This window comes from Stigmatopora argus, chromosome 6 (assembly GCF_051989625.1).
Source record: "Stigmatopora argus isolate UIUO_Sarg chromosome 6, RoL_Sarg_1.0, whole genome shotgun sequence".
Taxonomy (NCBI): Eukaryota; Metazoa; Chordata; class Actinopteri; order Syngnathiformes; family Syngnathidae; genus Stigmatopora; species Stigmatopora argus.
This window is the reverse complement of record NC_135392.1, coordinates 9,570,483-9,711,664: the sequence shown is the minus strand read 5'-3', so window position 1 is coordinate 9,711,664 and position 141,182 is coordinate 9,570,483. Positions and strand designations below refer to the sequence as shown.

At 39.0% G+C, this 141,182-nt stretch overlaps 10 protein-coding genes and 3 non-coding genes across 22 annotated transcripts in view; 4 read left to right on the top strand and 9 right to left on the bottom strand.

Annotated features, from left to right (window-relative positions):
• The window catches only part of LOC144075205 (inter-alpha-trypsin inhibitor heavy chain H3-like), a 16,205-nt gene extending 2,393 nt beyond the window's left edge, over positions 1-13,812 (bottom strand). Inside the window, exons 1-30 of the mRNA XM_077602027.1 lie at positions 13,647-13,812; positions 13,489-13,515; positions 12,960-12,983; positions 12,271-12,425; positions 11,902-12,006; positions 11,666-11,828; positions 11,478-11,588; positions 11,108-11,236; positions 10,901-11,017; positions 10,476-10,644; positions 10,281-10,406; positions 9,983-10,164; positions 9,004-9,189; positions 8,768-8,907; positions 8,421-8,581; positions 4,745-4,989; positions 3,892-4,049; positions 3,707-3,811; positions 3,468-3,630; positions 3,274-3,384; positions 2,749-2,877; positions 2,523-2,639; positions 2,296-2,464; positions 1,996-2,121; positions 1,667-1,848; positions 1,365-1,553; positions 675-814; positions 351-499; positions 217-246; positions 97-138 (exon numbers count right to left, since the gene is read on the bottom strand). Coding sequence (XP_077458153.1) covers positions 97-138; positions 217-246; positions 351-499; positions 675-814; positions 1,365-1,553; positions 1,667-1,848; positions 1,996-2,121; positions 2,296-2,464; positions 2,523-2,639; positions 2,749-2,877; positions 3,274-3,384; positions 3,468-3,630; positions 3,707-3,811; positions 3,892-4,049; positions 4,745-4,989; positions 8,421-8,581; positions 8,768-8,907; positions 9,004-9,189; positions 9,983-10,164; positions 10,281-10,406; positions 10,476-10,644; positions 10,901-11,017; positions 11,108-11,236; positions 11,478-11,588; positions 11,666-11,828; positions 11,902-12,006; positions 12,271-12,425; positions 12,960-12,983; positions 13,489-13,515; positions 13,647-13,751 — 3,955 coding nt within the window. The 5' untranslated portion in view covers positions 13,752-13,812. The remainder of the gene's footprint in view (positions 1-96; positions 139-216; positions 247-350; positions 500-674; positions 815-1,364; positions 1,554-1,666; positions 1,849-1,995; positions 2,122-2,295; positions 2,465-2,522; positions 2,640-2,748; positions 2,878-3,273; positions 3,385-3,467; positions 3,631-3,706; positions 3,812-3,891; positions 4,050-4,744; positions 4,990-8,420; positions 8,582-8,767; positions 8,908-9,003; positions 9,190-9,982; positions 10,165-10,280; positions 10,407-10,475; positions 10,645-10,900; positions 11,018-11,107; positions 11,237-11,477; positions 11,589-11,665; positions 11,829-11,901; positions 12,007-12,270; positions 12,426-12,959; positions 12,984-13,488; positions 13,516-13,646) is intronic.
• LOC144075104 (inter-alpha-trypsin inhibitor heavy chain H3-like) lies at positions 5,676-7,777 on the bottom strand. The gene is made up of 6 exons (XM_077601858.1): positions 7,730-7,777; positions 7,522-7,635; positions 7,174-7,375; positions 6,432-6,604; positions 5,949-6,060; positions 5,676-5,868 (listed from the first exon to the last, which is right to left on the bottom strand). The coding sequence occupies exons 1-6, from the start codon at positions 7,746-7,748 to the stop codon at positions 5,730-5,732; spliced, it is 759 nt and encodes a 252-aa protein (XP_077457984.1). The 5' UTR covers positions 7,749-7,777; the 3' UTR covers positions 5,676-5,729.
• A 542-nt stretch (positions 13,813-14,354) lies between the features above and the next one.
• mustn1b (musculoskeletal, embryonic nuclear protein 1b) lies at positions 14,355-16,642 on the bottom strand. Its single transcript, XM_077601863.1, has 3 exons — positions 16,147-16,642; positions 15,946-16,069; positions 14,355-14,992 (listed from the first exon to the last, which is right to left on the bottom strand). Exons 1-3 carry the CDS (start codon positions 16,279-16,281, stop codon positions 14,880-14,882), a joined length of 372 nt encoding a protein of 123 aa, XP_077457989.1. The 5' UTR covers positions 16,282-16,642; the 3' UTR covers positions 14,355-14,879.
• A 111-nt stretch (positions 16,643-16,753) lies between these two features.
• On the bottom strand, positions 16,754-24,245 carry stimate (STIM activating enhance). The gene is made up of 8 exons (XM_077601857.1): positions 23,374-24,245; positions 22,048-22,096; positions 21,830-21,925; positions 21,608-21,729; positions 21,081-21,193; positions 20,098-20,175; positions 19,791-19,934; positions 16,754-18,062 (listed from the first exon to the last, which is right to left on the bottom strand). The coding sequence occupies exons 1-8, from the start codon at positions 23,567-23,569 to the stop codon at positions 17,949-17,951; spliced, it is 912 nt and encodes a 303-aa protein (XP_077457983.1). The 5' UTR covers positions 23,570-24,245; the 3' UTR covers positions 16,754-17,948.
• Positions 18,254-18,326, bottom strand: trnar-acg (transfer RNA arginine (anticodon ACG)). Its single transcript has one exon. It is a non-coding gene; the product is annotated as a tRNA-Arg (tRNA).
• On the bottom strand, positions 18,795-18,867 carry trnar-acg (transfer RNA arginine (anticodon ACG)). Its single transcript has one exon. It is a non-coding gene; the product is annotated as a tRNA-Arg (tRNA).
• Positions 24,246-24,526: 281 nt separating the features above from the next.
• On the bottom strand, positions 24,527-37,533 carry sfmbt1 (Scm like with four mbt domains 1). 2 transcript variants are annotated; one of them, XM_077603785.1, is made up of 22 exons: positions 37,356-37,533; positions 36,688-36,822; positions 33,845-33,904; positions 33,654-33,748; positions 32,671-32,914; positions 32,114-32,202; positions 31,432-31,684; positions 30,947-31,044; positions 30,570-30,671; positions 30,266-30,425; positions 30,049-30,131; positions 29,356-29,482; positions 29,010-29,123; positions 28,553-28,592; positions 28,398-28,462; positions 28,180-28,319; positions 27,921-28,030; positions 27,525-27,700; positions 27,181-27,359; positions 26,853-27,077; positions 26,437-26,565; positions 24,527-26,361 (listed from the first exon to the last, which is right to left on the bottom strand). In XM_077603785.1, exons 2-22 carry the CDS (start codon positions 36,704-36,706, stop codon positions 26,221-26,223), a joined length of 2,649 nt encoding a protein of 882 aa, XP_077459911.1. In that variant the 5' UTR covers positions 36,707-36,822; positions 37,356-37,533; the 3' UTR covers positions 24,527-26,220. The 2 variants fall into 2 exon arrangements, with proteins under 2 accessions (XP_077459911.1, XP_077459910.1); XM_077603784.1 differs by having other exon boundaries at positions 28,398-28,465; positions 37,356-37,532.
• Positions 37,534-39,620: 2,087 nt separating this feature from the next.
• LOC144075647 (protein kinase C delta type-like) lies at positions 39,621-46,829 on the bottom strand. Its single transcript, XM_077602936.1, has 16 exons — positions 46,699-46,829; positions 46,204-46,476; positions 44,661-44,829; positions 44,024-44,055; positions 43,829-43,914; positions 43,320-43,449; positions 43,095-43,195; positions 42,635-42,716; positions 42,364-42,485; positions 42,107-42,280; positions 41,878-41,969; positions 41,719-41,781; positions 41,439-41,577; positions 41,148-41,336; positions 40,610-40,738; positions 39,621-40,479 (listed from the first exon to the last, which is right to left on the bottom strand). The coding sequence occupies exons 1-16, from the start codon at positions 46,805-46,807 to the stop codon at positions 40,321-40,323; spliced, it is 2,049 nt and encodes a 682-aa protein (XP_077459062.1). The 5' UTR covers positions 46,808-46,829; the 3' UTR covers positions 39,621-40,320.
• An 8,255-nt stretch (positions 46,830-55,084) lies between these two features.
• On the bottom strand, positions 55,085-94,125 carry fgd5a (FYVE, RhoGEF and PH domain containing 5a). Of its 3 annotated transcripts, none has more exons than XM_077603028.1 (21): positions 94,113-94,125; positions 76,400-79,046; positions 71,498-71,612; positions 70,891-70,949; positions 70,471-70,501; positions 67,440-67,591; positions 67,203-67,359; positions 63,103-63,193; positions 62,953-63,003; positions 62,784-62,842; positions 62,030-62,101; positions 61,855-61,923; positions 59,282-59,365; positions 59,106-59,185; positions 58,887-58,983; positions 58,521-58,658; positions 58,242-58,344; positions 58,022-58,158; positions 57,296-57,424; positions 56,959-57,113; positions 55,085-56,491 (listed from the first exon to the last, which is right to left on the bottom strand). In XM_077603028.1, exons 2-21 carry the CDS (start codon positions 78,970-78,972, stop codon positions 56,455-56,457), a joined length of 4,389 nt encoding a protein of 1,462 aa, XP_077459154.1. In that variant the 5' UTR covers positions 78,973-79,046; positions 94,113-94,125; the 3' UTR covers positions 55,085-56,454. The 3 variants fall into 3 exon arrangements, with proteins under 3 accessions (XP_077459154.1, XP_077459151.1, XP_077459153.1); XM_077603025.1 differs by lacking the exon at positions 94,113-94,125 and adding an exon at positions 80,824-81,114; XM_077603027.1 differs by lacking the exon at positions 94,113-94,125 and adding an exon at positions 80,824-81,114 and having other exon boundaries at positions 57,323-57,424.
• trnae-cuc (transfer RNA glutamic acid (anticodon CUC)) lies at positions 57,626-57,697 on the top strand. The gene has a single exon. It is a non-coding gene; the product is annotated as a tRNA-Glu (tRNA).
• A 6-nt stretch (positions 94,126-94,131) lies between the features above and the next one.
• tmf1 (TATA element modulatory factor 1) lies at positions 94,132-101,846 on the top strand. Its single transcript, XM_077603029.1, has 17 exons — positions 94,132-94,688; positions 94,777-96,248; positions 96,319-96,422; positions 96,747-96,873; positions 97,018-97,123; positions 97,213-97,355; positions 97,696-97,862; positions 98,204-98,360; positions 98,658-98,750; positions 98,832-98,988; positions 99,141-99,333; positions 99,815-99,884; positions 99,967-100,059; positions 100,145-100,249; positions 100,545-100,703; positions 100,822-100,947; positions 101,034-101,846. The coding sequence occupies exons 1-17, from the start codon at positions 94,553-94,555 to the stop codon at positions 101,172-101,174; spliced, it is 3,549 nt and encodes a 1,182-aa protein (XP_077459155.1). The 5' UTR covers positions 94,132-94,552; the 3' UTR covers positions 101,175-101,846.
• A 155-nt stretch (positions 101,847-102,001) lies between these two features.
• Positions 102,002-123,911, top strand: eogt (EGF domain-specific O-linked N-acetylglucosamine (GlcNAc) transferase). Of its 3 annotated transcripts, none has more exons than XM_077602207.1 (17): positions 102,002-102,102; positions 103,202-103,435; positions 103,853-103,956; positions 104,432-104,540; positions 104,768-104,862; positions 104,923-105,027; positions 105,429-105,535; positions 105,878-105,981; positions 106,289-106,381; positions 106,646-106,717; positions 106,922-107,008; positions 107,576-107,644; positions 108,079-108,140; positions 108,960-109,079; positions 109,357-109,459; positions 110,034-110,189; positions 123,809-123,911. In XM_077602207.1, exons 2-16 carry the CDS (start codon positions 103,217-103,219, stop codon positions 110,178-110,180), a joined length of 1,596 nt encoding a protein of 531 aa, XP_077458333.1. In that variant the 5' UTR covers positions 102,002-102,102; positions 103,202-103,216; the 3' UTR covers positions 110,181-110,189; positions 123,809-123,911. The 3 variants fall into 3 exon arrangements, with proteins under 3 accessions (XP_077458333.1, XP_077458332.1, XP_077458334.1); XM_077602206.1 differs by lacking the exon at positions 123,809-123,911 and adding an exon at positions 112,982-113,528; XM_077602208.1 differs by lacking the exon at positions 123,809-123,911 and adding an exon at positions 112,982-113,528 and having other exon boundaries at positions 102,098-102,213.
• On the top strand, positions 112,997-139,950 carry tafa4b (TAFA chemokine like family member 4b). 5 transcript variants are annotated; one of them, XR_013300536.1, is made up of 8 exons: positions 112,997-113,144; positions 123,809-123,919; positions 124,674-124,789; positions 129,299-129,454; positions 135,865-135,989; positions 138,582-138,712; positions 138,918-139,023; positions 139,131-139,950. XR_013300536.1 is itself a non-coding variant. In XM_077602210.1 (6 exons), the coding sequence occupies exons 1-6, from the start codon at positions 113,058-113,060 to the stop codon at positions 139,140-139,142; spliced, it is 612 nt and encodes a 203-aa protein (XP_077458336.1). In that variant the 5' UTR covers positions 113,007-113,057; the 3' UTR covers positions 139,143-139,950. The 5 variants fall into 5 exon arrangements, 1 of the variants encoding a protein (XP_077458336.1); XR_013300533.1 differs by having other exon boundaries at positions 113,007-113,149; XR_013300534.1 differs by lacking the exon at positions 112,997-113,144 and adding an exon at positions 113,812-114,528.
• The last annotated feature ends 1,232 nt before the right edge of the window (positions 139,951-141,182 follow it).

Here is a 141,182-nt window from a genome sequence, read left to right as displayed (position 1 = left end):
TCATACATTGGATAAAATTCAATGTAAATTCTGTGCAAAATCAAAATCATCAAACTGTATTTATGAACATATTAGTAATAATAAAAATGAATTTACGGTTTGATTGACTGATTGGTCTTGCAGCAGCAGACAAGGATCCTGCGACGAGAACATTTAAACAACTTAGTATTGACAAAAAAAAATGGAACCACAATGTAAAGCAGCATCCTTTCATACCTCTTTGTCTCTCTGCTTTTTGACGTTGATCTGTTTCACAAACAAAACATAAACACCCGTTTAAATACTAGTTCTGATTTCCACAAAGCTGACAGAAATGCAGAAGAATATTTAACCGTAAGAAAGTCTTTTACCCTCTGTCAGCTTGTCAGCGATGAGGGGACTGTCTGCTCCGTCCTCACTTTCCGGTTTGGTGACCACCATGGAAGTGAGCGGGGTTACAAAATTGTAGCGCAGCGACATTTCCAAGGCCTTGGCTGTCAAGTTGTCCTTTCCCTCTTGACTAGCAATGTGACGGCAAGAAAAGTTGGCTGCTTTAAAACAACTTAAGTGCAGGAAACTAAGAAACTTCACTTCTCCAGAAGAGGGTTCTTATCAATGTTGTGATTGCTTTAAGGGAAGGGTGCATCAAATCGTGGTACCGATACAACTGAGAGAGGCTTTCTAAATGAGCAAACCTCTTCTCCAGTGCTTGCTGAATTGTGAGGTAAGCCCAGAGACGCTCTGTGAAGTCCCCAAAGACGTACTTGTCTTCTGGATAGATCACACCCCAGTCTTCCACTTGGGCCTCCCCTTGCACTTGGAAATCTGCTTCTGGCTGGATGGCGAAGCAAACGCAGCAGCAGAATACCAATTACTTGAAACATCAAGATAAATATAGAGCAATACCTCTGAAGTTAACCATTTATTGTGTTTGTCATTTTTTGTTGCTTACTACTGTATCTATTCACGTTTTTCTAACTATAATTTATAGTTTTTACAATATTATATGGGAGATGATGATCAAATGTCTATATTTTACCGACTGTAACCTTTACACGAGTAGTGTAGTCATTATGTCAGTCAGTTTGTTAGTTAGTTTACTAGTCAGCAGCAATAATCATTTTGAGCGCTCCAATTAAGCTTTCATTCATATAATGGATGAGAACATGTCAAATCTAGCCGTATTAAATACTCCAATGGCGATAAACTGTCATTGTAAAATACATTAATATAACATAAATAAACAAACAACATAAGTGATGGCAAACGCTGTTTGTTTTAGAGTCGGTAAACATGCTTCACAGCATCTGTTTTGTAATTTTGGTCACCCTATTCACATACCACTGACAGGATGGATGGACTCTTCAATGCTGTCATTCACTCACCCCTTGAGCAAACGCCTCCACAAGGAAGTTGTCAAGCTGGTGGCTGTCATCTACGCGACCGGCCACCACAATCTCAGAGCCATTGAACAAATGGCTGTATTGATTTTTGGTCAAGACGTCTACACTATTCCCCGGATAGTGCAGTTTCACATCCAAGAGCAAGGGACTGGACACTTCTTCATAGAAACCCTGCAATAAATACCAAAGGAACAGCCAATATTGTTTACACAAAACAGAGCATGTGCACAACTTTTTCCTAACTTAAAACAATTTAACTTGTGTGTCTGTTTTTTTTACTCTACTTGGAGTTGAAGAGCTGCATCGGAAGCCTCAAAGATTCTGCGGGCTATCCCTTTGTTTTGTTTGCTCAAGACGTCCAAGAAGGAATATTCCACGTCATTTCCAAATCCAAGACAGAACAGAGACATATTTCCATCTATAGCTTGTTGTACATTCTTCTGGATTTTCTGTAAATTGGACACTCCTGTGTGTGTTAAGAAGCTGTGAGAGACACATCATCTTCACTCCATTTATAGTTATTTTATTTTTCTAGCAGATAAAATAAAATGTTACGTGTTCATGAGATGGTAAAACGGTCTTGATCATTCATTCAAACTGAGATGATGCTTACCATGGTTTGGCATCCCATCTGTCAATAGAATAATCATATCCACACTCCTCTCAGGAAGCCTTTTATCTTTTCTTTCCTTCTTTAACAATGTAACTGCTTGCAATAGGGCGCCGTTGATATCAGTAGCTGAAAGGTGAATAGAAAATGAGTAGATTAAAGTTACTGAGAATATGCATCTTCAAACAAACAAATTGTGCAATAAACCATTTGGAAGATTGGGTGAAGCATGGAGAGAAACAAATACAAGTGTAGTAGGATAGTAAGTACTATATGATATGAGTTTGTCCCCCCTTCTCTTACCTCCTTTTTCTTTAAGTTTCCTGATGTATGTGACGGCATCAGTCACATTCTTTTCTGTTGCTTTCAGGATGGAATTCCTCCAGGTGACAATGTCACCATCAAACAAGACGACAGCAAAGTGGTCGCCCTCGTGGAGGTCCTTCAAAATGGCTGTCAAGGCTTCTCGGGTCTGTATCGATTTACAGAAATCAAAACACGCTCAGGCCTTAACAACACGATTGCAGTACCTGTGCTATCTTTTTTCCACCCATTGAGCCGCTCCTGTCCACCACAAATATCACATTTTTGGGAACTCTGGGTAAGTCAGGTGGGGAGAAGAAGTGCACAAAGTAGCCGTTTACCATCTGAAGAAAAAGTACAAATATCAGTCTGTGTTGGAGGTATACATTTATAGGTAAAAGCATACACTAACTAGTAATTACTGTAGTGTGAAATTAAAATTGGATAACTAACCTGGACTTCACCAAGACTTTGTTCTCGCTTGACATCATAGTTGACAATAAAATCACCCTGAATTTGGGTCTCTGCACATGATGGACATCTCTTCTGTTGTTCCATTGTTGGAGAAAAAGTGATGCGTGCCTGTCAAATAGAGATACTCAAGTAAATAAAGCCACACACGTTACTACGTATTTTCTTTTCCAACATTTTTCCCTAAACGTTCTATCAGAATCAACCCAGGGTGTCCAAAAATGTGAGAAATGATAATCGTTTCAAATCAATGTCTATTGTTGTTTCTCATTGCAATTGTTTGCTTCCTAATCTCACATTTCTTGAAATATTTTAGGTCAACTCACTACAATGATCAGGATATCATATTGACGAGTCGACGTGTTATGAAATGTCAAAATGTCTCTGGTTTTCAAAGTAAAACATCCAATACAAGACCACTCCTAAATAGGAGTACCTAGAACTTTTTTTCCAAACATCCTGGGATAAATTGGGATAGATTTAATCATTTGTCGATGCACGCTTTACTTTTGTGTCGGTAACAGTTTTCGCCACAAGAGGGAGGAGCTGATTAGTGAGAAATGATGCTGTTGCATCCACCGAAGTCAGGCCCTGAGGCTCAAAGATGTTTACTGTAATCTACACACACACACAGAAGCACAAAAAGTTACCCATAAAAGTAAAGATAATGTTGTGGTTATTCCATTAAGAAGCCAATTTACCCGAAAGTCTTGGACTGGTTGTTTGGGTTTCACTCGTGTCAGAATCTCATACTGGGCCAGTTTCCGCTGAAGGAGCTCCTCGTAAGTCAAAACGAAAATGACGTTACTTTCTGCTGCGATGTGGACCGAAACGGAAAACAGCTCCATTTTTCGCCCAGACGCCCTGAAAGGATCCATTGGTAATCCGTTATGTATAATGTGCTACATCATGTTCCCTGCGCCTATTTATTCCCACTTACTTGACCAGTCCAGCAGTCTTTCCTGAAGAAACTGCCATCTCATATTGTTTTTTGGCTTTTGCTTTCTCCTTCACCTCCCCAACAAAAACTTGCCCATCTATTTCCCTGAGATGAATAAACTGGGTTTAGAAAAATTTATCTATTTTTGTGTGGCATACTTACATTTAGTAATGCACTTTTTTTACATGGTAAAGTTGGTGATGAAGGCCGTCTTTGGGAGTTCCATTTCAAAGACAATTTCTTGCGAGATGTTGGCCCTGTTTAAGGCCTTGGAGGTCATGACGGTGTGAGCGAAACGAGATGTCACTGCGCAGTCAACTCTGAAAGTTTGCACCTCCACCATCTGAAACCATGAACAAAACACAAGTTATGTACCACATTTGTCACAGGGGAAGCAGAGCAAGCAAGATGGATGCATTACAAAATAGATTAAAACCAAAGTATACATTTATTGAAAAAAAGTGCAACACACACTAAAATGAAGACTTCTGACTTAAGAATTTTTGACCAAATGATAAAAAAGGTAAATTGTGGTTGGTCTATGTATTTTATTAATTGGAAAACTAGAATGTGATCCCCATAATGTCTTATTAGTATGAATGGACTATAAAAATGCTTCATCACTGCAAATTGCATTGCGCCCTGTTTTGGATAATTATTTCCCTATTTAAATAACTTGACTTATTTCACATGATTTTCAAATGTATTGCAGGCATTCAAAGTAATAGAGCGTATGATAAACATTTAGTCTTAAATCTTCTGATGCAAATACAGAAACCTCACTCCCAAACAAAATCCACAGAAATATCTGTTTTCATTTTTAGCTTTTACTCATTTATAATGCGTTCCAAATCAAGTTTTATTCTTGAACTCCCCATCCCCCTTCATCTCGATTGCACAAGAGCACTCAAAACATTTTTCTTGACTTTCATTGTAAACACTAGAATTTCTTATCAACACATTATATAATCATCCCCAAAAGAGTCAGAAGAGTACGGCATTAGCTTTTAACTGTTGTGCACTAAATGTTAAAATTACCTTGACAAGAGCATCTCTGTGAGAAACATGCAGAGCTCCTTGCCCCTGAGCTGCAAATACAATGCAGAGGCCAGCCCAAAACACTGGCATTCCCGTGCCCAGGAAAAGCGGATCCCAACGCATGGCTGAAAACAAGTGCTGTGGGGTTCCAAGGCATGTGAAAGCAAGTTTTCCCATAACAATTTTTACTCCGCCCACACATGTTTCTGGAGGCGGAACCCCTGTTTCAACTCTGACAGTGTGAGTCATTGATCACATATGTGCCTTTTCCCAGACATTGGCCTGTGAGGGATGGGACTAAGAATGCATGGAAGGTATGATTTGACTTCAAATCTAAACATGCCCATACCAGGTGGATATATTACATGTATCTTTTCAAAAGAAAAGGTACTAGTATTGTGAAAAAGGAAGCCTCACAATAGCTGTGACTAGAAGCACTGTACTTTTTTTTTGGGTGAGGCATCACAATAGAATACTAGATGTGTTTTTCAGTTATGCTTCTGTATTGTGAAGTAAACGTAAGAAAAGGGGCAACTGGAATGAATGCGGTAGGATAAGAAAATGTTAGGTTAATAAAATATGATGAGGGAAACACAGGTTTGAACGCATTAACAGTATGAGCATAACATGGGCTATCAATAATAATAATATCAATAAAAACATTAAATAGCCCCATTTTTTGTGGAATATCAAAATGGCCTAACGCTCAGGTTAATCCCAGATATCACAAAACTGCAAATATTTAAAGCACACTGTCCATTTCTATTATTATTATCTTTTAGGTATGACTTTAATACTACTTCTATTTAGCTGTTAGTGTGTATCTTATTTTTAAAAAAGAACATGTTCTACACTGGATGGATGAAGTATATTTGTCTTTTGTGAAAAATTGCAGATTTCATGTTCTGTGTTTAAAGCACCTTAGTCTCTGTTAAATGTCATTGTTTTATTGTCAGAAAAGCCCGAATCATAGAGAAACAGAAGGCTAAACACTTTTAAAGAGACCAGACACAATGTAGTCTTTGGCATCTCCATCAATGATACCTGTCCCATTATTATGAATGAACCAGCAGGGAACATTCTCTCCATTCTTCACATCTCTTCTGAAATCTCTTTGCCAGCCCCTGTGGATCCAGAAAATGACACATTGGAAAAATGGGGTCACAGGCATAAATTAAATAAAAAAAGAATAGTGGTGTATTACCTAGTCACGGTGAGCTCTTGTCCCTTGACGTGCATAGTAGCATCTGGTTTCTCTGGAACTTCTCCTGGACGCAGGTTTGTGACCTCATATTTAATCCCGTGATAAAATTGACCTGGAAAAGGAGTCACCCATTCAATAATGATAATTCCAAGCATTTGGTACTGCATCTTTACACTTTTGTGCCATTAATTCACGCACTGAAACCTCTTCTCCGATCCTTGGAAAGAAAAAAAAACAGCCATTCTATCTCCCATTTTCGATCATGTTTGTCCTAAACTGTGTTGCGAGTGAATGCAGTGACAAATTGGTAGGTAGGTGAGGGTCAGTTCTTAGTGTGTGTTCACAATTGTCCCATTTCCTCAAGTTCAACTTGATATGATCTGTTCTTGCGTGATGTCATATCTGAAGTATTGTGCAACTTTTACACACATTTCTAGTTGCAAAATGTTTAGGCTGTCAAATTCAGAAATGTTGCTAATATACCTAGCAGGCCATGAACAGAAGGTGACAGGATGTGGGTGTCCAGTGTGTAGAAACCCAAATAATCTCTGTGGTATGGGTGGTTCTTCCACACTTTGTGTAGTAGGATCACAAACTTGACTGAATTTTTTAGAGTTATTGTTAGGCTGCGGTCCTTGATCAAGATAATATCCATCCTAGGGAGAAAGGGAAGGACAAGGAAAAAGCAGAGAGAAGGGAGAGATGTCTGTTTATTATATAATAATCAATAGTCGATAGGGTGCCTTTGATTCCATTTCACACAAAAGTATTCGTTTTTTCAAAAAGTTTCATTGAGATTTATTAGGAAAATCTTGTGCTGATAGAAATGCTTATTGTTCCTGGTCCTAAACAAAACAAAAAATGGAAATATATATTATATATATAATATAATATTATAGGGTGAACAGTTTTATAGCTAAATGGTAATCATTTTGATAAAACGTGCATTTGAAAACCTTGCAATAAGATCCTATTTACAAACCGACTGGGGACTGTTGAACAAATCTAGTGTATATTTGTGAATGTTACTTCTTCAAATTATTTAATATTTCACGATTACAGACTTCCCATGCAGCTCATGGAGATCAAACATAACAAGATAACAATGATTACTAAATATACTGATAAGTGAACATTTTGATTGTGCAACTTCAACTATTCACTCAAACTATTCACCATTTTAGCCTTGAAATATTTATGAATATTTTGATTCACAAAAACTCACCCGTCTCCTTTGAGGGAAGTTGAATTTGACCATTGCAACTTGATCCGCTTGCCATCTTGGGACCCAATGATGCTTTTAGTGCTCACCTCAAACTTGACTCCTAAAGTTCGCTGAATAATGCCAAAACGCCAAAAGTAGGTGTACATTTTACCGTCCACAGGAGTTTGCTTGTCTCCTATGATCTGGCCATTCACCAAAATACCTAAGAAATGAGGGGGGGGCATTAATGGTTAATACTGGCAAAGCTTGGCACTTGACAAAGTTCACAAAATATATTTTAAAATATGTTTATAGGATCAGGAAGTGTATATATTTTGTGATGTGATAGTAACGAGAACTTAGACGGACCTGACTTTGTGTCTTTAACCAGGGTGAAAATTGTTCCTGGTTTGTCATTAATATTAAAACACAGAGCATCATTTCTATCTGGGAGCTCTATGATGAAATGGGGGTCTCCATCCACTGCCAACAAACAAATCAAGTGAGATATCAAATGTGGTTCAGTTTCAATAGAGTAACCAGAAGACAATATGCATCAACAATTGAGATTTCAAACCTGAGTATGTGGGTGGCATGTAGTTGAAATTAGCACTTGAGACGCGGTCTGAAGGGTGATAAAAAAAATTTTTTTTAAAGGTTTTTCATACCATCACAGAAAAAAGTACATCATTATAAACGACAGTTTTGAGAAAAACAAAATTCTTAAAAACAGTTACGTGTGTAAAACAAATGCAAAAAATAACTTACAGTCTTGATCTGACCTCTGCCTTTCCGCTGTCCGGGGAGAAAGACAATCAATTGGCATGTCACATGATTTCAAATGTTTTAGCACAGATAGATTTTGAATCTATCGATCTAATAATTTAACATATAGGAATGAATAACACTCAAACTCTACAATTTAACCAAAAAATAATAAAAATAGAATTGTGAACATATATTATATAAGATATAACTAATTGATTGCAAAACAGATACATCCTTGAACTAAAGTTGTGTTTCATAGCAGAAGCCTCAAGATTTGTTAAGATTAAAAGATAATCCTATAAAGTCTGCTCTTTCTGTGTAATAAATCACACCAACCTGAACCTATCTTAGACTACTAATTTAAATACACAAACATAAACATTGAAACTTAGTGGTTCAAAGAAAGTAAGAGAGAACTGTATAAACTTCAATCCATTTTTGGGGGTAAATTATTTTTTTAACAAGGAATTAAAAGCAAGTATACATTAAAAAAAATCTACCTTCAGTCAGTTTATCAGCAATTTGGGTGCTGCTTTTTCCATCCTCAGTCTCAGGTTTGGTGACCACCATGGAGGTGAGTGGAGTGACAAAACTGTATTTCAAGGACATCTCCAAAGCCCTCGCTGTGGCATTGTTCTTCTCCTCATTGCTCCCTTTCTTACTGTAAAAAATAACATTCACTTTAGGTGTCGCTTCAGCCATCCTAAGTCCTGACATAAATGGATTGCGTGCCTCACTAACAGATGGCAATATAAATTTGGCATAAAACAGGTTTTGTTTTTGAGATTTGAGTCGGGCAACAGATCAGATCAATGCTATCTTATTATAATGTAGCATATTGATTTACCTCTTCTCTAGTAGTTGCTGAATGGTGAGATAAGCCCATAGACGCTCTGTGAAATCCCCAAAGATGTACCCTGCGTCAGGATAAATCGTGCCCCAGTCCAGCGCAGTGGTCTGGCCCTGCACTTTAAACTCTTCCTCAAACTGCAGGGCAAGGAAATAATTTCAACATCTCAATTTGGGCAATAGAAAATATCTGGTGAAAACATTTTTAAAAAAGAAAGTCCGACATAGTCTCACCCCCTGGCCATACACTTCCACTAGGAAGTTGTCCAAGTTATTGTCTATCAGCCGACCTGCCACCACGATCTCGGAGCCATTAAATAACTGGCTAAAGTGGTTGGTGGTAAGGAAGTCCACTGCGTTGCTGGGGTAACGTAAATCCACCTCAGAAAGTAAAGGGCTGGACACCTCCTCAAAGAAGCCCTGGAATAGATGAACATATGCAGTAATATTTCCTCTTGATTGGATGATAATATATTACATCAAATGCAACATTTCATGTATGTTGACATCAAGGTTCAGTTCCAATTTATGTTAGTCGACAGGCTGATTCCCAGTGGTGAAATGCACAAATTGAACTTGTTCTGATTTTGTGTGGCCAAGACGACTACTCGGTTACTGTGATTCTTGGTGTTGTCTCATTTCTCATCTCAATTTATAAACCGCATTATCCTCACTAGGGTCGCAGGGGGTGCTGGAGCCTATCCCAGCTGAGTCGGGCCAGAGGCGGGGGACACCCTCAATTGGTGGCCAGCCAATCGCAGGGCACAAGGAGACAAAGAACATTCATGCTCACATTCATACCAAGGGGCAATTAAGAGTCTCCAATCAGCCTACCATGCACGTCTTTGGAATGTGGGAGGAAACCGGAGGACCTGAAGAAAACCCACGCAGGCCCGGGGAGAACATGAGAACTCCACACAGGAGGACCGACCTGGATTTGAACCCAGGTCCCCCACTGTGAGGCCGACACGCTAACCACTCAACCTTCGCGCCTCACCCTTGGTTTTCTGTACATTTTTTTCCTTTATGTGTATAATATTTAGAAACTAGAATAATTTTTAACTATACAAACATGCACTACGCACTTTACTATTGTACGGCTGCATAAGCATGTCAGTGCAGTGGTTACATCACAGCCTGTCCTTAGCATTGCTTATACTAATAATGTACAGTATGTATATTATAAATTACATAGGTAGTTGTTCTGCTCTACCTTTAGTTGCAGAGCAGCATCTGACCCCTCAAAAATTCTGCGGGCAATTCCTTTGTTGTCTTGACTGAGTATATCCAAGAAGTTGTATTCCACACCGTCTCCAAATCCCAGACTAAACAGAGACATGTTTCCGCCATTGATAGCGTGTATATTGTCATTTATCCTTCTTGGATCGGTCTCACCTTTACAAAAGAGCACATGCTTCTATTTAGGGCTAAACGCCTATAAATGACGTTCACCTTCAAATGAGAGATTGGTAAATGCAATACATTCACGCAAAGGAAGACAATATATTTACCCGAATTTGGCATTCCATCGGTGAGTAAAATGATCATGTCAATGCTTCTTTCTGGGACCCTTTTCTCCGCTTTGTCTTTCATCAGCATTTGCACACCTTTTAACAATCCACCATTTATGTCAGTGCCTAGAAAGACAAAAGTCAATGAGAAAAGCCTTTACATGTTCATAAAATATTTTTTCTCATTCCTTTCACCTCCTCGGCTAGTCAAACTCTGTACATATTTTACGGCTTTAACCAAGGTCTCCTTTGTTGCTTTGGTCAGTGTTTCCTTCCAGCTGTTGATCATGTCATCAAACTCAACAATGGCAAAGTAGTCTTCCTCTTGAAGATCCCCAAGGATGGCTTCCATTGCCTCGCGGGTCTGGAAAGAAAACATGCACATGAATCATTTCTTACGCACACACACTCCAAGCCTTGGAGCTTCACCAATCAGACATGAATGGGGCATGATGATCTGCAAAAATGGGAAATTCTATGTTTTCTACAAGTGCCCACTCCCTGGCCAATTCAGAGGGAATGAGTGGCGCCACATTGATTGGACATGTATGACGTCAACAGTTTCCACAGTGGCCCTCAAAGACGCACAGTTCCAATAGTCCTACAACAGTCGGTCTTACCTGCTGCATTTTAGTTCCATACATTGAGCCACTTCTATCGATTACAAACACTACATTTGTTGGTACTCTTTCCAAGTTGGGTGGTGCAAAAAAGTGCACAAAGTATCCATTGACGATCTAAGGGGCAGAAAAATTCTTTAGATCTAGTACTGACAAGCACACCGTTGCGATCTTAACAGTCCAATAACAAAAACTAAAATGGCTGGCCTGAATTTCCCCAAGGTTTGTTGCGTGCTTCACATCATATTTGATGACAAAATCTCCGTCAATCAGTGTTCCATCGCAGCTTGGACATTTTCTCTGTTGTTCCACAGTTGGTGAGAAAAGAATATGTGCCTGGAAGTAGCATACAATTGATTAATCCATTTGTAAATGAAAATCACAGGGTTGTAATATTGGTTACATGGTTTGGTTAATGGCTTAGGTGTCAACTTTTAGATTGCTGTCCACTGTAGTGACCACTGTCCTTGAAAGGATTAAAGGCAAATTTCCTATTGCAAATCATGCAGAAAAATGTGTGGCATGTTGGTCCACATCCAGAAATGTGAGCTAAAGACAGTACCAAGAGTAACAATACCTTCTTCTCTGTGACAGTTTTCTCCACCAGGGGAAGCAGCTCATTCGACAGGAATGTCGCATGGGCATCAACATACAAAATGCCTTGAGGTTCGTAGATATTTGCAACAATCTGACACAAAAACGTTGAGAAACCGTAAAATTGTAGTATTTCCAAAGAACACCATCATTGCCTCAAGCTGCATTAACCTGAAACTCCTGGACCAGTTGTTTAAGTTTCAATCGGCTCATAATCTCGTATTTCCCCAGTTTCCTCTGAAGGAGCTCCTCGTGGGTCAAAACAAAAGTAACATTACTTTTTGCTGCAATGTTGACAGACACTGAAAACTTCTCCATCTTCCTCCCAGAAGCCCTTGATTGAAGCACAACCATAAGACATTAATAACGCGAGGCAGGGAAAGTCACATTTGTGTCGGTCGTCTTACTTGACCAGTCCAGCCGTCCGTCCCATAGAAACCGCCTTCTGATACTCTTTTTTGGCTTTCCCTTTTTCCTTCACCTCCCCAACGTAAACTTGACCGTCAATTTCCCTGAGAAAAGCGAAGTATGTTGTTTGAACATTCTCACTCTACGACAAAATCAAAAATCAAAATCAAGCGTCTGGGTGGACAAGAGAGCACTAGAACCAATGTCATTTTTCTATCAAGTACAATAATTCACAGTTTTTTACTGTGATCAATGTCTCCGTTGTCAATTTTCAAAGAGCTAACTATAGATTTTGTTCTAAGTACACTTGCGTTTGATAGCCCAGTGCTAAATTATCTTTGTAACCAACTGAAAACATGAGCCTTTACATGGTGAAATTGGTGATGAAGGCCGTCTTTGGGAGGTCCATTTCGAAAAAGATTTCCTGGGAGAAGTTGGCTTTGTTTAAAGTCATGGAGGTTATCACAGTGTGAGCGAAACGAGAGGTCACAGCACAGTCCACTTTTACACTGTGCACCTCCACCTGAAATTAAAAGGAGAATATGAAAAGTCTTTTAAACGTTAAAGTGATAACTTTGTTATTCGTTATAAGGTCCTTTTAATCACATATAATAATGTCCTTGCAGTTTCTTAAATATCGTATTTTCCAGAAAATTGGTCGCATTTTACTTTGGCTGGGTCTGCGACTAATACTAAAGTGCGACTTGGCATGTTTTTTTCTCTCTCTGACCTGTTATGTTTTTTTAGGCTATAGTTAAGTAGAAATTCAACAGGTACCTGTTGTTCTCCATTTTAATAGTGTTACATTGACATGTTTTTTTTCTTGGTTTTTGATGAAATAGAACATTGCATTCTTAAAAATGCCACTTATATTCCAGTCTCAACTTTTCTTTTCTCCTCCTCATTGTGTATTCTTTAGCCCGGTGCAAATTGTACTCATGTGCGACTAAAAAATAAGATACTAATGATCAATATGTCGGATGCCTGCTGATAAATATGTATTATTACAATAGAAAAAGCAGTACAACATGTAAATTCCATGGAATTATTTACTCACAGTGGAACCCAGAGTACTTCTTTTCTGTGAAAAAGAAATGGACGGTTACATACTCTGATAAACAGACCAATGAACCACATTTATGCTAAACCCTAACAAATACGTTGAGCAGACCACTCTATGAATCATTTGTTGTTTTTTCAACAAAAAACTGCAAAGGCAGTCCTACAAGTTATGATCAACCCAATCTTTTATCTGCAAAAATCATGTTACCGGGTCAGTTCTTTTTTATGCTTTTTGGGGGGAGGGAACATTGTATACTTCCATGCAAGGTCACCTTAAAGTTTCTGATTGAATGGACAAACAAATAAATACAAAAATAGAAAATTAAAACACGAACGCGAGCACTGATCTGTATAGTGAATGAACAAGGTTGAAGGCAAATAAAGCATTTTTACAGTGTATATAAATAAAATTTATGATAAAATAGTGTTTTATTTTATAACTAAAAAAATATTTGCTATATTGTTTGCGTACACTGTTTAAACAATTACTAATGCAAGGTACAACAATGGTGTTTGTCAAATACCTGTCGTGGCATGGCATGATGTCCTTCCTACACAAACACAAACGTAGCAGACAAGGATGAGGGAAAGAAATCTGTAAACATTCCTGAAATGCTCCAAATCTTCAAAACCTGTACTTAAAAAGGAATCCTGCAGAGTACACCACAAGTCCAAACATTACCTTGCCAGCATCGCCTGGTCCAGGGATGACCAAATCACCGTGAGCTACCCAAAGGCAGGCGCTGCCCCATAGCAGCAGTAGTCTAAGAGTCATTGCTCCTGACATGACCAATGCTCAACTGAACACAGGCTTGCTTCAACACTGAAGTAAGCACTCTTGCCAAGGGGAGGGTCACTGTGCTGACCAACTAACTGGAGGCCAAAAGGTGGACGCTCTGGTCTCAGGAAAGAAAACATGCAAGTGTTTGCACCCTGGTTTTTGGTCTGTGTGTTTACTCTATTTTGCTGCCAAAAGCAAGTTTTCTGCAAAGTCAACAGTATTATAAATTCATATGCTGTATGAACGCTATGGCAGTTTACTTTGAGACATACCTGCGCATTTGCTACGCAAGGCAGGTAAAATGTTTGCATGTTCTCCCTGGGCCTGCGTGGGTTTTCTCCAGGTACTCCGGTTCCCTCCCATATTCCAAAGACATGCATGGCAGGCTGATTGGACACTCTAAATTGCCCCTAGGTATGAGTGTGAGCGTGAATGGTTGTTTGTCTCCTTGAGCCCTGCGATGAGCTGGCCACCGCCTCTGGTCCAAAGTCAGCTGGGATAGGCTCCAGAACCCCCCGCGACCCTAGTGAGGATAAAGAGGTTAAGAAAATGAGATGAGATGTATATTAGTTGATTGTGGAATTCCTTCAGTTCAACAACACTGAAGGGTTTTAGCATGAACTGCCTTTTATTTTAGATATATTTTATGCAGTCATTCTAATAGTTCAGTTCAAAAACGACAGCCCACACACTCAGTGGTGTGACTCAGTGGATGATGTAGTATGTGTTTATGTCCTTTCCCAGCATGCGAATATAGTGTAGCCCTATTCAAAGTTCCTTTACTATACTTGTTTCAATGTTTCATTGTCATTAAGCAGAGAAATTTTGAAGAGTGCCATGTGTTAATAAGGAAAAAGTTTTAAGACAATTTAACAAAGCAGAAAAAGTACACAGAAGGGAAAATGTAGCAGAATAATTATGGGAGCACTAATGCGCTAGTGTGACTCACTCAGATCGATACATTGTGCAAAATCCAAAGTACATCAACTGTTGATTTACTAAAACCCCGCTTTTGTCAAAACAAATGTCTTCTGGGCTTCCTTTAATGATTTCTGGGGGGAAACATGTAAATCTATCACAAAGTACTGATTTGTCTACAGTGTGAGTATTTTTAACAAATACTGCAATGAGGGGCTACTTGTTGAAGACACTGGGTCCCATGGCATTGGCAGCAGGCTTTTCCAGGGATGTCTCAGTCCCTGTTCTTACATTGCAAAACACTGATGGTGCAACTTTGCCCATTCGCTCTGAAATTAAAAAAAAACAAATAAATAAATAAATAAAACGGACAGCAGTTGGCACAGTAAGCATGTGGGAGACAAAGTTAAAAGTTTATGCAAACAAGGTGGACTTTCTCAGCTCCAATAGTTTGAACATGTTTGATAGTATGAGTAAAGGAAGTAAATATACCAACCGTGTCAAAAAAGAAATAGATGGTGTGTGTAGGTTTGGGATTTATGTCCTTTGGATGCAGCTGGATCTTTGGGATTTCAGATTGCCAAAACTCACTCATTCATTCATTTTCAACACCACTTAGTCCAGGAATGGCCAAGTCCGGTCCTCAAGAGCCCCTATCCAGTCTGTTTTCCATGTCTCCCTCCACCAACACACCTGAATCAAATAATCAGGATCGGTATGAAGCTTCTGGAAAGCTTGCTGATGAGTATCATTTGATTCAGGTGTGGTAGAGGAGGGAGATATGGAGAACAGACTGGATAGGGGCTTTCGACGACCGGACTCCTGGCTTAGTCTATCTTAGGTCAGGGGTTGAATGCTTTTAATGCCACTGGACTGTTAAAAAAGTGTGGATTCAGTGTATTTTAGAGAAAAACACACACTATATGTTTTTGGAATAAAGAACAATACTTGAAATATAAGAAACAGCAAAAACTACAATAAATTGGAGAGCCAAAATGCGCATACATCTTGTACTTAACAAAGAAACCAGTGAGCTGGCTGTATGACTTAAAAATGACATAGAAGTTAGGATTCGGCGCTCTCACCGCCGTGGCCCGGGGTTCGATTCCCAGTGAGGGAACACTTTTAGAGATCTCTAATCAATTCTGCTACCTCCAAAAAGATGACAACATCTAAATGAAATATTTTAATGTAACCGAGAAAAATCTTCAGATTTGAGAGTGCCTGGTCTCCTTTTGACAACTACAATGAGGAAAAGAAAAGAACAAGACGTTTGACTTACCACACTCCGCCATGACCTCATAGGTCTTACTCTTGACTTCACCCCTCAGGCCCAGTTTGCTGCGGGCTCCTTTCAGGTCCTCCTCCTTCATGGGTGGACGCTTCTTCTTTATCACTTCGCCTGGCTAGGAAGGGCAAAAATTCAAATGGGAGCAACCAACAGTGTTGAAAGATGTCAAAATCAACTAAAAATTAACTTTACCTGCGACATCTTCCTCCAAGTCTTGGTGTCTCTTGTTTTCTGTGTCGTCTCCACGCCTTGGGTGTGTCTTTTACCCCCGGCAAGCCTGACGTGATGCAGATATATATATAGTACAGCTACAGACCCTCTGTCCATTGGTGCCTGTTGTCAAGGGTGTATTTTTAGGTGTGACGTGAGGGATGAAGCAGCTGGACAAAGTCTCCAGTATAAACTATGATGATTTTACAGGCTAAAAGTAAAGTAGGTCTTCTCTCACCACCTCTCAAGATTCTCAAAGTGGTTAAGATGACGTGCTTTATAAGGCACTTGACTCATTGAGGGGAAATCTGCCATGAACCAAATGCTTGCTACGACTACATTGGATAAAAAAAAAAATCCTGAAATTTAAATTATAATACTATTTCCATACACCTTATATGTACCGTCATTTTCAGACTTAAAGCTGCTACTTTTTCCTCCGTTCCACCTTGAGGACTATAATAATCTGGCGTGTCTTATATGTGGATTTTACACACTAATGAGCCCCATGATGTCTGATGTCACTATACTAAAAATAAAGTATGTTATAAATTACAATCATCTGAAAGCGAGCAAATAGTACCCGAACTTTACCACACAGTCAATCACAATCTTTATTGGAAATGTTCTTTTCTCATGATATTGTAGTACCTTTCCCTCACTCATGAAACAGCACAATGCAGGTCCTTGTCATGGTCACAATAAACACACCAAATATTTCCCTCCATTCAAATGAAATATCTTATTTGTGTGACCAAGAAATTCTCTACAATAGCACTCAGTCACAGTTAATATAACCCCCTTTTACGTACTTTTAAAGGGCTACGTCATTCACATGAACCGCAAACACAGGCATATATTTGATATAAATGCCCTTTCTCCAAACTGTTTGGTCCACAGTCACTTTAACAGTATTGAGGTCTATGCATGTCACATTCTTCAAATCAGAGCCTCCAGAATGCCCCATAGTGCCTGAACACCTGGGTGGTCTGGTTAACCCTAACAAGATCACAGCAAACTAACAAAACATCTGCTGGTAATGTAGCTCGGGCACATGTTCGTGCCAAACAAACACTAAAAAAAAGAAAAACATTGTAATCAATTGTGCAACACAAAGATGGGAGAAAGAACACTTTTGGAGCAAAGCATAGTGAATCTTATGGCCCACAAATAAATCCTGTACGAAAAATGATACAGGAGAGCAGATGCTAAAATCCTCCAAAAAATAACATAAAAAAAACCAAACAAATATTGAAAAGTGGAATTGTAGTGTTTGTGGATTTTTAGGGAAACCGGCAATGACTCCATTTGCTGTTTTGTTATTAAAGTTCATTCTTTTGCATACTGTACCGCTATGTGTTAATAATTAATCCATCAGGTACCTCCAAGATGAGTATCATTCACCAAAGTGAAGTGTATAATTGTGCTGAAAACTCCTCCAATCCTAAGGAGTCACTCACAATGTCCATGGTGGTACATTGACACGTGATCACAAATGGAATCTATATCAAGAATACAGGACAACAAAGAAGATAGCATTTGCGTGGTGATACACTGTAGTAAACCTGATCATATGTATTGTATTTTCCTACAAGTATTATACTCACAGCACACACACTCAGGTTTGTCCTGTTAAAACGCAAAACATGAAAACCAGCCCAAGTATTTAACCTGCTGGAGTCAATGAGGATTTTAAAGGGGTTCCTATTTAAGAAAGGAATGAGTCCGTGGAGGAAGTGCGGGGAATCCACTTAACTGGTAGCACTTTTAATCGATGTGTTGGGTCAAACGGGGATTCCCATACGTAGCTTTTTCTTCTTAACCGTCTTCAGACCCGTGAGTCGCCGAACATCTTCCTCGTCCGACTCGTCCATTTCATCATCAGCTGAGAAAAGTATCTTAAAAAAAGAGAGAGAGAGACAATTGAAAAGGAGAATTAGGAGTAGAAAGCAGGTTCCTGAGGAATCGCAAAACAACTTGTGTCAAAAGTGATGGTAGAATATATTAACCAGCCTTCTTTCAAGTTTTTGGGAAATGGTACAGGATTGTGAAGGATGGTCATAAAAAAATAAGGTAATGGAAAAAAAACCGAGCCAGCCAGGAGTCGAACCTAGAATCTTCTGATCCGTAGTCAGACGCGTTATCCATTGCGCCACTGGCCCTGTGGAATTGAGCAGCCTAGCTGTGCAAATTTCGGGAGACACGCCCATCCCCCACATATTCCAGCAGAGATGGACACTGCCAGTCAGTCACATTGTGACCAGCCCTTTGTGTGCAATTCTTTGAGCATTCAGTGGGAATGGTTAATACACACAAAGATACAGATTTGTATATTTTGGGATACTCACTAGTAGATCGTCAACTTTTGACCGTTGCTGATCGCTATAACTGATTTGTGATTAGATCTGTAAATATGACACCAGAGGAAGCAACTTTGCAAGTGGAAGAAATGCATTAAAAAACATATCAAGTATTGTCAAGAGGGAAAAGGTAAACAAATTAAAATCACTGCTACTACCGTTCATGAAACATTAACATTATGTAGGCAAATATGATGGTCACTGCCTCATCATCATTATTTGGCTAACTTCTGATTCTATTCAAGCCACCCCCTCCCCCCAAAAAACAGACGAGCCAGCCAGGAGTCGAACCTAGAATCTTCTGATCCGTAGTCAGACGCGTTATCCATTGCGCCACTGGCCCTGAGTAGCAGAAGACTCAATTGCTGCAAATCAATGAAGGCCGCTTTAACTAAAAGGCACCTTTTTGTGAGACGTGTATGGATGTTGGATGGTTAATTCAGATAAGTGAAGCAAGTTTTCAGTTAGCAATAGTTATCCAGTCATCTATTTTTTGGACCACTTATCCTATTCAGGGTCATAATCAATTAGTGCCAGATGACTTAAGAACAACAGAACGTCTATTATTATGACTACTGTACGTATATATTTGCTCCTCTTAGCTTTAAAGGCTAACAAAAATAACACAAACACCTTCCACTAGTAGAGTGCAACCTACTGAAATACATAATGTCAAATTGTGGAAAACCGTTGCGAAATTCATGTAAAAGAAGTTATGAAAACGATAACCGGCAGCAGACAGAAAGGCCATGCAGAGAGTGATCAACACTGCCCAGAAGATCATCGGCTGCTCTCTGCCCTCACTGGATGACATTGCCAGCCCTCGCTACCTCAGCAGAGCCAGGAACATTGTCAGGGACCAATACCACCCTGGTCACAACCTGTCCCAGCTGCTGCCCTCTGGCAGATGCAACAGGTCTCACAAAGCATGGACAAATAGACTTAAGGACAGTTTTTTCCCACAGCCATCGGGACTCTGAACTTGCGTTAGCACAACACACAATCCCTTCTGTGCAATAACTTCGGGGTGTGCAATAACAATGTGCAATATCTTAGACTGTGCAATATTTTAGAATTTACCGGGATGTGACTTTTTATACTTTTATATTACTATTTATGTTTTTTTACTGGGAAAACGCACTTTGTGGAGTAGCACCACTAATTTTGTTATACGCAGCTGTGTATAATGACAAAAAAGGCTTTTGATTGAATGACCGCAGAACAATGTGGTGACAACCATCTTGACTCAGCTTCAGGGGTACTAACCTCTGACTCGGAATCGTCGTGGGACAGAGCTCGTCTGTAACGCACTTTCCCGTTCCCTCGTGAGTCTTCTTCCCTTTCTTCCAACTTCGCTTTGGTCCTATGCTTTTTCATGAGAAAATTGTCGACCACCCAAAACATAAGCGCCTGGAAAAAGAAGTGGAAATCTCATCCCGCACTTTTAAATATAAATGATAAATGAAATGGCACGATATGGTATTGTACAGCAATATAAGATCCTGTGTCGTGCTGAAAAAAAAGAAAGTGTGCATAAAAATCAGGGACACATTGGGGGAAATGTCATGCTTACGTTAACGAAGAATGGAACGATGAGCATGACGATGGCCAGTTCCAAGTTTGGATTTTCTATAGGGTTGTGGAGTGCCAGCTGCAACACATAATTCACACAAACACTTGTATTGGCAAAAAATACATACATTCTAAGTGTCCTAATCTTTGACTGCACAGTTCATGGACAATACAGGGAATAATTTAATTAACACCAACTGTCATAAAGCAGAGGCATTAACTAATACGTAACTGAGAAACATTCAGGGAAACATTTAAACATTATAAAATTGATAATGCACAGTCCAAAAAAATCTTTCAAGTAAAAGTATGTGTGGATCAAGAATAAACAAGCCACTCTGACTCGGGTGGTTTATTTAACATTGATGGCTTCTGGCTGAGCTCTCAGCTCTGGAAAAAGTTAAGCCTCTGTGTGTTCAGTCAAAGGGCAGCCTGTAGAGTGCACACCTAAAGCAATGAACACATAACACTTCCTGAAAAATTTAAAGGTCTGGGGTCAGTCTCAAAATCTAATGGGTTCTTCCTTGGTCCCATGCAAAGCAGGTAGTGGTTGCGTAATTTAGCAAATAAACGCACCTGGACAGGAATGACAACATAACCTCAGGGTCAAAATTTTGGGAGGAGACTCTCTGTGCCTGTTATAAGGATTCTAAGGGCCCATAATTGGCCACGAAAATAGAATGATAAATTTCAGTATAGCACACTAAGGACAGTTGACCCAACATTGAGTTAGTGGAAAGGGGATGTTTTAAACCATTAAGAGTCCACCTGTATTAACAACCTACCTGTACGTGCATTAAAAATAACTTTACAACTGGAAGTTAGCAATGCTTATCAAATGTAATCATGACTGGAGTGGTAAAGCAAGTGCAAATGCACTTCAATGTTGAAACCTGCTAATTTCTAAGTAAAACAGCATCACAAAGTGTGTTGTGACAGCAACGTGCATTTCCTTCACAGTTGTTCAATATCCTTAACACTGACCTTCTTCCATATGGGGATGAGGAGGACGAGCATTATCAGGACTTTCTCAAACATCATGATGAGAATGTAGAGAATACACTGACCCAACCATGCTGTGCATTGGATAGGCTCGCCTAAACAACACACACAAAAATATATCAAAACAAAGCAAGGTGATTAGATTTTTTTATATTTTGGGGGAATGCTCGGTTTAAAACACAGGTCCATGTCCTATTTACCTAAGCCAAATTTGGAGGGAGAATGTAGCACCATTTATCACTCATCGCTATCACTCACAGATTTGTAATTATAACAATAAATTGATGGTTTTGCGCCATTTGTTAGAGTTGAAAAATAAAATGTTAGGACAATGATGATTGGATGAATAGTTAATGAGTATTTTACAGAAGTGTTTGAAATCACATGTCTACTGCAACGTTTGCAAAAGGATAATGTATTGTAGGGTTTTCTGCCCCCTGTTGGACATGAAGGGCATTAAAAGTATACACTGCGGGACACACACACACACACCCATGCACACACCTCACCGTATTCTCCAAAGCGGAGAGATTCCCATTGCCTCCACTCCACAACTGCACTGATGGCTCGTACACCGGCGTAGATGAACAACATGCCAAGAGAGGCATCTAATAGGAAGTTAATGAGGTATCTAGGAAACAAAGATGTAGTTTGAAATGACCTTAGTGCCAAGAAGATGTCGATTCCTATGTACTGTATCACTAAAACTCAAAACAAAGGGGGTGACTCACAACGAGCAGGGATCCTCCTCAGTAAGGTCTGAAAGGTAAACATTGGCAAAGTGGATGAAGAGCATCCCAATAGCTTGTTTGGAAGTATCCAGAAACCTACAAAAGATTTGAATGTATAGGCAAATCATATGAAGAGATGCATGAACAATCTGGAACATTTTTAATATTATGCACTTCATTTGAAGAACGCCGTGGAATATTTACAGCCAAGAACATACCAGATTTTCCAAGGTCTCCTCTCATGTTTGGGCTCCCGGAGGCGTTTCACTGTGCAGAAATGAGACGTGATGCAATTAGTTTGAAAAAAGTAATGGCTTAACCATCCATCCAAAATATAAATAAATAAAAGGTACATTAAATGTGCACAGGGCTGAATTTTTGCAAGTTATAACCAATTTACCTTTTCATTTACATTTGTCCTTCACAAAACCACACAGTTACTAAAGTCTAATTATGGCCCATGAGGGGAATTTATACTCCAGGCTGTGACATTATGTTGTGAGCAGCAAGTGTGACTTCAGACAGAACACACCCAGTACACACCCGGGCTGTAATGTGTGAATCCAAGGCCTCACTCTCTCTCTCTCTGAAACACATATTTCTTGCTCATACTGAAACAGTCCTCAGTGCGTTCTCTACAAAAGTCTCCACTGTGGCGGGACAAAGTGGTTTAGTCACACGGATGTCAGTGCCGTGCCAGACACGGACTCAATGGACTTAGAGCTCTGTTAAGTGGCACTTTCCAATCAGTTTCAACCTGCAAACCTCTCGTATTTTAAGCAGCCAACCTGTGTGTGCACGCGTTTGGTTATAGAAGGAAGACATGAAATATAGGATTTATTGTTGTTACACGTGGCAAGTTGGCTGCTTACAAAAGGTCAGTTGAAGTTTGTTGTAAATTTGGATCTCGTTTTTATGGCGCCTGACAGTGGTCAATAAAACCAGTGTACAAATGTAAGCATCTTTCAGAAACTATGTGGCTTGTCGGTTGAGCTACGGGACAGCTACCTCACTCAATAAGCCAATGTATAATGTTTGGGTCAAAATGATAACATTTTCAATAAAAGGAAACTTAAAAAGGGGGTTTATTCATCTATTTGCACATTTAACTGAAAGCATCTATGTATTACAGATTTTTTTTAAATCTTGCAGAACATACTCTCGGGGTTCACACATTTTGTTACAGTATACATTTTTGGGACAGCAGTACTTATGATGTCCCGATCCGATACAACTATTTTGTTGGCATATTGGACAGTAACAGATTTGGTCACAAGATCTGATCCAGTATTTATGTTTGTTTTCAGTACTATTTTTTTACAATGACAATAAATCCTCCTTCCTTCCTTCTAAAAAAAACGTTCAGGATGTTATTTACAAACATTCTGAACTGGCTTGCAATGGCAACAGTTTGTCCCTGGAAGTGACGGTACATAATTTGACAGTATGCATTTTCCCCTTTCAAATCTGAAGACCACAGTCACTTGTATGCGAGATGTTTCTGGTTTGTGTAGTTGGAGTTAGTCGCTTGGGGCCATACTCACACATGAGAATGCTGAAAGCCATTACAGCGAGGAGTCCTTGAAGGAAGATCCCAAAAGAGTCCATCAGTGCACCATTCTCACAACCCTTGTTCTCCGGAGCAGGGGTCGGTCCCGAGGACGTGTTGATGAGGGACACCGCAGACAGTCCTGTCCCGTCTCCCCGCTCGGACAGTGTGTGTACTCCACTATCAGCCATCGCTTAAAAACTACGGGCCAAATAACGGATGGGGGACACTTTGTAATGTTTCTCCTGCCTCACAGGCCGTGGACTACTCGGTCCTGCCCGGCTGCGGCAGATGTTGGTCAGCTATTCGATAGAGTAAGCGGCGCAATCTTGTGGGGGAGATGGATACCTCTCATTCTTATTCTCCCGATTCAGACATGGCCGAAGTTCTTCGAAACTCCAACTTTTAAATGAACGTTGTTAGGTAACATTGAGAACAACTTAAAAAGGGTTCGGCGGATGCGCAACATCCGCTGGATCGAGTCAGGAACTCAACAAAGTCACTGAGATGAACCCGAGGAATTCAGACGTAGTAAACATGCTTCTATTTCGATAATAAGATCGTTGAATAAGAGAGGAGAACTAAGCGACAAAAACCGCACAAGTGACAGAGTGATGCATCTTTACTAGCGTAACTACTTAGCTTCAGGCTAACTATTCAGAACCGGCTACGCTAATATAAACAAACCACGTTTCTTGATGGATGCGTCGATGGCATTTGGGTACGCTCTGAACCCGACAACAGATCTCGTCCCGTGTATTGTAAAAAGGTGAAAATGATGTGGGAAAAGAAATAATTTGCAGATCATGACTCGCTTGCATCCTGCAGCTTCTCTACAAAACCGGGTGGCCACTCATGTTGACAGATGAAGAGTCACGTGACCCACGCAACCACGAAATGTACTCTGGGAAATGAAGTCAATAAAGAGTAATTTTATCAAATTGAGTTCTGTCTTTATTTTCATTTTGGCATTCTGTATTTAAGGTATTTCTCAATTAACTTGTTTTTAATCATTATTTACATTATTGATTTTTCCTTTCTCACTTAATTTAATTGTAAACAAAACCATTGTATTGATTGTAACATTAATACATGTGGGAGAATAAAACTTTTTTTCCCTTTTTGTGAAAAGAAACAAAGAAAATGTGTTTAAAGTGGATAACAACAAGAACATTTTTATTGAAGGGTTCATTCTTTACAAAGCAACTCAATGCTTTACATCGGATCTTTCGTTTCTTGCGCAATGCTGTGTTAATTAAAAAATAAATTAATGTGTAAATTGGCTCATATGGTCAAGATTATTATTGCTCCAAATAAATTGATTAATTGAAAGATTTCAAACTTTTCTGTGCAATAAATCATTTATAGAATATTCCCACAGTGTTTGTTGGGACTATACAGAATTCACCTCAACCAATTTTTCTTTAATTACCCTGTTGACTAAAGATTTTTTTGTGTACACAAATACGGCACACATTTGTATTGCTATACATTGCATGGTCTTACTTGTGCCTGCATCACATTCTCCCAGCATCATAACTCAGCATTTTTTTCTCAATTAAAGTAAACCATCCCCTTCAATAACAATTCCTACCAGAACCATTTCAACATGTTCATACAATTTGTATTGCAGTTGAATTCATTTTGACAAAACACTGTAAAAATGAACAGAGGGAATCTTTTGATTTGCTGCTCTAGTGCTTACAATATAACCATAACATACAGTTTCCAGTATGACACCAACTTTCTCTATATTTGGGCTGGGCTGGTGAATGTGATGAAAGAGTTTCTGCCTTGACACATCAATACCAAACATTCACAGGCATTATGACAAAAAAAGGGGAATTTCACAACATCAAGAATTACTTAGTATTCAAAACACAATTTAAAGGCAGCATTTCCCACTTGGACTGGCTTTCCACCAGTGACAAACTCATTTAAATTCACAACAAAAGGATAAAAGGAGCCACATTATTGGAAATCTATCATCGTCAATGGCACTGAAAGAGTTAAAAAGCTGGTTGCACTGACTGGAGAAAATGAACTACTTGAGGAAGAATCTTGCTGGAGTCCTTTAAAAAAAATAAAAAATCCTTAAGTCAATGCTCTAGGTGTGCAGTTGGACAATAGTGATTCCCCCGAATAACTGAACAGCACATTTTGACAAGACTTCAAAGTTCCTGCACTTCTTTCTTCAAGATCATTCAAAATAAGATTGATAGCTAAAATGATTGCAAGCATCATTTTTCTGAGAAAAAACATTAGGTTGTCTTGTTAGTGAGAAAATGGAAAATATTTGTACTGAAGGCCCTTAACTCATTGGCTGCCATTGACGATGATAGACCTCCCATTCATCTGAACTGCGAGGACAGCAATTCCTCCTGGTCTAAATGGAGTTAGATGTCTATCCAGTGACAGACTTCATTTAAATTCACATCTAAAGGAAGAAAAGAGCTAGATACAGCTCTGAAGCTGCAGCTTGCGGTCCCTCATTGGACTTTATCATCAATGGCACAGAGAGTTTATAAAGGAATTTAATCTTTTTCAAAGGCTTTAGGGCAACTCTTCATTTTATTTCAGTCCTTACCTGAAGAGGGTTTTATTTACCCTGTTGTGTAGAACTTGTACTCTGTATTCTTTTTAACTTTTTTTTTCTTGAATACCTTGGAACATCAAGGATAATGTTGTTGTTTTATTTCAGCTCCCTTCTATATACGGTCCAACGTCATATGGTTCAGTGTTCAAGAAGATATCCAGTGTAAGCAAGATGGAAAGGTGAAATGACAGTATTTTTGAAGTACTGTATTAATAAATAGTCACTTGTTTCTTCATCGTCCTTGGACTACGTGGCAAATTGTTGATAAAACGCCAGTTTGACCCTCTCTATGTGGTGGCACAGCTTGATGGCTGGTCCCAGCTTCAAGTCCATACACTCCTGCACAGTTGGAAGGTTCAGCAGCAGCATAGCCTGTCCGTCAATCTCCTGCGGGAAAAAAATGTGACATTTGAACTGGAGTTGCCAAGAACTTTAGCCTGCATGCGTCTCGGTGTGTCCTACTTGATCCATGAAAATGCGTGCTAGAGGTGCACAGTCAGTAGTTCTGATAAAACGAACTACATCAGTCACGCTCCATTCCAGCGGGCTGGTGTCCAAGCACAACTTTTGAGGAGGTTCTGTCTTTGATGTCTGCAAAATAAAATCAATGCTGTCAGTGCTATATTTTAGCACGTGTGCGATTTCCAACCAGACAATGCTTAATCATCTAACAAATCATTCAAATAAAAATAAAGTAAAGAAAGGCTTATAGATTCAGAACAGGTACAAAGTGGCTAAAGATTAAGCACACTCGCTTCTGTGCCTGTTCAATCTGTCCCTGCCTGACATGCAACATTAAAAGGCACTACATTTATCCTGCTTGGTACATTGACTTGACAACATTACATCACACAAAAAAAGATGCTATTCTTTACTACCTTTGGTGAAGGAGGATGATTCTCATCATCAGAGAAAGAGGGCGAACGGGGTTTCCGCCGCCGCCTCGTGGGTCTCGGTGTTGTAGGTGGTGATGGGGACGGTGTGGGGGGCTGGGACTTTTCTACCGATTGTTCGGAATCATCTTGGAGATCATCCTGCAGTTCTGAGCCAGAGTCTTCACTTAGGGAGTCATCTTCATCAAGATCTTCTTCTTCTCCACTTCCCTGTAAACCACAAACAAGGAATGATGACAAAAATTAGATCATCCAATGGAAGAGAAAATTAAAAAAATTCTAATTATAGTCAAGGGCATGGGAAAGAGCTCACCTGTGGAGACCCAGCAGGAGTGTTATCTACCGATGTTGAAGAGCGTCTCTTTTTATGGACAAAGAGCTGCTTCCTTCTTTTCCTCCTTCTCCCTCGTCTCTTCACTCCAGCCTCGAGGTTTGAGTGGCCTCCAGGCGGACGCCCCACGCGTTTGCTCTTCTTCTTTCCGTAGTAGTACGCTGGTGACGAGACAACACTGTAAAGCTGCCAGACTGTTTTTTAATTGTCGTCATTAAAGTTTGAACGCTGCTGAGAATTTATCCTACCAAACAACCACTTATTATAGGAATGCGAATGGAAGATTAATCATTAAGCATGTCGATCCATGTGTTGAGTCCACTTACTGTATTTGGTCTTGGTGAGGACAGAGCAGTTCTCTGAGCAGTGCTCCAGAACCATGCGAGGTCCAAAAAGGTTGGGACAGCATTCTAACTTGATGCAGGTTTTCCTGCAGAAGTCTGCCACTCGATCTGCTGTGCGGACTATTTCCACTGTTGCCCTGTAACTCTTTCCCTTGTATCTGAAAAACAGAGGAGCGCATATTTACTTTCAGCATAGAGTATTCTAGCCCAGCTGAGGGCATTACTATTCCTCTATTTGTCTATAAAGAGAGGGAGGAATGGCATCATTCAAATTCAGTCTCAACCCAGTTATTCAAGTTTAGCAAATCAGTTTCCGGTGGCACAAATTTCACCCCGTACCACGAGAGGGAGATAAAAAAGAAAATGTGGTTCCCTCACTTGGCTTTGAGAGTCTCTCCATGCCCTTGCCAGCGACTTTCCTGATCCAACTGCAACTCCCTTAGCACGCGGCTTGGTTTGTATGCAGAGTTGATGAGAAGAGTCAAAACCTGAATAAAATGTGAAATGTGTTTTAGTCAAGGTAAATGGGGGACTGCCTTCTTTCTAAATAAAATGGGGACAGTATCCTCTATTTTAAGAATATCCTTTTTGTTAAAAGGGGGGGGGGGTCACACATATGGTGTGATAAAACAATTACCTCTTTGAGCACAAGGACACAATTTCCAGGGCCAATGAACTGAGGGAGTTCAGCTATGCGTCCCTTATTAAGGTATGGGCCAGAAAAACAACGATGGTTAAAGTAGATCTTGGGGCAACAGTATTTTCCATTACCCTGTCCTGCAATGGAAATATTTAGCCAAAATGTAAATGACTGAGGAAGCCAACCACATAACACATTTTGAGCTTTTCACCGACCAGCTTCTGGTTGATTGGCCACATGTTGCTTAACAGTCACTGGTGATGACGACTTTGATGGAGCTCTGCTGCAAAGTATTACAAAATTATTCCACTAAGGGGATTATTTAAAAATGGAAACACATTGTGCTCCTATGTATAGAATTTATACTCACTGTTTTTCGGGCTGCACTACAGCAATCTTCCTCTCATTTTCTAGTGAAAAACAAAGGCAGATTTTATACCATTAAACAAAAGTTACTTTGTGCAATTTACATTTTGTACAAGGGTTTCGTTCTTAACCACTTTTACACGTGACTCCACAGATGGCTTCAACACACAGTTGACATGCTTACTTGTATGTAAACAATACATAATAAAATTGAAAAAACATGCCAACACAGACTCAAATGAAGCAACTTGTACTCATGGAATGGATCATTAAATTTATTATCTACGCCCTCTCATCTCTGTGAAATTACGACAGATTTGGTTCCATGTATTTAATTGTGTCAATAGTCTGATGGAACAAAATAGCAATCTAATCAAAAGTTTTAAAACCGTTCATTGATTAAGGAACCGTGTTTAAGCATAGGATTTTCTTGTGTGTTTGTGTGGTGAATGTATGCTTACCCAAAGGCTTGATGGGGTACACCAGTGGATAGCCGTTTGTCTCACACCAGCTCACAGGGAAGATGTCGAGAGAATCCACATGAACTGTCAACTCTGGCATGGGCTGTTTTAGACCTGAATAAAGATGTACAAAGATTTTACAGCGGCCGTTAGGAATCACTGATGCCGAGTGAACAGTTTCCTATAATACTTTGTTACAATAATTTACGATCCACAAAAGTGTTCTTTGAAGAGGTGCGAGTCAAAAGACGCAGTTAATAGCCATCATTAAATTCACATAAAATGTGTTGATGCAGACTAAAAAACATTCACACACGAGATTTTTTCTTTCAGACTTTGCTCTCACCTTCCAGGCTGAGCCAAATGTACTGCCCTTTCACCCTGGTGACTGTTGCTACGTGAATGTTCTCTGGTGACAGCGGGTTGACAGCCTCCAGTTTCATGGACTCTTTAAAGCTATGTTCAACACTCTCCTAGGTTAGCATAGAAAGAAACAAGACCACTCTTTAAGGGAGACAAAATGGCATATACAGTTTTTGCTTCGGAAAAATGCCTGTTTTTCCACTTATATCTAGTATTAAATTATCATTATGGTACATACAGTGGCCCTGAGTGACACAATCAGATGACAGGAATAAAAATGCCTCTGGTTAACATTTCACCAGTGGTTATAAATGGGAACAACAAAAATGATATTTATATGTGAAACTTACTACAATAACAATTTCGGTCATAATGAGCGGAACCCAATGCAGTTGGCTTTTGTTGAACTTGTCTTTTGTAAATCAAGCTAGTGTGGACAAATATATTTGTCCTACGGCAGGGTTACATAAAAATCTTTCATTTCCATTTTTTTTATTATTATGAGCTGTGTGAACTAAACTTGCATGTTTCGTTGCTCATTTATTTTCAGTTTACAAGGCTACAGCTCTTTCTGTCCTAACATCACAGCAACACAATAGTCGTAGCAAGCAGTAAACCTGCCAACTGATTATCACAGGCACTTCACTGGAAGATGATAAATGAGATTTTGACTTACAGTTGGAAAGCAGTTCTGAGGGGCTGCTTCAGCTTCACAATGTTTTAGGTAATCTGCCCAGTCAAAGTCTGGACCCTGATACCCTATACGTATATGACAAAGCAAACAAACAGAGTGAACAAAACAAATGTGCTAAAGTCAGTGCGCGGAATTCTGAGCAAGGGATTTGTAGGAAAACTGCAGTATGAGTGATCTAATCAAGTGATGTAAAACAAACCTGGTGGTGGGCTGAGTGGGAGCCCATTTTTAAGACTCCACTGAGCAGGAAAGATCCCAGGGCTGTCTCTGTGGCACAGAAAGCAGCGCCTTGAGGCTTCGGACTCCTCAATACCACAAAGGTCATCCATTGTTACCAGAAAGTACAGCTCACTGAAAACCTAGAAAAGGCAAGAGCAGTATATTTTTAAAAGAATGTGTTCGTTGCTTGAGCTTGTGTTGAATTAATAGAAAACACTCAAGGCCAACAAAAAGTAGTTAAAAGCATAAATCAATGAGACTGATTTAACAGAATTCAATGTTACCTTGGTGACAGTGGCCGGCCTAATACAGATTGGCGATGCAGGGTCCACCGCTTCTATTTTCATCCCTTCTTTAAAACAATGGACAGAAATGGCAGGCTGGTCCTAAAACAAACGCATACGTACTTATTTAGACCTATCATAAGGTTTTTGGGGGTCCTGGGGCTGCTTAGAGGAGCGGTGCTTGTCCAAAGAGCGCCTTATAATCTGAGTCAATTCAACTAACCACTGTGTATACCTGCAACTTCCATTTAAATATTTTCAAAAGTTTAACATAAAAGTCATGTTCTCAAGAGAATTTTACGAATAAGAAATCAAATCATAACTGCAGCTGAATGTTAGCATGCAAAAAGGCAGAAAAATGTTGACGCTCTCAGTACCTTATTGAGCTCTGCAGTCAGAGCTTCATCTTGAGGAAGTGCAATTATCCTCTGCCTCACCTCTTCCCACTCTTCCTCTGTTCGTAGTGCCAGTAGTTCTAAAACAAACATATACAAATCAGCTACAGAAAGCAAACTGCTTATCAAGTATATCTTATTTTACCAGCTGAGAAGCTAAACACCAGTCTTTATCCCAATGTTGCTACCAACCACAAAGCACCAGTTTTCATCGTTACAATATATGAATTAATTATTTATACAAAGCATCTTAATCATTAAGTGCTGTGGCCCTTACAAATGGGAAGTCATGAATAAATTAGTCAAAGTGCAAGAAAAAGATAAGGACTTGTATAATCATCTTAATTTTTATAGGGGATTTTTTCTTTGTAATTCTGTAATGCCCATTTATAACCAGAATGTCACTTTGTACTTTTGGGAGGCAGTCGTCTTTTGTTGGAGAAAAGAAAAAATCTCGTGCTACTAACCAGAAGGAGGCCTGAGGGTGCATCCGTGCTCTTGAACCCAGCCTGGTGGGTGGAGGCGTGGGTGGAGATAAAAGAGCCAAAGGGTGGCAGGTGTGTCAGGGAGCCCCTCAGTGCCAACCAGCCGCAACTTCAGCCTTCCTCCGACATTCTCCTCCAGCGTAGCGGCCCAGCCAAACCCCGGGTCAACGCTGTCCTGCAGCTCCACATAGCAACCGGCACTCAGCAGCTCCATTGGGTCTCGACCATGCTGAGGCTGAAGAAAGCAGTGGGAAGAGTTAATCCGGGAAAAGACACCATGCGCGAGCACACGAATGCCCACACACTGAGACAAGGTGAGGAATTCACACTGGGAGAAAATGTGCTGCATGACTAAGTAACAGAAGTCAAGCATCCTCAAAGAAAAAAAAGTCAATATATGTCATATTTTACTGAAGAACTGTAGATTTGTTTTTCTATGATAACAATCAATGCCAAAAACAGGAAATAAAGTGAGAAATAATTATTATTTTACTTTTTAAATAAAGCACATTTTGAAATGTATACTTTTCAACCTTACACAATCTACAAATGTTTGAGCACACCAATCTAATTTAAAAAAAAAACAATTGCCCAGGTACAGACACACAAGCAAAAAAAGCTGCACATGTGTCATGTTAATAGTCAGTCGCTGTGATTTTCTTACCAATTCTAACAGGTTGGCAGGCACGCTGCACTCCTCCGTCAGGACCTTTTCAAGTAAAGACTCCCAGTCCTGGTGCTTCTCGCGCACACCTGTGATGGATCACACACAGGCAGAATGCATTGATACGCAGTTGACTTAATTTGGTCTTGCTCTCATTACTTGATATGTCCAGTCATTTGTTTAGTATTGTAACAGAAGTGAGTAAAGAGTACCAGGCAGAGGTGCATAACGCACTCAAGAACTCTGAATAAAGGATGTGGTTTTGATAGCGGATACATAAATCCTGTAAACAAGTTCAATACCTTAACTGCAACACATAAAACTCAGAGTATTACTAGTTGTTGTCTAAAATACCGTCATTGGCCTAAAATTACCACTTCAATTCAGGTCCATTAAAACAATATGTGAGCAGCACAGCTTGGACAGGATAGGTCAATTTTCTTTAGAAAATTAAAATGTTTGCTTTTCTTTTTTTTCAATTTTGAAAATGGAAAGAGTAGAACAAATGCTACACATTTTGACTTCCGTGTGCTTTTCAATGAAGAAATTAGTCTCACTGTCCGGGGCTCTCATGAGCTTGCCGTGCTGCCGGCTCCACCCTAACGGGTGCAGGTCAGCCGTCATGGTGTCACACCAGAAGTCAGCACTGCGGTTATCCTGGTATCCTTCATAGCGGAGCAGCAGCAGCTGGCCGCATGTTGTGATGATGCTGGCCACCCAGTAAGGACTGTCAGACTCTGAGCGCACACACACCTCCAGCTTCATACCAGGAGTTAGGCCAGTCTGTAGACCCTGGTCCACCTGTGAGAAGAACACATAAGAAAAATGAATACATCATGTTCATTTTTGGTGCTTCGTTGACTAATTTGTCAAATCAAAGCTGCTCTCTGCTATCTTATTATACCGTATTAACTTTAAACTTTCATATTTAGGCCTCATAGAAATGCTAAATTATGACTTATTATTCCATTAAGGTCAATGAGTGACAAGAGATAATATGCTACGAATGTAGACAGCACACTAGTGTGACTACACTAAAACAAATGTCTACTGGTAACACTTTTGCCACATTATAGTAAATTATTGACCTGCTGACAACTATAAGACGGTTTACTGGCTGAGGCCTTATACATTCTGAAAAAAATTCTGAACCTTTCAAATGTAAGACCTGTCAGTATAGTGCTCCCACTTTATCGAATAGATGTTGTTTCTTAGTAACCAATTTCACAAAAGAGGTGGAGCCATATTGCCATGCCAACACGACTTGTAGTCTTTTGTTTTGGAGCAGCTCTTGAACACGAAACAATCGGCGCAAAAATAACTTGGAATTAAGAGTCTTGGATCGCTGCATTCATGTTTTATTGGCAGCGCTTTCTTGTTTTTTTTAAAGAAGCAGAAAAGAAGTCAGCAGGCATTCAAGGTGTGAGACAAATGCATTGGACAATTGCACATGTGGACTGCTTCATTCATCTGTATGAGAAACTTTAGATAATTATTTAAACAAATGTTACAAGCACTAGTAAAAAAAATTAGGGCTCACATGCTTAAAGGCGTGATGAGGCACAGAGACCGCACCAGTCTCCTCCATATAGTCATCCCAGTTGAAGTCAGATGCATCGTTTGCACCGTCTCCATCTGGAACACAAACATCTTCCTTTTTATAATGTGCTTTCTTGACTATTCTGTCTCTCTTCTTTGTGTTGTTTATAAGAGAAATATCTTAAATCCTACCAGACTCCAGTGATTCCCGGCTCATTCCGGTGAGATGTCCTTCAACCACGATTAGGGGGTCTGGAGAAGAATAGAATAATTACTCCCATCCGTGCATCAAATGAATATGGTCAGCCACACTATCAAAAATGATAAATTCCTGATTTGCGCAAGACATGACACCATCCAGCAACACAATAATCACTGAAAGTGCACCGTAGAATCTAAACAATGTTCTTTAAAAAGTTGAGAAAAGAACACAACCAGATTCCCATTATTATGGTCAGTTCATCCCTGTATAATCCGATTTAGCATTTCATTTCTAAAGCATACTTTCCATTAACATATGTCCATACGCAATATAAAATGCTAAAACGGTAAATAACTCAAAACGATTTTTAAGAATTTGAAAGACTGAATTGTCCATGAAGTGAGCATTTGAAATTGAGAGGGTCTTGACGTTAATGTGAACACACATCAAGCTTTGACACCACAGCATTGTGACATACTGAAATAAAGGTAATTCTACAAGAGTTGCGGCGTGAATAAGGGGAACGCTGGGCGGGACCATGACGGCAAGAGAGATGCTAGTCTGTCACAGCAGCTTTATTCAGGCTGCCTGTCGGCCTCGTCTTTGTCACACGAGACGTCTCTATTAAAAACGGGGCCCACATCAGACACCCCCCCGGCCACCCCGCTGCTACGGTGACCCCCGGTGCTCTGCCAGGATCTGCGCCGCCTTTCACCTCTGACCCCACCCTCTTTCTTTCTACCCTCCCACCAGCCCACATACACACCAGAAGATCTCATTGTCTCTGGGGTCACACTCTTCAACGTGAGGGTGAAAAAAAAAAGAGCAGTGGGACAGAACTAAAGTTGACAGGTTCTTTTCTTGCATCTGATGCTGATCTCAATAATGGAAGCAAAGATGCTTTCGCGAACAAGCGACTTTTATTCTCTCTGAGCGGAAAATTAAAATTTGTAATTCGCAAATGATTGTTATTATAATTATTTCTTTGCCTTTCTAGTTCCAATGACATCCCAAAAGTATAGGCAGCTCCATTTTGAACAAAAATTATAAACTGCTACCAGCAAGTAAGTAGCAACAAGCCACTCTCCCTTACAAAACTTCACGTAACAAGCTAAAAAACAAAACGTCGAAATACATGAAGAGCATATCAACTGGGACTGGATGTGAAAATGTATATGGAATGATGTTCATAATCCACTTTATTTGCTGATAACCAGAGCTTGTTGCCCTTTTTCCAGAAACACATCATGTGTCGCTTTGTGAGATGGATTATTTCCTCTTGCGTAGAATTTTACACAAAAACACACACACACACATGCACAAACACAGTGGAAGAAAAACAACTTCCCCCTTTCATTTACAGTAAATGTGAGCATAGACCAGAACTAGCACAAGGCGACCAGTATCTATATTTTTCCATCACATTGAACTAACTGAATCTGAAAGAGAAAGGGCCAACTGCCACCCACAGATCCTAGTGTTTACCAAATCTCAAAATATAATTCTCATTGGCACTTAGTTTGGATTAGCATGTCGGCAACATTACTAAATCTCTGATGTCTCTGAGCAGGAAGTTCACCATAACATGCCGCACAATTACAGAGTGTCTCAGTTTTTATTCTTGCAAATGAACATTATCGCAATTAGATTTTAGCATATTTAAGCAGTGATGTTATTATTCAATGAATTGCATTCTGAAACATATTTATACTTGGAGATGTTTCTATAAGGCTTGACTCACTAAAGTTCAAGTGCAGTTGTAATTATTTTAAGTCTTTTTTTTACAATTTCCAAATTAATACCCTCAGAAACCAATTTTGTTGTTCTCCCCATGCCTATGTGGGTTTTCTCCAGGAAATCTGTTTTTCTCCCACATCCCAAAAACATACATAGTAGGTTGGTTTCAATTCTAAACTGTCCCTAAGTATGAGTGTGTGCGTGAATGGGTGTTCATATCCTTGTGACCCGTGATTGGCTGGCAATCGATTTGGGGTGTTCGCCGCCGACTACCCATAGGTGGCTCCAGCCACCCCGAGACCCTTGAGATGATAAGCATTAAGGAAAATGAATGAATGATTACAAAAATTCAAATTGTAATTCATCTTACGGGGCACTATACTATACATAAACATTCAAAAAAGGGAGGTCATCAAAATATTAACACAGATTGATCTGAGATAGTTTTTAAACAACATTTCACTCATTTCCTTCTGCCCAAAGTTAGGTGAGAGTGAAAATGAATAATAATTATAATTCAGACCAGGCATCCACGTTAATATTATATTTTAAGTTATGAAGGCAATAGTTGTATACCAAATGTTAATATTTTGGCCCACATAACCAAAATGTGAGATCCAAAATCATTATATAGGACACCAGTTCTTTGTTGTTGTTTTTTTTAATTTATTCAGATCTGTCAACTTGCCATCAACTTGCCATCAACTTGCCATTCATGTTGTTGTTAGCATTTTTGTTGTTGGGTTTGTACACTACCAGTTTCTATCAATTTCTCTGTTATTTGTGCACAGATCATAATGTAATTAATATGTAGATATATATTCTAGAGACATCTAAGCATCAAACCTGTTTTTTTAATTATTCTTTGTATCTGGGTGGATTAATTGCAAATTTATTGGTACCAGTAGAATAGGCTGAAGGAATGCACTTTTCATCACAGCCTTCAGCCTGTAGTATCCCACTTGTTTGTTTTTCATGACCAAAAATCATCAATTTGGCTATAAGGGATTCAACAGATTGTACACTGAAGCATCAGTTATTGTCCTGAGAAAAGACAGCATGTAAAACATTATTTTGAAAAAGATGAGGTACGTACTGCTTTTGTCCTTTGCCATTTTTGCTCCACTTAAGAAGTTGCCCAAGGACGAGTAAGGCTGCACAATGGGGAAGTTGCAGGCCAGACGGCGGTTGCAGTTAAACTGCTCAACGCAACCTGAACATCACCCTAGGCCTGATATAAAAAAAATAAAAAAAATACACCTTTACATTACTAGTCATAAAACAAGAACTCGAATCGACTGCATATACACACTGTTATGCAAGACTAATGGACCTTTTCAAGGGCAAATGTGCTTTTAGGTGTCTTTAGGAGAGTGCACCGTCCCCGACACTCCTCTGACAAGAGATGAGCCCTTAATTTTTTTCTTTTTTTCCGCCGCCGTAACTTTCACCCTGATGCGAGTACGACACATGGACGCTCTCTTGGCGATGATTAAACGTGTGAACGTACATGTGTATTTTTGTGCGAGTGTGTGGACGCGTGGAAGCAGCGAGTCAAGTTACTGCACGTCACGGGCTCCCAGCAATAAGAGCGAGCACAGGCTGACGAGCAATAAGGGGGCGCTTTACACGACCGAACCGCACTCGTCTTTTTGAGAGACAGGAAAAAAGACGAGTTGCCCTCCGCGGGGCAAAACACTGGCAAGAAAATGTAACAAACAGTACAGAGTACGTGAATATTTGGTCGCCGAATTCGTTTCTTACCGTTAAGTAGTTTTTCCAAGTCGTTTTTTTAGATGCCGATCCTCTCGCTGACTGTCTGCTCGCTAGCAGTTATGTGAAGATAGCGAAAGTCAAATACGTGCATCCGGTTTTGGATTTACAAAGTAACATTCTGGTACGTGCGTCAACGACCCAGCAGCCACCGAACGTTGGTTTGGCGGGGATGCTTCCGGTAGTTTTTGGGTGACGTCTTGCTAGCTTGACGCACTTCTGGTACACGACCTCATTCCAATATGGCACAAGTGGCTACGGCGCATGCGCCCACGATGTGCCTCTGAGCCCGGCTACATCACGCCGACTTCCATCTTCACACACAATAAAAAAAATGACACAACCACAATCCATGGTAACATTCGGAAGACGCACATAAAGAAAAAAAATTCCAAAAGAAAAGATTAAGAATTCGTGTTATTTCTCAATTTTAGAAGTATTCCCATCAATCAATAGTATGTTTAAACCCCAACGGAATCCCTACTAATGTAATGGTTGAGGTGTAATAAATTACCCATATAATCGACCCACTTTCGATAACTCCTAAAGCATCTGTCGCGACTAAGCTTTCCGTTTCGTTGCGTAACGTGCAACCTAATTGTTTCGGCCAGCGCATTTATACTCGAGTTGCTCAGTTTCTATTTCCAACACTATTGGACCAACTAGCCAAATGTTGCGAAACATCAAGGCTTCGCGTGACAATCGATTGGGAATGAACCGAGCCAACAGCATTTTAATGGTAAATGTTGCACTTGTGTGCTGCACAAAGATCTCAAGTCGGGGGAGGCTTGGGAGGAGGGGGAGGAGGGGAAAGAAAGCAAGAACACGGGTGCGGAGGAAACTGCTGCAAATATGTATACCGACAACATGCATTCTACATTTCAAGTTCATGCGTTCCTCGTCTGGAACTTGCCGTTCCTTTACATGTGTATTATCTTGGTAAAATACACATTATGTTGACGTACAATTCTTTCACACTGAAACACGACATAAGAGCAAGGCTGGTGGTTACAAACAAAAGGGGAAAAATACATATCTGCATTTATTGGAAGCACAACACTGTAATAAATCCGAGCTGCAGTAAAGCAACTCGATCTTGCACCAACGGCAGGAAACAATGTCATTTGTGTTTTGGAGAAAACTCCAATTAGGGGTAAGGTTCGGAACTGCCAGTATAACACAAAATAAAATGTATACGATGAAGATTTTTTAAAAAAGAACTCATCCTTTTTAAGGGCAAGTGACTATTTGGGTAATTAAAAAAAACAACTTGACTTACATTGTCAATTATTGCATATCTTAGAAATTGGACATTGCTATTCTTTGTATTTTTCCACATTTCAATAATACATTTAGAACACGTTAATAAAAACTATGCCGTAGTAATAAAATCATAATGAATAAAAACTACACTGGTTATGAGACCCATTGCGACTGTAAAGTGGTTGTTGTTTTAAAAATGCATTTACAATTTTAATAAATTATTAATAATAAAACATAATTACACTAAATTGAAAATTGTGGTCTGTGGTTTTAACCCCCAATAACACGTTGAAGTTTCTGTAAATCACAATACGTATTTGAATACCATTGATAACGACTGACGTCAAATTCGTTTAAACATCGATGAGTGCCTGTGAATGCTCGTTTCAGCGATCCATCAACTGCAGCCTCTCCCAGTCAAAATGTATTGGACGTCCAGCGCCGTCAATGGCAGCCAAGGTGTTAAATGGGTACAAATAATATAAAGGGTTAAGGAGAACTTGATGGGGTCTTTGCCTGATCTGTGTAGGAGAAATTATCACACATCATGTTCCCCGGTTTGGAAAGTGTGGGAGCCCACTGCACTTGGGATTTGGTTTTGATTTAAACCCTGATGCTCTTAAAATGGTTGGAGGTTGTCAAGGGCAGATTGGGTCACTGCAGCAATGTCTGCTTGCTCGCTTGTCATCGACTTGACGTTGAACCAGTGCGTGCAGTTACAGCACCTGACCGTAGGATGGCAGCAGAGTGAACAAGTCTGCCCTATATAATTCCCTGGGGTACAAAACTATTCCAAAGGCCACTTTAGAGGGAATTTAAAAAAAATCTAAATGTACCATTATATTTCAAGGACAAAAACAACAACAACTCATTTAGAGATTCTAAGAATGAGCACTTTGTCATGTCCCACCAAGAACAAATCAGATGATCGATTGATCTGCATATGAGTCACAGCCAGTCCAGCATGTCTAGCTGAGTAAATGAGGAAAAAAATGATAGATAAATGGAAATTTTATTTATAATCACGTGTAAAAGAATTTAAAAATGTACACTTTTAATTCAAAAGAAGCACTTTGCCCACTTAAAGTTCATAATGCTCATCCCAAAACACAAGACATTAATACAAATACAACAGTTAGTATCATACGAACTTTCGAACGTTGATTTTTACCAGTGGTTGTGTTTAATGCCGTCTACGTGTGCAGGTTTAACACAGCTGAAAACTGACAAAGAATAAATTAAATCATTTTTTAAGGACATTTCATATTTACAATATTTGGCTCTTTTAAAACATCTCCGTTAGTCAGTGCAGGAAGTCAGGATTTGACTTAATTGGTTTAATTCACAAGGGAGTTATAATCAATCAGATACGAGCAGAGTAGTGCTATAATGTAGACAATAACTGTATATGATATTTTCTTTTCCAAGGCCTATTTAACATACAGTGATTGAGTCAGGAGTGATTACACCGGCAAAACAATGACACAAACAATAAGAAATACCCCTTCAGTTTTGATTATACTTAAAATGATATCTGAAGTAAGTCCCTTCATTACATGGATAATGTTTTCTTCTCCCCTTATTGAGCTATTCAGTAAAATTCAACTAGAAAGATGAAGTCATATAGGCCAGTGCTTTTAACAGACAGAAAAAAGTCAGTGACTGTGGCCAAGGGGTGGCCATTTTGGTCTTTTCATTTGCTTATCAGGTGTTCCAATTTAGGGTTGACAAAGGAAAATCCAGAAAATCCTGACTGATCCATGGATTCGAGGAGGTTCTTGTCACCATGAGAAAGTCGAGGCTTTTCACTCAAGAACTCTCTGTCAAAGTTGCTGCAATCACTTGGGGATTTCTGTGGACAGCAGAACTTTGGTTACCACACAATAGCGTATTGACAAAGTGCAAAACATGCCGGTGACAATTGTATTCCACGTATTCTGGGGAGAGCACAAAACATTTATGGCCATCTGAAAGGTTCCTACCACTTTGGGCTTGAAAGGGGGCTCCTCTTGTCTCTTCTCCAGAGTCGGCCAGTTGATACTTTTGAAGAAGGGCTCTGCACGGATGTTCCCAACAACACCAAGCCTACGAGTCGGATCTCGCTCAAATAACTGCAAAAATTATGGGGGAAGAACATTTAATAAAAGGCAAAATAACTTATTGAGTTGTGTTGCATTAACATTGCGAGGGACTTACAAAAAATTAGTAAATCATATGTTAATTTAGTATTTTATCTGGTCGCGAAGTACAGTGGGGATAAGTTAGCACCTCTGCTTGAACGTTCTAGGTTAAGGGATTCTGATTTTGGCTCTTTTACATTATAATAATATTCATGTTGGTCTATTACAGGCACTTGTAAAACACAATAGTAATTTAAGTCCTTTGTATTCTCAGTCTCATGCTAAAGTCTCACCAGATTTCCTGATACCTTGACCTTTTGTGGTACCAACTCAAAAATCCAAATCACAACACTTTCTAACTTTCTACCAAAAGACATTTAGAAAGAAGCAGTATCATCACCAGCTCAAGCAATTTCTTGGCCTCCTTGCTTATCCACCGAGGATAGTGAGGGGTGTCTGACCGGATGGACTCGAACAGCTCATCTTCATCATCCCCTTGGAAAGGTGACTGCCCAATGAGCATTTCATACAGCAGCACACCAAAAGACCACCAGTCTACAGAGAAGGTATACTGGTGTCCCAAGAGAATCTGCCACGAGTGATGAGAAAAGCGCCAAAATAATACATTAATGCTGTGTTTTTGCAGAACTTTTGACCAACCGTTATTTACAGGCACAATAACATTAAATACCTCTGGTGCAATATAGTCTGGTGTCCCACAGAACGTTGAGGCCCGGACATCTCCAAAGACATTCTCCTTACACATGCCGAAGTCTGCTATTTTGATGTGCCCATCCTTGTCCAGCATCACGTTATCCAGTTTCAGATCCCTATGCGGTATTAAAAAAATAATTCTACTGTATCTTCAAATATCTAACATCAAGACTATATAGTACGTATATGTTCAAAATTTGGCGATGCAGTAAAATATGTAAAACATTTATCATATTTATTAAGTTCCTCGCTGTTACCTGTAGATTATTCCTTTTGAGTGAAGGAACTGCAGCCCTACTAATATCTCAGCAGAATAGAATCTAAAGGTTGGAATGCAATACAATCATACAATTGGACAATGTTCTTGGACAACATGAGTAAATAATCTCTTCCATTTGGTACACCAGTGCACATACGTGGCTCGGGCTAGATCAAAGCGGCCTTTGTCCGTGATGTGGAACATCAAGTCGCCTCCATTGAGATACTCCATCACAAAAAAGAGATGTTCCTGGGCAGACAATGTGACCTTGTTAGCTCATTGTTGCAGATAAATCATAGTTCCAGCATAGAAAAGCGAAACTGATTTTCTTGGTTTGAAGGGGTACAAATAAGTACATTGATGCCGATTTTCGATTTTATGCTCACTTTAGACTGGAAGGTAGAGTAAAGGTGTGTGAGGAAGGGGTTTTCCCAAGCAAGGGCAAGAACTCGTTTCTCCACCATTGTACACTCGATGTCATCATCAATGAGAACCACATCCTTTTTGAGAACCTTCACTGCATAGTACTGTCCTTGGCCCTTGAGCTCAGCCAGAAGGACCTGAGGAGGCAAAGTACTAACCAAGTGAGATCAACCGTCCTTTTTTAGTCAATACATTGATATGAAGTGAAAGACCCACTTACTTTGCCAAAACTGCCTTTGCCCAAAACCTTATGGAAGATCAGGTGGTTGAGGGTGAGGTGTGACCGCTTAACAGAGGATGCAATGGAACTCGAGCTGTCGTTCACTTTGCCATTTTTATCAGCTAAGACACAATGCGCAACAGAGTGAACATAAAATTAAGAAATGCTGTATTTAAACAACTAACTAGAAAACTAAAATACAATTGAAAACAAATCTAATGTAAAAAATATATTTTTTTAGTAGTCTTAAACTGGTATGACAACATCTTACCACCAGGGGCCGATCCTGCTCTGATGTCTTGGTAGATCCCAATTTCCTCTGCAGTGGTGTCGTCAGGCTTCTTGAAGGATTTCTAGGATGTATAAAACAATTGTCATGTATAGTTAACAGTGGTTTACAGCACACCACTATATTCCCATTTCCTCCAAGATTAGTCTAATTGACTGATCAGCTCAAATATGTAAAAGCTCTATTAGTGCGACAACCACCGAGTTGCTAAATCCTTTTTCTGCTCAATTCCCACACTAGTGCAGTCAATTGAGAAGAAATACATAATACAATGTGTGAAGCATAGTACAAAAACGATTTAATGGAATTGATATACTCTATATGGTATAAAATAGAATGCATTAGTAGTCATGATTATACTATGTGGTGTAATCAGATTTCAATTCATGGTTGCTTACTCCATACATAAAAAAATATGTGGTAAATCTCGCTTGGTACAAACCTGGGAGACTTCGGAGAGAGCCTCAGCAAGTAGCTTCTGGTTGATTCCACAAAGATTGGCCACTTTTCTCTGACAATAACTATGAACGTTCATACAACAGTCTGATAAAAATTAAAACAACAAAAAAGATTTATTAGTGATGTTGAACTGTGGAGCAAAATGTCATAAATGCAACAGATTATTTCATCTCAAAATACTGTAAATAGAGTATTGTGCTGGCCTCACCTTCACATTTGAGGCCCTGTTTATAAAGACCCCAGAGGAGACTGCCACAGTGGTCACAGAAGGTGGGGCTTCTGTAGTTATGGGACTTGAAGCGATGCGGCATATCAATCTTAAAGCGCTCTTTCTTGAACTATGCACAAAGGATGCATACCCGTGAATTAGATCAAGTGAATGTTACAAAGAAGTCGATTTTTTGCCTTTGTTCAACTTGAGTGAGACACTTTCATGAAGGTTTGAAGGGATGCATGCGTGCAGACGTAAAAAGAAATATACAAATAATAAATAAGACCCTCTAAGGAGCTTGAGAATGCCCAGCCCACATATGACCCCCCCAAAAAATCCTTATTGCGCATTAGAGTCTGTACCTAGCATATTATATTGCGATCATAATGTCTTAAATTTTAAATTCCACAATGACTTGCCTGATTGTATTTTTTAAAATAAAAATAATTTCTGCCACAATGACCAATATCAGTAGGAAAAGTACAGTAAAATACTGTTAACCTCACCATTGTGTCACGACTGTTTGCTGCAGTTCCAGTGCACCTTCCAATGATCTTTTCGATGCACTTCTTGTGAATTGCGGCATTGCATTCTGTGTGGGTAAACATGTGAGCAATATATTTAAAAAATGTGAAGGGAATTTTTAAAAAATACATGCATCAACTGTATGGCAAATAGTAAGGGGTAGTGTAAAAACTCACGCCTGCACTTGTAGCCTTGCCTTTTCAGACCCCTGAGTGGAAAGAAAACAAAGCATTGGAAAATCACTAATTGATTAACATTTTTTTCAGTATAACACAGTGTTGCTCTGAACTAATCCAACCTATGAAAATAATTGAACATGTTAATTTGATACTCCTCTGACAATTACAGACAGTTGTTGATCAAGCTGCTAGATTTTATCTCAATGAGAAATCAATGCAGTTTATAACCAGTTCATAATGTTGTGGACTGTGAGTCTGCATATTTGAGATCATAATGACTCATCATACCAAGACTGTTTTAACTTGTATACTGGTGACACACAGTTAGAAACAGGATCTACAATGTTTGACCAATGACAACCTAGCCCTGATGTTTTTGACATCTTAGAATAATAGAAGAAGCTTTACCTACATAATACAATGAATAAGAAAAAGAACACAAATAAGATTTGCTGAAAAAGTTGACCTCAGATATCACATTCATGGAGCTCTCACTTAGAGTGGTTGGAATGCAACCAGTCCGGGTGGATTTCACAGTTGATTCAATTTTGTCACAATAAAATGCATCATTGCCGTTTCCATCATTCTTTTTGTGTTTAAATATGCTGAGTGTTTTGGCAAAGGATGCACTCACCAGAGAAACTCTCTGCATACAGAGCAAAAAGTAGGCTGGTGGAAAAAAGTGGCAGTAAACTCATGATTCTTGATGACGTGAATCTTGGGCTGTTTGAAAGCACCCCTCCTCTTGGTCAGGGTTACGAGTCCATCCTCTGGAGAAACTCTCACAGATGTTTTGTTTTGTGCTGTAGAAAAACAACAATAAATATATATGAACAAATAAATAGTTATATTTTCATTGTTGTTGAAAACACCTTTGTTTCTTAACCTGTCTTTGACATAAATGTATGACTTTTAATGTAATATTCTAGATTAGGGTGGGTAGATTTTTAGTCCAACTGAACATTAGGACACCTTTTCACCAATCCACTATCTGACCCGTGTATTCAGTGGATTGTAGTCAGGTGCTGGTGGTTTCATCAGAAACCTCACTAGTTAATCTGTCTGTGCTTGTTTGAACAGAACAAAAACAAGGACCCACAGCGCCCCTTTGTGAAATGATTGCCCACCCCTGTGCTAGACATACAATGCAAAACACCTAGGTTGGAAAAGGTTTGAGACCAGGGAATACCAACACATAAAAAATTACAACGGTGAATAAGTGGCCGATTCAAGTCTACAGCTTGGGGTCAAAAGTCCCTTGAAGAAGTTGGTGTAAGGCGTGAGAGAGGTAAACAATGCAGGCCGCAACTATGGCGATAAGGAGAGTGGGCGGGTGAATGGAAGCACTTTGTCAGAAAAAGAGTGCCTTCAGAGACCACTGATTAGACTGAAAAGTGGAATGACGTTTTAGAAAGATAATCTCCTTCCTCTTTGCCTTCGAGTGACAGCTGCTTGTGTTTGCACAGTGCTTCCGCAGTAGGAGCCAAGAAGGGAGCAATATAGGAGAGAGTGAGGGAGGGAGAAAAAGGGGAATAGTGAAATAGAGGGGCAAGAATGCTATTTTCATAACTAGTAACAATATTCAGTGTTGCTTTTCAAGAAACTAGAGCTTATATTTACGGAGTTAAATAATAATTTAAAAAAAGATGGCGCAAATTATTTATTGTATTATCTTTTTTTTTTTTTACATAACATCTCATGGCAGTGGGTAATGAGGCATAGTTTCCAACGTGACCTCGAATTATGTTTGGACTAAAAACCCTTCAAACTCACATCAGTGTAGATTAGATAGTGATTTTAGATTTTACTGCAGGTTAAGTGAGCTGTAGGCATGGTCAGTGGAAGCTTCTTAGCCCAATTAAAATGACAAAAAATGATGGAAATCGGCAAATGTCAATCCAGTACATACTTGAAAATGGACAAAAACGTTCTTTCCTAGCCCTGCATATTTTGTAGGGGAAGAAAAACATCCACATCAAATGCAGCTTTGTGGATTTTCTTTTTCAGTAAAGGGGGCTAAACGTGAAACAAGTTAAGAAGGTTCCTACACGTTTCAGAGATCCATGTTTTTCACATCTAGGTTTCAGTTTGATTCATGATTAGCGGATGATTTTTTATTTATTTTTAAACCTCTTGCTGGCGTGTCTAAACCCCTGCGACAAATGAAGATGACCTACTTGCATCACAGTCCTCCAGGAAATACTGTACAGCAATTTGGACTTTCCCTGACGGGTTCAAGTCCACCCAGTATTCAATACGACCACTGGTCCTGGACTCCTTACAGCGTTCTGCGAGCACAGTCACATAAACAGTAGCCTTTGCCAAGGCCTCTTCAGCGCTCTGCATCAGAACCATTTCAATAACACGACCCTCATATATATGAGCGTCGAAAGCAGATTTCCATGATGGATACATAGTGGGCTTCTTTTGAATCAGTGTTTTTCCTCGTTCTGTGGAAAAAGAATTGTTTAAGTTTGTGAAGAATAAATAATAATAATAAACAATCTGATGAGCTCTGCAAAAAGAAACTAACAGGCCCTCAACGTCACCCTTTAATAATACTACTGTCTGGTCTGAGGTTAAGATTTGATGTTCTATCTAACTGTTTAAATAAATATAAAGAAATCTGATTATGGTAGTTCACACTTCAGGAGATTTATTGTACATAGTACCTGTGCTGACAGACTCTTTCATCTTTATGGCACAAATCGGGGGTTCAGAAAGAGCAGGCAGGTCACCCATATCATATGCATTGAAGGTGATGCGCAGGAAGGGTGCCATGGCAACAATTCACCTCAGCCTCCTGGGGAAACAGAATGGGAGTTACTTTTGGTAGGCCAAAGTATTCATCATCACAAAAACACATCTAGTAATCCCACAAATCTGTGCTTACTGTTGAAGACACACCCTCAAGTTTCTCCTGTGTGGTCAAGAGAGAACAATACAGAAGTAATGTAGACCATAATGAACCACAAACCTAATCCAAAAATGCGAGAGTATTCCTTTGAATTCTGTACAAAAAAAGGAAAAACAAATACTGGTACTCGTCTACTGTGGGGTGGAGGAAGTTGTGTCCCCCAAGAGGGTGGATAAACTGAGTGTAGTACATGAATTGGGTAGGGGCAGGGCAGGAAAACATTATGAGAGACTCAAGAGAAAAGAAAACTTAATGATATAACATTGCTCCCAAATGGTGAGTATGTTTTTGTGTGTGTCGGGGTGCGCCTGCATGTGTGCGTGTTCCTGCAAAGTCAACAACTTTTCTTAAGAATTTGAACATGTGAACGGATGAACTGCAAAGTCAACAACTTTTCTCAAGAATTTGAACATGTGAACGGATGAACTGCGTACAGATAAGAGCTTTGTTAGGCATTGAATTTGTGGAAATTGTGTTTTGAAGGGGACATTACCAGTCAAAACCAGTCTGACAGGTGGTTTAACGTTGACAGCTGCTCATTTGCCCGTCAAAAGAACACACAACGTGCAAAAGCAACACATACAATAAACAACGTTCTTTCCAGAAACCTGAATAACAACATTGGAAAAGTGTGACTGTGCTAAAAGCACTTCATATTCCGCGAAAAGACACTTCGAAACACAATATTTATGTTGTTTGTCAGCTGTAAACCATTCAGCAAAATGACTTAAGGGCACTCCATGAAATAGCCCAGTGAGCAAATGGCAGACGAATAAGTTAGAAGACAAACGCACAGCACAGCAGTAACATCACAGTACCAAAACAATAGACAGCATATTCATTCATTTATTGATCTTCTGAATCGCTTATCCTCACAGTGGTCACGTGGGGTGCTGGAGCCTATCTTAGCTGACTTTTGGTGACCAGCCAATCGCAGGGCACAAAGAGATGGACAAGCATTCAAGCGCACACTCATACCTAGGCGCAATTTAAGGTGTTTAACCTGCCTACATGCATGTTTTTGGGATGTAGATGGAAATCGGAGTATGCGGAGAAAACCCACGCAAGTCAGGGGAGAACATGCAAACTCCACACAGTGAATCCACCGGTATACTACGCATTAATGGTCCCTTAGGTAATCATTGGTATTCTGTAAAGGGATATAACGAAAATATAGACAAAAGGTGTTCAAGACTGAACAATCTAATGAACGTAAGTCACAAGTAAGCTTCACCCCTGTGCTAGATTAACCTACTCCTTTACTCAATGTCAGTAAGCCTCTTTTCACATTATATTGTATCACATTGTAGGACGCCCAAGTGTATATCTGACTCAATCAATAATGGCAAAATGCCCATAAGCTTATTTGGTTTCAGTGTCCCGGTACTTTTCATGCTGCTTCAGCACAAGCTTGTCACTCCGTTCATAGCAAGACCAGCACTCTGTAACTCAAGTATACATATGTAAGGTGGGAAATTCTTTTCCCCCAAAAATGGAAACTTGAAAGGTTGTCGAAGGCCCCAACCACATGATAATCAAATGTGTTCAACATATTTATATGACAGATATAATTGTGTTGTTTTAATGGTAGTTGCTTTTTGTGTATACATGGTATATTATAATGAATACAAAATAAAATTATAATTTTCAACCAAAATTACAAGCCAAATTACATAGAAGCCCAGCACACAAAATCACCATTACATTTCAGTGTAATCAACATTTTGTGTTCACATTTTTTTTATATACAAAGTTGTTTCACAAGCAAAGTTGGCAACGGATGATTTGCTGCACATGCATTTAAAAATACATAACTTCCTCTTTCTTAAGAGCAATGGCCTAGTTGCTATTATGGCTGTATGACCATCTCAACTAGAACGTGAAATAAAATGTGTGTTGATGAGGCACACCCAATGTTAAGTTTCTTTTTTTTTCCCCCAGAAACACTTTTTGGCTGATCCTAATAACACAACCACTGTGTGTTCGTCAGAAAAATAGGTTTGGGGCTTTTGCCGATTACTGTTGAAGACGAGGAAGTGGAAGTATGTGACAGAATGAAAGACACTTCAGATAGAAGCCTGACTCCATGAGGAAACACCAGCTGACGCTTATTTATTTAAAAAAAAGAAGAAGAAGAAGAAGAAGAAAAAGAAGGAGAGGAACTGCGAATTGACTGGCCAGCAATTCAGTCACCCACCTGCTGCCCGTAGTTAGCTGGGATATGCTCCAGCACCCCCCACAACCCTTGTGAGGACAAGCGGTTGAGAAAATTAATTAATGAATAAATGAAAAAGAAGACAAAAAAGCTGTGCTTGTCTTTGAGATGACAAGGGTCATATAACCTGGTGTCTGTTCACGGGTAAGTATATATTTACATACATGCACTCAATAGACCGGTCAAAACATTCTCTAGAACATCTACAGGAGCAACTTTCTTAGGAAAGTCTACTCTGAAAGCGAAACCAAAAATGTGTTATAAGTGTACAAATATATGAATGGTCGTCAAGCCTTTTACTGCAGCACAGCGGTATATAATATAACCACACACTAATAACCTTGAACAAAGCAGCCTTTAATGAATTTCAGCAGAGAGCGGCTTGACAGAAGCAAAGCCCTCCCTTCGTTAACTAAGCAAGATTAATGTCAAACACTCGCTCTCGTTGCCCACACGCAACACGCACGCACACACGCAGAGACACAGAGGTCAATAAAGGTCAGTAACATGAACCGGAATGTACATAAAAGTACGTTGTTCCCAGATAGCAAATGACAAATCGCTGTTATACACTTGGGCAGTCCTGTATTATACGACAGCTTATAGGTTATGTTTCTAACTCCTGTGCCCATCTTTTTGACAGGGTGTCAAACCTGCTATACCAGCAGAGCAGGTAAAGCACCCCCACCCCCCACTGAGTTTTCCTGCATGCTCATCTACAACAGTATGCATACTTGCCCCATTAGAGCCTTTTAACATGAGCTGGGAGGGTGTCTTTAAGCATACAGGTGAATCACTATAGCTGATCCTGAGACAAAATTTTAAGGTAGAACTTTACACATGAATATTTAAGTGGCAAAAAGGCTGACTACTCGAGCGATAGCTGGAAAGCACCCTCAATTTGAGAAGCTATAAGTTGTTCAGGATACCATAATATCATATTGACATGACAGTGCCTACAGGCAGATAATATTGGATGCAGATTTTACATACAGATCCAATGTTTGTGAAATAATTGTGCTGCTTCCAAAATAATTAGCAGTCGCGCAATAAGTAGAAACGACTTACAAATGATGGGAGTAGAGAGAAAATGCCACATTTACAAATAGAAGGTTTAGGAAATGTTAAATGTGAGCACTGAGGAAAATTGGCCTGAGGTCTTCTTAGGACATACTTCCAAGGTGGAACTTGTAGACCTGAAGTTTAATGTGGCAGAAGGGCAAATAGTTAAATGATCATTAGGGAGCATCCTCAATTTGAGAACCTCATAGATCTTCAGGATACCACAATCGAATTTTGACAAGGCACTGCCTGCAGACAGATAGTATTACAAACATTGTGCTTCTAGAAGAACTGATTTGAAGGAGTGTGACTCTTTCTAAAGACGGTAGGTAAAGAGAGAATATAATGACCAAAAGACACCTTAAATACAAATAGATTTGTTAAATATGAGCACTGAGGACAACTGGTATGAGTTTTTCCTAGTTTATTGAGAAAATATGCCTGATAAGTTAAAGTACTCTCTAAATTAATAAATATACTTATTTTTCGAACTTTAGTGACATTATCTGTTTTATCAGCGATTCAAGTAGGACTAAAGTCACGCATTATGCCTCACCATGCAAACTTTACCTCTGTCTTCATCGGGTACGTTTATATTCAGAGTTTGGATGTACGTATTTTAAAGTGAAAGTGTACAAAGTTATAGATAGCGTCACTTGCCTCGGTTGCCATAGGATGCGACCTGGGACTAGAAGGAATTTATAAAGCAAATACTCCAATTTATAGTGAATGTTTAAAGGGTATTTTTTTTCTTCATGCGAAAAAAGATCCATTTCATTTAAAAGGAGGCAAAAAATAAAAAATAAAATCTCACTTCCTCCTGTAGGCAAGCGTGATTTGTTGCCGTTTGCAATTTATCAAGCAAAATAAAACCAAATCAAAAGCTGATCAAACGTGTTGTCCTAACAACTGCAATGCAATCTATAGAAAATAAATACTTAGGACAAGTTCTACGAGAAAACGACGACTTACCCTTACGCCAAATTGCAAAGTGTCACGCGATGGCGAGTTTCCTCTTCGAGTACACTTATCGTCCCCGGGCAAAGTCAACTTGTACACTAACTCTTCTGCACTGCTTTAACGCTGCCAGTTTTTTTTATATTATTAATGCGATGCGTGTAGTTGACATAGGCTGAATGTGTGTGTGTCGCTTAACTGGCTTCGTGTAGTGCGTCTCAAGTGTAGCCCAGCTGCGAAATGCTGTCACTTTACGGTGGCTCCGCACTTCTAGCAAGTCGGAGCTATGACGTCATCCAGGTGCTTTCCACGCCAAAGTGATACCTGTAAAGATAAATTATATAACACTAGATGTCTGATGCGCGCCCGGAGTCAATGCAGACAAGCGTCGTCAGGTATAATACGTCACAATAATACAAGTTTAAAGTATTTTAGTGGTGAAAAATCACTCTTTCCAACCTTTGCAATGGGTGGCCCGTTGGCGTGAGTGTTATCGCGTTAGCCTCACAGTTCTGGGGTCCTGGCTTCAAATCTAGGTCGGTCCACCTGTGTGGAGTTTGGATGTTCTCCCCGGGCCTTCATGGGTTTCCTCCAGGTACTCTGGTTTCCTCCCACATTCCATTATTTAGTTTTTTAACTCTGTCAACTACATAACGGCATTTGACACTTATGACCTTAATGGTTATGAGCTACATAATTCATCTTTTTATGATTATAGTATTTTATTTACACTGAGAGCAGGGATTTAAGTCAGTGAGTGCTTGCACAATTGTTACAATATAAAGCTTCTTTAAAGTTCCTCACACAACTTCCCATCTATAGGAGAGTGGAATTGAAAGTATGATCAAAACTCTGAAATTAGGTCACTGCACTGTGTATTGTGTGTTTTACTGTATGCGTGTTTGTTTCACCCGCAGTCAACATGGACACATTCAGTGGGAAGATCCAGATAGCCCCGCATTTCTAAAATGGCCCTGCCCACATCATTTTCCACTGCCCTACTCCTGCACAAAGCAAAGTGGTCTACATGTTGCCGAGTCATCATCCTGCACTCTCCAAATCTGTACGACTATAAGAGGGAATTGAGCAGTAAATTTAGACGCTCTGTCTCAGCGCCTAATGAGCTATTTATAGTTGTGAAAAGAGCACAACGACAAGCCATATTAAAGTTCCACAAGATGTAATATTGGCAAAAGTTGTCAAATCCAAACAGTGACTCACCAGAATTACTTAGAAAATAATATTGACATGAATTGCGGTCATTTTTTACTGCAGTTAATCACAAAGTTTGTCACTGCGACGATTATTCTTGCTATCAACACCAAAAGCATTTACCTTTTTTTCCCCCTCTTGGACAACTCATTGCCCTGACAAACATAATACTATTTTTAACGTACTGCACATTTCATCACGTCTTCAAGACCTGCTCCTCCATGTGTTCCACGCTCATAAAAATAACTACATTGAATACAGTAATTATCTCTTTAAGAGAAGTGTACTTTTTGTTCGTGTGTTATCTGGGAATTCACTTGGTAGCATCTCCACACAAGAGGTATGCCTCCTTGTTTGTCACAACGTACCAACATAACCGGTTTGTGACTCTTGTAAATACAATCTTTTTTTTCCATCTCAAATCTGACTAGATCTCAACTCGTGCTATATCTTAGATAGTTACCCCACAGTTTTGGTGCACAAAATAAGGAGAGAATAAAATATTTCAAGGTGGCACACAGCAAACAGAACTACCTGTCTCTTTTTTTACACAATTTGACCACCTCGATTATTAAACCAGTAATCCAAAACAGAAGACATGCTGTTGTTTTTTAAGTTAATATAAGAAATAGAGCACTAGAGAGAAAGGAGTGTGCTTGGATTGCTGCTGCGATTTTGAGATTACAACCTGGAAACTTTCTAACCACAGTATCTTTCTGTTACCCATATGGACTGCTCAGACTAAGAATGAAAGGACCCTTTCACCTTTCAGAGTGAATGTTGATTGGATTTTTCAAGAGGTCCAGTAAAACATAAATAAGGTTTACCGTAGGGTTTAGCCTAAGAGGCCTGGACCAATAGAGGACTAGTGTTTTTACTTTTTAAGTTTTTATCAGTTTAGCATCGAGGTTAATTGCAAAAACCACATTTGTGTTCAGAAAGCTTTGTCATCCGGTTAAATGTCCCGGTCATTAATATTGCAAAAATAAAAATGCCAAGAATTAAATTTAATGCTGAAATTATTAAATTATGATAGTAGTGTTCTCACTGCAACGCTTTCTGACATCTGGGGAAAAAGTTTGAAAGGTAGTTTCCTTCAAACAATAATGCCTCAAGAAATATTATTACCGGTTTTGCCAGTCGTTTACTGTTAGTTATAGTGCACTGTATTGGGGAAGTACAAAATGGCTCAGTCACACACCATTCCTGGAAATTACAGGGTTTTTAAGCATACATTCAATGTTTGCGGTGGCATTCCAAAGAGCCAACCAATTGTATATTGTCAAATACATTAAAAAAAGTCTCATCGTTATTTTTATGCCCCTTCAACATGACTGAATTAAATGACTGCACTGCATTTTAACAATGAGAGACATAAAAAGATGTTGCTTAGCAGGGTGTCTTAAATCATGATGGGTATTTGACTGGACAGGTCCATGACTCTATCTGTTAATCATAATTACATGCGCTCTTGCAAGATGACATCAGGGAAATTTCCACCTTTCCATAGCTAAAACATTTTGAAAATTTCTATCGACAATGTAATCTGGTGGTTGCAAAAGCAAACAATTGTAATCACTATTGTCAAGTGACATAAGTGGCAGGTACAAGTTGTCAACTGAAACACACAGTACGCAGGTTACTTGCCAAAGAAAATTAAATTTGAATTGAATCATGTTGTTTTGTTTACCAGCATGGAGGCAAAAACATTTTCTTTTGAATCATCCATGCATCACTTAAATGACCCGTGATCTCTAGTCTTGTTAAACTTACTTTGTTGATATTCTGCCCCCAGCTGGATGAACGAAAATCTACGCCAACACAATATTTTGTTCACCTTTTCACTCTTTAGTTTAGTTGCTCCGTTCCAATGCCAAGTGCACCATCTTTTGTGTGGCAGATCCAGCAGCACACTATAAAACTCAGAAAGAAAATCAACACATTTCCAACTAAATGAAAAAACATCTTTCAAGATGTGCTATGACACCGAACTATAATGTCAAACATTTGTTTGCCATTTCTACAACACATAAAAGCAGGACACTTTTTTAGGGATTTAGGGAGAAAAGAAAAAAAGGCTTGCTGATCCTGATGTGAAAACAATTTTGACTTTGGGTTTAGCAGGTGAAAACTCTTACTTCAGGGAGATATGAATACATAAATAACAATAGGGCCAACACATACAATCTTCATTGTGTCTTTGGAAAAAATGACTTGGGTTAGGCAATTTAAAAAAATAAACCGCAATCAACTTTGACAGAAACAGAAAGAACATTATGCACTTTCTTAAGAGTTGAGTTTAATACGCATCTATATACATAAAATGTACTTTTACAATCCACAGTTTTCGAGAGGTACAATCTCATGTGACAATTGAAGGCCTACAAAACAAAAACAAGTAAAAAAAGAACAATTAAAAAGCGGAAATAAACATGAGCTTCACTCATTTGGACTCCAGTTTTCTTTCTACATTTCCTCTGAGAAAATAAATAGGTCAGATTAAAATATAATGTAAGCAAATGTTTAACAAGAAACCAAATGGGTGCTAAATGAACAACCCTCAGAATATGTTGTTTATTTGTTAATTAATTTATTGACAAAACAAATACAGTCCATTCTTCAAGAATTTCGAAGATTCTGGCTGCTTTTTTTAGAGCATTTCTAAGGCAGGCAGCAAAAATCTGCTTAATGCTGAATTATTAATGGATTATTAAATGGTTTGTCTTAAAACAGACCAGATTGACGTTGTTTTGATTGAAGCTAGATATTGAGAAAATTATAAAAAAAATCTTTAATGTTGAGGTTTATGATAAACCAAGCCAATAGGAAATTATTTGAAAATTTAGCAATCTTTTGCTACTTCTGATTATAGGCTCCATTGACTGTACTATTATGTTTATTTAATGGGACGGACGTAAAATACCCAACGAGTGATGAGGCTCATAGCATCCATCGGCCTGTATATTTTATATTTTAACCCGATACAGAATTTTGCCTGGAGAACATAAATTCCCCAAATGGAAACACAGACTACTCTATAGATTTAGATCAGCCCCTTAATCAAACAAAACAAACCGACCACAGGTGTGAAAGCACCCTAAAAAATGATTCACGTTACAACTTGAAGGGATTGTGCACTCTCAGAATCTTAATATTCGACATCAGCAGTTTTGTCATCAAATTGAAACGAGCAGTAAATGTACAGCTTCAAAATCGCACAATAATATATACACTAGTTACCTAGACTGTGAATGGACATTTTAAAAACACTAAGCAAATAGAATGTATAACAGTGGATTGAAAAGAAGCACACTGTTGGTGTAGGAGTAGTACAGTATTGACTAACATTGTACAACCATTATTCAATATTAGGCACATTAATTATTAAATGAAAATTGCACTGAATGCCAAATGTTTTTTTTAAATTTCAAAAACCTACAAATACAAAAAACGTTCATTATTACAGAACGGTTGTTTGGAATATTACATAAAGGATACTGTATATGTATATTTCACTGTTCACGGTGTATATAAATTTACTTCAAAATTGTAAAATTCCCATTTAATTTTGTAAGCGCTCTCAAATATGATGCATTTAAAACCTTGATTGGCGTGTTCATTTTTCCTTTTTTTTGCAATGACACCTCAGGCTTCAGGTGTATTATGTATGTCTATAAAATGTTCACTATGATATCTACTTGCTGATCACAATCCATAATGCAATAAAACATCATTTTCAAGTAGAAAAATATAGCCCTGTTTAAGAGGTGTTTAGCAGGAAGGAATATTTTTTTATGTCAGTTGTGAATACAATCTAAATGTTAATGTTGTCTTTGCTGTGTTTGAAGATTGGATCCTCATTGAGTTTTGGTTTGTGTGGGAGTTAAATCATAAGCTGAGAAAGATGTTGGACTTTTACTTCCTTACCAAATTTCATTTTAGCTGTTTTTCCGCTCTTGAGATAAGTTGATATATAGTCGATATGGATGAAGGTTCTGTGCCGAGATGATACATATTACGCTCCATTGACTGTCCATTGTCATAATGTCTTAAACTGTGCTGGTGCTATAAAACTGTGGCCTCCTCAATGGCGTTAACCCATCTGGAAAACACACACAAAGAAAGAAAATAAGACTACAAGAACTAGAACTATAAAATAATGCATTATTTTATCATTTTGTGAATGTTGAATTGAAAAAAAAACATGTCACATTCAGACCTTTTTAAAATATGTAAACTTCAATTAAACTAAAAAGAATGTTTTGGAGGAGATGAAAAGAAAATTTGCATCCATTTTATCAATGGCTCTCATAAGGTTGCATTCAATCAATATGAAAAGATGAGGTGAGGACACTGTGCCATATTATCCAAAATGAACAGGGCAGTTTATCCACACATCTCACAGTAATTCACATATTTCATGTGTTCCATTCCTTATATGATAAACAACACACCATGACATGGTGATCTTGCCTCACTAGTCCTGCCAGGTTCTGATTCTTATGAGTCAAAGCGCTTCATTCCTAGTATTAAGTTAAAGGTCATGTCAGGAAGAAGAGTGACACCGACCTGCGTGCTGTGTGATGATCATCAGCCCTGAAGGTGTAGTACAGGGTTTTCTTGTTGTAGAGATGGAACACGTTGCTACTCTCATCTCCCTCGGGCCTCTCAGTCAGTTTGACAGTGAAACCTTGCACAGGTAGACTCTCAGAAGCCACTTTATCCTGAAGGTAGAGCCAAGGAGGTAAATGAAATCAACTTGCAAATTGAATGAGATGACATCTTGTCGACAGAAGTGCAAGGGCCAGAAGAATCCCATAAAAAGTGTACAGAAAAGAAGCTTTTGTGAGTGAGTGCACATGTGCGACTGAGTTGGGCTGGTGTGGGAGACTCTGTGCCCCCTCACCTCATGAGTTGTGAAGGTGTAGAGCACCTTGTCTTTGAGGAGGAACCACAGCCGCTTCCATTTTTTCTTGCTCTTCTTTCGCCGCTGTAACATGCCGCTCATGGTGGAGCCCTCCACCTCAAGAGGCAACTAAAAATGCACAGAGAACGTTTCACTGATATAACTTGATCAGAATATGACAACTGGTAGTCAGTCTTATTTTATTCCCCCAAAAAAGAATTAAGATTGCTGTGCATGTGTTTCTTCAGTGAAGTATAAGGTATCATAACGGCCAGTTGCTCCCCTTGCGGATGCCATGCATAACATTCACCAGAAACATAAGCATGCAACTCCCTGGTGGTCTAGTGGCTAGGATTCGGCGCTCTCACCGCCGCGGCCCGGGTTCGATTCCCGGTCAGGGAAGGATTTGTTTTGAAGTATTCCTCGTTTTCTAATAAATCACCTGCTTGACGCTGAAGCTCACACTCATGAACATTATTCACATGGTGTAATAGCTAGATCAGGGTCCTCAAGGGACGCTGTGGGTGCATGTTTATGTTCCAACTGATCCACCAATGGGGTTTCTGCTCAACCAAGAAGCACCTCATTGCAATCTTGACATACCAGATTTATGGAATGGTTTCCTCTTTGGGGGTTGGAACGAAAGCCCGCACCCACAGCGGCCCGTTGTGGAATAGTTTGCCCACCCATGATTATTTGAGCGTCACGTGCACAAATGTAACACACCTGATTGAGTGACGATGTGCTCTTCCTGCTCCTCCATAAACTCGGAGTCTGTAAGCTATGGAATACCGCGGAGATAGGACGACTGGCCCGATGAGTGGGCGGACTTGTGTTGCCGCATGCCCCTGACACACTGCCGCCTAAAATCCAAAACAATCAATATACATTTCTAATGACAATAGAATTTTAGTAAACCTTTAAAAGCATGTATGTTAAACTTCACCTCTTTTCCGGAGCTCGGAATAGCAATGGTTACACACTTTGGCCACCCTGTCTTTGAGGTACTTGAGTGGATATCGATTCCTTGAACAAGCTCTGCACACTACCTGTAGGATCATAATAATAAAAAAAACATTTCCATAATATATGAATAATCTGGAATCAAATGAATGAACAACTGGAGCAATGCAATAGTCAAAAGCCTGAAAGACAGTTTCGCTACACTCTAGTTTTGCTCCTAGCAAAGAGCCTACTACAGAATTACAATGCTTGTAAGTCTAACCTTGCCACAGGCATTACAGTGGTGCCGTCTAAGAGTGAGGCTGAAGTCAGACGTGCAGTTCATACACATCATCACATGAGCCACGGGGACCAGAACAGGAGCAGCTTCACCCAAGTCCATCCAAAGTTTCTCACGGGCCTGTTAGAGCATGCATTGAATACATAAAAAGACTGGTTAGCAAAACAACATGCATTTAAACGGTCTTGATATAATGATGATTTGCTATGCCTGTGAATAATGAAAAGAATACGTTGTAGACCACCAGGATGTGTGCTTTTCTTTAAATGTTTATTTTAGATCATATCTGCTAGGTTTAACTAAACCACTACTTAAGCATTGATAATATATGTAGTACTTCAGTGTCACCTCATTACAGGGTCCGCCAAATGTACAGAGTCCTGCAGCGTGGTCCGCAATAGCTCGGCTCAATGTATGGAACCAGTCCTCCCGCTCCCCAACCGAGCTGTCAAAGGAAAAACAATGTTCAATGTAAAAATTGAGCAAATGAGTAAATTTGAAACATTTTTTTTGTTAATGCTGATATCTTTTTTTGCCAGCAATTGTTTCGATTTGAGTTTTATTTACCTAGCAGAGAGTGTAATGGTGATGTCAGAAACCTCGATCTTAAGGCAGTTCAGCACGTTGTCAAGAACAGGTTTGCTCACCTGTGTGTGTAGATGTACAGTTGTTAGTTCAGTCAACAAGTTTGTTATCCTATGAAACAAATATTACATTGTGTTACACACAAAAAAAAATCTTACCTTCATTCCAGACAGGGACAGTGTGTTTTTAAGCCTATATTTACCATCTTGCTGTGGGTAGGTATATAGCATTATGTCATTCATCTGATGTTGGATAGAAAGGGAGAGACACATAGTTTGTTTAAAATAAATCATGGTAATGCATTTCCCCATTTTAGAACATTGCAATTCCCCTACATGACCACAAGGTGTTGATAAAACTATAAAGATATTTAAGAAATCATCACAAACCATTGATATTCGTTTTTTTGTGTGCATAACATGCCTGGGAATTACCACATTCATAAAGATTATGAAATAATTAATATTAGATTGATAAAACGGCAGTACGCAACCTGTATGCAGGCTAAGTGCACAGTAAAATAAGGCAATAAAGTTGTTTATTTGCACGGAAAAGTAGAGCATTGTTATTCCCTGAACACACCAAGAGCCCATTGTGTTGTGCATGAGAGGTATTTCATTTCTCCCCCCTCCAAATAAAGAGATGACATAATTGGTCACACCTAATGTGCGTTCTAAACATCCGCTGGGGCCATAAAGACAGCATCCAGGAATTCTCCACCCTGTGCTGGGCTACGGGCCTCCCCTAGCTCTCCCAGAATTCTCAAACTACACTGTCAAGGAGGGTTGGGTGGGACAGGCCACCTTCAACACAGCACAACAACCAAACACGCCAGGGAAAATCTTGCCCTGGCTGATGGCCTTTCAAGAAAAACAATACACGATAACCAACCTGACCTACCTAAGTCTGTGAACTCGGGGCTGCTTGCTCCACCACAGCTATTAAAACTCCCAGTCTATTGTAGTGCTGTCACAGTCATTGATCTTTCATCTTCTTCCTTGGATGCTTTGAGCATTGTTTCATTTGTAAAAATGTGTTCCCTGTTTATAAAGCAACTCATGCACGTCCTTTGGTGGAATCTGTACTGATTTGTTAGCAAATAACCAGCAATACTCCATACTACTGGCCGTGAGTTCTGAAAGTCTAAAGCACTATTCTATTCTAAAATAATATCAAATGTGATCAGTAAGAACCATGAGTTAAAAATGATTTAGAGGAAGCAGCGAAAAAAACCTCTTTCCACATTGGTCAGCAGCAAACTCAGTGTAATAGATCTGGGTGACAACATGAGAGTATATCTCCATGAAATATGAACAAATATGCAGTCTCCTAATGCTAAAATCAGATTTGTGTTACCCAGTCTGAAGTACATAGTAAACATCGCTCTCTCTCTCCCTCTCTCTGCTGAGCTTGGCATGAGAACTAACTAATTACTAACGAAACAATAGAGTGGGCTTCTCTATTTCATATGATGTGTTTGTCTAACACCCCACACCCATCCAAACTCTTCAACCTTCCCCTCCCTGCATTCTACGGGGTGTCTGGCCTTCACTTTGCTGTCAGTCTCCTCCCAATACACAGGAAATCAGCATCCAGTGACCCACACCAAACATCCTGTAAGGAAGCGGGGCTTTGGAAAACAAGTCGGGAGAGGGGAGGAGTTTGACGAGGGAGGCCCCTGCTCGTGGGTGGGGTGCCCAGTGGACATTTTACAACTTTGGCCATGTGCCCTTGCATAGTTGCAGACAGACCTCTGTCTCAAAGTTCCCCATATTTTTGTGGCTCATGTTAGTTTTGCCTACAACAGGTGCTCTTCACTAAGAGGTCAAAAATGTCTTGCACAACACAACCTATTTTTAAGTGAGCACACATTCTGGCTTTACAGAACAGAGAGACAGTTAGTTTTGGTTGACATTGTCAATGGGCAAAATATTGTAGTGATTATATTTAGAAGATGGGAAATATTAAAAACATTTCACATTGATAGTTCAAAAGGGAATTATCCCCCTGTTGAAGAATAATAATACATATAGGTACTTTAAAATGCCTACAATATATATTATGATCGGACAGTGAAGGTTTACCTAAAGATGTGGAAGTCAGTGGGAATCTGTTTTTTGGTAAACTGTACCCTATAAAAACCCCATGTTGTACTAAGAAATATATGACAATGAGTATACAGCTTGGCACCAAATGATAAATGTCGATTTTGAGTGAATGGATTTTTTTTCAATTTGTTGACCATACATTTGCCATTTATTTTGGTTTACTTTAGTGCCTATAATAAATAAACAAACAACTCATTTGTTCTGAACAACACATTGCATGAGTGAATTTAGGACTAGATGGGGGGTTTAGAAGAAAATTTCAGTTTAACCAATTTGACCTCACTTGGCCTGATCACATCTCACTAATTAACACATTAAATCTAGTTAAAATCTTGTGTGTAGTTGCCAAGCAACCTCCAACAAAAGATGCATTGCACGCTGTCAGGAAATAGTCATGGGCAAAAAGATAGATTGCTATAAAACTGCAAATTGTCTTTTTACACAACTGAGTGAGGTGTTAATTAGTGAGCTTTGAGTACATGCAGGCTGCTCTTGTATAGCCTCAAAGCTCAACAAAGTTCCTAGATAATTAACCTTAGTATTTAGATAATTGAGTGGTGGCAAATGGCAAATGGTTAAACACAAGATTTTTTTTAGATCTTGGAATAAAGGTAAGGAGTTACCAAAAAAAGGTGTCTGGGCTGTCTGCTTTTTCTCGAAACCTTCATGAGTGTTCCCTCTTTAACAAACATCTGTCAACAGAATACACAATAGACACACAACCGTTTTAGTAATAATGTGCTTTTAAGGTGATCTTGTGATAAACATGCACAGCCCTCATAACAAGCTTGTGCTCACCCTGCCAGCCTTCACGAGGTCCTTCTTGCCTTTCATGCTGTATTCTATGTGGACCATACGCAGCAAGTTCTCCTGGGATTGAGCAAAGAGATTTTGTGTGACTATTAAAGGAGGAGAAGTAGAATGAAACTGCCCTTGTTTGTTTATGAATGAAAGAGAGGGAGGCGGAAAGAGTTGTGATAGGGAAGACTAGATAGGGGGGGTGCAGAGATAGAGGGTACTTGTATGTACCCTGCACTGTCAGCCCATCTGTGTGTGAATGTCAGTGCAGTAGGATAAGGAGAGACGAAGAACAACGTGCGCCGCGCCGCAATCTTGACAGCGAGAAACCCCTGAGACACAACATTCTGAATTATCGCCATAAAGATTCATGAGGGAGGCTGTAGATCTTGTTCAATTTAACAAAGCTCCCCTTTGTCAAGATACACCTGAGACTTTTGCATCAGCTCTACAAGAAATAAATGAATTTTCCTAACCGACACAGAGGTATCTTTGATGTGTTTATCCTTTGTGCTGTGTTTCTAGTCCATAAAATTAATTTATATCTAAGAAATTAAAGATTTTTTGGGGTGATGCTCAAACAAATAGGTTACTAAACATTTTGGACTTTTTGTAATGACAATTCGTTATGGTTGGATTTTTAAGTTAAATGAACTTCCTAGGTTTTTTTTTTATCAGTGTGAACATTAATATACTATATTTCAGAAATTATTACAAAAAGAATGATAACCAACTTTATTCCAAGGGATCTTACCCCTTGTTTAAGATTGTCATTGGCCTGGTCCGCCACCTCTGATACAATCACCAAGGCAGCTGAAATAGAAACAGAAAAGAGAAAGAAATGAATCACTATAAATTAAGCACATCAGCAAGTGGTGAATTACAACTTTATATTGTCTATATCATAATATCACAGCTTTTACCTTGTGTGTCCTCATATTCTTTAGAATCAGGTGAAAGGTTGTTGAGGTAATCTGGATGTAGTCAACAAGAACATGACATATTTTCAAAACTTTTACTGGGACCCCAATGGTCCTATTATCTTGAAGCTTATTTCATAGATACACAGTTACCTGTGAGCAACATGCGATATTGCAGAACTCTCACTAAGATCTGCAGCAGTTGGTGCTTCAGTGGTACTTCAGCAGCCTCTGGACTTTTCCTCTGCAAGATTTAAAAAACAAATTAATCAAAGCATCTTTTTCCTTTTTTTTTTCTTGTTGAGCATTGTTGAACAGTAGAAAGTGCTACTAATATAGAACACAACAACCATTTTAGGAAGAATGCAACATCAAAAAGTGTTGATTTGTCAGCAGCCTCATTTGTCTCATGACTGCTGTTGAGGTGCCCTAAAGTGAGGCACAAACCTGCCCATCTCAACTCTGAAGCACGGTGACCATTTACCAGACAATTAGTCTAGATTCATAGGGACTTGGACTCGAGTCACAAATTTGATGACTTGGACACATACTTGACTCGCTTATACAGCCTACTAGTCTGGTTTGCACAAGTGTCTTTTTTGTAAGATTTGGCTTGGCTGAATTATATCTTGTGAGGGTAGTTTTTTATTATATTTTACATGTGGGAGAACAGGGTTGGTTGTCTCGAGGGTTGGCTGCCTGTCACGCTTGCTATGTATGTTTTCTAGTTATGACAGTTTTACCATAGAAAGGTATTGCGACAAAGACAGATTTGATTCACTTTCTCTAGCTAGCCAACTTTTCACCAAAAACATGACTTGCTGCTGGTTGTTACAATTTGAATGGGAATCATTATCACATCCACACCATGTTTTTTAGATGTGAAAGGAAACCACAGTACCCAGGAGAAACCCACAAATGCATGTGGCAGACATGCAAATTCCACACAGAAAGGCCGGTCGGTGCCTGGGATTGAACTCTATGTCTGAGAACTATGAGAAGACAATTCCCTTAACCTTTCCCCTGTTAAACATTGGGTTGATCGGGTTTTGTTGGTTTTTTTCCTCTATGTGACCTGTCCTTGTGATTGCCCATTGAGTTCACCTGTCATTCATCTCTCATGTGACCCAGGTGTTTCTGATTGTCCCATCAACCCATGTCTGTCTATTTAACCCCTGTGTGTTTATCCTTTGTATGTCCACAAAAGCATATAGGTTAGTCAACCTGTCCAATATGGTGTGCGGCAAGGTCAGGAGGCAATTGTGCTGCTTAAGGTGACCTTCCATTCCGCAAGACAAGAAAACTGAAGAAAAAAAATCCCATTCTTCCCTGATGATTCATTTGGTAGGACAAAGAGGGTAGAGAATCGAGAGAGTATTGGAAAATCAATCAGTGTAATTGTTTCTGACAGGTATTTACACCCTAAGGGGGAGAGCATGCACACACCCACATTTTATATATGTCATCTCCGTGGGGAAAAAAAGACATTTCTGAATGTTTTATTTTTCATCCATTTTTTTCCTGACCACGACAGTAGGAGAACAGCAATTGCAATTCTGGATTAGAAAACTGAATTGTTACCCCACTTTCCACTAGAGCATCTGCTCTCCTCATCGTGTCGCATGTAAATTTTCATCCAATTGACACTTCTTCAGAGAAATTAGTTTGCTGATGCGTGCCAGAGATGATAATTAGCATTTGGCTTGTTCAGGCTAGTGATCAAGAGATGGAGAAGAATGATGCTTCATGCTGCGATGCAGACCCACAGACATCCGCGCAAACAAGCGCAGCCAAACTAACATACCTTTTCAAGCCTCTTTCACAGCCAGCTGATTTTCTGTCTCCACACACAAAACTGATCTAATTGGGGAGTTGTAAAGGAGTGTGCTCCTATAATGACTTTTTGTCCGCCTCATTGCCCAGCTACCATGAGTAGCGAGGGATTCACTCCGATGCTCATTTTCCTCTCTCACTCTTCTTCCACCTGCTGCACAGCTCCCTCTTGCCACCTTGACCTTCTTACGCATGACAAAACAAGCCAACTTTGCAGAAACCTAGTTGTGCACTGGCCTGGCCACTTAGAAATAGATTCATAAAAGCAGCTTCACGAAATCCATTACATTTGTGTCACCCTGTGGTGGCCAATGTTTATAGATGGTGCAGCAAACAAGGAACTAGCTGTGGAGAGGATGCTCTAATCCTGTAAGGGCTAACTCTGATCTGATCGGGGTCTAGAGGCTACTTCATCACTGTCACCACATCCACAATGAAATTACTAACACTTCTATTCCCGGGCTCTGCTTCACAATCAGGGTTTGTCTAGTAGATTTAAAAAGAAGCGGGCAACAAGAAGTTAAACAATCTATGAAAATAATATATAATTGAATAAAGCCGTGTTTTTGGGGTTATCCAGTATATGTGGTTCCCCACGTTGCTCTCCCTCGGTGCTACTTTTCTTTCATTATGGAAGGCTCACATCTCCATGCTAGTCCCAAGGCGGTGCTTGACACAACACAACATCTATCACTTGCTTTCACAAAATACATTAGGCCCACAAAAGGATGCAAAATAAACACATCGTTTATTTACAATGTAGGTTATTCTATATGCAAAATGCAAATGTACTGGCAAGTATGCTGTAAAACATGCCTCCGGGTAAGTCCTCTTTTTCAAACAAATCATCTCTCACTGCCATGAAAATGAACTGGCCTTTGATAAGGTAATGTCTTTTCATGCGTTCACCTTTCTCTCTATCACTTCATTTACTGCAGGTGACAGTTAGTCGAACTCAAGTTTATGAAGCTTAAATGAAGAGGTTAATTAGCCTCAACTTTTATGGAGGTTATCAAAAGACATGGTCTAAGCTGATATAGACCAAGTGTGGAAAATGTTCTTTTTCCAAGGATAAGTGCCAACTAAAATACTTTACAGATTATAACATATACTTAGGTGTGACTTTTCACACTAGCTACCGCGCGAAGGCGTCTTCGAGTCTGGTGCAATTTTTCAAAAGTAATACTGAAGACATTAATGTATTCCGTAGTTTAATTTTATTTTTATTACTACAATGTATTGTTGTTATTAATAATCTCCCAAAATATGATTAATATGTTTTTTTCATTCCTCTTCATTGTGCATTTGGCAGGTGCAGTGAAAAGTCAGGTGCGACTTATACTCCGAAAAAAACATTACATACTGTATTCCAGATTTTAGGTGTTCATTTCATCCGTCTGTTTGTGTGGATTACTTTAGATCGCCTTGCATCAAGGAGGTACAAACTTGTTTTTTTTCTTCCTTTGGAAAGGGGCAGCTGCTGCTAAATATTCATGAGTGGAAACAGTTGGTGCATTGTCCACTTTCTTTCCAAACTAGAAATACTTGGAACCACTGAGTCAACAAACATCCAGCAAATCAAAGTATGTGAAGGTACTGATGTGAACAGTCGAATGCAGTTTGCTCTGTCTAAATAGTGACTCTATTCTGCAGACAGCTGTACAGCTGCATGGAAATGAGATTCTAATGTGGTTATCTTACCATCTCACTATCTTAATATTCTGTCTTTTTAATAAATGTTGCCAATGTTTTTTTATTAACACCGCTGTGCACGTTTGCTTTTCATTTTTGCTGAAGAAAGACTAAATAGGGAATATACATTGAATAGAAGAGCCAATAAAAGTGGCAAGCAGATTTACCAATTATAACCTTTTTTGTCTGATTCTTTACAAGAGACAACAAATGGATTACTGAAAAGATAAAGAAACTGAGTGAGAAAGAGAAAACGTCAGTCCCATTGAAAGGTGCACACAAAAGAGACATTTAAGGTCAACTCTGTTGGAAGCGCACAAAGAATGATATCATCAGAATGACTGAACAAAGCAATTTCACTTGACCAATATGAACATTTGGTATGCTTTAACAAATGCAGTGAAGAATTTGGTTAGAACATATGCAGCCTTACAATTAAAGGTTCTGGGTTTGAATGACGGCTCAGATTTGTTTTTTTCTTGTGAATTTTGCTTCTTCCCGTTTAGTTTCATCCGACATTAAAACATGCGTTTGAGGCTAAGTGAAGACTCCACATTGCCTATGTGAATGTGAATGACTCTCCGTCTAATTAATTTTCCCTTTCCTCTGCCTCTCACCCAACCTATGAGAAGAGATAGGCTGCAGTCTACCAAGGCTCCAAGAGGTTTTGCAATGTCATATAAATAGATAAACTATTACAATTAAGTATATTAAATTAGGTAACAAACCTCAAATTCCTTAACTGTGCTAGCAAAGGTTGGATTGACCTTGCAGCTCTCCTCCAAAAGAGCCATGCTGCGATCATACTCAGAGATGAAGGTATCAAACACCTTGAAGTCGTCACGATGTGACAAGAGCACGTCCACCATTCTCTGGCCTTCCTCCCTATGCATGAGATGACATTGGAATCTGTTTAAAAAAAACTGTGTATTAAGTCCCATGGTCATGTTTATGGTACTGTGTACCAGTGATCGATGCGCTCCTGCAGCTCAGTGAGGATTTGGCTGTGGAAAGTTAAGACCTGAGGAAGAACACCCAAGATCTCCTCCAATCTCTGATCCTCCACTACCGGATCCCCGTCCTCGTCCACAGCCTCAGCCACTGCTGGCCTGAAGTCCTTCAAAATACAAAAATGAACTGTATAAGGTGATGAAGATAAAGTTGATAAGATAGGATAGGATAGAGGAAAGGGGGGAGTATGGGGGGAAGGGGGAGAACGCGAGACGTTAATATGTACATGCACTGACCCTAAACACTTGGAAAACTTGATGTATAAATAAATCATGTATATAAAAATATTTTTGTCAGTCCAATTATGATGAAATTGTATACACCTAGTACACAACCAGATTTAATAAAAATAATGGTAACCTGTTATTCTGTTGAAAAAAGGAACTCAAAAACATACGTATATTATAATTATTATTTTTTAATAGTTGTGAAAATAGTGCTCCACTTTGACTAAGGTTATTAAAGATGTAGTGTTTTTATTAACATTGAAACTTTTTTTTAATAACAGCAGCTTCTTTCATACTGAATTTAGATTTTACTTTGCAGGTGTAACTAATGCCAGTGAATGTTGAAGTATGAGGGTGGAATAGGAAGGAAAATAGGAGGAAGGTCAGGTCTTCCTAAACTTCCTTCCTGCTGCCCTTCCTCCAATTTGGGCTCTGTCCAGGCATTCAGGAAAGGAGGAACTGTCTGCAAAGACACACTACCAGGTGTTGCATAATGGCCTTGATGCCACAGTATTGTTTTGCATTCAGAGAGGAATCTACTATACATTCAGCATCTCCGTAGAAAAGAACAGAAAGTTCCATTATGTGTTGGAATTCAAGTGAATTAACAGGCAAGTTTCTCTTCCACAAAGGAATTAGACACAATCAGTAAAGAGATTCAAATTGAAAACAATTCTATAAGAGAAAAAAGATGGTGTCTGACAATCTAACTTCATCCAATTATTTGTCTTAGCAACAGGCTTTGTGTAAGACCATCAATTTGGACAGAAGTTTTGTATAATGTCCAGACATAAAGATGTCCCAGCTGGCTGTAAGATAATGCGCTGCCACTTGGTGCTATAAGCCGTTCGTCTTGCACGATTGAACTCGTTCACGTTAGCATTCATCACATCTGCCAGAGACAAGATCAGCTACATAGGCTAGGAGCCCTGGATGATTGTCTCCTAGTTTTACACATACTGACACATGTTGTGTGACTGACTATATCCCCAATTTGATTTTAAGAAGATTGTCACACTTGGCTGCCAAATAATTCTTCCAGAGGTCACCGGTATCAATTAAAAACAAATGAATAAGCCTCAAATGTTGAAGCTGTTGTGTGAAAAGTCCTTTAAAAGAGGAGCACGGCTTCCCTTCCTTTACGGAGACAAGGTCTGGAAATTCTTTGTGCTCTTGTTATTCCTTATCAGACAATGGAACAATAGCTCATATGAGTCTCAAGCTCACTCCCCCAAAAAACAAGCATGTTGAGCCACTGCTTGGCTTCCAAGCTCAATGACTTCATTTTATGCATGGTACTTGTTTGTATCCAACTATTTTAACAGTACATGCTAAAGAGGACCACGATTTAAAGTTCTAGACAAATATTGCTTCAGTAGCCCTCTCATTTCCTTTTGTAAATGTAGAAATGATAATCAGTTTATGGTACTGGAGTACTTTTTATTCATCGGGAGAATATCTGAATATATGCGTCTGGAATTTGAATAAAGTAAAAGCGTGGCTTTTAGTCTTTCCCGTGCAGCCTTGAGGTCATTAGTGGCTTCTCTTGTATAATATTTGCATTTGTAAAATTGAATGTCATCACATTCCATGCTAATATATATATATATATATATATATATATATATATATATATATATATATATATATATATATATATATATATATATATATATATATATATATATATATATATATATATATATATATATATATATATATATATATCTTGCTACAATACAAGCATGCATGAGCATCGGGTGACCTTGTTCAAGATTAGAAGGTGCAGCTGAGTGATAGTCTCCTCTGAGTTCACTGTCAACTTGACAGATCTTTACTCGTAGCCATGAATAAAAAATCATATACACCTTTTTATAAAGCATTTTTGGTTAATTCGTTACAATAGCTACCTATACGGCAAAATATTTTTGTAGGAGAAACACAGTCATGCTTAAACATGACTGTGATGCATGGCACCTTGAAGTCATTGCCAAGCATTGTTATGCAAAATAGTCAAACTAATACTATATTTGAGTGTACACTTTATGAAACTGTTAAAAAAAGAACCTCATAATTGTTAGGTGGCTGGCAATTGCTGATAAGCATGATCATTTAATTGCTCAACAAGAATTCTGACAATTTTGTGCAACTGATTGCTCATTACAGAATCCTGAAGTGTTTAATACATGAAATTTACTCATTATATGGATACAATTATCGAGACTATAAAGCCATTAATCAATCAGGAATCATGAGGCTAAGGAAGACCACATTTTCCTCCATTCATCTATTCGTCTACACCATTGGCTCTTTTTAGGGTTTCTAGAACCTTGCAAAAAATATTAAGCATGCGCTCGAACAGATTGTGGACTAAAATTTAAGGTACTTAATTCATGTTAAAAGTATTTGGGACCATTTTGCTCATTTTTATCCTCTTTTTTCGTGACATGGCCAGTTGCCCAAATACTTTTATCCATATAGTATATCACGTAAGGACAATATCGGCGGGCGCTGTAAATACACTGCAAAATTTTACAACTGACCACACCAGAGCACAATATGTTAACTTTGTCAAGACCAGGAAATAGATCTCACTGCAACAACATTGATAAACTTTAACAGAGCTTACAGCAGGGGGAGAAGAGGCAGACAGAGGCTTGGGAGCAGACTTGCATGATAAAATGTTATCAGCGTTTTTCTTTTTTTTTCTTCTTTTTTTTTCTTTTAAGAAAATGGAATAGGAGGAGAAGGTTTTTACCTCTTGAAGGTACTTGAGGGCACTGACATGTCTGAAAAAGACCCAAATAAAACAGAAATAAGAACTCTTGTAGAAATGAAAGTTTATGTGAATTTTGAGAGTGGTTGGTGATAAAGAATAAAGAATAAAGCCACCAGTACTGGATATATGCTTGACAATGTGTTACAAATACGTAAATAACACAAGACACATTTTTGTAGAACAGAGTGCTGTTTTGCAACGTGCACAAATTGAAGCAATGTTAATCTCATTACAAGATCTATACATTATGTATGATGAAACCACATTAGAGCGTTAGTTAAGTGGAAAGCAGAGTGAGGATGAAACAGTTCCTCTGAATGCAGCTTGCTAGTTTATCTCACACATGGGTGACATTACAACAAGCAAAATATGGTGTAATGACACCATGGCGATACTCACAGTCTTTCTGAATCGACAAGCTCCTTCGCAACGTAGAACGCTCGAGAACGGCCGTCAGTCTGTATGAGAGTGGTGAGAGATGAATGAGTAATGCTAATGTTTAAAGAATATATACTGCTCTGAAGCATTAACAGCAGTGACGATACAACAACAAAATCCACATTAAAAAAGTATATATATAATTTTTAGCTCTGCTGTCAGAAAAAGATTGATTATTTCATTAAAAAGGAGCATAGGCATCAGGGCCCTTTTAAAGGTGGCACTTTAAAATACGAATGCATTATGTATGAGTGTGCAGTACCAGGGACAGCAATGCAGCTATTTAATCTAATTTTATATAATCAAAAGGGCTCAACACATCACATTGAAACCATTTGAAGGGTTACTGCCAAGTCTAATATACTTTATCTATATTATGTTTTCCAACGAGGGGGAATTTCCAAAACAATTTCTCATAGATTAAGACACATTTCAATTAAATGTAATAATTTATTATGAAAGCCCGTCTATAAGGTCATCTTCCACTGTCAACAGCTGAAGATAGCATAATGCATTTGTAGGAATTAGAGAGCTAAATCAAATAAGCGTATTATTTCCCACAACATACTTGTCGATCATAGCCTTGCTCCATAGATCCTTCTTCCTCTTCTGAGGTACGACCATGGTCCTCCTCAGTTGACCCAGCAGAGACTGAGCTCAGGGGGAAAGGCTCAGTGTAGGCACTGTACGATCAGGGAACAACCAAAGCACAACATACAAACATTTAAATGGGAATTGAGAGTGAAATTAATCTTGTTTGTACCTTCCTTCCATATTCTAAAAAATGCATGTCAAGTTACTTAAATAGGACTCTAAAACAACAAGTGTAATTGTGTGTACTAATGGTTGTATTTTGTATGTGCCCTGCCATTAGCAGGTGACTCGCCAAGGTGTTGTACACCTGTGGCTTGAAGTCCACTGGGAGCGGCGCCCTCACACCTGCCACCCTAGTGAGGATAAGTGGCATCCAAGACGGATAATGGATAGCGTCTCTAAGCATTTTCACTCCTCACATGCAGCACAGTGCCACACTATAATCTCCTTCCCAATTCATCACTTTAGCGATGACACACTTGTGTTTGTACAGTGATAATCCTTCAGCGTAGTTGAGCAGGGCTCTAGGGGTCTCACTGTAGGTCAGTTCTCTTATAATCCCTCTAATGCTACCTAGGGTAATTATTAAGGTTGTCTGAACCATTAAAATCCATTTAGTGTGTTTGATCAAATTCCCCTAACAAGGTTGATGATTGGAAGATGATCTAAAACCAGCAATAAGAGGGCTGACCACAGCAGAATTATTACATATAAACATTTACCGCATCATTTGATATGGCCGCAAGCGCTTTCACAAAGATAATGATCTTCCATCTCCAAAAATGTCTGGGCCGCATAAATCAACAGTACAGTCTGTTTAATTGCTGTGATTGCAGTGCTGTAAAACTGCAGTCCATCATACAGAGACCTCTTTCTAATAATTAAGCCGCATGAGAGAGAAGATGTTGGTATTATTTTCTCATTTATTACAAATTTGTGGTCTCATAATGAATAGAAAATGCGGTCTTTTAAAGCTCCACTGTGTATGTCACAAAATATTTCGTACTTGAGCACATTTTAATTAATTATTCCAACACAAAGAGGCACACACTCCATTGGGTGGTCTACTGTTGGCGGTGAATCCCAATATAGACAAAACAGTTTGATCTCCAGGGTGATGTTGAGTTTCTGAAGGAATTTCTTTAAATAAATACATCTCTATTCCAAAGGTCCTTCACTGCCATTCATTCATTCATTCGTTTTCCACACCGCTTAACCTTGACAGGGTTGTGGGATATCCCAGCTGACTTGGGGCGAAAGTCGGACTACACCTGGTCACTAGTCTGTCATGAGGCACATACAGAGACAGACAACCATTCGCACTCACGAGTTGGAATCCATCCCACACTGAATGAACCACTAAACTATCAGGTGGCTTTCTTCACTTACGTTAGTTAACAAGTTAAAGTCAGTAATGCTCACAGACTGTAGGAGAAAGACCAACTGGCAAGCATCATGTGAACAGAAAAAAAAGACTGAAAAAATGGTTGACGGTGCAATAAAAAGAATGAATTCAAACCTCCTCTCACATGTTGTAATTATTCCTACAGCTAAAACAATGCATAGATGGGACACAATATGTTAAATAATTCCAAAGAAATATTATGGAAACACTATTATGTTGCCAGATTGTCTTTTATGAAATCTACTGTGTACAAATTTAGAGGCCAAATTCACTTTCTTTAAAAAATAGACCTACATTCAAATGACTTTATTTGATTATGCCTGCAATATACGAGTCAGAAGAATTTAAATATATATTAAATGCAATCACAACCCCCATACACTCACACACACATGCACACACACACACACATACACACACTTTTAATGGCACTATTACAGAAAATAGGCCCAGCAAGAATAGGTGTTTCTGCTGTTGTAGAAAACACGAGCAAAACTGATGGGGGAATTGTGAGAATTGAATGGTTCAGTTTTATATTGCTAGTTTGTTTTTCCGACGATAATGTCTTGCCTGTGGCGGTTGTGTTTTTAATGTGATATTGTATGCTGTTCTAATAATACAGTGCCCTGACTTCTTGTCATGCTACCTGTAATATACTTTGAGTGCCGCGAAGGTGGAAAGGCGCTGTACAACTACAAGTCCATTTACCATGACAGGTAACAGCTTGTAATAAATCCACATCATGCAGCAAAAAAGGACTACATGCTGTGTGCAATATTGTAACTTTGCAGTTTGCAACCTGTCCTCATGGGCCTCCTCCAAGCAAATATGTCACAAAAGAAGGCTTCCATAAAAAGCAGCACTTGAAAAGCAGACATGGCATTATTGGAATACTCCAAGCACCTTCGGTCCACCACCATGGTGACTCCCTTCTTCCACACATTCACGCAATTTGTCATTTATGTCTCCCTCTCCTTGTCTCCTGTCCAACCCTTGTCCTGCATTTCCTGTAAACAGCCTTTAGGCTAGACATTTCCTCCCCGGGGATGACCTGGCAATGACCTAAGAATGCCTGGCACCGGGCCTGGTGAGCCAGCGACACACCTCGTCCACCACCGCACCATAAAGCCACCACCCAGTACAACAATACTCATAAGGGAACTCCTTCATCTCATATCACTATGGCCGCCATGGTCGGGATTTGCACAGAAAAGGTTTTAACCCATAATATTAATTATGAAATTAACACTGCATGAGGGTGCAACAGCACATTTTCTTAAAGTGAAAATGACTAAAACTGACATCCGGGGACAATGAATGGTTTCAATATTGAATATGAGCACAAATAACACGCTTTCTTTGCCAAACTGTTGTTTACTGCTCATATTTTGCCACACTGCTAATTGGCAAGCGAAGAGTGCTTTCTTAGCGAGTGTGCCATCTTTGACAAAGTACACCCACATTCTACACATGCACACAAACACACACACACACACACACACACACACACACACACACACACACACTTGCTGAATAATTCCTTGGCTTGGACTGGGTTGCGCCATTACTCATTAGTAAGTTTGAACTTGAAAAATTGAAATGAATGTGACTATTTAAATAGCCTGATACAGTCAGAGCAATGTTGTACAACATGCAGCTCTGTCACCATATTGTAAATTCTTTTCTACCAAGTGCCAGTGTGGTGGTGAGATTAAAGTTTAGAATAAAACATACCCACAAAAACTGTGGCTGTATGCTCAAAAATATGTGCTGAACCTTTCCATTCAAATAAACATTAACCAGCCCCTCTAGACACACTAAAGTGTGTCTCAAGCAACACAAGGCTCTCGAGGGAAAATGTGTTGAAGTGAAGAGGATAGTACTAGAGTACTGGATTTTGCATTATGGTGAGTGCTGCATGTGACCTTATCAATTCAGAATGCGCCACAACGATAACATCCCCTAGAGAAAAGGAGCAAACACAAAAGTATATGTGAATATCGTAAAAGTAAAACACGTAGATATACTATGTAAATTTTAAGGTGTATATGATTGAATGGTGTGCTTGTGTGTTCCCTTAGGCAGAAATGGCCATAATCTTGAAGCCTGGAACAATAGGCTGAGTTGGGAAAATAAGCACTAAGCATTTAATTAATTTCTTACTTATGATTAACCATCCCAACTTCAATGAGAGAAATTTCTGAAAACCGTCTATTCCTCTAGAAGTGCACTTTAAGAGACACTTCATTGCAGAAGAAAGGGAACAAATGTATTGGACATAAAAATTGGCAACTCCCACCAAACACTCCAGTATGATCTTCATGTATTTTAGGTAGTGCTCTACAATGAAATGTATTTTTGACCACACATACATCATCAAGCACTACTATTTTATTAAGAATGGGAAAGATTGTGGCTTCATCACAACTAGAGCTTGCGGTCATGCTGAGGTAATTTGACACTGTCTGACCGCAGTGATTCTTCACTCCATCACCCACTGCCGTAAGCCAGTGGTCCCCCAAGGGTGCAATGAATGAGCGCCATGCATGATGGTGGTACTTTAATAAAAGCATTTCTAAACTTAACCATAAGTGCTGGGTACAAGAGAGCAATTAGAGGCAAACTACTCATTGTACCTTCTTTCCTTTTTGCCTCAACTATTCTTGTTTTGTCACACCCACCCATGCTTCATCTATTAGCACAGCATATAGTCCTCTTCTTTTTTCCTTTCTTGTGCGGAATATGCTCTTGTACAGCCAATACTCTTCCCTGGCTCCCCTCCCCCTGACTTTTAATTGCACCTAATCATGACTTTATCTCCTGTGAATAATCTTTGCTTAGCGAGCTATTGCTTATATGTTTTATCATTGAGGCGGATACACCCGAAGTGACCTCTAAAACATTAGCTAAATCCCCCCCCAAGGGCTATCCCACAAACCAGCTGGGTGCTCATCTCTCATTTAACAGACTCTTACAGGAGCTAGATTTAACTCAGCTTTGTGCAGGATACTTTAAGAATACAAAACACATTATTACGCTATAAAAGGGTCAAAAGTGCAATTTAAACGATTCTTACAATACTACACAACGGGTAAGCACTGACTATTGATTTGAAAAGATCCATCCTGATAAATGCCTTCTAACATGATGCACCGGCATAGGTAAATTACACGCAGCACGGTTTTATCACCAAGAAAAAAAAACAGAGGGCAAAGTTTAACTGTTATCATCAGTGTTTTTCTATTCATTCTACGTTAATGGAAATGGGTTTATATCCCAAATTAAAAGATTTACAGAGGTCTAAGGATTTTTCATAGTAAATCAGTTTACAGACTGTGAGCATAACAAATAGATATAACAACAATCCACATATCTTATGTTAGCAAGATGTACTCCCTGGCGCTATAACGATGAGGTAATAGTACAGTATTTTTAGTGAAAACACTTGAAATGGACTAAGAAATTACATACCTTTCAGGGTCTGCTTTCAAAGGTTTGCTGTCTATGCCGGGGAAACTATTCATGTCAACATATCCATCATTCTCATTGCAGGGGACTGTCATGCGATTTGGATCTTCAAAAAACTCTGTAACAGTGTGCGATCTGGCGGGTCTGCCTGGAATTTGGATGTTCTCATAGTCAGAACTCATAGCAGGAATATTTTCATAGTCAGAAGTGTCTGCACTCGGGAAGGAGATTGAGCGGGGTTTGGTTAAAGGCAATGGCATTGCAGAGCGATGAGACCGTTCTTCAAAAGACTCAACTCTGGAAACCCCTCTGCCATAAGCTTTGAGGGTACCTTTCCTTCTCTGAGGATCTTTGTATAGGACAAAAGTTGATGGCACGTCTGAAGAACACTGCTGGGGATTTACCATATGAGGAGAGCTTGAGGTACTTCTTCGGTCAAGATCAATGACCCTTGCGGGGCCATGATGACTGGACTCGGAAGAAGACCGAGAAGAACGAACAGAACCATCACTGAAACCTTTTGAGTCTGTCTTCCTCTTGAACTTGAGAGCTAGAAAACGTTTAAAGGAAATTTTCTTCTTCTTGAATTTGTCATCAGGATCGTGCTGGATCAAGACGGACGGGGAGCTTTTAGTTACTGGTCTCTTTGTGATATACGCTAATTCAAAGGGTGGTGGTATGTCCGCTAGAGAGGTTGGGGTAGAAACACCACTGGATGACTGGTGGCTACGTTGAGAGAAACTTCCAGAAGATGTCATAACACATGGAAGAGAAAGAGTGTCATCTTTTCTCTTGATCTTAATGTCGTCATTCAAAGCTTGATCAGCCAAGGACAATTCGGGACTCCCTGCAGAACGGGAGTACAAAAGGAAGCGGCGAGATTTTGTAGATGGGACTAGGGAGGTGTCCTTAGCTGTTTGAGACTGGATAATTGGCTCACTGTTCTGATCCAAGGACACTGTGTAGTAGTCATGCGTTTGATATTCCGTGCCTGTCTCTTCGGGCACAGTCTCTGGAACATAACCTGGAACTTTTCCAGAATAAGAGCGAGAACGTGTCACAATTGTTTTCCTATCTAGGTTCAAAAAGTTCTCCCCTTCAGAGTCGAAGCCAGCCTCCTCATAAATATGTTCGTCACTGTCTGAGTCAGTGTCCTCATCAAAAGGCACAATATGACAATCAAGTTCCTCGATGTCTTCTTCAAACGCCTCTGTGGTGTGGGCAAATACAACCCTATTGGTTAGCTCTGGTGTGCGACACAGGTCTAGGTCTTTTGGCACAGTGATGTTGCATAACCTAAGGCGAGGCTGGCAGCTTTTTCTTTGACTGAGGAGAGCCTGCTCTCGTTGAGCTGTTCTCTCTTTCACAGTTTTTCCTTTAACTTGTTTCTTTTCTGTCTCTTCCTCTTCATCGTCATCACCTATTTCCACATAATCTTCTGAAGAGACACATTCTAACTGGTCAAAGTCATCGGCTTTTGGACAGGAAGAATCATCAATGTCTGCGTACTCATCTGCTGACTCGGTGTCTTTTGCTTTTTTGTAGTGCTGATCCCAGTGTTCCTCAACCTCTGCTTGATCTGTGCATGCTTGCTTATCTTCGAGTTTGTCTACGTCATCTGATGAGACATAGAAAGGCTCAGGGGTTGAAGCCAGTGGTGCTTGGTGATCATTAGACTGATTTTCATCAGTTTCATCCTCCCCCCACTCTGGGTCAGCAGTACAGTTTTCGTTTGGTGGAACAGATTCAATGACAGAATACGGGCCAAACACATCTTCCGTGCTGGAGGTGAAACGAAAGCAACCAGACACATCTTTAGTGGCCCGTTCTGGTTGCCATACTTCAGCCTCTCCACTTTCAGGTCGATCACAAGACTCACATGTGTCACTGGTTTCATCTGTTGGGCCAATCACATCATAAGGATACTCCTCGGTGACCGTTGGCAGTGTGCGGAATCCAAATACAAATCTTCCAATCTCCAGCTCATTGTTATCTGAGGGTAAGTTGAATTCAACACAGGTTGTCTCGCCCATACTCAGTGAATACATTTGATCAAATGTTTGTTCATTTAGGTAATTGTCATTTTTTTCATTCAACACTTGTTTATTCCTTTCCTCTGACTCACTATTTATATCTTCCTCATTTTCATTTGTGGGAGACATGAGAACAAATCCATCTTTGTTTTGGTTCTCATCAGGTTGATTTGAGTCATTGTCAGGATCCTCATTGTCAGGGGTATCTTCAATCAAACCATTATTTGCTGTAGCTGTGTCTTCAGCGCCAATGCTCTCAATATCATCATCCTTATCCTTATTTAATATTTCCACACGGTGCGTTTTGACCTCTACTTCTGTTACATCTTTGACCTCCTTGTCTGTTTCAGTTTTTAACTCATTTTCCTGGTTCGAATCAGTGTTCTTACTAGGATTTGTTTCCCCATTAGAGTGCCACAGGTCTCCATTAGTGAGGCTCTGTGTGGAGCATTGCTCGTCCTGTGTTACGAATGCATAGAAAGATTTGGGCTTGGGGGCGACAGGAGGTTTTGACCCATCCACTGTAGGACAAGGCCTTGGCATCAGCTTGGACTGCACTTTGATGGTTAAATGACTTCGGACCTTTGGTCGAGGGTTTTGTAGCGGGTTTTGGAAATCTGCAAAAAGAATAAAGATAATGTCAAAAGAAATCCTGCGTAGAAATTGAAGCCTTTTTATAATTATGGCACACAAACATAAATAGGCTTGTTTCCCTAGAGTGTAAAGGGAAAGACCCGTGTCCTGTCCAGTAGTCAGTGACATGCAAGGTACTACTGGGAAGATTATCAGCAGGAAAACCCACAGAGCCAAAGCGTACTTGGAGGAGAAACAATAACATCTCCCTGTCTGGGAAATAACACATACCTATTAGGGATCACAAGCAATGGTAGCTTGTCAGGTTTCAAACTCCACAAAGATAATATGTAGAGTACAGTATAGGAATGTACTAAAAATACATAGGTGCTAGCTGTGTTCATCACTGAAGTTTAGAAGCATCATGAAACACCCATTCCTAACAAATTGTGCACACCCCTTGCAGCTTCCTGTTATTGAGCACCTGCCGTGACGCACATCCTATTAAAAACTATCTTTGCGTATTCGTGTTTTTGTGAATTACTGAATGTCTTATTTTAGGCACATTTTTATTTATTAAAAATAGAGACAAAACAGTAGTTTTTGTCTGCATTTTTTTTTAGTAAGTCCACACAGGATGTCCATGGGAAGGACATTAGCAAACCCAGTCACTAAGAACGTCTAAGAGTACACATTTTCACTACACAAATGGACTTCCTTCTCGTCATTCTTTCACTGAAAGCACATAAACACACACACACGCACACACGCACACACATACACTTTTGCTGAAAAGGCTCTTTGAGTGTCAAAGAACAATAAAACAAAAGAAAAACGAGTGTCCAAGGCTGACAAAGCATCCAACTGCAAACAACAGGATATGAATTATGCAACCAGAATTCAAGAAAAGCAAATGTTTGAAAATCAAAAGGAGTGAAAGATGGAAAGGCTGTGGTAAATCCAAACACAGGATATTATTTCAGCCAATGTCCACACAAAATCTTACTTGTGCATACATAAAAAATACTAACATATTCAAGATTTTGGGAAAGCTTACAATAAAAAAAATCCTAAAGTATTGCTTGTGAAAAAAATAATATCAGCATTAATTTCACAGTTAACTTGCAGATGACCATGTGTGAACAAATTACGGCTGTTATGCACCTAAGTCCAAGTGACCTAAATTTGTGCATTTACTGATACTGAGTCCAGGTTCAAAATTTTGGCAATAGACTGAAGTGGAAAAAAAGCCAATTGAACTGTAAAATACTAACATACTTCTGATAGTGACAGTGTTGCATAACCTTATTGTTAGTTTTCTACGGCAGCTATCAGAATGATTTCCTACCTGCAGTGTTTTCCAACTGTCTCTGGGGGTGTTGCGTATGAAAATAGCATTTACTCTTTATAAATAGTTTCTTTGGCTTCATCCTTTCACATTTGGATAGTTTCATTGCTTCTTAGATTTTAAGATTTCAAAAAGTTTCTTGAAAACTCAATTTTTCCCCCGATTCTGATCCTATAAAAATGATGTGATTGGGCCCAATTACCGATCACGTGATCGGAGAGCATCCCTAGTACATATGTTAAAATACATTTTAAAAAGAAGAAAAAAACTGTAAAAAGCTCAGCAGATATTTAAAATTAATTGTCAATATAGTGAGATCACTGTGAAATAATGACTTTAGTATTAACTACAAGTGCTATTTTTACAATACAATTACATTTCAAAAGCTTTCACACAGATACTAAATTTCACAACTCTGTACCTCAAGCTTAAGATTGACATGGAAGTAAACCATGAATAAGCTTACAACCAACCTGTGTTCATTGTGGGACATCATCATCCACGAGAACCGATAGTTGCGCTCATTCTTCGCCACACTGACTGCATTCTCCACAAAGTTAATCCACGTACACACGTCGGTGGGGAAAATCAAGTGCTAAAGGCAGCGTTGCAAATCAGATCGCCTCGTTTTTGCCTGTTGAACGGTGTCAGATGATGATGTTGATGATGATGCGCCTTTACGCGTGGAAAAGCAAATGCGCGTTTTGCCGGTGCGCACCGTGCAGCCAGCCAGCGTCCACCTCTTCTACTGATGATGCTCTACTCAAGTGAAGCTCAGTGTGCAAACGGGAGCTACTGTTTGGCTTCCTAGCTGAGACAGGACTCCACCTCACACACGTATTACTAATCACATACATACATGTCTCGGACCTCTCGGTCACGTGACACATTTGACTACGATTAAAAAAAAAACAAAAAAACAATAACTTACTATAATGCCCGCGGGATTTAATATAAACATTAAAACAATAAAAACACTAACTTACTAATTTCCTACTTAACATAAAACTTAAAGTGTTGTTTTAAACTCTGACGAGAAATAAACATCCCAAAGAGTACTTCTGTTAAGACACATAGAATTTTTGTTCAATACTGATATGCATTTGGCTTTTTAAAATTAAAACATCCTTAGATATACGAGTTCCTTTTCTTTTTTTCCTTCTTTTCTTTCTTTCTTTCTGTTTTTTATGTTTGCTGCCCATCCATGGTACACATGGGAGGAGTACTAGTTACCCTCATTCATTCATATCCCATACCACTTATCCTCACAGGGGCTGTGGAGGATGCTGGGACATATACCAGCCAACTATGAGCAGCAGGTGGGGGTTAAACCTTGAATTGTATTCCGTGGTCAGTCTCCATAATTCTAGGATTTGGGAAGAAGCCAAACCATAGATGGGGAAGAACAGAAAACACACAAATCAAGCAAGCACTGAAGAAATTGTGCTGAATTAGGCTACAAAAAAGTGGTAAGATCGTAGTAAGGTTGATACTTGTGCAGTGAATGATCAATAGAAACCAGTTATAAGTGCCTGATTGAATGACTGCAACCCTTTAAAAGGCACTCTTCATAACAGGAAACTGCTCTCCCTGTTTCCTGCACAACACGCTACACTTCCTTAGCAACAGATGGGAAAGGTTGGCAATGTTAACCCCTTGAGGAACCGTTCTCACAGATGTGAATGATTGATGCTGCGTGAGGCTGATTGCTCAAGGAACATGCAAACGCTGACCGGCTTCAATGCAGGACTCGTGCCAGGCTTTCAAGGACACCTTGTGTTACTCAGGTACTCCAGGATCGTTGTCCACCTTGGGTTTGATTGCCCACAGCTCCAAATTAATGCGAACATAATGGGTTGGGAATATTTCTACTCATTTTCTTTTTCTTTAACATACTTCAAGGTCAATCTTTGTAACATGGGAGATGAAGTGTATAAAGTCTTAGAGCAGCGGGAACCAGTCAGAGAATAAGCCCAGCTGTATTGAGCTTTGGAGCTGGCTGCAGGAGACTGCATATGCTCAGACAATACATCCTCTAAAAACTCAGTTGCAAAGAGGTAAAGGCTGGGGAGTGTGCACTCTGTAATGATTTCATTGTGGGGATATTCGACCCATTTGCATGAAGGTCGTCTCATCGAAGAAACCATTTTGGTGTGATGATAAAATTAAAGATGACATCATTAAATAGAATTGTCATCTATTATATGCAGTTGAGCATGCAAATACTATTCATTCTACGGTTCAAGCAGTTGAATTGGAAAATCATAAATTTACTGTAATACAATTAGTGACACATGCTTATCATGTGGGAAAGTCTTTGCGGTTAACCTCAAAGGCAAGATTTTGTATCACAATCTCTAAAATTGAAAAATCAGCATGTAACGGCTTAAGGAAAGTTGTTAATTCTATTGAAATATTCTCATGTTGTCTATACACAACACAGTTGTTTGTTTTCCTGTATTTCTTTTTACAATTGTCACTGTGAAATAGTATACAATAGAAATAGTGGCACAGTCGTGGGACTTTTATGGCTCCAAGAATAAAATACTTTTTCTTTTTTAATGGATGACTAAAGCTAACTCTCATCTGTGTTTTTATGTTTTTTTTGTACTTGTCTTCTCTTGACACCCGTAACAGTTAGTTGACCTTTTTGCTCTCGTTTGTCCAAATGTGTTTTGCTTTCATAGGGTGTGCAAATAGATCCTGTCAAGCATATTGTGTCATGCGCCTGGCGAAAAGAATGGCTTTAGGAGTAAATATCCCTCCAGATGTGGCACAGACGGTCAAAACATGTTTTTTGGACAGAGGACACAATTTTCCCGGACCGCCCGTGTTTGGCCTCTGTGCTATATCACTCCACCTGGAACATGACACTACTGAAATAGAGGAGAATTGTGATATGGGGAAAACATGCTGTGGTGGCACGGAACAAACCAACGAGTATATCTGTACCCTGCCTGGCTACCCCCACCATGCCAAATAGGAAAGGGCTCAGGGAAAAAGGTCAGCAACTTGTCCTCAGAAGTGAGCCAATCCATACACCTGCTTTGCTACGCCTGCCCACGAGGCTGAATAGATGTGCTGAATGTTTTGATTTTCCTCTGAGACTGAGACAAGATTGACATCTCAGCGCTGGTCATTACTGGAAAACACATTCTCGGCGCTGCTCCCTCCTCATAGAATCTTCTCGGCAGGTTTTGAATTCTAATTATAATCTAAGATGTAGGTACTTAATCAGCCTCTTATGCAAACTAGCCGAAATGCATTAAACCGAGGCACTGATGATATATGTGATAGTGTAATAAGGTTGGCTCTTTAAAGTGACCTGAACACCTATGTCATTGGATGGCAAAGTCTTTGACTGTTGTAATGGATTGGCTCATTATTGACATGTATTATTGATTATCAACTACAGTTTTCTACTGAGAGGTGTGTTTTTCCCTGCTTTTATCTTCTGATAACGAAACTGTACAGCAGGAGAGGAGCTTTATTAGAATTTGTTTGAAGAGAGAATGTTATTCTGACTTCTAAATTTTGTTTCAATTTTTTTATTCTTGTAATTTGCTTGGGAAACATTATTGCTTGTGGAGGTCAAACTGAGGTGTCATCAATCAAGCAACGAACCATGTTGGTGTCCTAAATTGTAGAAAATAAGGCTCACATTAAATTAATCGTATCTCAGAAAAAAATATTTCTGAATATTGTGACAGTAACATTTATACACAATACATATTGTTGAAATCGAAGATTTTTATAAGTTAGTTTGTTTTATAGTGCCACTGTATCTTTCATATTTTTTCATCTGCTATTATATGCTCAAGAATTAAAAAGTATATTATTGGTCAAATAAATCCTGAAATAAAAATGTCATTGGCAATATAAAACCAGTGTCCGCGCCAACACTCCCTGAGTGGTCTTTGCATTTATGCACACACATGCACATGCTGCAGAGCATTAAGGTCAGCACTTTGTCACAACACAGAAAATGGAGGTTTAATTCCCTATCGAATCCTTTACAGCTAATCAATGACTGGCAATTGCTGTGACTTTTGCCTTTTCAAACACAAACAGTAATCAACGTGAGATACGATTTAAGACCATTCATTTTGTTATACTTACTACATAAAATCAAAATTGCACCGTTGCTTCTACTTTTGGTCAATCTTTTGCCCACCAGCATTAGACCATTATGTTCTGAAAAAAAAAGAAAAAAATGGCACTGTTGCTCTATCATCCTCCCCCCCAAAATACTGTAGTAAAAGGCCACATTGACAACACAATAGCTGTCACACTGCCATTAATTAGCCAAGAATAGGTCAGACTCTGATAACAGACACATTTGTTATTCCTTTTCACAATGTGAAAAAGCAATCCTCATAGCTCAACTGTAAAAACAATGATTTAATGGTTCCAAATAAAAACCAAAAGCACAAGTGCGCAGCTTATGCCCAGCTCTATTGCTCTATATAGTTGATACATTGAGTCATAATAATGTACATAATATTCAGGATATGTATTTACAATCATCCAGACTTGCATGTTGTTCAATTTTAAAGGCAAGGGAGAATGATAGAATGCAGATTCTCAAGCAATTAAAACACCTCTTTGGCTTTTCCAAAGAGGTGTGTTTTACTTGCTCGACTTTCACTCATACACAAGGTCAGGAGTAGGTACTATAGGCACATTGGTTTCACCTACACAACTTAATATGAAAGTCCATTTTGTGATTTCACTTCATTGCTGTGAAATTAATCGACCTTGGGATTGTATCACAGAATTTGAAAATTCTGCCATAAGTCGAAACACCTGATGAAGCAGTTCTATTCATTCAGAAGAATAACATGTTCGTAAATATCGGCACTCGGCAGAGACGAAAACAATGATCCTCATGCGTACAAGAAGGAAAACATATTCCGGGGCTTTCCGCCTTCTTCTGACAATGCACATTTTATCATGCTGCCTGTGTGCACAGATATCAGTGAATGATGTGATGATGTGGTGGCATGTGTATATGATGTATAGATATACATAGAAAATCAGCCCCTCACTTTTATTGGCCCAAGGAATGGTTCTTCTTCCATAAGAACTGCAAGACTTTTGGCTAAAAGATAAGAAAGGCACTAGTTTCTCCCACGCCCACGATATAAAAATTCTGCTTGGGAGTTCATTTCTTTCTCAAGACTGATATTTATAATTTTATTGTAACCTAACATGCAGTGTATTTTAAAGAGAAAATCCACATGAACATGGGAAGATCACCGCACAAGAATACCTGAGGCAAGATTGAAACCTGGAACCTTGCCAAATACAATACCACCACCGTGCCAAAACATAAAAAAAAATACCTACAGTTTAATTCCAATTTCTGCTATACTTTGAGGCAGCTGGCTTCATGCCTTGGGTGCAACACTTTTATATGTTTTGAACCACACTGTGCCTGATCATGCATTTTATACAACAGCAATGCATGCATGGCTTGCAGTATTACCACAGTCATGTGGTGCGAGACGAGTAACAATAAAAAAGAAGTTGACCTGGTGTGATCTTCAGCCGGTGCACTCATGTGCCGAATGAAAACCAGAAGAGCAAGAGGGACACTTACAATAACATTATCTAAAAGTAATATCTGCCCCAGGTCACATAGTGAGTGTCACTCTAAGCTGATGTCAATCCGCAGCAATGGCCTCCTAAGGGACAATGTGTTTCCATGGGAACCCAGAGGTCAAAAAGGTCAGCTTTGATAAAATGAACCTCAACCGATCGTTATTATCACCTCCACCCATTGGCAGGTTTATATTGCTTGCGCTGTCATTACATGTTGCGGTGAAAATCCCTCGTAGTCCACCTCATGGGACTCACTCTCTCTCTTCACCCTACACTGACCCGGCGGTCATTGTCTGCACGGACGTTCATTTTGGCGAATTAATTCACCACTGTGGGACCGGCACAATGAGTTAGATTTAAGCACAAAGGCTTCAGCTTGTAATACTCGCATATAACGCATATATACTCGAGGGTGTTGGAAAATTAATATTCAGTTAGTATATAGATGCATGAGAGGGACAGCTCCATGTCTTGTTTATTTCTCTTATTTCCTTTATGATAGTACGTTAAAGTGAAGCACAACTGATGCCACATCCACCATCAAGATATTTTTTTTGTTTTGTTTTAAATTACCCTGCACACCTTGTAAGGATAAACTGTTCAGAACATGAATATGAATGAATGAATACATTTAAGTACATTTGGCTAACCTGTATGGAGTACAGAGGCTACACAAAAAGAGGTTCCAAAATAACAGTTAATTATATAATGTGCAAGAATCTGGTCTTTTTCTTACTGATAAAGTAATTTTCTTACATTAGCACTTCATTTATGTTATGTTATATGAGATTTTATGTGGCACATAAAGGTAAATTATATCAATCTGTGTTGATCAAATCACTTATGGCAATAAGCTTAGTATCAGTGTGGTTGTCATCATATGTTACCTAAATGATTGCAACATTTTGATCTGGACAAATTATATGAATAAAAGTTGTTAGAGAATAATCAGGGATAATTTCAGGAGCCAAAGATGCCCACTGTGAGAAATTCACATTCACATTCTCTTTAAGTCATTTTATGCGCTTCATTACAAAGTTTGTGCTAACTCAGACATAGGCAAGTCATAAACTGGGATATGTGCTCCTCGGGGCAAAACTCACTGCTGGATTCCTACTTTATTCCTACGCACTTACTGTGATCAACAAAATCACACAGCCTTTGGCTGCATTAGCTTTCAGGACCACCGCCTTCAACCACATCCTCCGTCACTGAGAGGGGTGTAGGTAAATGACATTGAAGTATTATCAATACACAGCTGCACTCTTTATTTTTCTCAAAAATCAAGACAAGGTTTTTCTTTCTGGATGGTTCTCACTGTATAGCGAAGGTGCTCATCTTGTGCTAGTAAAAATCAAACAATAGTGGCTTAGTGACAGAAATGTGATGTGAATGCTTGTACTGACAGGAAAAACAAACAGACATATGAAACGTGTAGTATCAACTAAGAAGGGCAATATTTTCACCCCTTCAAAAATGGATATTTTTCTAGTTTCACAAGGAATTTTCATTTTGATCAACACAGATTGAGATAATTCACCTCAATTTGTGCACCTGTATGCTTAACTGTAGAGGACAGGACTGTCACCATCTCATCATCAATGTGCATTCATTACTTGGTAGAATGACAATGCAAGGGCAGTCCAAACACTAACTTGATTATGGTGATGAGTGCCAACAGTGATTCCTGCACGATGAGTCCGGAAGAAGCAATTCCCAGCAATTAATCAAAACTCATAAATAGCAGTGCTAGTGTCATTGAATTTCATTGTTGCCAGACAGGGGCTCTGACAACTTTGCTGCTGCCATTCAAATTTATTCAATATTGGTGATGCATGCGGCTGGAGGCTGACATCATTCATTATATCAACATTTTGTTTATGCTGTGTGAGCAAATCTAATTAGCCAAAATGTTAAGTTTACAAGTTTAGCATTTCTATTGGTCTAAAATGAACAACATACAGCCTTGAAAACTTGACATTATGTTGCTATTGGAGGAATATAGAAAAATGATGGACAAAGATAGGGTTCCTGTGCATGTCAGGGTCAAGGTTCATAGAGGACACATTATTGTCTCAATTAGAAATGATTGTTTGCTCATATGTGAATGACTGATGACAAATGTCAGCTGGAATAGGACTATGAGGACGACTAATTTTGTGGCTGGTGAACATAAAATCTGTCTCTTAGTCTTCTAGCATTGCATATGATTAACACTGCTGATTAGATCTTTCAACACCAAGCAAAACTGCTGTTGTGAAGAAATTCCCACCTCAATGCGCATACGTCCTCATGTGGAAGTGTGATGTTGGAGTATGTCATCGTGCAAACAACACCATGCCTTCTGCCCTTTTTTTCTTCTTATTGCTTACTAGTTACCCAGTTAGCATCTTGTTATGCTTACATTTAGAATCCAAGGTGGGAATTTTACAAAAGCTAGCTTTTCTTTCTGAGACAGTGTATGGAGGTAGGCTGATATATGTCTGTATCAACCAATGGGCTGGTCCACTTGAGACTGGACCCTCAGGGCTGTGTAGGCTTTCTTCAGAGGTGATTTTGTAAAATGCCCTTAAGGGACATCTTTCTTTATGTTTCCTCTTCTAAGCAATATGAGCTCTTTTTTTCCTACCTGCATTTATGCTTTTATCCTCTAGTCTGCAACACACATTTATCAACATCAGTGTTACCTCGGGTCTAATACAGCCCAAAGAAATATATGGCTCCTATCAAACATTGGCTTAAGGCTAACTGTACTGAAAGATTTTCTAATATCACATCTTGAAACACATCACATAGAAGCCCTATAGACTACCTACTATTACGATTATTATTATATGTGTTCAAAGGTTACCCGTTGAATTCAAACTATAATACAGCAGCTGCAGACCAGGCGTTAATATAGTACAGATACGGTGAAGTTGATTGACCAGAAAATAAAGTTTAAAAAGTACCGCTCTTCAAGGGTGGAAAATACCGTTATGGTCTTTTCTCTTGGGATGTTTCAGTGTGTAAGTCATAAAGTGGTGAAAGCTTTGGGAAAATATCCAAGATGGGATGGAGCTGTATTGATTCCTTAGCAATTTACTGCACGCTAAATAGTCCTCTTGCCAAGAACATTTGAGTTGATGTCAGGATTCCTCTCATAGAACCATTGAAGAATAATAATGAGGATTTATTTGGTTTCATTGGTAATTTTAATTTATCACTCAATAAGATTTCCTCAAATGCAAGTCTATATTACTAAACAAGTATTTCAAAAGGTATTATATTTCATTTATTGTGTCATTATCTTTACATGACAACCATATTCATCTGCTTCAATACAAACTGCCTAATAGGCCATTTAAAAATAGGTTAAAGGATTTGTGGCAAATCAGCCATATTATTATCATATTAAGTGTTATGTGTTCATTTCCTTTTGTTTTTTATCAGACTCATACATCTGATATTCTAGAATGTAATTATTAATCTGTCAGTAATATCAGTGAATCTTATCAGTCCAGTATATTATTAATGTGGTATCTGTAAGAATCTGGGCTTCGTAACTGAGTGTCCTGTTTCAATTCTCACTGCAGAAAAGAAGCATAAAGCTGTTGAAAATAAGACTGCTACTTGACTACACTCCAGGTTCCCCTATGCAAGACAATGGTTGGTGACTATTCTGTTGTACCCTTCAAAATTGGGAAAGGCTCTGGAGTTTGTGCGATTCCATCAAGCAGATGTTTTACTTATATCCACATAAGACATAGTATTTCTCATACGTAATGATCAAATGGAAATAGCCAGTAACTGTCAGAATGTTTTCATGCATTTTATATTGTATAACTAATGAAGTGCTTTCATTGTGTCAATGAAGGAGGTCATTGAGCCGCTCAGGTATATTAATCATAAAACATTTCAGGGATTTCATCTATAATCCAAGATTTTTGTGCCCGGGTTTACAATCACTGGCAGGTCCATTATGTACTACAGAGAGCAATAAACTTAATGACTCAGCATAATTTCATTTTCTACTTCATTATTAATTTGCTCCTTGGTGTCCGTTCTAAAGGGTCATACATTAGAGGGTCATACCAACCAAATTGACATAGAATTTTTAAGATACAATGATGCAAACTGAACCCAGAATTAATATCTCTACCAAATAGGCTGCCATCAAATGATCCAGTCTTCTGGTTAAACTGTTTTTGAAGAAGAACCTGTAAATCGCAATAGATCTAGCATGATGATTAAATTCTGAGCTATGATCCACTCTCCCCAGGCTTACTATGGTAATACCTGCCCCCCAGCATCCGACTAGTCTTGGGAAAAACATAGCTAGGAGTACGTACACTATTTTTATTACCCCAGTGGCTAGTTTAATTTTCTGAGCATTTTGGTGTACTGTTGCATCTAGAATGTGGGTGTCAAGAATGGCTGTCATAAGAGGGATCCTGGAAGACAAACTATAATTCCCCTCTTTAATCACAGGTGGAAAAAGTAGCACAGAGCGCAAAATGTTGTTGTTTGATTCAAGATTCTATTTTAGTCGTACTCCAAAGTATTAATTACCTAATTTAGTGATTGGCAACTATAGTGAGCATGGCACCTCAGCGTGGCATGATTGCTGGGGTGCAGCCGTACCCTCAGCCTGAAACTCCTGATTGTCAGAGCTATAATCTATAATCTAACCCGCATACGCTCGGTTGGTCGTCTGCACAATGCATTTAAACCATCTAAATAAAGAATTAACATTAAAATGCTTTATTATAGGAAAAGAATAAACAACGATTAATCACCGGTGGGGTGTAACAAGCAAAAACTCAATCCATACAAGCAAATATGGTGTCATTATATATTTTTATGTGGTGTACTGTATATCTGTAAGATATGTTCTTAGTTTTCTTACAATGCAAACAGTATGCATGTGCAAAGCAATAAATTCAACAACAATCAAGCAGATTAATGTTGTGTATGTCAGCATGTATGCACAGTTTTCTTTCTTAGTAGTCAGTTGATAGGATTATGACCCTGGTGCTGTACAATATAAAGAGTTTATGTTAAGTATAACAATGTATGCACATATGAGGTCGTAACATTACTAAAGTCAATGAAGCATTTACTTCCCACTGCAATGATATGGCCAGTAGGAGGTAGATGACATTTGCAAATATATTGCTGCAATGAGACTGCGATAGCAATATAAGTGTCACTGAAACAATTTAAATTTCACAGATAATTAAACTCAAAGGGCCTCCAGTTGCTAAAACAGGTGTTACTATGACATGGATCAGTGGTGTTACTTGCCGTATGTATATTCAGGGCTGTGAGGCCCCCACCCTGCTAGTTTATATTATTTTATAAAAATTACAACACTTTTTGTCACGTTATAAATATCTGCAGGACCTGCCAATAGAATAATCTCAATATTTGGAAAAGTGTGAGGAAAACTAGAAATTGGAGAGACAGAAGTGGTGGTGTCAATCTTTTTAAGTCATTTTAAAACTACTGTATGTCCCCAAAATTATATCAGATTGCTAGCATTTACTGGTGGGTTACTTGGTTGTTTAAACTCCACCAACATTTACACAATTTACATTTGAAAAGAAATTCCGTTGTCGACATCATCTAATCATAAATCTGGATTGTCCAAATGACTGAAATATTGCAGTTTGATCAAACATTTAAAAATGAATATGATCGGGAGGTGCTCAGCATTGAGGAAATTCTTGGGTGACTGTTGACAGACTAGATATTCTCTTCTGCGATGAGGGGACAATGGTAATGCAGGAACGGCGAAGCAGGAAGCATGCTGAGGAGGATAGGAAATAGGAAGCGCAGACCGGAATAAACGCTGTTGAAAAATCTGAGTGCGTGTGTTTGTGTGTTGGGTGAGTATTAGGGTTGAGGGGGATTTCCGTTCTTCCGATTTAAGATTCTGCAGCTAGAAATGCCTTTGCAGAGCTTGAAAATGATTGCGTCCATTCATTGAATCATTTTCCGTACCACTTATCCGCATAAGACCCTATCCTAGCCAACTTTAAGCACTAGGTGGGGGACACCCTAAATTGGTTGCCATTTATTCAACTCTTGCATTTAAAATAAATACACTCTAAACAATTTCAAATCATGTCATGTTCAATTATTTCACTAATATCCTTAGACTGGATCAAAATTGAACTATCAGATTTGAAAGAGCCCAATCTTTTAAAACACCATGTATGGTGATTACCCTTTTGTTCACACTATGAGACACGCACTAGGATAATAAAGCAAGAAGGTATTGTTTTGTTGAGGGTAAATAGAGAACCTAATTATATTGTGAGCAGTGGTAATAAATCATCGGCATCCTAATCAAAGCACCTCTGCAAAGGGAGTCATCAATCATGTTAGTAGAGAACAACACAAATTCAGCTTGTGGCATTCCCATTTTGCTGCATGGAATATGGGACACAGCCCTGTGACACATTATCATTAGCACAATCAAAACCTCTTTGGAGAGCCTGACACAAAGATGTCAAAGGGGAATTTAATGTGAAGACATCCGTGCAAAGTTGGCCATTTAGAAGATAAAATAAGTACAGCAAAGTAGAACAATGAAGAGAAGTGGTCATAAAATGTTGTGTTTTACTGAAATTGATGCCACATTTAAAAACACTAATACTACTCAAAAGCTGGATGCAGTCTATGGCTGTACGGAATACTTTGAAATTGAAGGTAAGGTCATCTCAAAGTCACAATGGTGACATTCATGATGTCCTAAATAAGGAGGGAGGATGACAGATGGCATTTCATGGGAATCTATACAATCGTGTCAAAACTGAAGAATGTTTTGACTTTTATTTCATGCCTGCCTTGGTTCAGAAATCTGTACCTTCAACATATTGGCATCAGCATTAGTAATGAATGGATAGTGGCGGGGGTCCTTTGAGAATTACCTACGTCAATGTAGTATATGTAAACGTTTGTTAAGTGTTCAGAATTGTATTCATAAATGTAATATGTAAAGTTAGCATTATTACCAGGGCTGGGAGGATCTGACTCAAACACACTTTTGACTCGTGATTGAGTCTCATACTTATTACTCTGCAATTGTGAAGTTTGTGGTTATTGAAGCATGCACAATTTCCCAAAGAAATGCATCAGTTTCAGGTAAACCCTGAAAAAAAATCAGTTGTATTTTGAGAAGGAAGTGGAGGATAGCACTTTTTTTTCACGTTTCCTAAAACATTTGAGAATTTGGACAGAATGAAAAATTATGTTTGCCTACTTATTAACATGCATGGACGACCCTCTTAGGTTCATTAATCATTGTGGAATGAGAAATTAAACACAGGGTTCATTAACTCAATGCCGATGCAGTAAATCACATACTAGTGGGAGCTATCTTCCTTGCTAAAGTCATTAAGCTTAATCACAGATTCTCAATTTTATGTCTTCCATTCACACTAAATGCTTCGTGTAACCCTACACTCTGATGGCAGCCCATTGCAGCATATCAAGATTTATTGGGACTTTTTCTCGTTTTAAACAGCTGTTATGTCTCATCATTTGTCAAATTTATTGATGTGAAAGCAGTTACTTTTGAGAAATTGACATTTTTTCTACTAAGACAACTTTAAATAACAAAAATGTTTTTTTTGCCCTACTGTATAATCCTTCAGACTGTTAAATAATTATTCAGGTAAACACAAAATATATGTAATGACATTGGTAGGGTATCAAAGCAATTAGTGCAGTAAATAGAAATAAAGTTAAACATAAAACGTGGGGAATATTTAGATTTCTGCCTGTGAAAGAAAACATATTGATGCTGCCCCCTGTTGGCAAATTCTTGCTAACACTGCTGTCAAGTACAGACTCCACTTCCGGTGCCAAAACCCAGATGTAACACTTTTAAGACCTTCAGCTGATACACAACACAACAGAAGTCGTGCCGACACTATTCGTCACAACTATTTATGAAAAATTAAGTTTTAAAGTGAAAAATATTTTTAGTTTTTGGGTGGTTTTTTTTGAAAGATCTGACCATTTTTTTGGAATGGCTGTCCTATAGTGTCCACTGAAAGGTTAAAAAAATATTTGATGTTTACAGAAACAAAATAACTCATATGGGAATTGTTTGAGAAATAACTCAAAAGGCAGTCACAAAGGAATTAAAAGATGGTTTAGGCAAAACCTGAGTCAGACGAGGCAGTGTGACGTTATGCTGCTACGTGTACCGGAAGTAATGACATCGCTAATGCAACAAGCTCACTGGTTATGCGCGTCCAAAACAAACGTAATTGACACCAGGATCGCTTAGATGACGATGATAACAGTTTTGTCAGGTACCGAAGTTTTGATAGCGGTCATCGGAGTACCGTCTATCTTTATTATGAGCTATGAGTAACGCTATTCATATACTAACCTTAGCTAACTAGCCGTGCAGTAGTGAGCTGTCAACAAAGCGCTCCTGACTGACTCTTTTTGCAATAACGAATCGTTTTTTACGTTAGTGCTCGGTAAAAAGCCAATAATTGCAGACCAAGATGAATTGGCTTTTCTGTGTTAGCTGATTTCTGTTTAAGATCCACGCAAAAAGCTGGCGCTAGCTGAATTGTTAGTCGTATAGGCAAGATGAGTTGGTTCAACGCAACTCATCTGTCCACCTTTGCCAAACAAGCATTAACAACAGCGCAGAAATCAATCGATCGTGTCTTGGACATACAAGAAGACGGCCAATGGAGTGATGGCACTGTGATGCCGTATGACGGTGGGTTAACAACATTCATTTGATAAATTAACAGTTCTAAATGATTATCTATTGTGTTTAATTAAGCACAATATCTTTTCCTTGTCAGATGTGACTTTGACTGAAAAGTTATCATTAAGTGGAGGATGGGGGATGACCCAGTGGGAAGCACCACCGGAAGAAAAGATTTCAACTCCACCTACCTCTGAGGCCATCACTACACCCGTCACCCGGACTGTTGTGGATGAATCCGAAAACTTTTTTAGTGCCTTCCTGCCACCTGGAGATGTGCAATGTGTCACCTCCTCACAGGTAGTGTCCATACCCCCTGCTAAATCCCAGAGGCAGCTTCAGGAAAATGAGAACAATAAGAAAAATGTTTTGTCGATGGGGAAACTAGAGATCCAAAAGACAGAGTCTGCTGATTCATCTCACGATTGTCAGACAGATGTTGATGATCAAGTGGTGGAGCTTGAATCATCGGAGCAGGAAACTGTCCTCCTCCAACCGGTTTCTCCCATTGAAAATTCTGCTGACATTTCTTGCAGCTCAGATGAAACAAGGACCAATACAACCAGAGTGAATCAAAACTCTGTCAGTGAAGATTCTGTTGATTCTAACACAGAGTGGTCACAGATTAAATTGGACTACCCGGTTGGAAAAAGTCCCTCAGAACCTTCCGAATCTTGTACAGCTTCTACTAAATCTGAAAAGACTACGCATTCTGATCCTCCAGCCCCCCAACCTTCCCCGGATGTACAGCTAGAGCAAAAAGACTCAAAGCCAGAAGACCGTCAGAGTGACACCCCCTCCCCTCCAGTTAGTGCCTTCTCTTCAGGAACATCTACTACCAGTGATATTGAAATATTGGACCATGAGAGTGTCTTGAGTGAGAGCTCAGCCAGCTCTCGGCAAGAGACAGGAGAAGGAAAGGCTGGCCTTCATTTGATGCATGGCTCCTTCCAACTTCTTTCCACCTCGGCGTGCGGAGATTTCCCTCGCCTCGAAGACTATCCAAAACTCACAGAGAGTTGCGGTTCATCCTCAGATGCCTTTGAGCGCATTGATTCGTTCAGCGTACAGTCGCTGGATAGTCGGAGTGTCAGTGAGATTAACTCGGATGACGAAAACTCTGGCAGTCGGACACTCGCTTCTGTAACGTCGGGTGCTGCGCCTCAAACTGATGTTTCATTGGGTGCTAGTGAAAAGCAGGAAGGTGAATTGGTGGAAACTGATGTTTCATTGGGTGCTAGTGAAAATCAGGAAGGTGAATTGGTGGAAACTGATGTTTCATTGAGTGCTAGTGAAAATCAGGAAGGTGAATTGGTGGAAAGGACAAGTGTGGTAGAAGAGGATAAGAACGATGAGTGTTTTACTGCAGCTGTGAGCGAGCAGTCTTTGGATGAGATGGAGGAGAGTGGACGCAGTGTGACGCCTGTAAATTGTGAACAACCTGAGCAATTGGTCGAGCCAAAACACGAGTTGGAGGCAAACTTTGCACAATCGGATTCCGAGTTTATTTCAGCATATACAGAGGGAATCCAAGGTGTCTCGACGGTCCAGATTTTTGAACTCCAGAAGGTCTGTTTTAAATCAATATTTTTCTGGATAAAAATATCAATAGCTGATATGCCAATTTGTGTGACTGTAGGTCATTCAGGAGTTGTCTGGTCGCCTTGAAAAAAGAGAATCTCAGCTGCTGGCAATCAACAAGGACAAAGCTACAGTGGATGAACAGTGTGACAATCTTAGGGAGTGAGTATATCATGTGCAATGAAAATGTAATTTATGTGGCTCAGAAACCTTTTAAATTGAAAGTTTCTTTGTTCTTTTCAGTGAAGTCTTTCCATTTATTTCAAAATGATAAAATCATTCATTATTATTCATTAATTAATACTCTTAATCAATACAAACTCTCATTAAACTCATAATTGCTATGATAAAATCCATTTGTAGCAATGCATCAACCCAAATGAAAACAAAGTACCAGTAATGACAAGTGATTTTCAAAGGCTGTAGACTTCATTACTACACTTATGATGATAAACCTTTACACTACTGGATGTATTTCCCCTGCAGTGAAATTATAGCTCTGAAGGAGGAGAGCTCCACGGTTCAATCCTTAAAAGATGAATTCACACAGCGCATAGCGGACACTGAAAGGAAAGCTCAGCTGGCTTGTAAAGAGAGAGATATAGCCAAGAAGGTAATTTAAAAAAAAACTTTGTCTACTTTATCTACTGTATACGACGATACATAGTTATATTTTCTAAACTACTAAATTTCATTTCAAAGTAAAAATCACCAGCACGTCCCAAGTATTTGTTTCAAGGTTGGCATATTTTCACAGGAAATAAAAGGCCTTCGAGAAGAACTATCTTTAAGACTCAGTTCCAGAGATACGATGGAGCTGATCAAAGAGAAGGAAGAACAGATCAGGGGCCTGCTGGAAGAAGGTACAACAATTCTCTATAATCACTTTATTAAAGGTTTGGCACAAAATGCTAAGTTCTAACGCGTGTTTGCTTTTCTATTTGATTTCAAGGTGAAAAGTTATCCAAACAACAGCTTCAGCACAGTAACATCATTAAGAAGTTGCGTGTGAAGGAGAAGGACAGTGACACGAGACTTGCCAAGCAGCAGAAAAAAATCAAGGATCTGGAGGATGAAGTTGGAAACCTACAGCAGGTAGGCATTATTGAGCTGTTAGAAACATTCCTGCGTATAAAATCCATTGTAGCCAATTGTAAACATGGTAAACATAAAAAAACAACAACATAAATGTAGTACAGGCAGGTAAGATACTGGTAACATTTCAAATTAAATTAAAACAAACAGAAAAATAGACACCTATGTTTTCTTTAGAAATGTATAACAAAAGGTGCTGTTCCCCATTGTTTTTGTTTTTTTAACTTTAAGGTTGCATGCCATGGACAAAATCAAATTAAAAGTAAATTACTTTTAGAAAACCATGCTATCTGATTTTGGGATTAAAGCAAGATATTTTTGTTGCACACATTTTATTTAGGTATTGGAAGTGAAGGAAGAAGTCGAAAAACAACACAGAGAAAACATCAAGAAACTGAACACAGCTGTTGAGTGTCATGAAAAGGAACAGAGCAGACTGCAGATGAGCTCTGAAGAACTGCTTGAGAAAAACAGAAGTCTCCAGGCAGCTCTTGATAACTCTTACAAGTAATCACCACTGGTTTACTCAAATATTACATCAGGGGGAATTATTGTCTTTTAATTTCTGCATACAGTATTCAAAGAACTTATTGTAATCTTTATCTAAACTAAGTCTGTATACAATAATGCCTGACCTATACTTTTTTCCACTCATGTATTTGGATGGATTTAATAACTGGTTGACCATACTTTGGCAGGAAGAACTTCAAACAGATTTCTGCAGTTGCAGATTTTTTACAATTATGAGATTTTATTTCTACTTGGATTTATTGTTACAAAACGATGCAAGTTTAGCAACATGTTTGATATTTTTTGTGATTAATATATGCTTGTTCATTTTGTTTTAGGGAAATTGCAGAGCTTCACAAAGCTAATGCAAGCAGAGCCAGTGAGGTTCAAGCAGCTGCTCTAAGTAGGGAGATACAGGCCAAAGAGTTGCAAACTTCGGCCTTTGAGAAGGCCCAAGTGGAGGCCAGGATGCAGCAGGAGGCTCTTGTAGATCAGGTAACACAGAACTGTGCTTTAAGCATGTATTCAACTGCATTTTTCTTACCATACTTACCAGTAAACATTTTCCTTCACATGAAGGGCTAAGTGAACAGTTGATACCATCACATCAATCCATCGTAAATATTATTGTTTGCCTCTTTGCCCTTTTTTTAATAGTGTAATTTGCCTGTTCACTTAACTGTTGCACACCGCGCATATATACAGTTAAGTGAACAGGCAAATTAGACTTTATTAAAATGGAAATCAAATAGGAATGGCCATTCAAGTAAGGCTTATTAATGTGTCATGCAGGTGGCTGACCTGAGAATGGCACTTCAGAGGGCAGAGCAACAGCAGGCAAGGAAAGAAGATTATTTGAGAGAGGAGATCAGTGATTTGCAGCAGGTAATGTACTGATGGACACGTTATCCCATTATGTGAGTGGAGTTGTCTTTATCCCGCACTTGTTCTTAACTTCTTCCACAGCGGCTCCAAGAGGCTGAGTCAAGAAACCAGGAGCTCAGTCAAAATATGGCTACAGCAACGAGGCCTTTGCTACGTCAAATTGAGACCCTGCAGGCTTCCCTGGGTGGACAAACAGTATCATGGGAAAAAATAGAGAAGAGCATGTCTGATAGGCTTGGTAAGAATTGCATGTTTGTGAAAAACATCAAAATGTGCCCAGGATTGTTAATTGTGTATAATACAATTCCCACCCCGAAACAAAGAAAACTAATTAGACCTATAAATAGGTTGTCTTCTTATTCTGCTTCTTCTGATCTCTTCTGCTCACAGTGGAAGCCCAGGCACAACTAGCTGTTGCGGTTGAGAAGGAACATGCTGCAACAGAAGAATTACTCTCCATTAAGTGCCAGCTGGCCTCGCTTGAGTCCCAGAATTCCTTGCTTCGCCAGGAAAAGGTCAGAGTCCTCACACTTGTGGAGACTGAGAAGAGTAGAAGAGAAAAACTGGAAGATGAAAACAGCAGGTAGTAAAGTACAAATTTAAAGCATGTTACCCTATTAGGCCTATATTATTGTGACTGACCCATTATCAGACCAGGTTTTTGTTTGTTTAATTTGTATATAGTAATATTTATTTTCTGTTTCACTTAAATTCGTGTAATTTTGTAATGTGACCCTACCTACTTGGTAAATTCACTTAGTTTAAAATACCTAGTTACCAAAATAAAGCATGATAAACATCGATAAGGTTTATTTGGTTGCATAGGAAATTATACCATTAGCTAATCATTATTATATCTGGATTCAGGAAATCCCAACCACTTATCTACTACTTTTAGTAATGGAAGCAAAATGTCAGAAAGATGACTAAATACAAATCTTAACTCCCCTGATAAAATGTACCATAGGTTGTATAGAAAATACACATTTCATTTAGTGATGAATATCTTGATTCTTTTAGGTTTAGATTCCACTGACTGTCTTGAGTGAATTATTTTATTGTAGGGAGCATATTGAGTTGGTGAATCTCCAAGGAGAGCACAGTCGCCTGCTTGAAGAAGCAAAGAAAGAAAAGGTATGCTTTTAATGTGGCGTTTTATTATCTTCTACAAGATGTCTTACTTAACTTATAATGTGTCTCCCCTTTTCCGTCACAGCTCCTGCTCACTAATCAACTAGAGATGGAAAAAATGAAGGTAGAACAGGAGAAGAAAAAATGTTACTTGGCACAAGAGGCACTCAAAGAAAAGGTCTGAGGATAAATTTTGAAGAAGGTATTTGTCCACTCTCTTAATTGTCTTTATTAATGGTGTGCTATTTTTCTTCTTGCTGCAGAGCATAACCCATGATCTTCCAGCTTCTTCCACACCTTCACTGTCCCGCTCAAGTTCCATTAGTGGGCCTGACAATGCTGTTTTGCACTCATCTATTCTTTCACAGGTATACATTAGTTACAAAAACAATACAGTGAGTGCAAGGTTCTTAATTTCTCATGTATTTCTTTTTTTGGCTCTTTAAATTCTATTTTAAACTGCAACTCATCATATGTTATCGTATTGAGATACATTTTAATTTTAACTATCCGTCATTAAATAATTATGGGGACAAATATAGACTCCCCCAGTCTGTGTCCAAATTTTGACTGTTACTAGTATAATTTTAAACCAACTTAAATTGAGCCCTGCTTGATATACTTGTTCAGCATGTTCAGATTATTTTTTCCCTCTCTCCAAAGGATGACTCCTCAGACCACACAATGGGAAGTGGGACGATGTCCATGTCAATGAGTGGAACAAACTTGTATGAAGTCGCCCGATTGTCCGGTGGCTCCAGCATCATAGAGAATATGCAGTCCCAACTCAAACTGAGGGAAGGAGAGATTGCACAGTTACAGGTAGCTATTAACACACATGACTGTTAATCATTTTTTGAGGGCATCACTAAATAACCATGAGGTTCTCCTGTCTAAACTCCAATATTATTTTTCCTGAAACATCATTTTGTGTCACTAGCTCGAGATTTGTAGTCTGGAAAGGAGTCGTTCTGTCATGGCAGAGGAGTTGGTAAGACTCACTAATCAAAATGATGAGATGGAGGAGCAGGTTACAGAGATCCCTAAGTTAAGAACTGAATTCAAGGTTAGGACTGCCTAAATCGACGTCAAAGATAAACAAACGCCTTCTATTTTAGGGATTTTCATCGTTTTCTCTTAATTACTTTTCAGGATTTGCAGTCAAGGCACAATACCATCTTGCAGATGTATGGAGAAAAAGCTGAAGAGGCAGAGGAGCTAAAGCTGGATCTCGAAGATGTGAAGAGCATGTTTAAAACCCAAATTGACGAATTGCTACAGAACCAGAAATAAATCTTTTCTACTTTAATTGTATATAAAATATCTGCTAAGTGAGAGAACGTAATGTTTTTCACATTTGACATTGTGTGATGATTTAGAAGCATTCTTTTTAATCACCAAGTATACTTTGATGCTGAATAAGAAAAATAATCAAGCATCATCAAGGTTCCAATGATTGCAGATGGGCTAGAAAATGCAGTGCAATGACAAATGCAAATGAAAGTGCAATGGTTTAAAAATGTTACAGCGGCAACTGTTTCTGAAAGCTCCAGATCTTATCCCGGCAACTAGTATTTGAAATATAATTGTCTCCGAAAACTACTTGATAACATATCAGGGAGATTTATTGTGAACAATAATTCGAGAGTCTTGATGCTTCACTCAACATTTTTTTCTCACGTTCTACGAGTTTATTGGCCAGCACCTCAGACACTTTAAAATACTTTGTGTTGTTTTACTCCCCATTTGATTTTGTTAATCATTTGACTTGTCCTGATTGAATGCATCTTCTATTGAGATGGTGAAGGTTTTTACACTGCAAATGTTTTGTGAAAAAAGATGTACATAGAAATTATATTAATATTTCTTTACAGCATAGACAGTGTTATCTGTTGTTGAAATCAAAAGGTATGGAATTCTAACTGCAAATTTGTTTAAATAAACATTTGTGTGGTGGGAAAATCATTCTTGAGCTTGCCATTTCCCTCACTACCTTCACACATAAATGTCTAACGATGAAAATATGTAACAAATGATCTGAATAATTTGATTTTGAAATGGGAATGACAGTAAGCGAGTAAATAACCAAAGCGTTGCCCACGAAGTGTTAAACAGCGCCGCGCGTGGTCATACAGATTCACTACACGTCAGTTTCCGGTGTTATGGCGACTACCGGCACCAGCTGGGCTTTATTTGGGCGAGAAATAAGTTTTGCATTCAGGTAAACTTGACCTACCTCCTCAGCATATCATATTATTTCGACCTGTGTGCATGTGACCTTAATCGATCAGCATACCTATGTTTTTCCACACTGGGCGATATCAGCGTACAGGTATATATATAGCTTTGTGTCTGGACGATCTCGCCAATTAGCATACACGTGGAATCCCATTTCAATATTCCGGGTTGGATATTTCAAATCAGCTCGAAATACGATCAAATAATCAAACGGTTATTATCAACGCACTCTGAAGTGAAACGATGTAATTGGAGCAGCCGTATTAGCGAATGTTAGCATAAAGTTTAATATTGGCTCTACATAATCAACATCAATAGTCGATCGTGCATGAAAGTGGACGTTTGTAATTATATCAACCCATTTAAGCAAGTGGTTATATTTTTCATTCATTCATTTTCTGAACCGCTTGTCCTCACAAGGGTCGCAGGGGGTGCTGGAGCCTATCGCAGCTAACTATGGGCACCAGGTGGGGCACACCCTGAATCGGTGGCCAGTCAATCATATCTGAGGGCCAATTTAGAGTGTTCAACCAGCCTACCCTGCATGTTTTGGGGATGTGGGAGGAAACTGGAGTACCTGGAGAAAACCCACACAAGACCTGGGAGAACATGCAAACTCCACATAGTGAGGACCGACCTGGGATCGAACCCTCGACCCCAGAACTGTGAGGCTGACGGGCTAACCACTCATGTCACTTGAGCCACACGATTTATTGGTAATTAAAAAAAATTCTCTTTATAAGAAGAAGAAAATAGACAGATACGTATGTAATTGTAGCCTGACGATCACTAGCAAATATTCATCCCTTAAGAGTATTAATCATGGAATTGCAACACTGCCTGTAGCTGCATGAAGCCTGCAACCTTTATTTGATTTTACATTCTGAGTTGTGATTACCTAAACAAAAGTCGGAAAGAGCCCATGCACCAGTGCTTCCTGTTTCTTTATGTGGGTCTCGGAGCTGTTTGGAATGTTTTTCCCACGCATAGCATGCCCACATATTGTCCGGGTGTGGTGTGAGGGGTTATGCTTCTAACCAAATTTACCACCAGTCATTGTTTTCCCTCTTTTTTGACCTCAGGTTTCATCGGCCCACATGCTTGCAAGCGTGACTTTTGTTATGCTGCTCCGGACAGTATTGGATATATTTGTTTTTGCTGTCACGGTGACCAGTGAGAGCAGCAAACAAAAAATAGCAGCACCAATATTCAACTGCAGCAGCATTTCCCTGCCTCAGGAGCACATCCCATTTTTCCTGTACAACAACAAGAAGGTTGCGAAACAGTGCAGCCTTGACCCGCTCTGTCCTTTTAAAGTAAGATGTGCATTCTCATAATAGCAATAATGTACAGAGCATGTTGTGCTGATTCTACTTTGCTCTATTGATGCTTATTTGGAAATCTCTAAAACACACAATGTCGTTTTAAATATGCTCCTGGAAATGTTGTTTTGTTTGGAAGGTTTAAGATGATATGATCATAATGCTGAGGTATAGCTTCTGGTACTGGTTTTCCAGAAAACATGCCACCCTGCGAGTTTAAAAGAGTACATGTGAAGCCACATTGTGCTATTTGCTCAGTAGTCAGCACACCTGACTGCTACATGGGACATTTCTACCACTAGCAGGCAGACAAGTTATGACTGGATGTTACAATATGTGAACAATGACTCTGAACACTCATGAACATTTACAGTACAATGCTAAAGTATTGTATTTTTTTTCCATCAACAGGACATTGCCTTGCTGAATTTGTCCTCCTGTTGGGGTTATGAGAAGAACTGTGAGCCAGAAAACCGTTTCAACTATCCGATCTGTGACAAAATTGACTCTGCATGGTACTACTCATAATTTAGAATTTCAAAACATGGGCTCTGTTTGGATGCATAACAAAAAAGTGTGAATCCTCTTTGAATGAGTTGACCTCATGGAGACTATCAGTCCTCCTACCCAATCATATTAAAACCATAATAATGTTTTACATGAATAATTGTATTCAATGGTATATTGATATTGGTTGCTGCTATTGTCAAATTTATGGATGAAATGTGTCTGCAATCAATGCATGTCTGCAGCAATCCCAATTTGTCTGTCTGTGCCCAATTAAACTCCCCAAAATGGAGTTAGTTGACGTGTGCCGCAAATTAAACATGCTTTGTAATTGATTACAGACCAACTTTCTGCTACCTAATTGACAATCTGCCGAGTGTATCTTCAAGCACTTGATTATACAGTCCTAATTGTTATTATGAACTGTGTTTTCTTGGATCGCCATTGTGCTCTAACTTTGAGTTTTATAACTTTTTATGTCAGGGTAAATTCGCTGGAAGCGGCGCAGGATCTTTTCTGGAAGCAGGCTGATTTTGGCTACGTCAAGGAACGGCGCTCTGAGCTCCAAACACTTTGCAAGGCCAGCAAGCCCGTAAATCTACTCATTTCCTTACTTTGCCCAGTCCGGGTTAACAGGAAAAAACAGCAAACACTGTACTGTAGATGCATGCACATTTTTTTAAACAACTGCCCATAGAAAGCACTTAGTAGATAGGATTAACAAGAGGTAGTTCAACAGTAAGATGAAAATAAACATATATAATCATATTAATAATCATAGTGATACGAGTCGTAAAACATTGTTGTGACTTTTTCCAGGGTGACTCTTCTTTGAAATGCACTAGCCATGCAAGATTCTGTAAGGCAACTAACCTTTACCTGGACTTGCGGAAACCACGCAGAAGTCATGAGAGGTAACTTGACTACACAAGACCATCTATTTATTGAAAGTTTATTTGATGTTTATGCTGCAGGTACAAAGAGGACTTTATTCAGAACGGTGAGCTTGGTGGTCATTGCAGACTCAACAAGCAAGCACTTGCAGCAGCTGGCGAGCACAAGAGCCCATTGCAGTCATGGTGAGACAGCAAGGCTTAATTTGTGCTGAATACTGCCAGAACTAGATTCAGTACTTTTGGTTTGGCCCTCACTGTGTTCTTATTACTTGTTTGGATCAATCCACCTCCTTATTTAGCAGCTCTTTTGCAATCAACTTGTAGACTTGGCCACATTTGTGTAGTATTATATTCAGCAGCAAAAGCATTCTTTGTATTCTTGTGAGGGATTTACAATATTATGCTCTTAATTCTATCTTGTGTTGTTGTCATTGAGTAAAAAGAAGACTACCATGTGGCACATGTCAGTCTCTAAATGAGGAATCTTGCACACAAGTTCCATGTTGTCAACCAGTATATTACGGAGTACCTACTTTATCTGCCTAGATTGCTGTGATACTATATTGTATTGATGTCTTTTGCAGGTATGCAGAACTTCAAACATACACACAGTTGGATTCTAATCCTTTACACACGGAATCCTGTGATATTATAATAGAAAAACCCACAGTCTTCATGAAATTGGATGCTGGTAAGACAAAAAGCTGTTTGTTGCAATATTGAGAAACTTGATCATCATTTTTTTAAAACATTCATTGAACCTTTCATGCATTATTTATATAATTTTAACCCTTGCCCTTCCCAATGGTAAGGGATAAACTAAAGGGAAAAATATTTCTTATGAACTAGTATGTACATGTTGAAGTTTGCATGTTTTGTTGTTGGTCCAAAACTGCAAAGCCACATTATATAGGCAGTGTGTATATTGTAATAGCTATCATCATTCATTTTTTTTCATTGTTGGTGTTGTTTGTTGTGATCTTTACTAATATCCAGTCATGTGACTAATAATTATTATTTTTATTTTCACCAGGAGTGAACATGTATCATCACTTCTGTGACTTTGTCAACCTTTACATATCCCAGCACATTAATAACTCCTTCAGTTCTGACATCAACATAATTATGTGGGACACGGTGGGTACCTGATTTATTGGAGTTACAATCCTTCATTTTTGTCTTTTCTCTGAATTTAGCTTGGAACATGTTGCCATAAAACACATGAATATGAATAGAAATACTTTTAAATATTAATTAAAAAAATACCAAGTTCCTTTTAAATAGCCCTAGGTACATTTTTAAGTTACCAGAACAAAAGGATAGGCTGTGATTTAAAAAAGGAGAACCTCAAGCACATTATTTTTTTAATGGGGCCTCAACTATTAGCAGAGTTTTATCTTATGTCAGCAACATGTATAACTTTTTATTCTGTGTGTTTTCATAGAGCTTTTATGAATATGGAGATTTGTTCAGTGAAACATGGAAGGCTTTTTCCCAATCTGACATCATTCATCTAAGGAACTATGATTTTAAAAGAGTAAGTAAAACCTTTTATCAATGCTTTTAGATCTTCCATGTGGTGATAAAAGCTGCTCAAATCTAATAATTGGTCCCCTGACATATTCAAACTTAGCATTTGATGGCCCAGACTTTATATTTTCGTTGTACATGTTGCAATGACAATAAAGCAAATCAGACCAAATAAACTACGTACTAATCAGTTTGGTTTCCCATGGGTGCCCATGTATATGTGAAAAATACACATTTATTACATCGTTTTGTATATGTATTTTATCCACAGGTATGTTTCAGTGATGCCTTTTTCTCCCTCCTCCCAAGAATGAGATACGGTCTCTTTTACAATACACCACTTGTGAGTAGATCAAGTATTAAATGAACTATCTTTGCAAGGTTTGACAGTAATGCACTGTGCTGAATCTGTCTTTTCCAAATTCCAAATTGTGAGTCTTTGCTATTGTTATTTATAAGTAATATGCACCGTACTTCTTTACTTCTGAATTACTGTGCTGTCAGTCATTTCATTTATACGTATGCAGTTTTTTTTTTTTTACCGCAGATCTCTAATTGCTACAGTGAGGGGATGTTTCGGGCATTCTCCCAACACGTCCTCCATCGTCTGAACATACTGCAGAATGTTCCTATTGTAAGGACCAAAAGAAATTATCAAACAAAAATATCCTTTTGAACAAATGGGGCTCTCTTCAAACCCTTTGCCTTTCACAGCTTAACCTCATTAAAGTAATGGTAGTCATTATGATGTCTCTTGATAAATTAAATGAAGTATCTAAGGTAAGTTAAGGTTGCGGGTTGATATATAAATCATGTCATGTTAGAGCAGCAAAAATGACTTTCTGCTTTGCTAATGTTCAAGGACTGGCCTCAAATATTAAGGATTTTGGCCACTCACTTAGACACAATAGATTTGGCAGAAAATAAGTCCAATGCAATATTTGTATCTTTTCCAGTCGCATCGGCGATGACCAATGAGTTATATTTATCTATTATATGTTTATATTTTTATGAGTTGCACCTTTTTGTAGCTAATTCAACTCTGAGGCTACTGGCTGGTACATGAAGTAATTAAATGTTTTAAGAGCAAAGTTAAAATAACACAGTTTCAAAGTATACATTTTTTATTTTGGCAATATTTTCATTCAACATTTGTCAGCTTCACATTTCTTTTATTTCTGAAACTTCCCAATATTTTTAGGCGGGGCGTATTCGTGTCACCTTGCTGGCACGCAGCACAGAATACAGAAGAATAATCAACCAAAATGAGGTGAATTGAGCTTCTTCATCCTTTTCTTCCATGGTTCTTTATTTTTGTCAGCTGTTTTCTTTCTCCTGCCTTGCTGTTTAATTAGTTACTTAACTTCCCTCAAGGCATGGGCTGGGTACTGGTTATACAATATACGAGGTTCTTTTTGTGAAGTTAGATTTGTTTTTGATCCTCATAGGGTTCCATCAGCAAAGCTACTGATGAGGATAGCCTAGCACCTAATTCTAACATTTTTCAACAATTAATGTAAAATAAATTGTATGTTTTTCAGCATATTGAATTCACAAATATATTTGGGCTGATACTGAATTCATGTGAGCTTATATTGGCTCACATATATAGTTTATCCATTTAAAATGTTAACAAATAGCCGAGCTTGACTTTCCATTCTAATGTCATTCATCAAGCATTTTTTTCTTGTGGTTTTATTGCAGCTTGTGAATGCACTTAAAACAGTACCGCAGCTGGAGGTCCGTGTGCATGACTACAAATATAAGTGAGTCATTTTTTTTTTGGCGAGGGAGAGGGAAGGGCTAATAGTCAACTGTGAAATGTTGGACTGCTACTAGTAAATTTCTATAATTTAGGTTGACATTAGGTTTACAGTTCATTAAAGTTCATTACAGGTTTACAGTTTATGTCAGAGCATAACTAGGAGTTGTATATTATAATGAAATGTTGATGTAATTTATATACCTATACTTAATTCAATACTGTAAATTTAATGCCAACAATGCTGAATTTATAACAACTAAAGTAATAAAAGAGCTTCATGATTGGTGAGGCACTAATGCAATGACCATAAAACTACAATTTTCACTTATCTTCACAATCGATAGTTTTTTTTCTAACTATTCTCATCGACTGGAAAGAAAAAAACACCAGGGGACAGTGATTCTCTTGCCTACCCTGACCATAAGTCACTGTAGAAGGGTTGTCTGAATTGGGTTCTGAAGTCATGGATTACTCAATGCATCCTTAAATCTTTTAAGGCTGCACCACATCCACTAGAGATTCTCCAACAGCTACACAGGGAGCAGTATTTTATGCTCTGCTGTCAATAATTTTATATCTAGGGAAGAATGGGTGTGTCAAACCCCCAAAGGATACAATAAAATATATAATACTCAAAGAAAATGGTTACTTATTGTTCAAATTAGGCCTAATTATATTCTCAATATGTTGTAAACCTTTATCCACTGTTGATGAACTCCCCATCTATGCTCTCTAAAACACTAAATGTTAAAAATACCCAAGTGTAGCAGTGATTGGTCAGTAGTGATAACTGGAGTGTGGTGTTCTGTTGGTCATTTAGAGATGTTCCATTCCTTGAGCAATTAAAGATCACACACAACTCTGACATCTTCATCGGAATTCACGGAGCAGGACTTACGCATCTACTCTTTCTACCAGACTGGGCTGTGGTCTTTGAGCTGTAAGTAACTAATTCTCTGTCTGTGAGTCTGACGGATAAATAAAGAAAAAGCAGAGAACTGGATATGCGATGGTTTGGCCCCAAGCTATTCTCAAAGCTTTGTCTCAGCTACTAGGCTGTGAAATAATGAGCAATTAAACAACAGGCATCATGGTCGAGGGGAATACATTTGTTAGCGTATGTGTTCATGACTCTTTATGTATGTTAGTGTGTGATTCAAATGATTGTGCAGACTGAGTACAGCAAGAGATGAAAGTTGTCCATCTATCCCTCTCAGGTATAATTGTCAGGATGATGGTTGCTATCGAGATTTGGCACGGCTGCGAGGCATTCGTTATGTGACTTGCCACAAAAAGGACACAGTATTCCCTCAGGACAAGGTAAGGGAAAATTCTCAGACACACAGTCCAACACAGTATTATTCCCCAACCCTTTTTGAGTTTAGGCACACTTTTTGCATAGGAAAAATATCAAGGCTCACCACTATCTGAAATGTATTTAGGGTGCGTTGGAAGTCTAACAACTAAGAGTTGAGTTGAGTTTTTTTCCTGCTACACTAGTGTTATATACTTGCTTTTCCTTAAATTTTGTGAACTTTGGGTGGTGCGCTTTATAATTGAGTGCGTGCAATAGTCCGGAAACTAATTTAGATGTGTTTTAATAATTCACAACTGTTTGAGAAAACTGCTGGAGTGACCAAAAGCCTTTAGCTCTCAGTGTGGACTCCTGCTGGCTAAAATGGTGTTATATTCCACATTCTCAATTCTGAATTACGTCTTTTCATATTTGTCTGTCTTTGTATGTGTATTTAGAAACAAATTACTGAATTTGCTAGAGAAGTTAAGTATGAAAATGTGTGCAAGTAAGTTGTAGGAAGGCACTGTTATTAATAGTATTTTTAAAAGACTGACACCACCAGTTGACCTTCTCTTCATATGACAATGTCTTCCATAGGGTCACCATCCCACACTTGGAAATCATCCTAAATTTACAAACTACTCCTTTGATGTGGAGGAATTCATACGGATTGTGATGGAGGCAGCAGTTTACATCAGACAGCATCCCAAATGGCAAGGTCATATCAAGCATGATGAACTATAAAGTCATTAGGTGGGTTAAACAAAGCCAATCTTCATGGGGCATGGTTATACTGGTAAATATTTTTCCCAAAAATGTCTATGTATCTCTGTAGTCTATCGAATCCTGTTGTTAATAAGCACTGATGAGGTAAATCTGTACACCAGAGTCTCCGAAGAGTAATGAGCAGTTGACACGTGCAAAAGTACAAAAAGTACTTCTTCATTATCTCCGCCACAACAGCTTCATTCCACACAGATAAAATCTGCTAATGAGCAGCTGTTCAGGTGTCCCGTAACATGTGGCTTGTTGTTACTTTTGATGAGTGTCACCTTGATTTGAGCATCCTCCGAGCTGTTGACATTTACACCTGAGATATACAATACAACCACAACGTTATAGAGTAGGATTTTGTCACATTTTGACACAAAAGGATCGGTACCGTGAGGGGAATAGGGGCCGGGCCCTGCCATGAAGAGCAAAAATAAGCAATTGTTTTACAGCAAAACTGTTTATAATTCGCAAGATGACGGCAATGACTAGAGTCAATGAAGCGCTCGAGCATTACTTTTATTTTGGTGTAAATTTAAAACGACAGATCGGTAAGTTTTTCCGCACAACATGAAGAACTGGAAATACAATTGGGCACGCCAGTTACACTTTAGTCAGTTAAATATTGAATTGTAGTGAAGAGATATTTAATCTTTTTGTGTGCCTATTTATTTACTGTTTTAGTATTTTTTTTCCTCTTTTGCTATAGTTATCTACAGGGATTGAGTGTCATGTTTACACTACATCCTCCTTAGCTATTTAAACTAACTCGGTGTGATTAGTGTGATACCCAGTTAAAGCAAAACAAATATTATTCCCAATTTTATAAAAATTAAATATTTCTAACGATGGCTAATGCAGACAGCTGGGTTCCTCAACACTTTTAGTTTTGCCTATTGCATATAGAATTAGCACAGTCTTTGACTCGCATCATTGTACCAACACTGTTTTAGTTTAGACTATTGCATATAGAATTAGCACAGTCTTTTACTGGAATTATTGTACCTTATATTAGTGTCTTACTTGACCTTCTCAAAAAAAGAATCTAACAAACACAAAATAAAACAATGGTATTTGAGTAGCAAAGTTTTTAACGTGAAAAATACAGAATTTTTTAATAAAAGCAAATTCAAAGAACTCTAATATTCTCCTGTCAGTGTTAACTAAACTTGGCTTCAAAGTTTTTTTTCCCCCCTTCATCATTAAATTGATCATCTTTTTGAAGTCTGACCTTGGAGGAGAAACAAGCTGAACTTTTTTTCCTGACAGTTTTTGCTGATGTCAGCCATCCCTTTGCCGCTTTCATTAGTTTGGAGAGTTCTGGTTTAAGGAAGAAAGGGACTTTGTGCAAAAGGGCACTAGTTCATTTTTTTTTTACTGTCACCATAATAAATCTGCATGACCTCAAAAGCACTGCTCAGTTATTATTGATGCTCACTAGCCACATGAGGGCAGTGCAATCCCACAAATGAGGCAAACTCCTTACCCTGCTGGTTTATCATCCACCCCAGTATAGTGTGTCTGGTAAAGTTTGAGTTCACATACATTTCCACTGGGTCACGAGACAATAATGTTTGTCAAATGCTATCATCTCGACTTTGCCACAATTTAAGTGAATAGTCGGGCAACAGCCAGCTCTTGCAGGATGTTGTGGCTGAACTTTTTACTATTGACAACCATTCCATAGATGAACACTATTTATGGCCCAGCTCGGGTTACTGCCTGTGACCTCTTAAAGAATGAAGCATCACTATTTGGGATCAGAATCAAAAACAAAGTAACAAATATGCCTGCCCTCATTAACCTCTAAGACTCCACAAAATCTTTTTTTGTTTTGTTTTGGAAAGCCAATATATGTAACCTGATATATACAGTTTATACTCACACAAAATAAGTAGCTTTGTCTCCGTAGAATGTTTAGGCATTTCTAGTTTTGAATTAATGAAATCGTTTTTGGATCATATTAGATCAAAGTCTGATGACACATTGTCAATTTTCATGCAGAAAGCACTTCATATGATAATAATGTCTTTCTCTCAAGGTTTTTTCCCATCTCGGATTTGTTGTTGGTAGCGGCGGGATTTCTCATTTATCCATCATTGCCTGCCGAAACAGTTTAATGATCATGTTTGAAATACCTTGAAAACTCAATGAATTGGAATGAATTACAAACCGATGAGGTTGAGCTTGTATTGATTGCCTTTCCAGACCCCTAGACACACACAAAAAAAGATGTATATAAATTTGAAGGTGATTAACGAAGGACTATCGATTGAGGTGCGGTTGTATTCCTCCAGTCAACAGCAGTTAACCAGCAACTCTCCCTCAGGGTGAAAATTGTTCGATTTTGGCAGTGTAGAGATAGAGGCTATTTCTCTGATTCATGACACAATGGGGACCCTCAACATCTGCTCTTTCCTGACCAAACTTGTACAAGTACAAGGAATACCCACCATGTAGAGATAAACCGGTGGTTGAACAGCTTGTAATGGGATTCAAAACAAGTAAATTTAATTTTGCACAATCATGTTTTGTAGTTGAGTAAAGTGGCTAGATAAAATGTGGTTTGCTCTATCTCGGCATTCTTAGGGAAACAAGGTAAGTGCTAGCGATTTAAGTTTCCATTATTGTCCCATTTCCTTTGTACAGTGTTGAAAACACAATTTAATGTAGTTTCTCAAAGCTGTGTAGCATGCTGTTTTTCCCCCAAAAGTTTTACAAGGTTGAAATCTGTAAGTCTCCTCTCTTGAAGTGACTGTTTCTTTGACATGTAGACTCAGAGGAGAGCGGCACAGTGACAGGACAATCTGGTGCTATCCTTGGTCCTGAAACACAATTTATTGCAGTCGTATGGAAACATGTCATTTTCCACGCTGCTTGTCCTCATGGGAATTGCGGGGATGCTGGAGCCTATTCCATCTAACTACGGGCAGTTTGGCAAGGTAAACCCTGAATTGGTTGCCGGAAAACAACCATTTACACATGCACTTATCCACAGACAATTCAGAGTGTTGGAATCTATGTGAATTCCATAATGTTAAAATTAAGTGTATTTAAATATTCAAATCTTTTGTATGTACACTGATCTAGGACCAAGCAGTTCTGTCAATATATATGAATGTATGAGATTGGATACTTGTCACCTTTGGTCATTAGCTCATATCGACCTCCACTAAGTCCTAAAGGCCCATATGGTATACAACACCATGCAATCAATCGGAATCATCACGTATAGAATATCGCTGGGACGGGATAATTGTTCAGCAAGTCTCTTGGTGCTGAAACAAAGAGATAAGTGTCATTAAATTCTGTTCAAAGGTGTGGAAGACCGGTTTATATTTACCTCATTCACAGCCTAGTAATGATATCCACCACTTGTGCATGAAACACAATCCAAGGGTGGACGGAAGTGAGGTGAAAAATAATGTGATGACTAATTTAGCCACACAACTGCATTCCATTATGACAACTACCACTCTTGTGTGGAAGTGGACGTTTAAAAAAAACTAAGCTTTCTACCACAGGCTCCCTCTAGTGTGCCATGGAATAATCACTGCCTAAGCACAGCTCAGTTGTATTTAAAGTTCATCACAGTCCATCCATTTTCTTTATCGCTTATCCTCACTAGGGTCGTGGAAAAGTTGGAACAAACCCCAGCTGACTCAACCCTTTTGATAAGAGGCATCACTCTATTCCTTTCTCGACATTTATAGTGGCCTGCCAATTTTGTCGCACCCTCCTCGAACCCAATAGGCTACTTAATGCTTCTTGCAAACTCCGTGACATCCGCGGGGCATGAGGGGGGCGGTGCAGTGAGAGAGGGGGTACTCGCTGGTGAGCTGGGTGGGCACTGTTGCACGTGTTCCGAATGGAAATGACGGAAGACGCATCTCCATTCTCATGACCAATCGATCCCTACAAACCCGGGCGGAGCGAAGGGAGCACCACTATCGCCACTACTCTATTGTGACGCGATCACTCTTCTCGGCGACTCCAGAAGGCTGTCACAAAGCCACTCAAACTTCCGCGTAGAGTTTGTCTTCCAACTAAACAAGCCGGCTTTTTTTAACCGGAACACCTTATCCTCGATGTGATGCTGACATGGGACTTGGCGAGTCGAGAAGCGACTCCAGCCCGGTACAGTTCTGCGAGGGCGCTTCTTTCTATCTGATCTGGTGGGTTTGGGTTTTCTAAAAAACAAAAAAACAATTTAAAAAGAAAAGAAAAAACGAAGGATTGCGAGGAATATACTTTGGGATTTAAAGTGCCTTCTGGATAATTCATTCCGTCTGCAGTCATGATATCCAGTTTGTGAATTTGGGTAAGTTTTTTTTAATTATTAGAAAAATAACACCAACCTAATTTTAGTAGAAAGGGGGTATTTAGAAGCGCTGATTCCCGCACAATCATTTAAAAAAAGAAAGATTTGAGTCTTGCCTGCCGTGAGATGAATACATACATACATACGTGCATGCTGCATATACTAGGTAACGTAGTACATGCAAATCCGCGTACATCCCATGCGTAAAAGCGCACCGGTAACCGATCGAATTATTATGAGTCTCGGGCAAGATTAATGCGGTGTATCCACGCCAGTCATCTTAAATAAACGATTGGCACTTCCGTGCTCCTGGGCATTTATTGAGTGATCTGTGAGTCAGATGATCCGCAAAGCAGGCTCTATTCGTGGCTTGGCTTGCAAATGGGCTGTTGGGAATGGAGATTAAGACGAGGAGTGACAAGTAGCACCGCCGACTTGGGTCATATTGGCAGCGGAATGAGAAACTGTTAGAATGAAGGCGTGTTATAGAATGGGACGGACAGATTCTATTGGACGGAAATGATCCTACTCACTCACTTCGCAGTTTCTCACTGCACGTTAATGTACTCTGTAATCGTGTTTTAATTGTTAGCCGGCCCACCCCACCGACCTCTTTCCCCCTTGCCTATTCTTTGCCCATATCTCTGCTGCCCTGCTGGCTGCCTCTGCAATTTGTACTGTATTGAGAGTGTAATTTCTCCCCCATTGTCTCCACCACGCAGCAGTCCAGAGCGTGTCTTTATTGGGGAAGGGGGTTAGGTGGATTGGAAGGGGTCTGTGTGTGTGTGGGTCTGTGTGTGTGTGTATGTGTGTGTGTCTGCGTGTGTGTGTGCGCGTGTGTGTATGTATGTGTGTGTGCGTGTATGTGTGTGTGTCTGCGTGTGTGTGTGTGTGTGTGTGTATCTTTCCAAGGACCTAATTCTCATGGACAGGCACATTAACACAAACTCAGATCTCCCAATTCTGAGGAGATTACAATTTCTGACCCAATCACACATGAACTACACACACACACACACACACACAAATGAGTTCTCCACTTTTATTGACACTTCATCCATTTTCTGTTGCAATATCGACTAAAACAATTCCTATTAGTCAAGTAATATGTGAGTTTTTCAATAAATAAAACATTAGAAAGTAGAAAATAAATACAACTTCACTGCCATCTTATTTTGTTCCACTCTCAACGTCTATTGTCTAATTTGCTTGCAATGGGACACCTTAAAATCCTCTTTGCCGTTTCATGTCTCAGCAGCCTTCCTCTTTATTTATCCAAGTGAGTTCATGATGACTGCCTGGGAATGAGTGTTACGTGCCTTTGCATTTTTTTATGAGGAGTCAGGGCAAAGCAGCAGCAGGGAGGGCATGGGAGGTGAGAGAAATGAAACCAAAATAATTTTGCAAGAGCCATTGAAAGACATGCCACCTGTGTGGTTAATTCTGAAAAGGACACTAATGGAAAATTAGCTGATTTTGTAGGAGTGTGAGATTTGGATGATCCTCGCTGGATTTGGTTGACACCAGTGCAACAGATTGTAAATCACCTCCATACTCAGTGATACTGACACGAACACACTGTGATGTTCTCCTACCAGAACAGGCACATTTGTTTTCATGTTAGATGGAGATTGGACACTCATTTCTCCGTAGCGGCGTCATGTAGCGCCCATCTTTCAGGGTGTCATTAGTCATGGAGTTATATTTTTGCAAATTCAACATTATGTCTAAATCTGCAAAGAGGCGGGTTCAACCAGGTGTTGGTAATTTCAGAGACGTGTGGGAGTTCGCACATTTGAAAGAGAATGCTGTTTTGTTAGCGTGAACAGAACTGACTAATTTCACTGCCAATCAAGCAGGCGGTTTCCATAGCTTTTAAATGTGCCAAACTCTCGTATCATATGATGTCACAACAGTGTGGAGGAGTATGGAGTAACAACAATGGTGACCGAAATGTTACCGAAGCACATAAATGAGCTGGCGATAACCACAGGAACTTAAATCTGCTACTGCTTCTGTCTACCTCAAGGAAATATGCCCACTGCTGATCGTTCATCAAGGGGTGAGAGACCTTAGCTCACTGTATTACTGGAGAGCAGAAGTCCCCACACAAGCATTTGATGCTTGGCTGTAATAGATCGATACAAAATCAATGACGGCCTCTCACTCATGTGTAGAGTCTGTTTTCTACCTTAGCCACAAAGACTTTAATTAGACAGAGGTCGTGATTCCTGGAAGTAAAACGACCAAAGTTCAGTCCTTGCAATGAAGACTCTTTGAGGTTAGGGTTCTTATGTTCTTATGTGTTTTCACATCGTAAATATTTCCTTAGGTTGTGACCCTGGGCTCAGACATGCCTGAAGGAAAAGTGTTTCCTCTAAAATGTATGTCATGAAAGAGGTTGATACAGTTGTTGGATTATCTTTATAAGTTGAAATAAGTAGTAGGGAACAGACACCTAAGAACCAAACATGTAGTTAGTTGATCACCATTTCATCTGATTTTATCTCCTCTGTCGAGTGGAAAAATCACTTCTCCCTTTTTGTTATGAAGTTTTTGAATTTCTGATTTTTGAAAATTGTTGCTTGAGCACCGTTTTCACCACCTCGTAACGCCGCAAGTGTGTATACCTGTTGTGATGTTGCAAAGAAAACTCTGCAAACTCCTTCTCACCTGCCTCAAGGTGAATTCCTCCACAGTTCCAACTTACCTTGTCCATGATAATCCTCCCTAAGTGATAGTCATGATTGTAATTGCACAGGCAGCCTCTCTTTCCACTGCACTCTATCACCTTGCACGCATCTGCTGCTTCCTCAAGCCTCTGTAGGTATTAAAGTGTGTGAGCCTGGGTGACGCCACGTACCAGTGCGCTCCCCTCTGGCAGCCGCCAGATTTGTCTGTAACTGTGGGTGACGGTGCGACGATTTGGGCTCATGAATGGCTCCCAGCATGCACTGCAGTGTGTTTGTCCACCGTCAAGCCGGGGCGAGAAATGTGCAGCGGTGCTGGAGCCTGGGGCAATCATCACAGCCACCCTCTAACAACGTGGCGCCTTGTGAGCAGAGAGGAAGGTTTAAGTGTGTGAGATGCAGTGCATGAAAGGTGGATGGAAAGTTGGGGGGAGAGGAGGTGAGATGACAACAAAGAAGACTAGGAAAGGACCTCAGGCCCCTCAGGAGAGTTGCATTTGGATGAATGTGTGAGAGAAATCTTTAACAGAGAAGAATATGGGTAGTCAGGACTGAGGGGAAATCTGTCAAGGGAGAGAGTGACTTTGTGTAAATTTGTGTGTCAGTGTGCCTAATGTGCATGTGTGTGCTGGAGGTGATGGCTTTGTAATGAAAACAGCAGGCAGCCAGTGATCGAGGGTCCCTCTAGGTGGCTGACTGATGTCAGTCACCAGTGCTCAGCAGTGTCCCGGGGGAATAGCTGCTTGGCGAAGAGCGCGAGTGTGTGCTGTTATTTCACATTCATTAACATTGCTTATTTAGCACTTTCCCACATATCTTAACTACAATTAAATAGCCAGCGAGTAATGCTTGATCTGCTTTTTTGCAACTCTGCGTTAGTGAGATTGAGTGTGTGTGTGCAGGTGTTACGTGCTTGTGTGGCAGAGTGTGAGAGAGAGAGAGAGCGGTTAAGAGGGGGCTACATGCTCCACTTGTCTCAGGGGAACATTGTGAACAAGTAGTCATGCTCGGTAGACCCACAGACAAATTAATTCACTTATTGACACTACTGACACGTCTCAGTGACTTTGTAAAATGAACAATTGATCAGGCTTCCTCTCGCACTCTGCTACGTGTCAGTTGTGCCTTTGCCTCTCTCTCTTTCTTCCACACTATCATTCTGACCTCTGTCTCTTCGTTGACATTTCACCAAACTGACCACTCACTCCAAGCGAACCCCCAAGTCTTTCCCTTTCATTTACTCTTTTCTCCTTCTTTCTGGAGTTTGCCTTTTCCCTTGGTCTTTCTGGTTTAAAGCCATGAAAAGTACATTAATCAAAACAATTATATGCAAGACCATCATAAGCACTAGGTGGTCTTTATTTCCCGCTAATCTGTCGTATCCAGTTGCCCTCGGCGACCATGTCCAACAGACTCATCATTCTAGCCCCAGTCAGTTGAATACAAACATAAACACTCACGAGAATACTCAGTAAGTACTTGGTCTTTGGAGCTCAGGGTCAAGGTCGAGGCTCCATTTAAAAAAAGAAGAAGCTAAAAACACACCTGCAGGTGTGCCCTCGGGTTCTGTGTATTCATGGTTTACAATGCTGAAAAGAAATGAGAGGGTATAATATGTGTAACATTTTGAAAATGGCATTGAAAAATAACTGCCTCAGTTCCCAAGTTTTTGAATAGTTGCCCATCTCTTTGCCCTTCCCCCTTTCCAATCAATAAGAGATCATCACATAGATCACATGTAAGACATCGAGATGGCCATGATAACGGCGCTTCAGGGATTCTAAAAACAATCAATTCCTAGACATTTTCGGAACTTTTTTTTGTCATTGACTGGTACATTGGTACCTTACAACGACGCCTGGATCAGTGATGGCCTTAATTTGATCGGTGCACTTATACTGTACTCATATTACCAGATATTCGATTTATATTTCAGCTCACATTTTGGAGGCTTGATTCGAATATTTTTATTTTCAAAATGCTTAAGTTCCAAAGCCAAACTGAGCCCCACTGCGTCACTTGAAGCTTTTAATCTAGCCACCATTTCTTTTGTAGAGGAAAGAAAACACTGGGAAATTTCAAAACAGAACACCAGACAAAATAACTAATGTGGTTAACTCTCGTTCTCTCTATTTTAATACTAATGAATTGCACACGTGTGTCTGGATGACATCATTAAAAATAATTGAAAGAAAAATATGTTTTGTAGATTTGGCGACAGAATTTAAATTTCATTTTAAGAATACGAGCACATAGGAGGCAGCGAGAATAAAAGCCTAATAAAGGCAAAGCCGTCAATTTTGCCGAGAACGTTTTTCTCAAATGTTGAAAGACGCCCTGTTTTAAAATGTATATGAGGGCGTCATTTCGTGTCTCCTTTGCTTTCCATATTTCTATCCATCTTGCAGTGTAGAGAGACTGACATTTAAAGGCCTTTTATTGCTTTAGTAGTGTGCAGGATTTATGGCTCAGGCACATGGCTACCGCACTCTGTCTGTCAGAAGAGCTTGTTCTGATATATGTCAACCAATGCTGGCTGTCTGAGCTTTAATCGACTAACATATAAGGAGGAAACCTGGGACCGGGCTGCAGTTACACTCGTGATGTTGCTGAGCCAGTGTTTATTAGCCAGTTAGTGTTAGTGGCTTTGCGTCCATAAAACAAATAGCCTACATCTGTGTCCTCTCTTCTGCTGAGTAGCAAATGCTAATAAATGATCATAATGTAACGAGCATGTGTGGCAGTGTGAATGTAGCAAGCACACATGGGCAAACCTAATCCAAAAAGCATACATTATGAGCCTTGTGTTTAGAGTTTGCATTTATTTTATGTCATACAATATTCACCATATTGGACTTGTCTACGTACCGTATTTTCCGGACTTTAAGTGACACTATTTTCACACTGCCTGCAACTTATACTGAAGTGCGTCTCGTGTGTCTTTTATCCTTTTCGCTCTGACGACGAAAAGCTTGTACTGTTGTGTTTTTTAGGGTATAATTAACCAAAAACTATTAATATGTTAAATTAACCTGTGCATATGGGTCTTTTGTTCCCTATTTTATTATTACTCAAACTTATAATATTACTTATAGTCTGAAAAAATGGTACTGTGTATGTCAATACAGTTATGGATAAGTGTAAAAAAGCTGTGGTTTCTACTAAAGTAGAAAGAATATGGTCCATAATCAGCCATTTTTTATACTGTTTGTGTTCAACATGGTTCAATTTAAGACAATCAATTGGCTGTGTGGATTTACTGTCAGCAAGAATGGTTGTTTGTCTATATGTCTCGTGTGTTTGAGTGACAACCAATCAGCTTGTCCGTGATGATGGATATGACTGATAGACCAATGAGGGACAGCAGTAGTTGCTGACACATCCCATTTTACTGTATGTTTCTTCTTTGCATTTATATGATTGATCTGAACCACGTTGAACTTACCTTCACCTAGTGGTGGAGGGCTGTGGGAGCAAACTTTTACTATCACATTTTTTCATTAAACATTTGCAACGATAAATCAACAATTCACATGTCGTAACTTTTTATCTCTTCCATTGATCTTTTTTTTTAAAATATTTATTTCACAGCTTCTACTTATTAGGTTCAGCAATGAGTTTAAGCTTATCCCAGTTTATGATAGCAAGAAGAAAACTACTCCATACTGGAGTGTGTTGGTTAATTTATCCAACATGCATAAAGTGTGATGCTGTTTTATTTTTGATTAAGACCTTTCTAATTGGACAGAAAAGGTCACTGAGACTCAAAGTGCAAGATTAATTTGGATAATTCATGTAAGTGGATTCAGTGTTAACTTTGCAAGTGGGTTCACGGATGGCAAACAGATAATTTTGTTTGGATGCAGGACACATGAATATGCTTGTGGCTAAGGTGCGGATGTCTCATTGCATGCCAATGAGACTGTATCATTTGTGTAAAATCATTGTGCAGAAAAAGACAGAGGCAGTCACCTGGACTGTGACACTGGTCTCGGGTTCATTTTTGCACGAGTTAGACTTATTCTTTGCCAGTGTGTCACTCGTTTTTTTGGTTTTCTTTTGAGTCATTTTTTTATCTGTGTACTGTATTTTCCGCACTATAAGGCACAACTAAAACTTCATTTTTCTCAAAAGCTGGCAGTGGGCCTTTTAATCCGATAAGCCTTATATATCAATCAATATTGGTTAATCATTGTATGAAATTCCATTTAGCGCAGCTCCATCTAATTGATGCATAACACAATCCCCTACTACTACGACTATTACTACTACTACTACTACTACTATTACTATTACTTCTACTGCCACTACTACTACTACTACTATTACTTCCACTGCCACTACTAGTACTACTATTACTTCTACTGCCACTACTACTACTACTATTACCATTACTACTATTACTTCTACTGCCACTACTACTACTATTACTTATACTGCCACTACTACTACTACCACTACTACCATCTACCACCACTGCTTCCTATAAGCAGGTGTATATGAAACAAATTTTATATATTTATTGAAGGTATGCTTTATAATTCTGTTGCGCCTTATAGTGTGGAAAATGCAGCAATTAACAGTAACATTTTTAGCTCCTTAGCATAAAAACCTAAACCAAATTTAAGGCCTACACATACACCATTCCACTGGACTCTTTTTAATGAATTTATCGGAGAACAAACGTGTTAAAAATGCACGGCGTGACCATTCCTTTAAAAAGAGAATAAGAAATGGGCTCCTGTGTTCCCATCCAGCATACCTAATCGCTCGGCCCCACAACACACACGTCATGCATATTCCTACAAAAAGTACACGAATGGAGCCTATAACCACTGATATGCAAATGACATACACATATACCATATACCACATTGAAATGTGTAAATACTGTACATATTTCAAAGAGGGAGAAAGCTTCAGCTTCTGGCAATGAATGTCACATCTCTTTCGTTATGAAGAGCAATAGGCACACTGCAGAAAAAGCCATTTATTTTTGTATTTATCATATGGCAGACTTATCATCATATATATTTTTTACATGCTCCTTCTGCCTCCTTCTAACAATACAATCACACCTAACAATTTCCCCCCACTAAGATTCCCGTAATCGCTGGCACTGTCACTCATCATCAAAATGCTATTGGAACAATGTCACACTTTATATTTTCCAAGTGTTTCAGTGCCACTTTCCTGTTCTTCATAGTTTCCACACAAACAGGTTTTCTTTTAAATTAGTTTTTGATATGTTCAGGTTAATTTGTCACCCAAATCTGTTGATTTTTATTTCTATTTATTTATTTTTATCTCTGCTATCGATATTTTACACTGATTTCGCGTGTGTTTATTACTTGAGGATCATGACAGTCTTGATTTACAAAATTGGCTCTGGCCTTCCAGTGTGAAGTTCAGCTTGTGTGGGGTTTTTATCCTCATCCTACCTGAGTTCTACATTAGTTGAAGACCGTTATTGGCAGAAAGTGAATTTTAATGGTTGTTGATCTCAAGTACACAAGCCCTGCAATTGAATGGGGGCCACTCCAGCTGGAATAAGTACCATCTGAAACATGACCCTGATGAGGGCAAGTGTTATAGAAAAGGGATCATTCATAGTATAAGGAAAATACATCAAATCTAATTCAGATGTATTTATCACATTGACATTGGTCACTTCATGTTTTACTGAAGTGCTTCACTCTTTCCCTTTTGTGATTTTGTTTTTGTCTCTTTACCTATTTCTTTTCCTCTCTGCTGCTCACGTTGTTAGATTTGTCACCAGCAGGGGTCAGTAGCACAACGTGGACTTCTCATGTTTGGTTTGAGGCTGACACATTTTCTGCAAATTCCATAGAATTTGCAGCAGGCTGAGCAGACTTTTAATGAGGCAGGGTGAATAATGAAGGTCTAAAGAGGGGGAGACATTTAGTTATTAATGCAAATCTGTTGTCATTCATTCTGTTTGCTGAGTTAGTCCCTTTGTAAAGAGAGGAAAGGTTGACATTCTTACAAGGGAATGCTAATTTACTCTGAGTGTGCCACTCACTTGTATTTAGGGAGATCGTCTTTTATTTACTACTGTCTCTTTGTTTTAATTTACGCTGCAGGGTACGCGCAAACATATTTGTGGGTAGATGTATGTTTACTGTATGTGTCACATATCCACGTGAAGTGTTGAGATTTTGCTTTAGGAGCTTTAGGTATTCATATTTGTGGGGTTTATTTATGTACACTCCTTTTCATAAATGATTTAGACAAATACATGTCCGCCACATCCATGTTTTTGTTTACAGTATGTACAAAATACTTTGTGTGCGTGTGTAGTAATTTCCAATGTGTGTGAGAGATGGTGTCAACGCATTGTGATGTCTAGAGTGGAGATCATATTGAGCCTGCGGGTAGGTGAACCTATTGTAAACAATGAATCTGACAGAAGCTAGGCCTACACATCTTTTCCCCAGTTTGTGTCTTCGCATAATCATGTGATTCTATGTTAGTGTGTAGACCTTCACTCAAGGCCAGTGGAGGCCACTGACGCTCCCTATGGCTCATTCGCCTTTCTGACCTTGCGTCTTTGTGCTTGCTTATTCCAGGGGCTTCTGTTTGAAGGAAGAAGCAGCAAGAAAAGGCAAGCTGAGGTGCGATTGGATGCAGCCATGGCCTGTCATTTATAGAGTGGAAAAGACCAATAAAAAGGAAAGCAGGTAAATAGAAGTGACCGAAAGAATTTAGATATTGATTGAGATTATTAACATTGATTTAAATAATATACTCTTTAGGCTATGAGATGTACGTCAATACCTAATTCATCTTCAGATCCATCTTATAGTTGTTTATTGGAAAATTAACTATTTGATACAAATAATGTAAATTTAAATGTACGCAACCTGCCTCATAAGGAGGTCATGGGGAATTGCACCATTACTCCACTTAGAGAAGAATCTAAAATATTATTAGCTTATATAATAGCTTTTATAACCTTTTAAACTAAATTAACATAAGATTAACTTACATTCTAGTGTATGGTAGCTACATGAACAGTGCAGGTTGTACACGCGCAACATGAGTGAAGATAAGGGGTTTATTTCGGTTCGATCAATAATGTAATAAAGAATAAACATAGTGAATAACGTATCATGAAAAAAATGATACAAAATGCTGCTAATTGTGAATCTTGTCTTTATCTTGGCACGTCAAAATAAACTGAGAATACTAACTAAATTGGACATGAAGCATAATGGAAAAAAGGGAGCGCTGTTGTAAAAGCTTCTTCGACCTACTCATTTGCCACTTTTGACCTCTGCGGACTCACTGCTCGCATTGTTTCTACTGGTACAAAATGCAATCTTGTCTCTCTACTGCAGTGTTGTGCCCTTTGTCTTCATGTTATACTCATGCCCCTTTCCTCTGTTCTTCCATGCCACCCCTTTACCTCATTCCCCTCAACACTTCTTACAGGATGAAACTGTGGGGAAGGTCATCTCGGCCTTTGCAGGTGGCCTACCTTGTTGCCTTGACGATGCTCTGCATTGACACTGTGTCCACTGGCAACCGCAACCACCGGGGATCGACAGGTACTTGTTGGTTCCCACTTTGAGCCCCTTTCACAAATACCACAAGAGGTTAATTACACTGTCAGTTTAGCGACCTGAAATGTTTCCCAAGGCTGAGCCTTCCGACTCTGATTGGAGAAAAGCTAAGCCAATCTCCCTGTCGCGGTCACTTGACAGAATGTAAGCCAGAGCATTATTTCACAACCATTATTGAGCTAAGCGGCACACTATTTAAAAAAAATCTCATGGCACACCACGAAACAAAAATGCCACAAAAAGTATCAATGGAATACTAAAATAATGTTGACAACAACAAACAAACAAACCATGAAAAAGATTTGAGGGAGGGTGATGAAGAGTTTTTGTCGGTTTTGGCACAATTCAAATTGAGTTATGTATTTCTAAATATATATATATTTTTTTTTTATACAAGTGCAAGAAATAACGACACTACATGAAAAATAACTGGTCACATTCACAACTAGTCTTCAGTTAACTTAACATTGGTGTTTTTGGAAATGTGGGAAGGAATCGCAGTTTTCTGCACAAACTGGTAAGAAATAGCAGAAGCCCTGACCTCAGAACAATGAGAAAGACTTGAAAATAACTGATCTGAAATAGTTCTTCTTTTGGGCAAACACTGTTTCCGTAATGATCGGGCCTGCTGTATAAATACAAAAGGCACTTGCTGTTGGAAGATGTCAACACAAATATATCAGTGTGACTGTGATCTGATCTACTGTAAGTACTTTGAAGCATCCAATACTTCAGTCCACACCTCGGTGAATAATGATCGCTGTTGACTGAGAATATCTCTCAAACTCTCTGATTTTAGGGAGCTCATTATTACCAGTGCTTACAATGTTATGCATCGCAGCCACCTCAGTCAATATAATTGCTTTACTTTACTTACTTTACTACTTACTTTACTGCTATTCTTGCTGTTAACAGGATTTATTCTGTATTTATTGACTGTGTAAAAGTCAATTTTATTAATAGATTAATACAATTCTAAGTGGAAACATTTAATTTATTGCTGTTGGTTACATACAGTTGAAAAAAAAACGTTCACAAACTTAATTGGGACAATTCCTTTAATTAACTCAGTTTATTGACTTCTGCCACTTATGTTTTGCAAGGTGACTTTTATTTTCAGTAGAAATGCAACCATCCTGCTTTCTGGGCAGTGAGTCATGGTATTATTTTCTCTTTTGATCAAGAAGAGGCTGCCTGCTTTGGGCAGGGATGCTACTAATTGTGGGCCTTGTGTTATTCTGAAGGTCACGTGTGCCCACCTCCTTCTTAGAAAAAACCCTCACAGTGGAAGAAGATCACTCGCTCCTAAACCAAATGAGGCTGTTTAATGAGAGTGTATTTTAATTGGTTGAGATTTAAGGCTTGTACACTGCGAATATTAAAGTCACACATTCAAATTAGTTTCAGGCCCCAAAAACAAACCTCTGTTGTTACATATTTTGGGGAATATTTCAGGAAGAAGTGGCTTCAAATTGTTCTCTAGTGTGAATGTGACTGCAGGGTGGAAACATCTGTGCATTGTCAGGTGGGGTCAGCTACAATTCACCGGCAATTCTTGCGACACTAGGCATAAGAGAAATGAAAAATGGACTGTGTACATACATACATGTAGGTTGGAATCACAGTACTGCTGGTGTTCTAATGTTCACCAGAAGGTGACGCTAGAGTTAAAAACATGCCAGACTTTTTTTTAAATAAATCTCTACCACTTTTATACTATAATACACATTGTAATGTTTTCTTAACCACATACAGTGACAGTAAAATAAATGTAAACAGGGCAAGCAGATTTATGTAGGAGACAACTTTATCGAACAAGGTTGGCTAAGCACTAGTGTGTTAAAACTGCAGATAATATGGCATACGTTTTCTGACTGATGCATAGTGAACAGCTGATTTGGTGCAAACCATGTAGCCAATCACAAAGAATCTGCTGTGCAAGCAGAACCTTTGGAAGGTGAGAAAGTTGAGGTTGTGTTTGAGGACCTATGACCTAGTACAGACAGACTTAGATCGGAGGATATTTTTTTAATTTTACAATAAACTTAAAGTGGAAGTGTCAAGAAGGATATATTTGTCTCATGGCCTCAACTTTCTGTGGCATCTCTTGAATGAATAACCATTTTTTGTCACAAAATGCAGCTGTTGCATAACCAAATAGCGTGATTTAGTGACATTTTGTGTTTTTATGGCTGTTTTCTTCCCCCCAAAATATGTTACCAAAATCCATTCTTAACATATATTTTATGACAGTAATGTCTTTAGTAATGTTCTTTCTTGTGGGCATGACTGTGACGTATTGACGGACACAGATTTTAGATCAAATGCATGATGTGGCTGAGCCCTTGGTTCAAGGTTGGTTTACTCCCTCATTGTGGTTGTCACCCCCTGTCATCCACTTTCCTTTTTTACACTGCATATATTCAGGTGCTTATTATGGCTTGAGAAACATTTTCATTTCTATATGGTATACTCTATTACTTTATTATGGTCAGAAGAGAGGGAAGCTCGCAATGCATTTATCTTAAATTGATGAGTGCTGAAAGGAAACAGTGCTCTGACCATGATGCATCCATCCTACTATAGACAATTTCTCTCATTTAGAGTTGGAAGACCTCAATAATGACCTCTGCACTGCTATAAAACAAAGTATTAAAGCAACTTAAATATTCGAAATGTTTCTAAGTTCAATTTTAATACGTCTTTATGCTATCACCTGATTAGGGTCCTTGTTCTTTGTAAATTTAAATTGCCTATTGGTCAAATGCAGTTATCAGCAGCTTCCATTGTCATCCATTTGTGTTCTATTCAAAATGTTACCAGTCTATTAGTTTGTATATGTGTATGAACCCAACTCTGGGGGTTGGGGTATTAACAAAAGTGCCGGTATGATATCAGATGAGTACTCTTGTGACTACAAGGGATCAATGTGCAGGCTTTGTGTAGGGGAAAACAAACAAACTTTAAATCAGAAAAGATGAGTGGGGCCATGGCCTGCAGAAATTGAATCCTCTGTAGATTGTGTTTTTTGGCACAGTTCTGTGTCTGCCTGCAAAGCCCATTGACCTGTGCAGCAAAAGTTCTAGAGAATGTGTAAAGTCACGTACATAAATGACACTTGAGCTCATGGCTCAGTCTTACCTTGGTGTTTACAAGGCTGCAAAGAGGCTTATAGGTGGCAATGTTGCCTGCCGGGTTTGCTCAGGAAATGTTAGGAGAGTCAAGGGGCACACAACAAACCTGAAGATAAGTCAATGGGAATACTTTTGGGAACCATTAGGGTGGATTAGCGTTCACCAATTATTTGCTGTCTAGACATTTTCATCTTCATTTTTTCTGCCGTGCACATGAGCTCGGCGTAAAAAAATAATCTTTATTAGTTACTTTATTTCCTCAAATAATGGCTTCCCTTTTAATGCCACATTTTTAAATCTGTTCCCCGAATCCTCTTTATTTTAGGTTAATTACTCTCTCAAACACTGAAAAATATTATTTTATATGGGGTTAAGATAGCTAGTATTTTTTGTGCATTTTCAAATTCTAGGAGAGCTTCAGTATGCGCCTTCCCATTTGGTACCAACATGTATTGGTGGAACCAATTTGTTGAATAGTTGACACTTTCACTTCGCTACGCCCCATGATAGTTGATAGAAACATGGATGCACCCCAATCTGTCCATTGGGAGTTGTCCTTGCTCAAGGGCATATCAGCAGTAGTCAGGATGCAGACTGGTGTGACATTATCTATTTGCTAGTCTCTGTAAAACTAAACATTTTTATCAAGTCAGAATTGTTTACACATCTCTTTTTGGCAAATTTGAGCAAGTGCACATAAACCATGTGGAGGGCTAATTTTCTAGTTTGACTGGAAAGAAACAAATGTTTTAGAAACTTCACACACATTAAGTGGTACAGTTTGATCACCAGGCAAGGGCATGTTGTGCAAAATGTACATAAATTTAAAGGCATCGTTCTGCCTTGTTACTGTCTGGAGAATGTTATAATTAACTTGATATTCTCCAAGGACTTTTGTAGAAATCCAAGTAGCTTGCAAGTATTTTGCATGTGTGGGGTGTCAGATGATATGCAATCATTCTTTTAAAAGGTGACTTTCCAAAACACATAAACACACACTCAGATGGAATTACCACTTTTATTGTTTTGTCCTCCGTCCGGCGTCGACAGCAACAGATATATTTAATGAGGGCTTTTGGCAGGGAATAAAAGTAAAGTGTCAGTAAGAGTGTTTACTTTTCAGTTCAAGATTTATGGAGCTCACTTAAAGTAAATCATTTAGTTGCTGTTTTCACAGTCCCTTGTGTAGTTTGTGTGATGCACCTATTATTTTCACATTCGCAAATGGATATAAAGAAATGCTTACAAGTATTAGAATGAACTAAGATCAAATAAGTTCAACTATCAACTGTTTATCTGCTTCTCCGAACGTCTGAACATTGGGTAAATAATTTCTGTCTCTATTTATGTCTTTGTCCAGTCTCCTACCAAGTGAAGCAGGGGACATGCGAGGTTGTGGCTGTTCATCGCTGCTGTAATAAGAATAAAATCGAAGAGCGTTCCCAAACTGTCAAGTGTTCCTGTTTCCCTGGGCAAGTTGCCGGCACCACCAGAGCCAGACCCTCGTGTGTGGAAGGTACAGAAAATCAAATCAGTTCAAACCATTAGTGTATGTGCAGGCAGACCCTAAAGTGGTGGCCAGCCTAATGTAAACCAAACATCTGGGAACGAAAAACATTCTAAGTGTGTCGGAAAAGTTCGAAAAAGCCTCGTGTTGCAAAAGACAATGACCAGCTTTTCCCTTGGTAGTAATTCAACTCTATTCAAGTGCATTTTTTTCATGCTTTGCCACCCATTTCATGCACACTGGAAGCCCCACAACACAAAACCAGTCACATGCTCAGTTGTATGAGTTATCCACCCTGAACTATCTCGCCTCTACTTAGAAAGGAAGATATTTCAGCATAGTTACACCAGTTATGCAGAAAATATGAGTATAGCAAAACATAAAGATAGATGGATGTATTTATTTTGCAACTTATCCTATTATAAAACTTAATGCTATGACAAAATAACACCACACAAAACAACACAAACTTAGCTAGTTCATTTCATGCAATTTTCACTGAATAAAGAACTGGATTTGTTGTTTAACCTCTTTGATGAGATCCTAAATAGGAGCAATGCATTGATAATGATGAAACCAGGCAACCGTAGCAGCAATGATTTGTTTTTTTAATGGAAGCTCAGATAAATAAGGGGTTTTAGGGTGTTAATTTAACAAAGTTTAGTAAAAGGACAGGAAGGACACAGATAAGACACGCAAATGTATACAAAAAGGGGCTGGATGAGTAAAAGTCTCTGTGATGAATGAATTTTAGCTGAAGATGGATGTTGGATGTTAATCACTGATTTGGAATTTTCTGCATTCATCATTCTGAGTTTTGCAATTGATTCAGAATAACCTCTAAATCTTACTGCCTCGCACTTCCAAATACAATCGTCAGCCACACTCATTTTGCGAGTCAGGCTTGGCCTCGGAGTTAGCAGTTCCAAACGATCCGACCTCAGACACACACCCGAGGAAGTATGCCAGCACCTCTCTCACACGCCTTTGCTGATGGAGAGAGACAAACTTCCCTCTGTTGCCATCCAGTGCAGAATGGCCGTGGTGTAAATGGACTTGCATTATTAATGCAGCTGAAAGAGGAGCAAATGCAGGTCCTATTACCGGCTGTAGGCTTGCAAAGCTTATTAGATACTGTGAGCTATTTTTTTTCCAAATGATCTCGATTCTTTTTCCCCCCTAGAAATAAAAAAAGCTGTTTACTTTACAATAAAATCAGTGATAGTTGTTGTATGTGGGAAGTGCTCTAAAAATATAAATAATATACAATTAAATAAATACATAAATATTCAAAGTACACATAATAATAATTAGATGGCTTTGTTTGTATTAGAGTCAAGATGTAATATAATATTAGTATACCTTTTTAGGTAAAGCACCATAATGAGGAGCTTAAGCAGATGCTCAAATGACCTGTGTGAATTCTCCCAGCCGATCATAAAAGACAGTTTTGAATGGGATCAAATTAATTATAATTACATTCGTGGCATGTGTTATTATATGCAACATAATGATTGAAAGCCTAAAGGGAGAATAGTATAAATGTATCAATTTTCACTACTTCAATTAGTGCTATATAAAGCATATAATTACAGTATTACATCCACTGATTGTGGAACAAATCCTAAAAACATGAAGTCTTAGTTCACTAGCTACAATGCTACTGAGTTGAGTTACCACATTTTATTTCAGTACAACTGGTATAGGGTACATTAAATTAAATTTAGAATAAAGTTAATGCAACGGCATTATGACCAATGATTTCTCATCAAATCGCCTTCTTTAGCAATTGTACTCCCATTACACAGCAATCACTGTTCACATTAACACCTGTGGACAACTGATAGATATATATGTTTTTATATTTTCGAGTTTCAAAATCATGGTCACAGTCTTTGACTACAGTATGTTTTCTGATGTCGGGAGTTCAAATACTCACTGTGCAGGGGCAGCTGTAGAAAGTAAACAGCATAAATAGTATTTATATGTAGCGAGCGTTACTGTTTAACATGTTTTGTGTTTTTACTGGTTTAGAGAAGATGAAGTACTTCATTGCTGGAAGTCAGCTTTCTGTTGTACTATTTGCTCTATTTCAGGTCATATTTTGGTCACAATGCTTGTCTTTCCTCCTAGGAGTACCTAGGTATGCCTTAATAATCTATTTCTTGTCGAGTTTTATTCCACACTTGTGCGTTCTTGCAATGCACACATGGTTCCTCCGTTAGTAAATCATATTAGAAAGAACATAAGATCTAATTCCAAGCACCTAGATAGGGTCACTATGCAGTCCAGTTATAGTGCCTGAGGGTTTTGTGCAGACTCTACCTTTGGCTGCTTGTCTTGTATACCCCAACTGTACATGTGCAAAAGTGCACCATGTTACTTAGAATAGCAATGACCTGATATCAAGGTTCCATGACTGATCCTCCCTCCCTCGCCACATGCAATCTCATCTACTCAATCAACTACATGCACATAACAGCGTGTTTTTGCTTTTTGGTGAGTCTTTTGTAAAGTATTAATAGACCAACAGTAGGGGAAAACCATACTTGAGGGCACATTACTGTGTTATGCCTTTACACATCTCCTCATCCAAATGTGGGATATCCACTCATTCAATTCATTTTTTAATTAAAACAAAACAATTCTATTATACTCTCTCTCTCGTGATAATAAGGGTTACAGGTCATTGAAGTCTCATTAAACGCGTAAAATAAATGAATGCCATGACATATTTCATTTTTCATGTTATTGTTTGAAGCAAGGGCAAATTGTCTGATCCTTAAACACGTATTCATGCTCGGTTGAATAATTATTCACTTTTAATCATTCACATCAAACACTTCATGCTGAAATAATGGAAGCTTGTTTTTACTGGGGCAGCACATGGATGAGTGGATTGCACATTTGTGTTTTAAAACTGCTGTTAAGTGCCCTGGAGTTTTCATTTTACCACTTGGTCATCTTACCTATTCTCATCTGAGATGGGCTCTTACTCACCTGGACAAATGGAAGAATGAATGCTTTTACTGATGTGCATGAATCGATTTTAAAGAAGACGTGAATGCACTCCTTACTTTGTCCACATGATGTCACAAACATTACAAACAAAATGCAAGCAGAAACGCTGCAAGAAAGAACTGTTTGGAAATCGTACAGACTTTGCTGTTCGTTCACATGCAAAATGAAAAAAATTGAATTACTTTTTGATTGACATGTTGTCATCAGTAGGGCGGGTAAGCACATAGCTTTTGGTAACCTCACAGCCCAACATGTCTAAGATCCTCATTGAGTGCAATTTGAAGATGTCTGTAGGCTTCCTAAGGAATGACTGCACACATTGTTGTACTTCCACAAAATTACCTTCAACTAAAGTTGTTGTTTCCTTCACTGAAAAACTCACAAATCGGTGATGGTATATTTCAATGATCTGCCACGAAGAGGTGGGACTGTTTAATTGGCAAACAAAAAAAAAAAGTAGGTTGCAGAAAAAAAGACGGTTATAAATTTAAAAAATCCATTCCGAATATTTTCCATAGGAAAAATAAAGCAAAACAAAGCATAAAAAATATACTTGCAAAACACTTAACAAAATATTTAAATTGAAGATAACATTGCCCACATGATTACTCTAGTTGATCTTTAACCTGGCTCGCCAAACCGCTATTTTGTCATTAATATGTCATACTCTATAGATCAAAATCCAATATTTACAGTTAGAATAACATTTTTCACTCTAATTGTCTTTTGGCAAGTGGGTATGTCCGTGGGCAAGTGTTTATATTCAGACCTGTCGTGACTCGTGGCTACTATTGAGGGAGTGTGTAGGAAGCAAAATGTGGGCATAATATGATGTTTGCTTGTTTTCAAAATGGCTTGACTTACAAATATGATTATAACTAAACCACAAACCACCCAGATGACAAACTTCAACCAAGTCACTCATTCATTTTGACCATATGCATGAAACTGACCATTAAAATCCACTAGAAGCCATTATATAAAAAATGGATGTATTTCATTCAGATTCAGTCACCAATGTAGAATGAAATGGAAAATAAAAACAAATGGAAATTTTAGTTAGTGTCCTCAATAAAGATAACACCAAAGTGAGTGACCTTTTGATTCCATCCCTGGCATCCTAAAAATGAAAATGTTACTTAGTGTTTACTTGGTGAATGTTATGCTGTGTAACTTATGCTGTCATGGTACACTTGCCTGATTTTTAGCGCAGGCAGAATAGGTTCAGTAAACTCAGTAAAGGTGTGAATGTGAGTGTGGATGGTCATCTGTCATATAAGTGACTACTTACCAGTGCAGCATATAGTCTGCCTTTAGGCAGAAGTCAGTTGTGACCCTACACAATCTAGAAATAGATAAACATTATGCTGCACTACAGGGAATAATAAAGCTGAAAACCTACTGGACTGTAGCGTGTCATGTAGGCACGCTAGGCACTGCTGGGTAATTAAAAAATAAGTACAAGTATACATATTAATCCGAATTCACTTGTATCATCTTCACATAAATATAGATTGAAAGAAAAGAAATATTTGTGTCAGGGACACACAAAACAAAAGCACTACCAGTAATCTGTTTTTTAAAAAATTGTAGAATCTCATTTTATCTCATTTTCTGAACCGGTTTATCCTCAGGGTCGCGGGGGGTGCTGGAGCCTATCCCAGCTGACTCCTGGCCAGAGGCGGGGGACACCCTGAATCGGTGGCCAGCCGATCGCACGACACAAGGAGACGGACAACCATGCACACTCACACCCATACCTAGGGGCAATTTAGAGTGTCCAACCAGCCTACCATGCATGTTTTGGAATGTGGGAGGAAACCGGAGTATCCGGAGGAAACCCATGCAGGCCCGGGGAGAACATGCAAACTCCACACAGGTGAATCGAACTCCACACAGGTGAATCGACCTGGATTTGAACCCAGGACCCTAGACCTGTGAGGCGGACAGGCTAACCACTCCCGCCCCCGGCCCGCCTTTGTAGAATCTACTGGTCCAATTTGATAGTAATCATCTGACACCTTATTCTCCACATTCCCTGTTAATTCCCTGAGGTAAAGAGCTCAGAATTAACTGCTACACACACTACCCTTCTAATCTCTTTGCCATCGATCTGGCAAGTCCACTGTCTGATCTAATCATGACATCACAGACCAAGCGCTGAAGCCTGTTTGCTTTTGGACTTGACAGCCAGCTTTTGGCATGTCAGGCTGGCCGCGCCCACCCATTATACTCCAGCATGGAATAAGTTGCAAGGAAGTACATAATAGGGCTCACAGACCATTAGCTCTAAATAACACTCAATGCACTATTATCAGGACCATAATGGAGACATTAACAAGCATTATACAGCCATTGGTTTTTAGAACCGTTAACTGCCTCTAAGATCATGCATCATAACAGCCTGTTAAACGTCACTCTTTGTAAAAGCTATGACTATAAAGGCATGTGACTTCATGTGGCTTTTTTTGTTGTCTATTTCCATCATTGCAAGTTTGTGCCCGCACTGTACAACAGCTTTGAAAGCAACCTTCTTTATTTTCAGTTTAACACTACATTCCTGGATAGCCATCTTCTAAAGGAATTGTTTAGCCGCAATGTTTGTCTTCTTAATTTCCTTTGTCACCCATTTTCCACTAAAAATGTTTTTGGTGAGCAAACTAATAAGCCGATTTGCCTCCCCCAATTTTTTTCAAAATAGAAATAATTATTTCTACATAAAACTGCCGCTTCACCACAATAAAGCATAGTTGCAGGGGCACTACAAGTATCGATGCGGTAGAGCGTTTTCATTTTGACGTCAAACAAGTAGAAAAGGAAATGAAATTTTCTAAATAAAAATATATTAAAACAATTCCCCTTTTAAAGATCCTGTCAGACAAAGAGAGGAAGGCATATGAGCATTAAGTGTGAATTAAGCTTGTCTCGGTCTCAGTTCTGATCAAGTTGGCCTCTGCTTGGTTAAAATGTATTTTTTTGTATTTAATTTTCTGTATTGCATGCATTATACTTCCAGCAGCAAGATGAATGTTTGTAACGACAATTTAGCCAGAAAAAGTGATAATAGTCTTTCATCAGTGTATTGTAAAAATGTGAAAACAACACAGCTGCTGTTGATAAAATTGGAATAACAAATAAATAAGTAGCAACCTTTCAAAAGACAAGAAGCATGATATGCCCCAGCTTCCTATCATTTAGACTAAAATCAATAGATAATAGATGGATTTACTGTAAAGTTAAGCAAATGTTTGATCAAAATGATGAATGTTATTGTGCTGATATTGTTGTGTTAGATCATCAAAACTAACCCAACCTGATCCTATGTTATTGAATTTCATAATATCCATTCTCTTACTTCCTGTGTTCTTGCCTGAATTTGTCAATCTCTGCTTTTTCAGCCTCCATTGTCATTCAGAAATGGTGGTGCCAGATGCAGCCATGCATGGACGGAGAAGAATGTAAGGTCTTACCTGACTTGACTGGCTGGTCCTGCAGTACTGGCAATAAAGTCAAAACCACTAAGGTGAGACCCTGTGTTGACATTTTATCAGTCATGCAACAATCTTCCTGTCACTCTTATTTTTATGTACATCAGTTCAAGAAAGGAACTGTGTGGAAAGTAACGTGTATTGAACACCATGTTGCTGAACAATGTAATAATAGCTACAGAATCACCCAAAAAAATCTGCATTAAAGGATAGCATGATAGTGTTTGATAGTGTAGTGGTTGACTCACACCACTTCCCTACGGGCAGTGTTGGCTCTGTTCCCCCTGATGGGCTTTGTGGGTTCAGTCATTGTAATTCTTTACATTTGCTAAGCATAGTAATTCTAGACTGGACAAGTACTAGTAGAGCTCAAGTTGACCGAAAAAAAGATACATAAATGGGGTAGATCATGGCTTAAGTGGATGAAAAGAGTATACACAGTGGCTGGTCGATATAATACAATTAAGTCCGTAATAAGTCAACAATGTTGATGGAAAAAAACGATGTTATCAAACTAGATAGTCACTGTTGTCCTCACAAGTTTACTTGCTAATCTTCCTCCGCTCTTTCTTTTAACATTTTTTGCACAATGCCATCTATAACTACAATACTTTTGTGTAAAGACCTATTCACAAGGGAAGCAACTTTACATTACCCCTAAATGTTCTTCCAAAAATATCCTTCCTAAATATATCAGAATGACCCTTTCAGCTTGAAGGAGCTGAGATCGGCTTCAATCTTGAACCAAATTGATTTTTTTCCTGCCCAGAGTAATAACTGAATTAATGTAAACAATTTCCAATTAAAAGACCTGCACATTATTGCAAATGAGGGCTAAACATGTTTAAAAGGGGAAAAAAGGCAAACCAACTTTCAAGCTGTGGAGACAAGTGCAATTTAAACACTTATGCGAAACATCATTATCTGTTCTACTTTACAACACAACACTTATCAAGTTATTTTTGGTCAGGATGGAGAAGACCACTGCACACTCCAATCCACCAGCACTTTGAGGTCTTAATAAAGATTGAGCTGCCGGGTCCTACTTGGCCGTTTATAAGCTGCCGACGTGTGGAAGTTAATTTGCGTCAGCGGCATCTCGGTTGTGAGCTTATTTGAGCGTAGCAGGCAATTGAGAGCAGGTTCACTTGATTTACACAGGTGTGAAGAGAAAGTGTTGTGAAGAAAAACCGCACTGGCCTTACACAAGTAATTGCTCAAGAGATGGCATAACAGAACAACATCTGTCGCATCCATTAGAATGCATTATGACTGGCCTTCCGCAGAGGTTTAACAATTAAGGGTCATAATTAAGTTGGTAAGTGGGATAGACCAAGGAACAGAGGCTCTGCTGGGTTCCGCCAACCCAGATGCAGAAGATTTAATGACCCCGGGCCCAACAACAACTCTGGGACCAATAGGACAATTATCCTGATCCTGTTGGCACTCCCCTCCACATCTGTCGGTTTTGTCACTCCTGCCGTGTCAGTAAAGCATCAGCTGAGAGCGAAAAAGGAGCCCAAAGGCTGATTGCATCCGTGGACGTGATTTGCGTTTGCAAGGCGATTTGGAAACAGTCAACTGTTTCTTGTGAGATTCGGTGCCAGATGTCACTGACGATGGTTGCGACGAGACATCGGCTCTATGGCAACCGTTTGCAGGGCTTTGCGCTTTCGCTCTTTCTGTCTTGTTATTGTCCTGCATTTCTCCTTCCCCTTATGACCTCCCTTCGCAACCTCAACATTGCATTCACTATGATTATCAGGTTCTGTCCATATCTTTTAACTCCCACACAGAGTCGGTGTACTGTGCAAAGATGTATGGAATTTGTCTTTCCTCAGAAACACTGAAAGACTTTTTGTAATAAGAATGTGTTGCAAGATTGCACATTGTAACATAACTTTTTTATGGATCACCCATTTGTTACGTTTTATATAAATGGCCGTTGTATTGGCAGCAGATATTTTGTGAAACATTGTTATGATGATGAAGACCCTTTTTTCGTTGATCGGAAAGTATAGCCATTGTTGCAGGATTATAGTAGAGTTTAGCAGCTTTTTAATGAGCTGCTTATTTGAAAGCTGAAGTCACAAAAGGTGTGTGGGTATAATCAGCAAAAAATTGCTTTGCATTTGCAGTTCTCGCAGAACTTTCTGCATTATTTTTTTGTTGCATCGTTATTCCCAAATTAAATAGATTCATTTCCCATTCAAATTCCACACATAACCCCTTATGATTAAAACATGAAAACTAAATATTAAATCCCAGTCTGTCATCGTAAAAATGATACCATAAGCTTTGTGCACCCGTATCAGGACAGCTTTGCCTGCCCCTCTTTTTACCACCTCTCAGGCTTCATCAGGATGGATGGGGAGTGACGGTCCACGTATAATAACTAGCTTGGCTGTATGCTTCTGGTCTTGTACTGTTGAAAGAGGAGCATTTGTTTTGGTCTGATGTCAAGAACACCAGTGTCTTTGTAAATGTTTGTAGTCATCTTTGGCTCAATCTTCACTATCCTTCCTTCCAACTTTGGCAAACAAGAAGATTCCTAAAACATGATAATTCCACAGCTATGATTCTACATAGAAACAGTTGACAAATAAGAAATCCATCTCCACCTTTAGGTCAGTTTGCATTTAAGGAATATTTCTGACATTCCAAACTGGAATTTCTTCAATTTATGGAGGTCACTGCTGGAGGTCTAAAAACATATCAATTCATGCTTCCTGTTTGTGCTCTGACATGGACCATACAGGTTAGTACACATATGTATCAGTATTGGTACATTAACTATAAATTAAAACTTGTTGTGAACATGAAATGATTTGATTTGAATGATTTATGTGGGTGTTCTTAAATTGACTGCAATACATTCCTCTATGTTGCTTGACTTCAATGTTATTGAAATGCCAATTTATTTCATCACAGTACATGATGTGCAGTTCATTATTTCTTTCCAGGCTCAAACCTTCATCAAGACTGAATTAAATTGAGAGAAAGTACATTAAATTCTACAGTTATTCTGTTAGAATGTTAGTTTTATATTCGGATGGACTAGGATATTTGGTGAGTCACAGTGTTATTCATGAAGTAGGTGTGAGGAATATGTATCCATCTCTTTCAATGTTAAATAGATATTTGAGCTCTTATTGTTCTTTTCTTTTCTTTTTTAGGTCACACGATAACAAGAGAGCTGTTGAAGGAAAAGTGCAATACATCATCTGGACTAGTGACTAAAAAGAAAATGGAAAAATCTGATGTCAGCATACTATTACAAAAAAGACAAAGTAAATATCATAATCCTTACCTGTGGTAATGCGAAGACTGCAATGACAATTTCCCAGGACGATGAAGGAGAAGATTAACTCTTTAGTTTCAACTGTTGGACGTACAGATGACTGAAACCCATTCTGAAGACTGTGTAAGCATTTCAAAACGTGTTTCTAAGCAAAGCATTTGTGGACACCTGAGCATATTAAATTGTGCGTAGTGCGCCACCAGACACAATTGCAGACCTTTTGTCAACATGTAGAGCTTATATACTGGATCGAAGAGCTAGCGGCTCATAACTAGCAAATTAGATTTAAATTGCTCTTTTGGGTCCAGTCGTGACCACAAAGACTGCTTTGTGAGAGATAATTTGTAGTTCTAATTAGGAATTGCAGTGTAGAAACAGAACAATATATTAAAAATTCATGTATGATATTTGCACTAGCTGAAACCTTGGATATTTGTTTTTGTTACTCCCACATCACCCCGAAGAGATTATACAGAGTTTAAAATTCTTGTAAAACTTCTGACATTTGATGTAGTGGGAAATATAAGGTTGTCTCGTTACACATCAGAATGGTTGAAAATGACACCAATATAAACGAGTAAAATACAACTTAGGAAATAGGGACCATGCTTTATTTTCCGTTAGTTATGAATATTTGTTCAGTCAGATCTCAGCTGTCATCTTTTAAAAGGAGATTCATAAAAAGTTCAATCACAGGGTTGTGTTGTCTTTATTATGAACGCTTGTTGTTTTCCCTGTTAGCTTATCAAGCGTATTTGCAAAACAACTTCCTGAATGAGGATCATTTGAAACTACCTTTATAAGAAATTGAAGATGTTTGTGTGCACGGATCGATTTCCCCCAAGAAAGCTGTTCTGCATCAATTTTTCAGAGAGATACGGTAGTATAATTGCGTTGGGTAAAAGCAGTTGAACCCTTTGCAGTCTTGCCACACTAAGGACAATGATGCACACCCAAACAGCCACATTAGCGCTCTCTATTCATTCTTTGCCATCTCTCAGTGCTGCTTTTAATCCCTTGCCCGCCTTTACAATCCTTATTCAGGAGTTAATTTTGCCTTTAAAATGTCACAATTCTATTTTATTTTTCATTTCAATATACATCCAATTGCTCGCCTTCCCTTAAATGTGTCTAGCTGCTTGTCTGATATGTGAGCGTGTCAGGTCATTGTGTCTCAGGGTTTGGCCACAGGGGACTGCTCCTCTCCGAATGAGACTCTCTGCTTTCAGTCATGCTGCTTTATGAGCTATGATAAATCTGTAGGAGCCTAGTTTGTGTCTTTCCTGCTCCTCTGCTCAGCTCTGTGCCAGAGGGAGCTGAGTGGAAAGCAGGCCTACTAGTGGCAGGCAGCTCCGCATTCTCATTACTGAGGGGCCAGCACAGCGCCAGGCTTCTCTCGGGACCGCTGACACTGAATATTTTTAGGCCTGTGTTGCAGCACAGCAGCTTTGCCACAATGGCCTCTTCGTGTGCAGTTTCTCAGCAACAATTGTCTGTTTTGAGGGTATTTTTTTTCATGCCCGCGTGTCACTCAGGTCTCAACAGTCACTTCAATTTACTGAAGGGGTGGACACACTACTTTGGAGGAGTGGCTCAACAAAAGTCTCATAGCAAAACAACTGTGATATCAAGTAAAGGATGCGGATCGAACTATACGAGCACTTTGGTTTCCTCGCCATATTTTCTCTCGCTCCGTCTTCTCTCACTTTCCTTCTTTGTTACTCTCCCCCAGAGGTTTGATGCTCAGTGGATGAGCCTGGCGCCTCGTTTCCATCGTCCTACACGCTATCTGCAGCAGAATCAATATTTGAGAACAATTTGCACTGCTCCCTGTTGGCTTATGTATGGCTATGCAGCTTCGCCTTCAGGTTTTAAAGACACAGATTGTGTCAGAACGATTTTGGCAATCGACCCGAAGGTCAAGGAA

What these genes read in the sequence shown, in the direction of transcription:
- tmf1 (XM_077603029.1), top strand. Translation starts at nt 94,553, where the DNA reads ATGAGTTGGTTCAACGCAACTCATCTGTCCACCTTTGCCAAACAAGCA. An exon ending in CAGTGTGACAATCTTAGGGA is followed by an intron (nt 96,423 to 96,746) that starts GTGAGTATATCA and finishes TTTCCCCTGCAG; the next exon opens with TGAAATTATAGCTCTGAAGG. An exon ending in AAGTTGGAAACCTACAGCAG is followed by an intron (nt 97,356 to 97,695) that starts GTAGGCATTATT and finishes CATTTTATTTAG; the next exon opens with GTATTGGAAGTGAAGGAAGA.
- fgd5a (XM_077603025.1), bottom strand. An exon ending in ATATCGCATGTTGCTCACAG is followed by an intron (nt 63,004 to 63,102) that starts GTAACTGTGTAT and finishes GACTACATCCAG; the next exon opens with ATTACCTCAACAACCTTTCA. An exon ending in GCACATCGTCACTCAATCAG is followed by an intron (nt 57,425 to 58,021) that starts GTGTGTTACATT and finishes GTGCATTTTTAG; the next exon opens with TTGCCTCTTGAGGTGGAGGG.
- sfmbt1 (XM_077603784.1), bottom strand. An exon ending in CTCAGAACTGCTTTCCAACT is followed by an intron (nt 29,483 to 30,048) that starts GTAAGTCAAAAT and finishes ATGCTAACCTAG; the next exon opens with GAGAGTGTTGAACATAGCTT. An exon ending in GTACCCCATCAAGCCTTTGG is followed by an intron (nt 28,593 to 29,009) that starts GTAAGCATACAT and finishes GTTTTTCACTAG; the next exon opens with AAAATGAGAGGAAGATTGCT.
- tafa4b (XM_077602210.1), top strand. Translation starts at nt 113,058, where the DNA reads ATGGAAACATGTCATTTTCCACGCTGCTTGTCCTCATGGGAATTGCGG. An exon ending in ACTACGGGCAGTTTGGCAAG is followed by an intron (nt 113,150 to 123,808) that starts GTAAACCCTGAA and finishes TGCTTATTCCAG; the next exon opens with GGGCTTCTGTTTGAAGGAAG. An exon ending in CAGACCCTCGTGTGTGGAAG is followed by an intron (nt 129,455 to 135,864) that starts GTACAGAAAATC and finishes CTGCTTTTTCAG; the next exon opens with CCTCCATTGTCATTCAGAAA.
- stimate (XM_077601857.1), bottom strand. Translation starts at nt 23,569, where the DNA reads ATGGCTGATAGTGGAGTACACACACTGTCCGAGCGGGGAGACGGGACA. An exon ending in GAGGAGGATCCCTGCTCGTT is followed by an intron (nt 21,730 to 21,829) that starts GTGAGTCACCCC and finishes TTTGTTTCCTAG; the next exon opens with ATACCTCATTAACTTCCTAT. An exon ending in ACGACGATTCCGAGTCAGAG is followed by an intron (nt 18,063 to 19,790) that starts GTTAGTACCCCT and finishes TCTTTTTTTAAG; the next exon opens with ATACTTTTCTCAGCTGATGA.
- eogt (XM_077602207.1), top strand. Translation starts at nt 103,217, where the DNA reads ATGCTTGCAAGCGTGACTTTTGTTATGCTGCTCCGGACAGTATTGGAT. An exon ending in TCTTTTACAATACACCACTT is followed by an intron (nt 106,718 to 106,921) that starts GTGAGTAGATCA and finishes TTTTTACCGCAG; the next exon opens with ATCTCTAATTGCTACAGTGA. An exon ending in GAATAATCAACCAAAATGAG is followed by an intron (nt 107,645 to 108,078) that starts GTGAATTGAGCT and finishes GTTTTATTGCAG; the next exon opens with CTTGTGAATGCACTTAAAAC.
- LOC144075104 (XM_077601858.1), bottom strand. An exon ending in TTCTGTTCATGGCCTGCTAG is followed by an intron (nt 6,061 to 6,431) that starts GTATATTAGCAA and finishes CTCCTTTTCCAG; the next exon opens with GTCAATTTTATCACGGGATT. An exon ending in CAAGAGCTCACCGTGACTAG is followed by an intron (nt 5,869 to 5,948) that starts GTAATACACCAC and finishes CTGGATCCACAG; the next exon opens with GGGCTGGCAAAGAGATTTCA.
- mustn1b (XM_077601863.1), bottom strand. Translation starts at nt 16,281, where the DNA reads ATGGACAGAGGGTCTGTAGCTGTACTATATATATATCTGCATCACGTC. An exon ending in CTTGGAGGAAGATGTCGCAG is followed by an intron (nt 16,070 to 16,146) that starts GTAAAGTTAATT and finishes TGCCCTTCCTAG; the next exon opens with CCAGGCGAAGTGATAAAGAA. An exon ending in TGAGGTCATGGCGGAGTGTG is followed by an intron (nt 14,993 to 15,945) that starts GTAAGTCAAACG and finishes TTTTAATTTCAG; the next exon opens with AGCGAATGGGCAAAGTTGCA.
- LOC144075647 (XM_077602936.1), bottom strand. Translation starts at nt 46,807, where the DNA reads ATGGCACCCTTCCTGCGCATCACCTTCAATGCATATGATATGGGTGAC. An exon ending in CAAACAGTCGTGACACAATG is followed by an intron (nt 43,450 to 43,828) that starts GTGAGGTTAACA and finishes CTTTGTGCATAG; the next exon opens with TTCAAGAAAGAGCGCTTTAA. An exon ending in TCAAAAGGAATAATCTACAG is followed by an intron (nt 41,578 to 41,718) that starts GTAACAGCGAGG and finishes AATACCGCATAG; the next exon opens with GGATCTGAAACTGGATAACG.